At 40.2% G+C, this 144,179-nt stretch overlaps 2 protein-coding genes across 4 annotated transcripts; both read right to left on the reverse strand.

The window, feature by feature from the left end:
- Positions 1 to 3,720: 3,720 nt before the first annotated feature.
- On the reverse strand, positions 3,721 to 11,032 carry LOC139448101 (adhesive plaque matrix protein-like). Its single transcript, XM_071229619.1, has 3 exons — positions 10,955 to 11,032; positions 4,668 to 5,314; positions 3,721 to 4,555 (listed from the first exon to the last, which is right to left on the reverse strand). Exons 1-3 carry the CDS (start codon positions 11,030 to 11,032, stop codon positions 3,721 to 3,723), a joined length of 1,560 nt encoding a protein of 519 aa, XP_071085720.1.
- A 38,287-nt stretch (positions 11,033 to 49,319) lies between these two features.
- LOC139454055 (sal-like protein 1) lies at positions 49,320 to 96,741 on the reverse strand. Of its 3 annotated transcripts, none has more exons than XM_071235545.1 (4): positions 96,678 to 96,741; positions 78,044 to 79,072; positions 65,200 to 65,316; positions 49,320 to 55,380 (listed from the first exon to the last, which is right to left on the reverse strand). In XM_071235545.1, exons 1-4 carry the CDS (start codon positions 96,730 to 96,732, stop codon positions 52,028 to 52,030), a joined length of 4,554 nt encoding a protein of 1,517 aa, XP_071091646.1. In that variant the 5' UTR covers positions 96,733 to 96,741; the 3' UTR covers positions 49,320 to 52,027. The 3 variants fall into 3 exon arrangements, with proteins under 3 accessions (XP_071091646.1, XP_071091645.1, XP_071091647.1); XM_071235544.1 differs by lacking the exon at positions 96,678 to 96,741 and adding an exon at positions 94,377 to 95,545; XM_071235546.1 differs by lacking the exons at positions 65,200 to 65,316; positions 96,678 to 96,741 and adding an exon at positions 94,377 to 95,545.
- Between the last annotated feature and the right edge of the window lie 47,438 nt (positions 96,742 to 144,179).

Genomic DNA, 144,179 nt, shown 5'->3' on the forward strand with positions numbered 1-144,179 from the left:
ATCTTTTAACGACTTTTGGTATGACGCGGCTGGGGATCGAACCCCGGACCTTCCGCTCTCCGGGCGGACGCTCTACCACTAGACCACGGAGGCGGTCCAATTAGCAAATCAGAATGACGCCAAACTACATTTGTCAGTGAAACCTACCGACAATAATCGCCCATTAGTTTATGACCCTATACAAGAAAGGAATATATTATTGATGAAATTATAATGGAACTTTCTCCATTTTTTGGAAATAACACCATTCGTGGCAACAGAGGCTGTGTCGCAATCACAACATATATTTCATTCTTGTTGTTTTGTGTGTTTGGCTACAATGACTAAATTAATAAGAAAATAGTTGGTGTCGAAATCGCCGCCCCGACGTTTGCTTTAGGTTGCTCTAACGGTATATCAAAACCGCTGCCCCAGCCTAGAAATGGATGCCAAACGTGTGAGGAACGAGGCCACCGTATTGCAACCTCTCACAATAAGGAACATCAGCAGACCCTTTAGTGAATACAAACTAGCACTTGCTTAGTTACAGAAGAGGCGTGAATGTCAAGAGAATTTTTAGTGGCTCTAATTCGCCAAATTCTGGGGAAAAAAATGTTCATTTTAATGTTTTTTTATGATTTCGTTCTCCATCCTACCAATGTGATTGAGTATGGTTTTAAGCCGCTTTAAGAAGATGTATTGTACATAAATACCCACATGGGACAGAATACAAAACATGAGTTACAATGAGTGAGTGAGTGAGTATGGTTTTACGCCGCTTTTAGCAATATTCCAGCAATATCACGGCGGGGGACACCAGAAATGGGCTTCATACATTGAACCCACATCGGGAATCGAACCCGAGTCTTCGGCGTGACGAGCGAACACTTTAACCACTAGGCTACCAGTCCGCCCCTTTCTACCATAGACATCGAGGTCGAACATGTGATTATATTTGGTGACCTTACATTTTGAAATTTTCCTGTTGCGACAATTGGGCCTCTCAAACGATGATAATCAATTTTCAGAGGTACATCCGTTACGCACAGATTGATGGCGCCCTGGGAAGGTGTGGACAGGGTGTGGTCCAGTGTGAGAGGAACCACTGCAATTCACTGCTCGGAGTCGAACCTCGTCCTTCACCAGGACTGTGGAATATATATATTTTATAAAACCCAAACAATCTAGATTATTAAAAACAAATCTAGCCAGCTCTATTCCACATATGAAATCAGCACCAGGAAATAAATAGATGGGAGAAATATATTGTGTAATAAAGAATATCATAGACCATGTGTTAGTCCAAGTGTTTCTTTGTTGTTGTTTTTGTTGTTGTTTTTTGTCGGGTTTTTTTTTCATAATGTTTTAGGTTTTTTTGGGTTTGGGTTAGTTTGTTTTTTTTGTGGTTATTTTTTGTTGTTGTTTTTTATTTGTTTTGTTTTGGTGTTTCTTCTTGTTTTTTGTTGTGTTTTTTTTTGTTTTTTTTTTGGGGGGGGGGGGGGGGGGTTGGTGAGGGTAGGGGTGGCAGTCTGTTCCTGAAAATGCTGGCGGGGAGGGGTTGGGGGTGGAGAGTTTGTCGTTCATTGGATATACCGGATATCCTGAAGATAATGGGATTTTTTAGATTAAAAAAGCGGCGTTATTCTCAACTCACAATACTGTAGATACTTGACACAAATACACTCTTAATTTGGGTATGTCGAATATATGTCCCTTATAAAAAAATATATATTGAGTTTGTTTTCATGTAAACCTTGTTTTGTGGAATGAAGTTTTCGTACAATACTTCGTTAGATGCAATTAACTCCGACGAATGGCCTGGTCCACACAGAAGCCTGCTGTCGCTTCCACACAACTTGCAACAAATCACGCTTTTTAGTTTAATGTTTCGGATTGTTTCTCGTGTTCCCGTGCCGCAGTATATTCTGTGAGTATCGTGAGATACGCTTGGGATTTTATTTGGCTTAAACACTGCCATGGCTTTGATTCACGGCATGGATACTGCGCACTACTTTAGCATGTGTTCAGCATCTATATCAGCATCAGAATCTTCAAAGGATGGACGCAAAAGGACGAATGGCCTTTTTTCAAAAAAGTAATCTATTCCCGAAAATATTGTATTTCTTGAAGTCGTGACTTAAACAAAACCAAATCCCCTCTACGCTGTTTGCTGTGTAACATCACAAGCACACGCACACGCACACGTACACGTACACGCACACGCAAACGCAAACGCACAATATTGCAGATTAAAATCCTGACATTGTGTCCAACAGTCAACTTCCCCTTCATGACGAAAGATATTCCAGCAGCTTCAGCCTTTTGCGTTTACATTTCATAACTTTTGAGGTACAATCGAGGATGCTCTTTCTGCGAAGATTTCAAAGCCAATCATACGACTCATGTCCAAAAATTGCTTAAATCAAGGTTACCACATTCAAGGCCTCAGTAAATCTTTCAAAACGTTTTATGGCAGACATGTGACGCAGTGATCAAAATTACGTCCCATGCAATTCCTTATTTTGACATGTACTTATGTCCCCGTAGTTTATTTCATAATAACAGGGGCAGTCAGGTAGTGGTTAAATGCGTTCGCTCGTCACGCCGAAGACCCGGGTTCGATTCCCGACATGGATACAATGTGTGAAGCCCATTTCTGGTGTCCCCCGCCGTAACATTGCTGGAATATTGCTAAAAGTGGCATAAAACCTCACTCATTCATATTAACAAATAGTGACGCGGCTGTTCTTTAGCTTCTTCTGAGTAGTATATGTCCCCAGGAACGTGTGCTTGTCGACATAATGGATCGGGTAGTCTGGCTCGGTTCACTACGTGTCACCGTTACCTGGCAGCGTGGACCGTTACTCATTATTTCAATCACTGGTTTGTCAGGCGTGATAATTTACAGGCAGTCCCCATGTAGCATGACTGCGGCGTTAAACAAACAAACAAACAAACAAACAAACAAATAGATTGCAAATGGATCAGAGAAATGCTTCTAACATTCTATCACCTCCCGCTGTAGAATTCATTCAACTATATCGTCTATACATGTTCTGAACGGCAATGTACAACGCAGTACATACATACAAGCACGTGGGTTAGACACTTTGGTCTAATGTCCCGCCTCGATGTAGGTTAATTGCAGGTATGATTTTAAAGAGGAAACGCCAAAATAAGTTTAAATGTTCTTTGTATGAGAACTCCTGACATAGCCTTACTCCAAGGCTGCACTGAAAGTTAAGTCCATGGATGTGTAATAATGTTATAACAAGCAAGTCTAGATAAACGTAAAGTACAGGACGCCAGTCTTTTATAAGGCTAATCTGCTCTTATTACTTATACAGTCTAGAAATTATTATTTAAATTATTAATTATTGCCTTAGAGACGTGTGCAAGTCTACTCCTGACACGTCGCTTGAAATAGCTACAGAAACTTCCTACATGGTTGAAGAAGGTGAAGCTCGTTCCCAAAATCTGTTATTTTCATCCAACGTAGCTTATTTTCGCCCATCATACTACGCAAAACCAGAGCGTCGGAGAATGAAATGAACCTAACCATATTTTCCTCTGACGTGGTCCAGGAACCGCGCTGGCAGATGATTCTGCTCAGCAGTTAACTTGTTACCACCGCGAGTCTGTCCTTCTTCATCACCTGTCATCACTTTGTGATGACTGCCTTCAATCATCACCGGAGTTGATCACTTACAAATATCACCTCGTGGCAGTCATCGTCGCCGCTCAGTGCACGCGCAGATACACAGCAGCTGGTATACAACCATACGCCTGCTGTAGGTGGTGGATATTGTAGGACGGAGATCGGCTGTAGGGCGGGTACTGTAGGACGGAGATCGGCTGTAGGGCGGGTACTGTAGGACGGGTACTGTAGAATGGAGATCGGCCTAGGGCGGGTATTGTAGGACGGAGATCGGCTGTAGGGCGGGTATTGTAGGACGGAGATCGGCTGTAGGGCGGTACTGTAGGACGGAGATCGGCTGTAGGGCGGTACTGTAGGACGGAGATCGGCTGTAGGGCGGGTATTGTAGGACGGAGATCGGCTGTAGGGCGGGTACTGTAGGACGGAGATCGGCTGTATGAGGGTATTGTAGGACGGAGATCGGCTGTAGGGCGGGTATTGTAGGACGGAGATCGGCTGTAGGTGGGTACTGTAGAACGGAGATCGGCTGTAGGGCGGGTACTGTAGGACGGAGATCGGTTGTAGGGCGGGTACTGTAGGACGGAGATCGGCTGTAGGGCGGGTTTTGTAGGACGGAGATCGGCTGTAGGGCGGTACTGTAGGACGGAGATCGGCTGTAGGGCGGGTACTGTAGGACGGAGATCGGCTGTAGGGCGGTTACTGTAGGACGGAGATCGGCTGTAGGGCGGGTACTGTAGGGCGGTTACTGCAGGGCGGGTACTGTAGGACGGAGATCGGCTGTAGGGCGGGTATTGTAGGACGGAGATCGGCTGTAGGGCGGGTACTGTAGGACGGAGATCGGCTGTAGGAGGGTATTGTAGGACGGAGATCGGCTGTAGGGCGGGTACTGTAGGACGGAGATCGGTTGTAGGGCGGGTACTGTAGGACGGAGATGCGGCTGTAGGGCGGGTACTGTAGGACGGAGATCGGCTGTAGGGCGGTTACTGTAGGACAGAGATCGGCTGTAGGGCGGGTACTGTAGGGCGGTTACTGCAGGGCGGGTACTGTAGGACGGAGATCGGCTGTAGGGCGGGTACTGTAGGACGGAGATCGGTTGTAGGTGGGTACTGTAGGACGGAGATCGGCTGTAGGGCGGGTATTGTAGGACGGAGATCGGTTGTAGGGCGGGTACTGTAGGACGGAGATCGGCTGTAGGTGGGTACTGTAGGACGGAGATCGGCTGTAGGGCGGGTACTGTAGAACGGAGATCGGCTGTAGGACGGGTACTGTAGGACGGAGATCGGTTGTAGGGCGGGTACTGTAGGACGGAGATCGGTTGTAGGTGGGTACTGTAGAACGGAGATCGGCTGTAGGGCGGGTATTGTAGGACGGAGATCGGTTGTAGGGCGGGTACTGTAGGACGGAGATCGGCTGTAGGTGGGTACTGTAGGACGGAGATCGGCTGTAGGGCGGGTACTGTAGAACGGAGATCGGCTGTAGGACGGGTACTGTAGGACGGAGATCGGCTGTAGGGCGGGTACTGTAGGACGGAGATCGGCTGTAGGGCGGGTACTGTAGAACGGAGATCGGCTGTAGGAGGGTACTGTAGAACGGAGATCGGCTGTAGGGCGGGTACTGTAGAACGGAGATCGGCTGTAGGGCGGGTACTGTAGAACGGAGATCGGCTGTAGGAGGGTACTGTAGAACGGAGATCGGCTGTAAGTACTGTACAACGCTATTTTTCTGGGTCAGTCGGGACTAACGGAATGGAGGTATCAATTCTCTCTCCTTATCGGTCTGGTATCGTCTGATATTAACTTGTACTGCTTGGGGAATTTTCTGTCACCTGGTCGCGTTTAACCGTTACAGATATCGCGAGATCTAGCGATATACGGCCTTACCAATTGGAAAGCAGATTGCAGAATAATCAGGGTTTCACCATGAAGGACCCTCGGGGAAGATTTAGGAAGTGGAATCTGTTCTAAACAAATGCACCGAATGTTTGTTAAGCGGGTGTATCGTACACCAAGGGCGTATTCTTCTAGAAAATCTATATAAAACATTAAGAGCGATGATATAACTCTCCTTCTCAAGATACCATCTGTGTATGGCTGACAACAATGACAAACAAGCCATCTGTGTTGCCTAATATGCCGGTTTAATATAGGCTTAAGTCCATATCTTCGCTTAACGAACCATAAACGCCCCGTGCACAGCTTCGACCACCTAAAACGTTTTACATGCTCATTTGGCGTTCCCGGAAATATTCAGTAACTGATATTTAGGAAAGTCAGATTAGAAGAATCTGCCTGACGTGTCTGTTTGTGTTCGAATCGGCAAAGCGTTCACACAAAGGTGGCCAAAGCGCAAAATGAACACCGCGGAATAATTGATACATTTGTGAAATAAATAAATATTTCCCTACGGGTGATTACGGGCCCAAAAAGCTGGGATATTAAATATCGGGTTACTTTTATACTTGCCACTAATATTTGCTTTGCATTAAGCCACTTGAAAGATGAAAGTAAACGGAGAAATTGTAAACTGGCAGTCCCGCGCTTGCTTGGAGCGTGCTGTGAAATCTCGAGGGCGATATCGAAATTGACAAATAACTCCGCATGTGAAGCAGACGATATTTTGCATCGTGTTAGAGGGAAGTCTACCTCCTGGATAGAAGTTTAATTTGTTTTGATAAGTTCTAAGAAGCGATGAACTTGACATATGCTTCGTTTATGGCCGAGATGAAAGGTGCGCGGAGGCTAACAAGACAACTAGCAAGATGGAAGTTTGGGGAGGCGCGCGCATCGGAGTGCACGTGGTGGGTCATGAACTCTGAATGCTGAAGTTTGGACTGGCTTTCTCAAATGGATTTTGATTATTTTCATAGCGAACTCGTGCGATACGAAACGATAGCGTAATTAAGGTTAATGGTAAACAATATTTTCCGATGGCGAAAAGAAAATATTGTGAAATGATAAACCGAGTCCTTAACGAAGAGTGGGAATCATAGATTTTAAGATGGATGCACTTTTGCTTTGACATGCCAGGTGCCAAGATATAGCCTTCTTTAATGGCTCTTGGGGCTATAACAGCAAATACCTTTACCATCGGGGAACGATTAAAAAGGAATTATAAACAATGAGTGCTTTTGAGAGTGAAGATATATGTTTAATTCCATTTTTCTAATTGGACATAAACTTATTATATTTGGGAACTTTTAGAAACATGTTTGTGATGTTTCACAAGATCCTGAAAGTAAGGAATAAAGAAGAACGCTTACCGCCATTACGTGTAATTTAATGTACTTGCGTTCCCGAGAAGAGTTGCGTTTTCATATATGATACAGGAATTGCAGTAATTTCAAAATCAGATATTATATAAATAGGTTTGTCGGTAATCGCTCGATCTCGGATTTGCATTTTTGTTTATTGTTCATTTTTTTTAATATTTCGATGCAAATCATTCTTTGTTTGTTTTCTTTTTCATATTTCAGGATATATATTTTTTCGACGTTTTTTATACTTTTTCGTTATCTGTTTAAAATACCCCCATCTACTTATGAGAAACCACTTACCTTTTTGCTTTAAAAGTTTCACAATTTTCTATTCTTGTTTACACACATAACTTTATCATTTTCGTTTTCTATAAACTGAAATCAAAAGACTCTAGAACTGAAGTTTCTATTCTTGGTAATAGGGTAATCTTGTTCGCATTACCCAACTGACATCCAAATTACCCAACACGGCTTACACTAAACAAATGCTTACAAATCCCAAATTGTCCTTAGTAATCTGTATCATCATGCGGGATCATTGTAAATGCATGTTTGGGATCCCCGAAATGATATTGTGGTATTACTTAAATTCGCTTAAGGCAGGGGCCAGCCTAATAGAATAAACCCCGATAACGCAACAACCCCAACCCTTTGTAATTATAGTGTCACGGATTGCGCAACGGTCAGCGTTCGCGTCTAAAGGATAATTCATTTCTGATAGTGAAACGGGATTCATTAACTCCAGGTATATGAAATTATTTTCTTTCTAAACACGGAGAATTTCCTTTAACAATTACAAGAAATCGGGAGAGCGTAACTCTTAGCGGTTGCATCACCGTTTGTCATAAGCTCTCCGTGATTGACAGGTGAAATAAGCGTTTGACAGCTATAAGCATAGAGAAGCCCCGAGGGTGAACCTTTCTGAAGAAGACTGTTAGCCCACATAGTGATATAGACAAGGTATAATGGGCCTACCTGTTGATTCGGTAATAGACATTACGCGGTTTACGTGCATCACTCAAGCAGAAAATCATATTGTTATCTGCAGTATAGTGTGTTTGGGCGACGTTACGGCGATGTAAAAACATTATTCAACCTCGTTAACATAGGCTTTGGGAATGGGGAATAAAGACGTGTCACTAGGATATCATTAAAATTATGTCAACGTTTTTTTTGCAAAATGTTGTTTTAAGTACCTTCCCAAAATAATTTGGATATATAATGTTTATTATGGTACTAGTGCATTTTGTAATGGGTTCATGGTCATGTACGCGTGTCCCGATTATTGAATGTGTCTGTGCTTTATCAAGCTATGCTGCATTTCTCTCTCTGTATTTGGTTTATTAAGAATAAAGTTATAATTTACTGATTTAAAAGAGTTATTTGAAAAAATCTGTCAGATTAATGTCCGTTTAAATCTACCGCCATCCCGTACTTCAGTATACTATTATCTACACGATTCTAAAACTACTACCATGCTTATTTTATTCCCAAAGAATGAAAATATCGTAAAAGTATAACTGCATATTTTTAGCAATGCCTCCGAAAAAGACAACTTCAATTCACATATTTTACATCAGATATAAAAAATAATGTGTTCTACAAATTAAAACTTTAATTAATCAGGTTGCGTCTAAACCCGTCTCTGTGAACGATATACTTCTGACAAAGCTTGATGTTAAGTACAAACATATCGCGCACTTGTCATAACTGAAATACCTCTTGTAAGACAGTTGTCCATGTGTTGTCTATAACCAGGCAGTTTTCATTCCGCTGCGTTAACGTGTTGTTAATTAACGCTGTCGTGTAATGTATTACCTCGTAATTAACGCAAGGGTCTGGTTATACATCTACATCTTCAGTTGTGCAATATAGACGGGACTCGACAATAAAACAATTAATTTCAGACTCGGATGTTTGTGTGATGCAATATTTTATTATCGTCTAGAATCAATACGAACCTGTCAAAATTAGACCCACCGTGATAAATATTAAATGCATGGTTTTAATTAAGGAAATGTCGGGCCTGCGTCCAAACATAAAGAAAAAAGAAATAGCATGTCATTTTGAAATCTTATTGATGGAAGACGTGAAAACTAACAAACTGTATTAATAATTAATTGCTTGACGTAAAGGGTCAAGTCTATATTGCCAATGAATACCTTCCTTGTGTTCCTATCGGGCGTGGTAATGCTGGTTTTTGGATTGTTTAATTGTTAAAAATAAATGATAATGAAAAATAAGGCAATTAAAAAAATCATTCGATATAAATTGGCTTTATATTCTGCATCATTGACAAGTAAACTGCCGGGAAAAAGAAAGTATACCCCTATGTCTGATGGTGGCTAAAATGGAACTAACAAGAAATGGTTATTTGATGGTGAGGTATTTAATAGTTGTATTTTGGGCCTTATAATTTGCAGCGGCGTTTCGGCGACTGGTTTCAGCCGGTAGCGTTTTGAATTTTTCTGTCAAATCCAATTTTCAAGTATACTTTTGTTTAGTTCAGACAGACAGACAGACAGACAATTTATTCAGTAACAGGCCACCGGCCAATAATACATTAATATAGCATTACAAATCACACATTCATATTTCAATATAATACCAAACTTTATAATGAACTATTGTTAATGTCTTCACATCATCCCTTAAGAAGCCACAACTTCCGGAAGGACTGAAGAAACACGACTGTAATTTCAATCTTTTTGAAAATGAATATTCCACACGCGAGGGCCGGCGGGCATTCGGTACTAACAGCACTAACAACACTAACAACACGTAAGTGTACTAACCTGAGCAAATTTAACAAGTGTATATTGCTTGTCGATTACATATTTATAATAATGATATTGTAGAGCGCTTCGGCCAATGTAGAAAATATGAATTAGTGCTGGAGAGAAAAAATATACCTGAAGAAAAATAGGATTGTAAAAAATATTTATTGAGGATATGTAATAAGTGATAATATCCCCTTTATAGCTTGCAACCATACAATACATAATAGCTCTTTATTAAACATCGCTCGAGAAGACCAAAACTAAAACTAATAATCATAGCTTAATGTGGTTATTGAAGTTGAGTTATTGACCAGCAATAATCATTCCGTTCTAGATTTATACAGAGTATCTTATGATAAACTCACAGGGTATCGTGTTTGCCCGCATGTCTCTCTCAATTATATGAACGGTTCATGTCACTAACAGCCCTGTCGCCAAGCGAAGACGCCATTATTATCCATTAAGGAAATATCTCTCCATTCAACATATTGAAATGACCCAAAAGGTGATATTTCCATTTCATATTTACTCATCATCAAGCTTCTAAATGTTCAGCGAATAACGACTAGTGTAAGTCGACACTCGTTATCAGTTTTGACCTTTGTAAAATATAATTAAATTGTAAACGACAATTTATTGTGAGGGGAGGGGAAGATAACAGCCCGTTGTTGGTGCATAACGCGACTTCGTCGACTCACAGGGCAAAATGCCATCGGGCGATTTAAGTTGTGATTGTAGTCCGTTACAGTGAAAACGGAAAAAAACGATCAATCGCATAATTATATCATCTTAACAGTGTCTGAGATGTCCGGTAACGTGACAGTTATATATATGAGGTCTTCTATGAAAATTGACTTCCCAGACTGAGCAAAGCCTATTGGTTTTAAGTTACATTCCCGTAGACTAACGTTTAGTGTTGCTTTATCTAATAGAAGCGTTCACTTTCACCAAACCCACTTATCAGGCGATATGAATACATTCTCATAAAGCCCTTTTGTGAAATGGGCGGACGGTTTACTCAATGTTTACAACTAACTGGAAGGAAATTATTCAGATTTTAATAAGAATATTTTTTTGTTGATTTAATTCCTCGTTTCTAATAACATCGTTGTCATTATGTGGACAATTTTTCTGTATTGGTTGTAAATACATGGTAACTTATACTTCCTTCTCAATGGGTTTTGTTCGCCTGGTATATTTGTCAGATATAATTTTAATGAATATGTGTTTGTTGCAATCGGCTGTGTGTAACGATGTGACCTCGTAAATATCAAATTTACGTACCGGATAAAACACGTCGTCGTCGTCGTCGTTGTCATCATCATCATCATCATCATCATCCATCCATCCACCATCATCCATCAATCATCAATTATCATCATCGTCATTCATTCATTCTTTTATTCATACATCAATCATCAATTATCATCGTTATTCATTCATTCATTCATCAATTCATCAATCATCATCATCATCATCATCGTCGTTGTCGTCAAGATCATCATCATAATAGCCAAGACCATGATCATCACCCTGATCATCATGATCATCATCATCCATCCATCCATCATCATCCATCAATCATCAATTATCATCATCGTCATTCATTCATTTTTTTATTCATTCATCAATCATCAATTATCATCGTCATTCATCAATCATCAATCATCAATCATTCATCATCATCCATCCATCCATCCATCCATCCATCCATCCATCCATCCATCATTCATCATCGTCGTCGTCGGCAAGATCATCATCATAATAGCCATGACCATGATCATCATCATCATCATCATCATCATCATTTTGGCGTCTTAATTCTCATCTGACAAGTATACATAAACAAACACGAAAACACGGATCATTCTTCTCCAGTGAAATAAAACCTGTAATGTTTTCATTTGAGCCGCACTGGGTGACAGCGTCAAGGTTAACTAGCGTTATGCCACTCGCATACTACAATGCATTTTAATTGCGCACTGCTTTTAACTCAGTGTACAGGGGCACTGTTGTGTTATTGATTGACAGGAGTATCAAGTTGTGTGGATTAAGTACAGACGCTTGTCGAAGTTTGGTGTATGTTACGTGTGTCTGTGTATGTCGGTGTATGCATGCATGTTACTCGTTGTATGAAACACTACAACATACAACACAGTCGAGTGTCTTGCGTTCTCCACGGTGCAACTGCGACCCCCTTATCTTCACGCCTTAATGAGTGAGCGAGTTTTGTTTATCGCCGCTCTGTATACGTACATGATTTCCGTTATACACATCACAGCATGTCAGCTTCATGTGGGATGACTGCCCAAGAGACGCGGGTCTTACACGTTCACCACTTTGGTTAAACCATAAACACTGGAATAGTGTTGACAAACCGAGGATTCGACCCAACGATCGTACTGTAAGATATCGCATGTCGTAGGTCTTACTGACTGTAGCAAACATCATATGGTATACAGTCTCGTCTCTTGCCGACTGTAGCAAACATCATATGATATACAGTCTCGTCTCTTGCCGACTGTAGCATACATCATATGATATACAGTCTCGTCTCTTGCCAACTGTAGCATACATCATATAATATACAGTCTCGTCTCTTGCCAACTGTAGCATACATCATATGATATACAGTCTCGTCTCTTGCCAACTGTAGCAAACATCATAAAATATACAGTCTCGTCTCTTGCCAACTGTAGCATACATCAAATAATATACAGGCGCGTCTCGTACTGACTGTAGCAAACATCATATGATATACAGTCTCGTCTCTTGCCATTTGTAGCAAACATCATAAGATATACAGTCTCGTCTCTTACTGACTGTAGCAAACATCATATAATATACAGTCTCGTCTCTTGCCAACTGTAGCATACATCATAAGATATACAGTCTCGTCTCTTGCCATCTGTAGCAAACATCATATAATATACAGTCTCGTCTCTTGCCATCTGTAGCAAACATCATAAGATATACAGTCTCGTCTCTTACTGACTGTAGCAAACATCATATAATATACAGTCTCGTCTCTTGCCATCTGTAGCAAACATCATAAAATATACAGTCACGTGTCTTTCTGACTATAGCAAACATCATATAATATACAGTCTCGTCTTTTGCCATCTGTAGCAAACATCATATGATATACCGTTTCGCATCTTGCTGACTGTAGCGTACATCACATGATATACAGTCGGTGTCGTGACGATTCATAATTACATTTCATCATGGAATATCAGTGCATACTATCATCTATCATGTAGCGATGCATTATCATTAATGATTTGCTTTTATCGCTTATTCATTAGTTTTAGTGCCATCGGCCAAGCGGTTATCTTCATCACTCCTACACACATTGCTTGATGAATGCCGTCTCATGCACTCACTCACTCACTCACTCACTCGCGGATAATACAAGGTCCCCGGCACTTCTATCGTTTGTCTCCCCGTGGGGATCCGGGTAAGACCAGGGCCCACTTGCACAAAGCGATCTCAGCGCTAAGATGATCGTAACTCCCATACTTTAACATAGACTTGCAATAGTCTTAGCGCTAAGATCGCTTTGTGTAAGTGGGCCCAGGTCCCCGGCACTTCTCCACTGTCACATATCCACTGCTTCATAGACACACATCGTGTCTCACACTGATTCATAGACACACATCGTGTCTCACACTGCTTCACAGACACACATCGTGTCTCACACTGCTTCATAGACACACATCGTGTCGCACACTGCTTCATAGACACACATCGTGTCTCACACTGCTTCACAGACACACATCGTGTCTCACACTGCTTCATAGACACACATCGTGTCTCACACTGCTTCACAGACACACATCGTGTCTCACACTGCTTCATAGAAACACATAGTGTCTCACACTGCTTCACAGACACACATCGTGTCTCACACTGCTTCATAGACACACATCGTGTCTCACACTGTTTCATAGCTGAGTCGTGTCTCAAATTTCGACTTAAAGTCGACTTTCACAACATATCGAGTTAGATGAGTTCGAGTTTTAAACTTTTACTATACATTATCACCAACGGGTTGGGGAACGCAACACAGACGTGTAATTGCAGACACTCTCTGAAACTACCAACTGCATCTTTTCCAAACATTCCATTAAAAAAATGATTTCGCAAAATTGAATTGACACACACACGCGCACGCACGCAAGCACGATATCACAAAATAGATTTTTATATATAATCAATTTTGTGACATATATATTCGTGTTGATAGCATTAGTTAAGAGTATGGCAGATAACACCGGAATAACAATATTCACGACAACGCTTTTTCCTTCTAGTCGAGGCAACTTTATGACCTCTCTCATTTAATTTGTTATGCACGCCAATGTTTTAATACGACCATCACAAGGAAATGTTATGATGTACAGATATCATGCTTTTAGCATTAACTCGCCCTTTGTACGTGAGCGGATATAATTCCACTATCTGTTTTGTCATTAATAAATATATCTGCCTAATCAATGTTATGGGAACATGGGCCATGATACCGCCATCAGTGTATTATATTGTTCGGAATGATGTCGTTCTGTTTATATTCATCATGTAGAAACGTCAAGCCATCCTTGTGTAATTAAACTGAAACACGATATCTCTCAATCAGTCTCTTCATGGATTTTGTCATAAAGGTTTCCCAAGATTATGTCTATTGTTGCAAAAAACAAAAAAGTAGAACCGGCAGGGCGATGTTTTACCAACATGATCATGTCAAGCAAGTTCGGAAAGATCGAATTATTTTTCTTTTTTTAGGGGTCAAGAGAACAAATGACAAGTTGAACATTCTCACACTTAAAAAAGAACAACATTCTCAGAATTGGAAACACAACATGGCGAGTCGGAGCACAGCAGTGCATTACTAAATCATATGAACCATCGCTACCTTGTACCAAGGCAAATAGGGGGTAATTCGAAATCTCCATGCGGCGTTCCTTTTATGCATTTTGTGTGCAGTTTATATCAATTTGATAAAAGAACACGTATTAAGTCAATCAGAATCGCGCGATGGGTCCTGCTCTTGCTCCGTGTCAGATTAGCATCTCCCTAAACCGCGGAGCGATATCGGCCAGGCTATCAGTCTCACCGTCATATCACCATCATAACCATCCGCGCCTCCGAACTATGTTTTATGGGACAGCGTGTTCTCCGTAAACGAACGCCGCATGAGACAACGGAGTTCGCTGATTATGAAACCGTTTGTTCATCCTTTAAATATCTGTCATTTTGGGGGGAAATGCTGCGTATTTGTCAAAACAACATTTAAATAGAATAGCGATTGTTGCATGTATATCGCTGACAGTGTATATATACGAGTCCAACACAGCGTTTTGTCAGACAGATCCAAAGCACCCCTCTAATTTCGTCCCTGGGGGTCGGGGCAGCGAATGGAGCTAATTACTGTGCCGTAAATGTCACAAGTGGTTCAATAGCAAATTGTACATAAAATACCTGTCAGCCATTTCGTCAAGTCGGATGCCGTAATATAATTATATATGGTAGTCCTAGCTGGCAAAACGAGACTTGAAAGCGCATCTGGGGGTTTGAAAACATCTGAAATTAAAGGCAATGGCTGGTCACAACCTCACGCAAGTAAACAAATGAAAGATGAACGCGTCACGGCGTTTGATCTCAGCATCTGCAACCGAGTAGAGTATTGGTTTTAATTACTCTTAGAAATCAAGATCCCGAGTGGTTTAAATTGCCGTTGATTAAAACCGGATTATTTTCCCCTTATGTCCAAACATGTGTTTTCATTTATTTTTTACATCATTTAAAACATGTATATGACATAATCAAACGAATAACACGCACTGATATGAAATGGAAAACAGGTTGAAAACATTTGACATATACCTAAACGATATATTCTTTAAGACGAAGTGACGTTTTGGTCTCGGCAGAATATTCATTCAATATTTAAGAATATTTTGTTTTCTTTACAAAAAAGATTGCTTGGACAGAATAACATACACTGAACAAAAAAAGGTTAGGGGAGATGAATATGTTGGGGAATATTACTACAAAAGAATGTCCCCAGAAATATTCATGATCCGTAACTTTCTTTGTTCAGTATTTAATGAATAGTTTTGTACTTACGCATTTATCAAGCGATATCTGAATAGCTATAGATTAACAGTGAGTGAGTGAGTGAGTGAGTATGGTTTTACGCCGCTTTTAGCAATATTCCAGCAATATCACGGCGGGGGACACCAGAAATGGGCTTCACACATTGAACCCATGTCGGGAAACGAACCCAGGTCTTCGGCGTGACGAGCGAACGCTTTAACTACTAGGCTACCCGACCGCCCCCTGTAGATTAACAGATAAAGGGGTTTAGTGTTGAAATATTATTTCGTGAACTTAAATTGTGTTTGGTGATGTTATGATGTTATTAATTAATTTGTATTGATTCTGCACTTTTAGGTCAGAGGGAAGGATTCGATGCCCCCAATACTCTGTGTACAAATGGCGTCAGACGCCCAGACATTTAGTGAGTGAGTGAGTGAGTGTGTTGGGTTTAACACTGCTTTTAACAGTTTTCCAGTTATATCACGACGTGTCAGCTTAATGTGGGAGGAAAGCCCGAAGTGATGCAGGTCTCGGACGTTTACCACTTCGGTGAAACCCACGAGCACGGGTATGTTGCTTACAAACCTAGAAACATAATCGGGGCGAACCGGGATTCGGACACACAATCATAGTTTTCTGGCATGCCCAAGGGACGCAACTCTGCATAGCGAATCGCGGCGCCTTAGACGACTGGGCCACCCGTGCCCCCTGCATCAAAGACCTAGAAATGCATACGTATGTTGATTCATCAAGTGGCTGGTTTCCACAAGAACAGTATTGTACAGATGGCCGGTTTGGACAGGTTTGGACGAATGCAACCTGAATATACTTCAAACGGTGACACAGGCTGGACTGCTGGATCAGACACATGCGAGTCGATGCTCTGTGCTATTTTCAAAACATCGTTCAGCATCGTTTCCTCCCCCCCCCCCCCCCCCCCCCCCCCCCCACCCCCCCCCACCCCCGAAACTGATGTGAATGGAGCACTGAAAATCACTTTTGACACCAGGTGTTCGCGAAAATGAAATGTCTTGTCATCTCTCCTTTTAACGAGTATTACGAGATACAACCCCATCATAACCCATATCCCCAATAAATGATGATATGAATGTGAAAGATTTAATTATGACGTTATGATGTTGAGTAGGGTTGCAATGTCGTTCAGTTCTTTTATGGCAATGGTGTAGGATAATATTTTCAGTTTTGCCCGCCTGGCGTTCTTCCCGGCAGTGACGGAAACGTGAGCTGAAGCGATATTGCAGCTTACGACGTGGCGGGTGAAAAGTCTTTGTCCTCAGCGTGTCATTTGACATTGGGTCAGAGGTCACTCGATGTCTTGTGAAGAGTTGTTGAAGTCAGTTCAGTAACGCTGATTGCTGCCAAGGGGATGTTCTTGAGAACATTAATTACAGTTATGGTAATTGATGTGAGAGTGGATGTCAGTAATATTTCAGCCATATCACGATCTGTAAATAATCGATTCGCTGCCTTACAAACCGGTGGTCGATAGCGTGACACTCATTGGGGACATCCTTCCTCTGTCGTCCAGACTGTTTGTTCCGTTCATGTGTATCAATATTCATCACTTGGACCGCCTCCGTGGTCTAGTGGTAGAGCGTCCGCCCGGAGAGCGGAAGGTCCGGGGATCGATCCCCGGCCGTGTCATACCAAATGACGTTAAAAGATGGTACTTGTTGTTACCCTGCCTGGCGCTCGGCATTAAATGGCTGAAACAAGGACAGGTCGACTCGGAGTCAGTATACTGTGTCTGAGTGGGGTATTCATGTTAAACTGCGGCATGGTATCTCAGTCTGCTAGCAGAATAAATCAGCATCAGTCCGGACTAGTACACACACACACACACACACACGCGCGCGCGCGCGCACGCACGCACGCACGCACGCACGCACGCACGCACGCACGTGCATGCACGTCGCTCTATAAGTGCAATAATCTTGAACGCGACGCAAAACCCCATTTCACCTCACCTCACCTCATCATCACTTGTATACAGTGAAGCCCCTTTAACCCAGAAACAACGCTTTCCGGATGCTTGATTCCCGTTGGGAATCCCAATCATATAAATATATTAAAACAATAAATTAAAATATGTATTTATATTTTAGTTATTTTATTTTTATCATTTTAGTTTTGTTTGTTAGTTAAATATCTGCTGAAAGCAAAGTCCAGTGTATGATTCCGAATATATCATACGCATGTGTTTATGAATCACCATCAAATAGTGATAATACTTGATGTTCGCGAAAAGGTATCATGCCCCACCAGACAACAAACACATGCAAAGGCAAGTGAACACCGGAAACATACCGTGCAAGTCAAAATAGGGAACAGCATCAGACATCATTTTTGTCACTGATGCTTCGGGGATTGTTATTATATTAAATGCTCAGAAACATAATTCATTGTGAAACCAAACCGAATCGTGGAAGAAATCAATTTCGAAGACATTACCATAGCAAATTTTCATTTGGAGTGAGTGAGTTGGGTTTAAAGCTGCAGTATTCAAGTTACATCATGGCGTGTCAGCTTAATGAGGTAGGAAAACCAGAATTGCAGCGCCTTAGACGACTGGGCCACCCGTGCCCCCCGTTCATTTGGACTTAATGTGATATCGATGGAAGCCATTATATCCCACATGAACGATCTGTCTTTTTTAGCTCTGTCGCCTTTACGTATAGATGGGCAACTGCTTAAGGCAATATATATGACATTAGCTCAAGAAAAATGCATAAAGATCATTTACAAATGCCATGATATCGACAATGTCGCTTCCTTCATTTGGGCTACTCACTCAATAGAGAACATACAGTGAGAATGCGTCGTGATGTATGAAGGTGGTTATCTGTGTTGCCAAATGTTTGGTCCAATTACTTAATATACGAACGATTCCACTCTACCCCCTCAGCTAACCCCCATGTCCATGACCACCCTCCCTCCCCCGCAGCTAACCCCCAAGTCCATGACCACCTTCCCACCCCCACAAACCCTCTTGAAGCATCATACTACGAGCAAGATCTAACGGATACCCAAGATCGTGATGTCTGTAATAAATATTAACTTTCATCACTGATAATGTAGTTTTAATCTGACACGTGACCCGCTTTTTAATGTGACGCGTGACCCGTTGGACAAAGGTCTTTGTCCAATATGACCAGTGTGTCGGATTACAAAGGTTATCATAATAAAACATACATACATGCGGGTAGATGGCCATGCAACAATGACGGTGAAGGGGTCCATTATCTCTTCAAAGTGATGTCTTTTCGTGCATCTTTCTGTTCTACCTTCCAGGTACATGACAAGCATCATTCTTCCCGCCCATCACTATAAATCATTCATCAATTGACCAGCAGATCCGCCCATCCAGCCAGCAATATTCAGTCTCACAGTGTGTGCGCTAACTCTGGCATCAAGACGCGCCCCTGAGCAGTCGGACGACGATGATGATAATTTCAATTTCTATTATTAAATATTAATATAATAATCATTATCATCTTCATCATCATCAGTCAAGATGTATTGATGTATTTACTAATAGTACTATCGGATATATAAGAAATCAATCTGACAACTATTAATAGATCAGTTTATCCATATTATTACGAAAATGCTACTGTGTCTGTATTTTTCAATATGTATAATATCGGTACAAAAGAAATTATTGTGATTTCAATCACTCAAGCAATTTAAATTTCCCCAAAGAACTTAGATAAAAGGGACAAAAAAACGTTTTTTAAGTTCATTGTACGATTCCGACTATATATGGACTTCAATGTGTTTCCTATTTCCCCGAGTTTACACCAAGGACAAAAGTTCTGGTAAGTCGTCAGCGCCTAATTCATCAGGACACATTAGATCCCTTTTGACTTTGCCAAACTCGTCCCCGCTCAGTCATGTTTCTGAATCACGTACTTAAGCCAATAAATATGCTTGATTTACAGCATAGCCCATATTCAGTAACAGGAAAATCTATTAACGCTAGCCTCTTGTTATCAATAGGTGTCAAACTAATATACGAGTCAGTTCAGGGGGGACTCTACGTAGCGGGGGGTACGAAGATGGCCCCTCGGTGGAATTGTGGATGTAATTATGTAGGAGTTTATAGGTGAGGATACCCTATACATCTCGCGTCAATCTGGGAGGTATGACCCTTTCTTACCCCCCACACCACCCCACCCTTCCCCCAAGTGTTATGCAAGCAAGCTGGTCGAGGCTGTTTTATAGATCTCGTTGAACGTTTATCATTCAAGCGAATCGCAACTAACCCTTTGAAAATGACACGGTCTGAGCGATCAACTATTATATTTCCTTCAATCCCAAGGCCCGGTCTGATCTTGCATAACAACAATTTTCGGGGATAAAGGCCAAAGAGTAGGGGCAGGAAATTCAAGATGGCGGTGTGAGTAATCCCATGCCTCAAACAGGTGCGTGATGGTTTATATGGATATCAGGAAGATCTGATAAGGGCACTATTTCTGAAATTTGATTGTCACTATATTAACCGTGATTTCTGTGTTGGCAGAAGGGCGAGATGCTTGGGATGAGCCACGAGGGCCACAAACGGCTAATTATGACTTCTGTCGGAGGCTGATGCCCCTCTTCAGCATCAGCAGCCACGGCTTGGCTCATCTTGCTCTTCCACAGGACGATACCAGAGGCTCATATATTGGCGACCCCATCTATATGGCTTAATGATAAGCATGGCAACATGCTCCAGGAACGTTCCGGACACTGAGACAACAACATGACCGAAAGGAACGTCTGTTATTTGAATAAACTGTCACACGGTAACCTCCCCAAACCCCTACATCCCATTTCCCCTACAGCTTAAGACAACAAAGTTCACGGTCCATGGCACTGCTAATCCTATTTCATATAATCCTGTTACCTATTTCATACAATGGAACAACCCAAGAAACACGAATAGATTGAGATAAATATTTAATTACGATAACGATATTATTCAAAATTCTTAATACATTATAATAAAATGTTCATGTTTCAAAATTCATAATACATTATAATAAAATGTTCATTTTTCAAGATTCATAATACATTATGATAAATTTCATCTCAAATGTTCAATTCACTCTTTATCCCAGCCTGAGGAGATGGCCAACCGCATCTAGAAACTGCATTGGGGATTTCACCTCTCCATTCAACTCGTCCTTCAGGCGGCAGAGACGGTTCTCCACCTCTCTGTACACTCTCTTCCTTTGTCTGATTACGAGACAATGATAGTGTACAGACAATTCATCAACGCAATGGGCCCCACAGATCGTGTGAAAACGGTTAAAAGTACTTATACGTTTTGTTATGTAAGTGTATGGACAGGCAGACAGAGCAACTCAAGTCTTACGCCAAAGAGGAAAGTTTCTTCATCAATATGTGGATCAGGGATGGTGCACGGATGCGCATTCCCCTTTTTATTATACTAAACATATACATTCAGGAAGTGTATAGTAAAACTTTAACAACATCATGACTAACTCTTTGGGTGACAAATTTCAACAAAACTACACGATTACTGAATCTCCATATCACCTCTCCTTTCCCAAAAGGCTGCATCTGGCTTAATGTACTCGACATTGAGATTTACATGAAGGTTATGACATTTAAAAAGGATATGTGTTGTACCTATTTTTTCATTAAAATATTTGATAGAATATAAGTATCGTTGAGGTGTTAAGTATTGAAACCTAATCGAGACAGAAAATATGTGGTATGTTCAAATTGAAGTACTTAATGACGGAATTGGAGGAACCTGACCTGGAAACAATGGATGCTCCTCGTTCTCATCGTCACAAGACATGCAAGATTACTTCATCAAATTAACAGTAATTACATCACGTTGATTTGTATTTTGACACAACAAATTACAACGCAACGATTACACTTAGGCATTAACACTGTGTTGATACAGGTACGCGTAATGGGGCTTGACAGTGTTTGACGGTACTGTGACAAGTAACACGGTTTTATCCTTCTATTGAGAAACACGTAGGGTGCAGTTCTACCTATTTGTTTAGTCTTTCTCGATCAATATGGTAAAGTTAACTTCTCCCATTTCCAACACTAAATTGATCAGAAACTGTAGACCCCGACATGCATAGCTGGCTTGGCATACACAGTCGAACACACAAATCCGATGTTTTGGGTTATTTTTGTATGATAAAAGTAATCTTGTGACCACGAAATAACAAGGGGGCCGCTGGGGAATTTGAAAATTAAATAATGCCGTAGTAAATCCCTTGTCGTCTCGTATTGCAAAACAACAAAGTGAATTATTTAAAGTTATGCGAGACTATAGATATGGGTAGGGAATATAATTCAAAAAAGGACATGAAAAATGCATGATTGAGTAGAATTTGGCACAGAGTGCACGATCAAGTATCACTCAGTGACTTTGACAAAGCTCGGTGATTAGCAAACATACAATATGGCACTTTTTTCATAATTCTATGAATAATGAAATGTTCGGTACGTTATAGTATTAACCTTTAAAGAAGACCTTTGAAGAAGAGGCATCTTTTTTTACTTTTGCACTGAAATTCAAAGAACGTGTATCACACAAAAGCCTTTAAAGTTAGAAATTTAAAAAGAAAACATATATAAAGACCAAGCAATTGACCAACCATATTCAAACAACTCTCTAGTGAGTGAGTGAGAATGTATGGTTTTACGCCGCTTTTAACAATATTCCAGCAACATCACGGCGGGGGACACCGGAAATGGGCTTCGCACGTTGTACCCATGTTGGGAATCGAACCCGGGCCCTTTGAGGGACAAGCGAACGCTTTAACTACTAGTTTACCCCACTGGCCAGACAACTCTTTAAAAGTCTTGAATGTTCATAGTATTGTTCTCCTGTGGCGATCCGGGTTAGAATTGGTCTTCAGCAATCATAAATTGTCGTTAAAGGTGACTAACTGGATCGGGTGGTCAGGCTCACTGGTTGATCCGTATCCCAAATGTGTAGATCGATGCTCATGATGACCATCACTGGATTGCTTGGTCTAAACTCGTTATTTACAGACCGCCGTCTTTTAGCTGGAATATTGCTGACTGCGGCGTTAAACAACAAACAAACAAAACAATAATTCATTCATGTAGTTCATTATTCACATTGCATAACGTACCGTGTCAGAAAGGACGTTCCAGAGACTCAATACTTGTAGCCCTCTCTTGAGTGCATGGTCTGCGCTGTACTCCATACAAATAATACGGTGAACTATTAATAAAAAAATAAATATTTATTGGTGTGATGATATTTCAATTGCCTTTCATCAAAAGCTTCATATGATCTGCCAAGCTTGATTTATAAATGGCATTGATAAAGCGCTGTCATGCAAAATTGATAAATAATTATTTCTTAATATCATAAAGTTTCAGACAAGCCACTTCTCAGCTTCTAAAGGTGATATTAATTGATTACCCAGTATGAATTATAGCTACGAAATTGAATGTGCATTAAAAGAAATGATGATATGTTTGATGAAATATGAAATGATTTTACATTCAACTCTCAGAGAGAATTTATTATTCATATCATATATCACCACACTTGCCATCCTAATCAGTATGATGAGGTTTGCACATAGCTCGAGCGTGTATTTAATCATTGCCGTCATCAATTTACGTAAATTATTAATCATAATGGAATGGCACTACGTAACACCTGTTCACACTTGCCACAGGCAAATCGTCCGTTCATTAGTGATGACACGCGGCCTTAAACTAGGGGCCATAACTCGTGGACAACCTGCGCGATTGCGTTCAACGCACACATTATGAGGTTGAGACAACAGGGCAAGCAGAAGCGACAAACACTGGGCCAGAATTCAAAGTTTGTCTAAGATTGTCAAAGACTCAAATTTTCTGATCTAGACATGATCCTCAAACAACGCGGACCTGCTGGAATAGCAGACAAATATGGCCGGGAAGGGTAGAGAGGGAGGTCTTGGATTAAAACTTAGATCCACGGTACAGACAACAATTACAATTTGTACAGCGCCATCTATATAGGAATGTTGGATCGTTCCGCGAACCCAGTGACTCACGGGCCGCATCCACCACCATAACGAAACATGTTATTTGTACTTTTTAGTTTTCACCCCGGAGCCGTCTTTGGAATTTACACATATTTCGTGATTGTTTACCTTTTAAAACAAATAATTACCCGAGTGAATTACTTAAACGGGGGAAAGATGTAGTTGGAATGTTTCACGCGCTCTGGAGGATAAACGCCGCACGTTCACCCCTTAATAGAGTTTTAATTGCATATTTAGGTTTGGACTGTGTGGCCGCGTCGGCGTGGACTTGGGGGATTTATTCAAACAGAACTAAGACGGAGCTAGTGATACCACCCCGTGAAGAAAATTAATATGTTGATTGGCCCTCGATCCAACAAAGCGCAGCGCCTTTGAAGAGGAACTGAAACCATTGTCTTCTGAGTGTTAATAAGTAACGTCACGTCTCGTTTGGGATCACGTGGTTGTGCGAGATCGGCGGTGTGATGGCGTCACTGTGGTCACTGCGTGCATCTATATTTCGCGTGAAACTTTGATGTGTGTCAGAATATACCTGTCCGCCCAGTCTTTCTAGAAACAGCGAAATTACTTGTGTGAGCGACAATCCACGTTTTGGCAAGAAAAGTTTGATTTTCGTGGTTACTATAATGTGTAAATACGCGGGGACCATTGCTTTAATTAGCGTGTGTATGATGGCCGGCCGATATCACGATTTGGTCTCTGCGCTGACTTGGGCGTGGGTAAACCACTAAAAGCACAGATTACTTTAAATCCTACGCGTATGCTCATTCATTAATAAGGACTTTTATGCGAATGTTTTGGTGACATTTTGAAAATGTCATTATGCACTAAACCTTGTTTATCCGTAACGGGATGTATCGCATACGACGATTAAAATATATGGTTATCTTTATCTGTTTGTGTCGAACTACGGCTAGTTCGACGTGTTTTCCTTGGTCCCAACGACATCGAGTTAAAGCGGTTTGTGTTATGTTATCTTCATACTCGAGAATGTAGATCTCCCTGGTAAGAACCAACAGAATGGTTATAAACATATAAAGATTTAATATTACCCGGTTTTGGTTCAATGCCGCTATTAACGGTAACCAGTTCTATCAAGACGGTTAGTTTAATGGGGGAGGGACGCCCGAAGTTATATTAAGCAGGACGTACACATTTACGACTTTAATGCCACGACGATGAGTATGGGAATGACACCTCGACGATCACAATTTGGTTACAAACCGAAAAACGCCGTACCCCGGCAATTCTGCTGGGGGTGGCATAGACAGAATAGTTTTTAAACTAATTATCTGGTTCCCCAAATAATAAAAATATATTTGCCCCCACGTCTTGGGTTTGTTTAAATCCCTTCACTCGGCATGATGCCTGTTCTGAGATATTATCTGTAATGGGTACCGTCCCCAGTTCTCAGTGAGACTGGCCTCAAAGGGAACAACCGCAATATTTTAACTGCCTTTTGAAAAAAAAAGAAATCAATAATCCTAAAATAAAAAAAATACATATCAATAATAATAGCTATACAATTTTACATTTAATTAAATTTAAAGTTTTGCTGTTTACATCAACTACGGGCCAGCATGACGGCTTATTTAGGAGGGTTAACTCGGTCGTGATTCCTGAAAAGAAACGTCAAACAAATATGTTCATTTCTCATACCAGATTGCCATTATTTAATTTAAGAATGTTATAATTTTCGAGAAATGTCAGGGAATCGCTAAAGCCTGAAATCATTGATGGTCGATTGTCATAAATCAAGCTCTTTCTGACTGAAGAAAAGTCGATTGAAAAGGAAAACTGTTCTTTGGCCATGTCAATTGTATGCTAACACGACCATCCGTCGAGAACATCAATAATTATTCAAGATGAAGTTATAAATAACACTGTGTAATAAGTCGAACAGGAATCGTAAGTCGGGCATTATCCGTCGAGTTAAAACGACAACCTGGCCGTGCCCGTCTTTGAATTAATACACACTGCAAGATGGCGGCTTTTGAGAGCATAAAAAATTAATTCAATATTATAGTTATTGTCCTTTAGGCGGAGACAAAGAAATTGATGGTACATCAGCAAGATTGAAAAATTGTCTGCTTAGTCTGATCACGTCGCTTGCAATTGATGAATTCGTTCTTTTATTCATGAATGATATGGCGGCACATTTGCCCTTGTTAATACGCCATGTCAGGGTCGCGGCTTTGACAATGGAGAAGCTCGCAGAAAATACAAAGGTTGTAATATAACCCCGATGACGTTGACTTTATAAAGGTGAAGCTCGTGGTCCATGTTAAAGAGAACTGTCGTAATTGATATTTTATGATATTCAGACTTAATCTGTCTCATTTCACCCACGTATGATGACTAAGATTATTGACGTCGTCGTCGTTGTCCACGTCCTCCTTCTCATCCGCCTCCTCATATATTGCGACATCCTTCTCATTTTTTATCACAACGTTTCAGACAATAGTAGTTCATGTACGATTACTAGTATCATCGTCGTCTTCTTTTTACACTTCAACATACCTCTCCTTCTTCATCACACCGTCCTAGACAACAGTATTTCATATACGATACATTTTCATCTCCGCTGTCTTTATGCTTATTTTCAATAATTACTGATTAAAAAGTACCATCGCCCCACGCCACCACCATCTGCATCTTTATCATGAGTGAGTGAGTTTGATTTTACGCCGTTTTTAGCAATATTCAAGCGATATCACGGCGGCGGACACCAGAAATGGGCTTCACACATTGTACCCATGTCGGGAATCGAACCCGGGTTTTCGGCGTAACGAGCGAACGCTTTAACCACTAGGCTACCCGACAGTCCCATCTTTATCCTGAACACAAGTACACTGCTTTACTCTACAAGTTTACCTTTACATATTTACCTTGCCATAGTTATTTGTGTACCAATCATGCACTCATTCATTTCTTATTCATAAATGTCTAACATGTATCTTTACTTATTTAGTATATGTTTCCTTCCTTTTAAATAATATTCGATATATGTATACATATTTCTCTTTATCTTCTTTCTGCATTTCTTAATTAACAATAATTAAAAAGTATTTACAATATTCTTCTAGTCTGGTCCAGACAATCCAGTGATCGACATCATGAGCATCTATCTACACAATTGGGATACGATGACAAGCATCAACCAAGTCAGCGAGCCTGACCACCCGATCCCGTTAGTCGCCTCTTACGACAAGCATGGGTTGCTGAAGACCAATTGAAAGCCCGGATCTTCACGGGGCAGGATGCGTACTGGCCAGTCTGCCCACACACATCACACAACAGTTATCACACACGTCACATATCACATTTCATCACATATGTAGGATCGCCTGTCACACACGTGTAAAGTCAAATTCGGCGGTCCCCAAATTTGAAATTCAAATGAGCTGATACCTGCCAAGATTTTGACAATAAACTATGTGTCACAAAGGTATGGCCTCATGTGACCTCAATTACATTATAACTGTAACATAATCATGCTTGACATCTTTGGAATACAGCCTCATCATCAGAACCAAACTGCTTATTATCATCAATATCATCATCGTCAAGATACCAGTAATTGAGTCATAATCATGATAAAATTAACTATATAAACATAATAATCATTATTCAGCAAGACGGTATTTTTTTACATTGAGAGTCGCAGAATTACAACACTTCTAAGCGTGGGCATTCTTAAGGCAAAGTAATATTTTAAAGACAAAAATCAATGCGGAATAATTACAAATAATCAAAATTCTTTCCACGAACAGTTATTTTGTCAATATCACCAGCAGCTGCAAAACACGTCAAAAATGAGGTTCCGAATGAAGAAATTATTCATCAAATTGAAATTGACAGTTTTATCCCGGCAAATTGAGCTAAACGATTTCATTGTTAATATTCAAGATGCAGCATATTGGACATTTTTTTGTTTGTTTTCGACACACTGGAGTTTATAAATTAGTTTTTAAACATGCCCTTATTCAATTCAAATATCACGCTTTATTTTTCGTTTCAGAATATTTGGAAACATGCATTACAGCTGATTTGGAATTGATTACGATAATTAGAAAGAATCATCTCACATCAATGATAATGACAGGATGTAGACATGAACGTTTTATCATCAATGCCCTATTTCTGATTCCGATTGTGTTAAACACTGACACGCCGACGTAAAGCAACGTTACCGACGTGTTGTAAATGACGTCGGTCTTAGTCCGCAGATGCCGATATACAGTCGTTAGTGTCGCCCTCTATCAACGGCTAGTGTATCAATAACTCCTTGTCAATTACGATGCTACCAGAAACACACAAACACCATCCACAGACACAAAAACAGCCTGCTGTGCGGCGTTGCGACTCAAAAGGAGCAGGGGTCATACTCCCTGGCACGACCACCGCCATCCCCGTCGAGAGGTCAGCGCGCGCGGAAACGTCACTGCACGCGCTGTGATCATGTGATCGATGAGGGGAGATAGCTCGCACGCGCTGACAGCGGCCGTATGCCGTGCCTGTCTTTTATGAAGGGGCTTGATCCCGTGTCATAAGCATGCTCGCACCAGCAATTATCAGGCCGAGTTTTATAGGAGATCGTCCCGATCAATATTGTGTAGCACATTTGGGGGTCGTAACGAGATTTAGACGGAAAATGTGACCGTCCACACAAAAGCCACATGGCATATCTCATCTCTCGCAGTTGACGATCGGAGGGCTACGTATATTGACATAGTCTTCGACACCGGAATCACTAAGATTATTTATAAAATGTCGGGCGATTGACCCTCTGACATCTAGCCGCGGCAGTTATTGAGCATTCCTACAAATTTGCCGTCTTCGAGAACTGAGTGAGCTAAGATGGCATTGGACAGTAGTGTCTGATTGCGGCGCAAAGGCCGAGACCTCGTCACAACCGATATGCCCGAAGCTGTCCCTACGGATCTGGCGCGACTGTACAGATGTATTTCCATATTTCGCTCGGACATCCCAACAAAATGTCTTGTAAGTTGGACGCGCTGGGGTAATGGAAGCGTGTCCAAGCATACGCGGACGATATTAAAACTCATGTCGATTTTCGAGCATGCATTTCATTCCGCTTATGTTATGGGGGATGAAATGCAGGCAACGTCGTGGCGCATTAGCCGAATTAATACTGTCATCTCACATTGCGATGAACGGCTTATGGCTGCATATTCCATACTAATGCTTCACATCAAATTTTGATTTGCAATGGAAATCAGTCTAACGTTTGAATAATGGCTGAGATATGCTCAATAGATAATGGCAGAGAAACGCGAAAACATTAACCAGCCTTTATCACTTGGCTTCAGAGAAACATCATTTGCTACGAGGACGTACCGTATAGGGTCAGGTTTTGTGTCCTCGCCGCGAACACCGAATGATAAACGAGCAACTATCTAGTATATCTTAATCTGTATATTGATATTATCAATGATAGGATAATTTGACAACCATGCAACATGAGAAAATCGGTATTGGAAGAAACTGATTCGGTGATAATTACCGCCTCGGGTTCCGAGTGTTATGTCGAATGGAAATTGGAAACAAAATATAATATAAAAATGGGTCTTGGTATTGCTTGTCTAGGTCACTGGATTTTACATTTTATTATGAAATAGAGATTGAAGTTCTTAAAGATGCTCGTATGTTACACAAAATGCCTGTACTGACACCCAAAGAACTGTCGAAGATACATCCTTTAGTGGCCCGTGAAGATCCGGGGTAGAATAGGTCTTCAGCAACCCATGTTTGCCCTAAAAGGCGACTAAAGGGATCGGGTGGTCAGGCTCGCTGACTTGGTTGATGCATGTCATCGATCCCAATTGCGTGTATCGGTGCTCATGTTATCAATCACTGGATTGTCTGGTCCAGACTCGATTATTTACAGACCGCCGTCATACAGCTGGAATATTGCTGAGTGTGGCGTTGAACAACAAACAAACAAACATCCTTTAGTTCGCGCGCGTGCGTGCGTGTGTTGTCCTGCTCATACCGGTTTAATAGTGCCAACCCACCGAGATACCATGCCGTAGTTTAACATGGATACCCCATTCAGACAAAGTATAGTGACTCCGAGGAGACCATTCCTTCTTTTATCCCCTTAATGTCGTACGCCAGGCAGGGTACCATCTTTTAACACTTTTTGGAACTGAACAAACCACCAAGGTAGAACTCATACAATCACACGTTATATAACGATATATCGATATATGTGTGATTTCAAGAGAATGAAGCTTTAAGTTGTACTTGATTTCTGGTTTTCAGTTACACTCAGCAATAGTCCAGCTATATGACAGCGGTCTGTAAATAATCGAGTCTGGAGATGATAATCCAGTGATTGACATCATGAGGGCTGTATTTGGAACCAAGTTGAATGGTGAGTGAGGGTGTATGGTTTAACGCAATATATACTTATCACGGCGAGAGGCAGCAACAATGGCCTTCACACATTGTACCCGAATTAAACCCGAAATCCCCGGCGTGACGAGCGAGCACTAAAACCACATACCTACCGGTACTATCACAAGAGTGTGTGAGTGTAGTTTTATGCCGCTTTAAGCAATATTCCAGTAATATCACAACCGGAATGTGCTTCACGCATTGTACCTAACTATAACAAAGAAATGCACGACTGAACTTCGGCAATGACGAAACTGTCCAACATTCCTCCATCCACATGTATGGCTTGTTTATTTTACGCCGCACTCGGCAATATCCCAGCTGTATGACGGCGGCCTGTAAAACCAGCGATTGATATCGTGAGCAACTTCCCACGACGACACAGGTGTCAACAGAGCTTCACCATCCGATCTTTCAGCTGCGTCAGTCGACCAGCGTAGGTTGTGGGGACCTATTCCATCCCCGACTCCCCTTCAGGGTCGTTTGCATCTTAACACACGGGATGCATACCGCTGTTTGACATGCTCCTCAAAACAGCAGCTTCTTGTTTCATTAAACCCATACATCAAATCCACTTGCATTCTTTAACTCATTGTCCCTCACAACAGTAAAGAATAATTGATAATCTTCTCTGCATAGTTAACCATCACCGCATGCGAAATTCATAAGCACACTGGTTCAAGCATGCAAACAGGATGTACGTGGTGTTCTAAACGAATACATCTATCATAACATTAATCAATTAAATATACTATAACAAAGAATCATTCTTCAAATAGCTAAAACGCTCACGAACCCTTTAGATATATTTTGGTAGTATGACAGAAAATCGTTGTTTCCGAAGCGAAGGAATCCCTGGAATGCAATGCATCCTAAACATATTTATGATTAGCTTACCCGAGAATATTTATAGTTATAATGGCATAAAGATATATGTATTCTAGTCTCAGGTTTCACGTACGGGGAGATTTGATAGTTCCAGTGGATTGCCTACATAAGTGATATAAGTTCAGGGTGGGGTGTGTGTGTGTGTGTGTGTGTGTGTGGGGGGGGGGGGGGGGGTGCTCGATTGAAGCGGTTAAATGACTCATAATGAACCAGCTCTTATCAACGTACTTATATATGAAGAAATGTGCCTGTTTGTTTTTCATCCTTGCTTTTATCTCCCCTATGTTATCTCCGGCCGGATAGATGTTACAGAGCAACACGATCAAATATTTTGAAATTAGGCTGATACGATGAACCGCGAGGCGTAGATCTGTGTGATATGCCATCTTCGTGTTATGTATACCTCCACACTGCTAATGGGTGGTTTATTCAACAAGCAGTAGCATCCCCTTTAATCTCCTATTCAATTATGACCATATCCCATAAACGACCCCAACACAGGTATTTCCCTTCGCCCTGGTGCGATTCTAACAAGGTAAACATAGCTCAAATAACTCGTCCATACCAGCTTCACTATGATACATTCACTTATTGTATACATTGCCAAGCTAGGCAGGAAATATGACGTTTATCCAGGGCCATTTATTAAATATAATCAAATATAGTCTCTCACGCCGCCATGTTGGATGTTTCCGGAAGTCCACCTTGACGACCGGAGATCGTCTGCTCGCTTGTCACGTGACCCATCAAATGCAACGATCCCCGCAAACACTGCGATGTCGGGTATTAAATCTGACCTGGGTCGAGACCTCCACTTCAGCTAAGTAGTTAACTACCTTGTTAAATTTATCAGCGCCCGACTAGTCGCTTCCAACGTCACGTTAGTATTTCACAGTAGCTTGTCTGCCGGAATGCATGCAGCTCGTGCTGGCTCCGAACCTTCGTGCAAATTAACAACCTGTGTTGAGGTGCTGTAATGTTGAAAGCAATTACAGGAAAAAGGTTTTACGAATAATAAAACGTAATGGCGGAAGAAGGGTTTATGTATGCATGCTATCATGTGTTAATGTGAATATTCAGGTTTATCAAGACGCCCTGTCAATAATCGTGTAAGGATCATGCAGATGTGAATATTCCAGGTTTGTAAAGACGCCCTGTCAATAATCGTGTAAGGATCTTGCAGATGTGAATATTCCAGGTTTGTCAAGACGCCCTGTCAATAATCGTGTAAGGATCTTGCAGATGTGAATATTCCAGGTTTGTCAAGACGCCCTGTCAATAATCATGTAAGGATCCTGCAGATGTGATTATTCCAGGTTTGTCAAGACGCCCTGTCAATAATCGTGTAAGGACCTTGCAGATGTGAATATTCAAGGTTTGTCAAGACTCCCAGTTAATAATCGTGTCTGAACTTGACAAATGTGAATATTCCAGGTTGATCAACACGCCCAGTTAATAGTTGTGTCTGATTTTTGAAAATGTGAATATTCCAGGTTTATCAAGGCGCCCTGTCAAATATTAGTGTCAGGACCAGGCACACCAGTGACTGAATGCAGGAACAACGATCCTGGCGCCACCAGATCATGACTTCCCGTCGATTTTCACGATAAGCATATACTGGGTACCAATTCTACCGGGAATCCCCGAGAGTGATTAGGTGCAATTTATATAGAACCCCAATATCTCCATCCTGTCAATGTTCCTGTCCATATCGGGGCGGTCGGGTAGCCTAGTGGTTTAAGCGTCCGCTCGTCACGCCGAAGACCCGGGTTCGATTCCCGATATAGGTACAATGTGTGAAGCCCATTTCTGGTGTCCCCAGAAATCAGTCGTACACCAACATGGCACCAAAACAGGATTCCGACAGTTTGCTTATGTTGGGAATCGAGCTCGAGTCTTTGGTATGACGGATCCGTGAAGATCCGGGTTAGAACAGGAGTTCAGCAACCCATGCTTGTTGGTAAGAAGCGAACCTACTTCTCGTTTGGGACGACTAACGGGATCGGGTGGTCAGGCTCGCTGACTTGGTTGATGCAAGTCATTGCATCACAGTTGCGTGGATCGACGATCATGATATCAATCACTGCATTGTCTGGTCCAGACTCAATTATTCCGACTGTCTTCATATTACTGGAATATTTCTGAGTGCGGCGTTAAAGAACAAACAAACTTTGGTATGATGGGCGAGGAACTTACCTACTGGGCTATCACCCAACTGCCTAGCCTTAAGAGTCGACCTTTATCTAGCCTTAAGAGTCAACCTATATCTAGCCTTAACAGCCATCTGTCCCAGCAATAGGTAGGGCTACGTTGCCCGGAGATAATGACTTATATATAGAGTAAATGCGCGTGAATATATTTTCATCATCTCCGGATTTCCTTACTAAAACGACGTTCATGAATGTTCTTGACAGTGATTAGAATGGATTTAATCTTTTCCATGTTCATTTGTTCATCAGATATTCAACAAATCTAATCATCAGAAATATATTAATATACGACAAGATATTAAAGCAGCATCTGACAGTAAGCAGAGACAGGGGTTTGGTGTATTAAAGTGTCTTGTTTTATTCACTGTATATTGATAGGGCCAAACACTACACTGACTAAGTCTGTGGACGGAGAGGAGTAGCTTTAATCGCATTCGTGCCGAAAAGGAAGAAAAATGGGTTCGGTGCCTATTATTTAACTTTTGGCAGGGCAAAAACGAATAGCAAATTTCATTGACTCGGATCGTTTAAATATACATGAGTAAATATGTACTCTTAACAATGAGAAGGTCCTGGGAGCGAATCGACAGTTTTTTAGTGTTTCGGGAATATTTCTCGTTCATCACAGTTCCTTACCAAGAAGTGCAGCGCATACCAAACGTTTTAACTGCTTCCAAATTAAAACTGGCAATGTTTTATGCCGCAGTCGCCAGTGTGTGTTCCATCTGTTTGATGGCTTCTTGTATATAACCACAAACCTGAGATTGTTATGATAAGAAACGTCCCATGATATCCGGGTGGGACTCACCACTCACCGAGACTGACCACTTGATCAAAGTTAGTTCCATCTTTGAAGCAATACAATGATGGGGCCTAGCCGAATCTGGTCCGCATTAGGCAAATATACAACAAACCTCCCATCCGATATACCCCACATCACCACGCCCGTCCCGTCTATGATATACCCCACATCACCACGCCCGTCCCGTCTCTGATATACCCAAATCGCCACACCCGTCCCGTCTCTGATGCACCCCACATCGCCACGCCCGTCCCGTCCCCGATATACCCCACATCACCACACCCGTCCGGTTTCCCATATAGCCTACATCACCACACCCGTCCGGTTTCCCATATAGCCTATCCCAGCGCGTTACCCCAAACAAACACTGGATTCCCCAACTCTGACGTCCGTCATTTCCTGCATCCCGCCCCACCCCAGACTATAACCCCCTGTCCTAGATCTCCACCAAAGACTATAACACCCTGTCCCAGACCTCCACCCCAGACTATAACACCCTGTCTCAGACCTCCACCCCAGACTATAACACCCTGTCCATGACCTCCACCCCAGACTATAACACCCTGTCCCAGACCTCCACCCAGACAATAACACCCTGTCCCAGACCTCCACCCAGACAATAACACCCTGTCCCAGACCTCCACCCAGACAATAACACCCTGACCCAGACCTCCACCCAGACAATAACACCCTGTCCAAGACCTCCTCCCCAGACTATAACACCCTGTCCCAGACTTCCACCCAGACATCATCATTCAAGTCTGATTCCACGCTCAGCGTTATTTTGGTTTCAGGCGCGTCCTTTTAAAACCTAAATGCCGCCGTCACTCCCTGTTATTGCTAGTCTGCTCGCCGTGAAAATGAATGCAAAAAAGTAGATGAGAAAAAATGCACTTGTCAGTTCAAGTTAATCCTTTCGAAAACTAGTTAGCTAGGTCTGGTCTTTTAAATATTGGCTTATGACTTATTCACAGTATAGGGAACGGCGTTTCAGGTCAAACTGTTTCACAACGAACCTCAAACAGTCAATCAAGAGTTTAAAAGTTTCACAGCAAAGATCTTGGCTATATTATTTACTGTCTCAAAGACGAAAAACAGGAACGTTCATCAGACATATTTTGAATGTAAAACAATTCGAGAAAGAAATAGCAGAACGAACGAAGAAAACGAAAATTAACTCATGTATTTCCATATGCGAAATTTTGAAACGAAGTCTTAAATGTCAATATTTCTTTGTCGTTTGTAAAGAGTAAACATGGCTTCAAGCCGCTTCAACTATATTCCAGCATTATGACGGAAAGGGGAGCGAGGGGCCAATGGTAGGTAAAACAGTACCAATGTGAAGCATCGAACCAGGAACTTCAGCGTGAAGAGACAACGCTTAAACCACTAGGCTACAAGGTGAGGTGAGGTGAGGTGAGGTGAAACGGGGTTTGGGGGCGTTCAAAATTATTGCAATCATACAGTCACGTGCATGCACTTGTGTGTCTGAACTGGTCCGGACTAATGCCGATTTTAAAACTACCCCACTGAGATATCATGCCGAAGTTTAACATGAATACCCCAGTATACTGACTCCGAGCCGACCAGTCCTTGTTTTAGCCCCTTAATGCCGAGCCCAGGCAGGGTAACAACAAGTACCATCTTCTAACGTCTTTTGGTATAACGCGGCAGGGGATCGAACCCTGGACCTATAAATCTCGGTCATTAATCGACCATGGAGTGCTTTTTAAATTGTCAGTCAACAAATGTAACCAGTTCCAATGTAAAAGAAGAAAGGAACATCGCACTTTGACTCGGACCACTCAGCCATAGGAACGCAGTTATTACTGCACGTCATCGTGTGACGTCATCGTAATTACGCGCATTGCCCATATAGCCTCGATGTGACAGAAACACTCAGCATACTTGAGTCTGTTTCTGACAAGAGAATCTATATTCCAAACTATACCCTCATACTGCCGACAGTCCTGGCATTTTTTTACCCGTTCTCTCATTCTGAAAAAAAATAATGTAGCCTTTTCCTTCAAATGTAATGGATTTTAACGAAGACTCTCAAATTTCATTTAATCAACCCCCATCTCCAAAAACAACGTAATATCTATGACGATTTAGCTTCGCCAAAATCCAAGGAGTATCAGGTATTCAATCTCGTTAATAGTTTCCAGTTTCGAAACGGTACTTTTTTTTCTATAGAACCAACATGGCGGACAGCATCTTATGTCCCCGATTTACGACTAAAGACCTTTATTCGAATCAGATACTGTTATAACTCTTCGCATATGAGAAAGAATCATTTTAGCCAGGAAATTAAATGTAGGGCGCCATAAATGTTGCATTAGCTCAGGGGGACTGATAATAGCATTTCATAGCGCGGCGAGTTGCGATACACGACCGACGACACTTCTCCTGCGATACCATCATGGCGAAAAAAAACGATCACAATCCTTAGATCAGGAGCACCCGGTCAGAGACAGTGTATAGGAAATGACATTAATACCGCTGTTCCTAACATAAAAATATAAAAACAGCCCAGAGAGTATTTCCCGCCATCTCCCCGAATCCGGCGATAATACAGAATGATTGATGTCAATTGACATATCGCGGACTTTATTGACGATCTTCCGACTGAGAGAACATAATATGATATTATTTTCAACATGATACAAAACGCCGACAAGGGGCAGCTGGCTTAGCCTTGCAAATGACACTGTTATTTCTTGCTAAATTTCCGTCAAAATCACGCTCCAAAGGATTTCTCGCAAGCGCGGAGTGATCAATAAAACAAATTGACCTCTTTGCCCCTTCAGCGCGGATTGATATTCCCAGTGGCACAGAAGTCAGGAAATAGCCGACGGGAGAAATAAGCGCACGTGGCGAGGCGATCTGTATCTAGAAATCGTGTCCACACATGGATAATCATTAAAAGACGGTTTTCAACAGGCTTTAAGCTGAGTTAGAAGTCGCTGACCAGGTCTTCCGAGGCTGCAAGACCCGGTGATATGTTAGCATGAGCTTCCTCCGCGCGCGCAAGACACCTGCTCTCTGCAGCAGACGACACTGAGCATTTATCATGTCAATAGCGTTTCATTCATGCGTTCTCTCTTCCTCGACAGTTTCACATGGGCATCGATTCTTGGGCACTTTGTTATATTCTAGCCAATATTCACACTTTCTGGCTAGCAATAATGGTTGGGGATCTCATCAACTTGTCTTGTAGAGGAATTTCATGAGGGAATTCTTCAAAGCGCCAATCTTTATAGAATGTCGTTTTGGCGACAAAGGGAATATATCATTAAATCACAGTGAATTATGGAAGTAATATTGTTTTCCTGTGGCCTCAGGGCATTAGAAACAAGCTCCGTCGCCATAGGTTATGAGCTGGGGTCTTGTGGGTATATCACTGATAATGCCGCAATTCTACTAATAAGCCCCGTTTCCTTGAGAGAGAATTGTGTTAAACAGATATCCCAACATCCGTCAGAATGCAGTGCCTTTTAAGGATTAAAAGTCATCAAATTTAAATACCGACATTTTTTAAGCTTCGGTAAAATCTTTTTTAGACGTCTGGTTTGGTTACATTCTGCTTAATTCCGGCCTCAAATAGCGAGGATGGGTTTCCTAAAAGGGTACTTTCTTAACCTTAAATTTCGCGCCACAAGAAGATTTTGAAATGTGTCCGGTTTCATTAAAGCTTAATAGTAGCATGCTGAAAAAATGGATGACTCAAGCATTACAACCCTAGGAGAATACATCTGATGTACAGAAGCTGATGTTTGTTCATTCAACAATATATCGTCGTTGTCTGAAACTATTCAGTCATATTTGATGTAATTTCAGTTTAGTAAATAATTCCATTAACGCCTCAGACCTGTGATCGTGCACCAACTGTACCAAATTATCACTGACGTTTCCAAGAATCCTCCGGGACACTCTCCCGCAGTAAACAGACAACAACGAAAGGATCGAAAATACTATCAAAGTAGTCGGCAATCTAAAAATCCCAAACCCAATGCTTATAAGAAAAGAATTTAAAAAGCATTTCAAACTAAAATCGCAAAACATACCACCAACACTTCGGTGATTTTTCAAAGTTAAAGCTATCTAGCTTATGCCTACACATATCACGATCGCCCAAAAAAGAAGCTGTCAAGAAAAAAAGTTCCCCAGTTCGATAAACTCATCGGCGAAATATCGTGAAGGAAGCATCCATTTCTACAAAAGAATATGGCTCGTTCTATCTCTGCTCATTGATCAAGCCGGTTGTGATGGATTTTAGAAATCTCGAACCGGACGCAGCTTTTGTCTTAAACTGGAGGGCAAATTAGCGGGGCTGCTGCGTCATGTTTTCACGACATCGCTTGCCGAGGGGAGGCGAGGATTACTTAGTGGCCGGATCTGGTACCAAGATGCCATCAAAAGTCGATAGGCTCTTCCCTTTCTTTAATTGAAGTAATTGGCTTCTTGGAAAATTGTCCAGTTGTGTTATGATCCTTGTGGAAGGTTGTGTTAGCGGAGATTTGTGCGTTGCATAAGTGGTTCGGGTTCAGGGTTTTTTTAAACACAAATGTATTTACAGAATGATAGATTTTGGTTGCGGTGCACCCTAGCCTGGAAAAAAAATCCAACATTGGACAATTGAACCGCGGTTGTTGATCTTTGGAATAAATGCTTACTTCATTGTGAATCTTTAACAGGTTTAAGTTTGACAATGGGGATAAAGAAGTATGAAATGTTTCCAGTATCGGCTAAATGTTGAAAAGACACACTATCAATTTCAATTCAGGAGTGAATAAAACAGAAGAAAATAACAATCATATTTTGTGTGGAAGAGAAACTCGGCTCTACTAACGCGATTTGGACCGATCACCATCATAATTATAATAGGGGGACGGTCCTAATGATCGGATGGATTGTAAGTAATCAATGGCGGCCGTTTTGTGGGCTACCCCAAGGTAGCACTAACCCAATTATCGCACGTGCTCGAGTCGGGATGCTCATTAGAGGTGGTTAGGTACCGTTAACGACGCGTATTTGACCTGTACTGTATCATGTAATATATACTAGTGACATTGTCCGTTATAATTGACGTTTCATCATGTCATATTCTCATTACCGGGATAAATATTTACACGTACGACCGCGTTTTATTGCATTACGCGGAATGTTTATATGTATAACCGCTTTGTCAAATCAGTTATCAAGGCTTTCATGTAATCATAATTTAACTGTTTGCTCGCAACATCAACAGGACATGCGCGCATGGACCATTTGCTGCGTTTTGTTATTTGGCTATTTGAGTTCAGTAATCATGTGATGTTGCTGAAAATACGTCACATGAGTGTTCATAGCGTTATCAACGTGTTCTTTCAGTATACGGGGCGGTCGGGTAGCCTAGTGGTTAAAGCGTTCGCTCGTAACGCCGAAGACCCGGGATCGATTTCCGACATGGGTACAATGTGTGAAGCCCATTTCTGGTGTCCCCCGCCGTAATATTCCTGGAATATTGCTAAAAGCGGCGTAAAACCATACCCACTCACTTTTAGTATACCAGTCGTCTATAACATTTCTAATGGTAAACATGTATGTTTCACAAAGATGTGTGTCATATATTCATTTATATCCCATGATAAGATACATTGGTATACATGACATATTTTTGGATTAATCCTGGTGTTTCAGCTTTAAACATGGTCTTACTTTATATTGAAGAATATTCGTTTTATATATTGGCTTGATAATTCGAATCTTAGGATAAACAGTGTATGTGTATTGAAATTGATAGGATCAATTAATTTATCACAATTTTACGAAATGTGCTACATAACAGGTACCATCTTTAATGGATCATAGAAGACACGGTGCTGTATTCCATATAATAGTGTTTTCTATCTTGTTTAATGCCGCACACAGCTTTATAACGGCGGCCTGAAATAATCGAATCTGGACCGGACATTCCAGTGATTGATATTGTGAGCAACGATCGACGCCGCTGGGATACGATGGCACACCGTCAACCTAGGTACCGAGCCTGACCACCTGATCCGGTTTGTCGCCTCTTACAACTAGCATGGGTTGCTGGGGAGTAACTCTAACACGGTGAATGAGTGAGTTGGGTTCAACGCCGCTTTTAACAGTATTCCAGTTATATCGGGGCGTGTCAGCATAATGTGGGAGGAAAGCCCGAAGTGATGCAGGTCTCAGACGTTAACCACTTCGGTGAAACCAACGAGCACGGGTATGGTGCTGACAAACATAGGAACATTGTCGGGGCGCTTCGGGATTCGAACTCACATTCATAAGTTTCTGATGTGCCCAGGGGACGCAACTGACCCTTAGACGACCCTTGGTATAGTGAGTGAGTGTATATGTATCATACACCTGTTGTGTCGACTAAAGAGGCCACGAATAGCATACACTTATTGTCCACTAAGATGGTTAGAACCCTGACTTCGCGTGTGCTTTTGTGTGGCTACCACTCCGGACAAATCCCGATATTTAGTGCTAGCCCACTGAGATATCATGCCGCAGTTTAACATGAATACCCCACTCAGACACAGTACACTGACTCCGAGCCGACCAGTCCTTGTTTTAGCCCCTAAATTCCGAGCAGGGTAACAACAAGTACTATCCTTTTGGTATGACGCGGCCGGGGATAGAACCACCAACCTTCTGTTCTCCGGGCAGACGCTCTATCCACTTGACAACGGAGGCGATCTGATGATGATGATGGTGATGATGATGATGATGATGTCATCAACCCAATGCTACCACACGACCATTCTATCGAATCCCCTTCTACTGTGGCCTGGATGCTATGCTATATGACATCCAAGTTTCACAAGCAGTAGTATGCTCACTAGGGGGCGCTTGTTCTCGTCTGCTTCTCATTGTGATGGTAATAGGGCGCCGGATAGCTCCTCTGACACCAAATCAGAAGATAAAGATAAATAGGCTTGGGTTTCCGGTTATTGAATTAATAATCCTAATTTTGAAGGAATCACACGTCCGTACAATATTTCAGGACGATGAGATATGATTTAGGAGCAATTTATATTGTAAATTGTTTTGATAGGGAGAATTTGGTAATTCGTCACCTCGTGAATTGAACCGTTTGGGCCGGTGCCGTCATATATCCCTGCAGAAAATTGATTTACATCGACACATCTGACATTGATAAATATCAACCATAAAATAAATCGACAACCTATCAAAAAACCCTTTTACACAGACAACTATACTTGTCCTATTTTGAATGGAAATCGAAATTTCATTTTTGTAATATTTCAATGGTATTAAATAAATCTCGGCACAATGTCGCGGCCTTTATTCAATTCACGGGACGATGAGACGCACCGCACCAAGGACAAATTATCACTGCTTTATTCACGAAGGAAATGGTGTGTAATCTGACTGTTGAAATAATCAAACCATCCGTGATATAACAAATGGAGGACTATTTATTATTATGAAAGTTAATCCACAGGACGATGGGCCGATTCTATTGACAACCAAAGCCCGCACCGCTCTGTAAACTACATGTGTGCTTCTGTGCCACACATTCCAACTCATATCCCGCTCTCTCAACGGGTTGGTAAAAACGTGAAACATCTAATCCGAAACGAAACAAAAAGACCCGTAAATCGGGTTTCCTAATTGCTGTTTTGAATCTGTCTCACATGTGCAGTAATTCTTTTAGTTTTTCTATCGGTTATTTGTTATTTTCTTTTATGATTGATTAATTACATCGTTGGCATCCATGTCATGTAATAAGCGATTGTTCGAAAACCAGGAAGAAACTACACGCGAAATCGTTTTTAAAAAGTCCCATCTTTGAAAGATATGGTGCATGTTTCGCTTGATATTTCTCGCCGGGACTTGCTGAAATACACGAACGAGGCAACTGTTGTTTCACTAGACCAATGGGAGGGATACAATTAGCAGCACGCATGTGGAGCTTGGTGATTATTTAAATCATTGATCTCAACATTTTAAAAACAATGGCTCATAACTTCCATCGATTATTAATGTTTCTTTCAAATTATGTCAAGTTAATTGTAGTAATAATCATTTATGGTTTAAGTGTAGGCTTCTGACGATTGTTGACCGTTCGTGACATGATAGATGACACCCGTGAAGATCCGGGTTAGAACTGGTCTTGGGCAACCCATGCTTGTCGTAAGAGGCAACTAACGGGATCGGGTGGTCAGGTTCGCTGGTTGATGGAAAGTCATCGTATCTCAATTGGGTAGATCGATGCTCATTATGTGAATCACTGGATTATCTGGTCCAGACTCGATTATTTACAGACCGCCGTCAGATAGCTGGGATATTGCGGAGTGCGGCGTTAAACAACAAAAAAAGAAACAAAAGATGATAGATGGAGTTTTCAGATGATAATCACAATAAGACGTTAAAATGTCCTCACAACATCGTCATCAGCACTCACCTTGGCCATTGTAGACGATGTTGCAACAGCTATCTATATAAGAAACCCTTCCTTTAAGTATAACACTGTTACCAAACATTGTCACATCAATTGCAGTCAATGGATATTAAAGGCATTTTGAAAGCATATTAACAATGAAGTGGGAAGGTGCTCTTGATATCAATCACTTGTTTGTCTGGTTCAGACCAGATTATTTACAGGCCGTCGTCATAAAGCTTGACTATTGCTGAATGGAGTATTAAAACTTTTTTCTTTTTTTTAATCCTTACTTGATGGCTGATCTAGTGTATTTGGCGAGTGTAAATTCTAAGCGTCAATACTATAAGGATAACCAGTTTCGAATATCTGCAAAACAGATCCCATACGGTGTATTTTCAAATTTGTGATGAAAATTAGATGGAGCACTGAAAATCAGTGATGACACCAGGTGTTCGCGAAAAAAGGTAAGCCTGTTTTAAGCCGGAGTCAGTATACAGTTATATATACTACGCCAAAAAGCATAAAAGCAAAAGTTAAAAAAACTGATTAATGGCCACCCGAATTTCCACATTACTCTTGTTAATTGTCATAACATGACATAGATAGTATAGAAATATGAACGAATCGGATGGCCCTTAATTATCGGTTTTTTTAAACTAGTATATCACGACAGTCAGTCAAACCCGTCCGTGTCAGACATCACAATCAATGTTTTGTTTGCTTGTTGTTTAACGCCGCAATCAGCAATATTCCAGCTATATGACGGCGGTCTGTAAATAATCGAGTCACCAGACTATCCAGTGATTAATATCATGAGCATCGATCCACGCAATTGGGATACCATGACATGCAATCAACCAAGACAACGAGCCTGACCACCACTTAGTCGCCAAGCAATTGTGTGCAAAGGACCAATACTAACCCAGATTCCATATTGGTTTTTAGCCATGGAGAAGGGTGGGGCTAAGTTTAGCTCTACCCAAATGTAACAATTTCTTCCTGAATAAGATATTCCCATAAAAAAAAATGTTACAAGAAGAAGAAATGCCCGATATTTTTTGTGTGTATTTATGATCTAATGTAACTGGACAACAAATGTAGCCAAGTGGGGGTTTATCGTTTTCGGAATTGTTATCATTTTAAAGACATCATTACAAATCAACGTACCCCCGAGCAATGGTAACACCTTCCTGGCGGATGTGCACGTGCAGCACGTGAATATCATGACACGCGCGTGCATGCAGGAGGTGTTTTTCTATTATCAAGATACTTGTTTATAGTCGCACTCACCTTTCCGACGATAATGCCTTTGGGAATCCTCACAAATTCTGATGCATAAAACTGTGGCAGACGTATATTCACATAGCTTACGGCGTGAACACCGAACACAAGCGTGCTGCACGTGCAACATTCGCGCGCACGAGCTTTTATGGAAGGTGCGTGTTTTTAGTGCTGAGTAACAGACAACAATGGAGAAACTTTTGGGAGGTGCAGAATTGCAAGAAAAGCCTGCTTGATGTGGCTATACGATATTTCCCAAAAGTACATACACCATTTAGAGGCAATGTTATCGCGCAACTCCGCCAAAATCGGTATAACAGGGGAATGCGAAGCTATTTAGCTTCTTTTAATGAATTTGCTAGCTTTTCATCTCCCGGTTTTATGACTAAACATCGAAATGAGATGTAAATATGACGATGCATCTCCCTCGTATTTACGACATCATAACGACGGTCTTATGAGACTCGCAATTTTCCGCCATAACTTCGATAATCATCGTGTGAGATAAAAGGCATTCGGCATGCCTCGGGTCAGCGATTTCATCATACCATTCAAAAGAATTCCCATCCGACGATATGTGTTCTTTTGTTGGCTTGTCATATTGATAATTCATTGTCCCACACCATCCAAATGCCAAGTAATCATGTAGAGATAGTTATTTCACACCCTCCACCTGTAACTGGGATACTCTGATGGCATATGATTGAAGCTTACTATGACTACAGGGCTAAGATCGCACATTGTGCACGGAGAAAATTGTTTTGCAGCAAAATATAGGAATTTTATCATAAAAGGGTCTAGTTGTCTACTCCTCAATATACTTTAGCACAAAGGACTGTCTGACCGATTTCTAGCGATATCCAGATACGAAGAATTTAAATTAAATTCCATCCCGTCTCGATATTAACGTTTACTCTGAAATAGGATCTGGCGTGAAGTGTTACACAATAAGTGTGTTGTTTGTGAGAAGTATTATCATTAAAGCTAAAAATATCTTCTTCGTTTGATTGAATATTTTGAGTAAATATTGCTTCAAGTTGAGACGGTATTGTCCCCAGACTTTGATTTGGCAGTGGGGTAGCCTAGTGGCTAATGCGTTCAGTCGTCACGCCGAAGGCCCTGGTTCGATTCCCTCATGGGTACAATGTGTGAAGCCCATTTCTGGTGTCCCCCGACGTGATATTGCTGAATTGTTTGATAGGCATTTCATAGAAGTTGACAGATAACAAGGTAGACACAATTTTATGGATAACAACTTCTTTAATACTGTAAAAAGCGACGTTTCGGTATAGATCCTTATACCGTTGTCAAGCAAGACAGTATTAAAGAAGTTGTTATCCATAAAATTGTGTCTACCTTGTGATATTGCTGGTATATTGCAAAAGCGGCGTAAAACCATACTCACTCACTATTTTTATCATTCGAAAGGCTCGTGTCGATGTTCACTCTCACGGGTATTGAGAGACGTCATTGTGTCCCTTACATTTGTCTCATCACACTTGCCGACTATAATGGGTAGTATTTGGTCAAAATGGCTGCTGATAATGTATATATATTGTCTGTTAGTTCACTCTGCGCTCAACCAAATTAAACTATATGACGGCGGCTTGCAAGCACTCGAGTCTGTACCAGAGAAACCAGTGGTTGATATCATGAGCAACGTCCCGTTAGGGTACGATGAAACGCAATCATCCAAGTAACTGAGCCTGAGACCCCCCCCCCCCCCCCCCCCCCCATCCCCCTTAAGATCGCCACTTCCGTCCAGCACATGACCCTGGGGGCCAATTAGAACCCCACGTGTGGCAGTGAATGGTTATTGGATGGGTGATGAGTGACGTCGAACTGAAAAGCATGGATCGTGGCTCAAACAGGAGTCATTAAATATTGTACAGTCTTTTCAGACTGTTCAATGCACAACATCGGTTTTCTGAGGTGGTTACTATACAAATCAATCCACTGTGTCAAATACCGTGTTTGGAGCCCAAATTGACAGTGTTAATAGAGACGCTAGTCGCATCATTCCCACATAGTCTCATACAGATCTTAAACAACATATCCGGTTATCCCTAGCAAGTCCACAATACTCTGGCAAGTCTAGATCTTTCCAGTAAGGTTTCTCGTAGACTAACATAAAGTCTCCAAAACGATAAAAATATATTTCTATGATTCTTTGGGGTTAATTCTGTTAATTAAATTAAAGGAGCCCTACTGTTTGTATTTAAATTTAGTTGAGAGGTCGGGTGCGTGTATATCATCGTCACATCTTTATACAATATTGATTGGTAAGTAGAATTCAAACCCTGACGTTATTGATTCAGTAAAGTAAATATTTTGTAATACCCTTGAATACATTTATTTATAGCCTTGCTATCAGGTAGTCCCCCGACTTACCATTCACCTGCAGCTGTCATGCATGGGGTTAACAATTAAAAACTAGTTATCCGATGGTGTGTATTTGATACGGTTATCATAGCTGTGTTTTGGACCTTAAGTTTGCAATGTTTCGGCGACTGTTTCCAGCCTAGTAACCTTTTAAAACATGTGTAATGTTTCGGTCAAATTCAATTTCAAATTTTAATTCAATGTTTACTTTCTTTTGCCCGTCAGTATATTTCAGAAATGCAACAACACTGAGATCGTAACTTGCATTGTTTCTTTTCACACCTGGTGTTGGTCGTAATCTGAAACGAATCACACCCCAGATGTAAATAAAAAATGTTAATTAGGAAATTTCAAAAATACTTAAATCACACCCTGTGCCATTTATTTTTCTTAGAAATGAAAAGACCATATATTTCAAAACAACCTCGACAGGCATTGTCACAAAGGGTGAGTAGTGTGTGTTTCTTTTTTCTTTTTTTCTTTCTTTCTTTTTTTTTTTGTGTGTGTGGTGCGTGGGGGGTGGGGGTGGGTATGGAATGCGCATGTACTTTGTGGTATAAGAACTGACGAGAGAAATTTAACATTGGCTCACACTGAACGATGACGATATGGTGAGCTAAATCAAATGCGGTCTGTCAAACTGCATGCATGTATATGTGTTGGTTTAATGTGTATAGTGTATGAACGTAGAGAAATTACAAACTTTGAAACAGTTATTTCGGTTGCATGATAAGAATTCCATGTATACGGCAGCTTGATTTCACGCTGTTCTGCTGAACGTGGACGTTCATTCTGTCGCATCTGCCTTACACTAACATCAAGTCTCTGAAATGAACATGTTTTACAGAAAAAGCAGTTGTAAAATTGTATATATAAAATATAATAAAAAGGAGCCAAGAGACTATCATTTGATACTGCAGCAATCTAGACTTGCCAAATATAGACTTGCTGCGCTTTAATAGATATATTTGTTTCAGGTCTGTCAGACTAGCAGCTACCTGTAATCGGTCAAACAAATAATAGCTTCCTTCGTTACTCGGAAACAATAAACTCCATGAGAGACAAGTGAGTGAGTGAGATTTAACCCCCACCCGAATTAAATCTTCAGTTGTCAACTCCGGGTAAAGCGAAGTCGGATATTACGAACCCAGTTCGAGTTACACGGAGTTAGAAATATTATGTGTAGGACTAGCTACAAGCTATGGTCCGAATGGGTGTTGTTGTGTCTTAACTGTGCAATACGTATTGGTCACCATATTCATACAATGTGCGTGTGAATGAGTTGGGTTTTACTCCGCCATTAGAAATATACCAGCAATGTCACGGAGGGGGACATCAAAGAAGGGCTTCACGCTCATATGGAGAGTCGAATCCGCGCCTGAGTCGTGTCGATTGAAAGATGGGGGCACAGGTTGCCCAGTCTCAAAGGCGCCGCAATTCGTTGTACAGACTTTGCCAGAAACCTATGATTGTAGGTTCGAATCCCGGTTCACCCTGATTATGTTTCTAGGTTTGTCAGCGCCATATCCACGCTCGTTGGTTCACAAAACCTGTTATCGTCTGACACCTGCATCACTTCGGGCTTTCCTCCCATATAAGTTCACTCTTGAATACTGTTAAAAGTGGCGTTAAACCCAACTCACTCACTGTATAGTGGGCCCGTGAAGATCCGTGGTAAAATAGGTCTTCAGCAACCCATGCTTGTCGTAAAAGGCGACTATGCTTGTCGTAAGAGGCGACTAAAGGGATCGAGTGGTCAGGCTCGCTGACTTGATTGATGTCATCGTATCCTAATTGCGTGGATCGATGCTCATGATGTCAATCACTGGACTGTCTGGTCCAGACTCAATTATTTACAGACCGCGTCATAAAGCTGGAATATTGCTGAGTGTGGCGTTAAACAACAAACAAACACAGTATAGCGAAGTTGCTATGAATTTGCTTCTGTGTGAATAGTATTGTTTAACGCCGCATTGTCGTGTTAATGTTGGAGCGACTCAGGTTAAGGCAGATATGATGTTAACAAACCAAGGATCATAATCAGGGCCAACCTAGGAATCGAACACCAACAGCGGACCCTGAAGGTCCTTCTAAATTGCCGGCAAAAGGAAGTATACAACCACGTTTTGTGGTAATGTATTTGACACTGGTATCCTCGACGATTATGCATGAATCATTTCAATGAGAATCTCACAACGGGTAGTGTTTTGGACCTTAAGTTTGCAGAGTCTCAGCGACTGTTACGATTTGATAACGTTTGTAATTGTTTGGTCAAATCCAATTTTCAAGTGCATACTTTCTTTTGCCGGTTATAGCCGAAAATGACGTGCTGTGTAGCGCAGGATCTACCACCCTCACGCAGAGATAAATTGTTTTTTTAGAAATTGAAAATTACAAAATCTCCCATTGTGTCAGGCCTGCCGACAAGGTCATTACGGTGTTTTTCAGCTACCCTAACGTGTTATTCATCCACAGACTACCGTTTGAGTGGCCATTGAACATACACACCTCTATCCCTTGTCTTCTGGTACATCTTCACACATCCACTGGTGCCTTGTATTATCAAAGAACTGGGCCCCGTTCCTCAAAGCGATCTTAGTGCTACGATGATCGTAAGCCTATGTTATGGGACTTACGACCTTTGAGCTAATATCGCTTTGATGAACAGGGCCCTGTATGTATACGCATATCGGGAGGGCCGCGAAGTATAACTTCATAGCCGGCTTTACTTCGTCAGCAAGGATTTATCCAACACCGTGTTCGGGGATCTTTTCGCCATTTACAGCTGCATTTATAGATTTGTGGCCATACCTGATTTACATGAGCTACCGAGATTGCCGACCTCCAAATACCACCTGTCCAATCTTTCATGAGTTAACCCAGTTGAATTATTCCCCAATGTGTGCTGTCAACACCCTTTCCTGCCATAACAATGGCCAAGGTGAATATTGTCGGTGAGCTTCGGTAACTCTTGAAAATCTTGAACATGAAAACGTCCATATCTTCCACTCCCACGTAAGAAATCACAAAAGTTGCATTTGAATAGTGAACAATGGTTTATTTTTCATATGACAAAATATAAAGCTATATCCTACTGCCTCCCTCTTTAAGAGACAAAGTTAACGTTCTAACTCAAGAGAAGATTAACGAAAGGTCAAAGAATGAAGGAACGCAAACGGAAGAAGAATTTACCAAACAAATATAATTTCCAGTGGTACACCACACTGTGCAATAGAGCCGAAATTCCTCAAGTGACCATATCTACAAACTATATACAATTTGGGGGCATCTCAAATTGCCTTTGCCAAACGAAATGCCTTTGAAGCAAAAAATATCATACTGGAAAAATTAAAATGGTTAAAATATAGGAGGCCAAACACAATACCATGTCTGTGTATAGTCTTCGGGGGTAAAGAGGTATTATTTGTCTTGCGTAGTTCAAAAGGCTCGCGGCCATTTCAAGTTGTGTTCTCTTTCGTTGTCTTCTGCTGTTTGGATTCCACGATCAAAATTCGATACTGGTGATATGTTTCTCAAATCAGAACACAAAAGAACGTCCTAGTTTTATGGATTTCGAAACCATGGACGGGCAGCCAGGCGTTGGAGGAAAGAAAATTGATATGCCTCTTCTACAACAAAATCAGCTCTAGCTTAACTAATGGATGGCGAAGGAGTTCATTGGGTTCATGGTTCAGACGAAGAAACCTTGATTTCATAACCAGTACAGCCAATACTCAGAGTTTAGGTATGACACGTAGATTTCCTTTTACAAGATGGTAGGGAAGGCTACAATTCCAAAAAGCAGACAGACTTCCTTCCAATTCTCAAGGAGAATGAATCCAAACAACGCTAAAGCTTGACTTCAACATATGCAAGGGTGGAAAACGTAAGTACGGATTTCTCAACGACTATCACAGTTCATCAAGGCAAAAAGCAAAAAAAACAAACAAGTGCTACAAAAAGTACAAGAAGCGACAAAATCTACTTCTACCAAGAAAATGTGTTATGGCACCTTGACCCTGGATGTTTCGTAGAAGATTTTGATTAACAAGTAACAGAAAGGTGCTATAGAGTTTTTTTCAATATACATTTAGACACTTTCTTTAAATGGAAGACTATTCTACAAACATTTAACAAGATTAACAAGAATGGAAAATAGTACATCGCCAAATAACATATAAGTAGTAGTAAGTTTCCCCAAGCAATGGCCGCATAGCACCAACCTGCTTTCAGCATTTAACACACTGAACATGTCCATGCTATTTGTAACACAACATCTACTCTTCAGCCAGCTGACTTGAAGAAACACAAAGAGAACAGTGTCATATCAAAATAACAAAAGCTGACAAAAAGCAATGTAGACTGACTTATGTCTTTGGTTGTTTGCATAGGCATGGCTTACAAAACCAGTTAGCCATGATAATACTAAAAATACTCAAAAATGATTGATATATTCTGACAATGAAATAAAATCAACAAAATCTTTGGTGATTAATAATATTTGAACGGATTATAGATCATAACAAGAATTCTGAAATATGGATATTCAGTCAACAAATATGTCTGAAGGGTTTGTATTGCATCACTGTGGCTGTGATAATTTAGCAATCACACTCGTACAAATTCTCTCATCTCAAAGTCTAGCTTCATGGATGCAATTAGCATATCACATTGACTGAGAATCCAAAACAAAATGTGCATCATAAAAATTGCAAAATCTGTAAGTAGCAGAGGACCATTAAACCATTAGGTTGTGGTATTAAAACAAAATCTTAAGTAAGATTCACAAACCGAATATATCAAGTAAGTAGAACATGTTCAGGGTTATAAAAATAATGCACTGTACGTATTTTTGTGAAAAACTGACTTAAGTTGGTTTGCCGCATATGAACACAAAAATATTTAACTCCAAACATTGAAGAGTGTCAAAAGGGGAGGTAGAGATGTGATCCCTATTGGCAAAAACAGTTACAACCAAAAATGGTTTTGATTCCATATTGATTAGATGTTTCGATCCGACTAGAACATGTATAAATTATGTACAAATAATAATTACATCCATTCATGTCAATTCAAGACATAAACATAACAAGTTTGTAAGTACATGAATCTACACTACCACTTAATCCTAGTTGATTGAGTAATGCTGCAGAGAACAATAGATAACAAGAAGAAATATTAAGCACAAGTGAAGCCCTGTAAACAGAGCTGAAATGCGATCGGCAATGAACTGGCTTCAATGTCTTTAAGTAGCAATGAGGGATGTAATGCTTTACTATGGCATCGGATATCAGTTCACTGACCACTAAATCCACATGTTCACTGTTCAAAGTTAAAAACATCACTGTTTGTAGGAGTTTTCTCATTGAGTAAAAACAAGATGATCACTAAGTCAACAATATAATGTCACAAGTTGATGTCACAACCTTGTCATGTGATGATGACAATGATGGAGTACGATGATAAACAAGAAGTCAGCACTGCAACCGTAGGACCTCATCCAGGTCCTCCTACAAATCCTGCTCACAGGTCAGCATTGAGGACAACAGGACTAGAAGACCCCAGCAGCACTGAGGACATCCTGCAGAACCTGCTCCAATAGAAGAAGCAGCCATTCAGTCTACCGCAGCACACAGTTTGTCACAATGAAGGATCTGCAATGATCTACAGCTGCTCAACCATACACCACAACACAGTCACTGACACTGGAATGTTTCTAGCTAAGCACAATATTCATGTCACACTGAAGCTAGTATGTTATATCACGGCCTATGCCACAAGCGCTTTATGAGAGTCTGTTCCGGTCACATGGGATGTTGGAACGTGCTGAGTTTGTATATGTTGTTCTAGAGCAGCCTGAGATTGGAAGGTCTGATTACAGAAGTGGCAGCTGCCAGCTTTCCACAGCCAGGCCTGAGAGGAGTATGGGCTAGAGTCATTGGGGGACTCCTTACTGTGAGGAGAGGAGAGTGAGCTTGAGTTGGCCGAGGCCGATGAGGAGGATCTCATGCTCAAATCGAGTTCTCCTGAAGATAAGATGTGTTTTGATTCACTAGGGCTACTGCCACCATTTGATACATTGTCTCTGGCTTCCCTGCTTACATCCACATCTTTCTCACTTCCACGGCCATCACTATGATGGCGTTCTCGTTCACGTTCTCGTTCACGTTCACGATCATGGTCACGTTCACGATCATGGTCACGTTCAGATTCTTTTTGCTCAGCCTTGACACTGAAGCCCATGCCAGGTTGATGCATTGGTGGGTACTGATGATTCATGCCTCCATTCACACTCTGTATAACAGAAATCTCATTCATCTTCTGAGGTGGCAAGCCATTCATGAATGGGGGGTACTGGAAGTAAAACTCTGGGGGGCGGTGAAAGCCAGCAAGGAATGGGTTGTCCTTGACATGAGACAGCATGAAGGGTGGCTCGATGGACATCCTCCTGCCTCTTCTTGAAGGACTGTTGCTCCACATGTGCGTTCCCATGTGGACCTTCAGATTGCCCTTAGTGGTGAAGGCCTTCCCACAGACAGTACACTTAAAGGGTTTGTCTCCTGTGTGTGTTCTGGTGTGGATCTGCAGTGCACTGGCGCTTGAAAATGTTTTCATGCAGGTCATACATTGATGTTTGGGGCCTGTTCTTCGATTGAATTGAGAGCTGTCTGAGCTGTTACTGTTGTGGTTCATCGATGATTGAGAGGTCACTGGAGTGGAGGAGTGCTGAGGACTCTTGGTATTATTATTATTATTGTTATTGTTATTATTGTGACTTTCATCATTGTTATTGCTTAAGGTGGGCGCTGAAGGTTGTGGTGGGCTTTCAGACTTGGGGTGAGATTCAGGCTTGGGTACTGAAGGGGATTCATCAGGACTTGGGCCCCTGGGTGATGATGGCTCACTTCTGGTGCAGCCACTCTGGCTGTCACTACTGTTACCCGTGAAGGATTGCGATGGCAGATCCCGAATCTTGTGTGTAAGCATGTGCTGCCTCATGTTTCCTCTGGTGGAGAAACTTCTGTCACAGACATCACACTTATAGGGGCGTTCCTTAGTGTGACTTCTATAATGAATGTCAAGTGCACTCCGACAGGCAAATGTCTTGAAACAAATGTTGCATGTTGTGTTGCGTTTCTCAGCGCCAGATCGGAGATCACCGTAGCCCATCATGGGAAATCCAAAGGGAAGAGGAGCATCAGGGTTGTAGCCATGTGGATGGTCATCTCTCATGTTGCTTCCTTCCGACCCAGCCTCTGATACAGAGGGGCTTCTGGGAGATGTAACTGGAGACCTATCACCATTCTGGTAAGGGTAGCTGGATGGCAGTTTCGTCATCAACCCAGGACTGTGACCAAGTCCCATACTATTGCGGAATCGTTCAAAGGAAGCCTGAGCCATTTGACTATCAATAGCTTTCACTCTCTCTTCAAGGGCAGCCAGAGAGGTATTGTAGTATGGACTAGAGAAGGAGCTTGTGATAACAGGAGTACCTCTGCTTTCAGGTCTGGATGAAGAAGGAGGCAGGCTTGGGTTCGGACTAGATGTTTCCCTTGGAGGGGATGCTCTGGATGCAGCCGAGTTGGGTCTTTCTCCCTCTTGAGGATGTTCTGATGGTATGTTTTCATCAGATGGTTCATCATAATCATCTTTGTCATCCATCATTTCAGCATCTTCCATCATCTCATTTCTGGGATCATCCATACCTTCATCCATGTCTAGTTCCTCATCATTGATATCATTTTCGGAACGAAAGTCATCATCTTCCTGAGAGTTAGGACCATATACATCCATCATGTCGCTGCCGCAGTAGGATCCACTCCTGCTAAGATCCAGTTCTTTTCCTTCTCCATGGTGGTGGGACAAGTCAAACGGTTTGTGGTCAAACATCTTCCCAAATTCTGGGGGTTTTGGTGCCCAGTCAGGGTGCCTGTATAAGGCAGAATGGTTCAGATCATGCATTGGTTCACCAGTGTGCATTCTAATGTGCTGTTGTAGAACCAGCAAGTTGGTAAATTGTTTATGGCAAACTGGGCATTGGTGCATCATCCGAAGTGGGGGCTTGGATCTGTGTACACCCATGTGCGTCTTCAGATTACCCTTGGTAGTGAAGGATCTACTGCAGATCTTGCATCTAAATGGCCTTTCTCCAGTGTGAATACGATAATGCATCTGTAGAGCAGACTTACAGCTAAGAACTCGGTGGCATATAACACACTGGTTTGGGTCAGTGATCTTCTGTTCTATGTTCTTCACAAGTTGTTCTAGCTTCGAGGTCTCAGATTTGGTGCACTCCATATATCTTTCCAGATCTTCAGTAGGTTCTATAGTCTTAGTGGGCAGAATAGAGTTTCTGAACATGTCTCCTTGGGAAGTAGGTGGAGGTGGAGGAGGTGGTGGTGGCAGTGGTCCAAAAGGAGATGCCATTACTCCTAATGGCATGTTGGATGCCAGCGGGGATGGCAATGGGAAACTGGTCGGTGTGGCTGGCAAGCTGTAGCTGGGCATGGCACTATGAGTTGCACTATGAGTTGACATTGAAGGACTAGGCAGCTTCAGACTTGGCATCAAGTGAGAGCTTGAGATACTGTGTGTGCTGTGTGTGCTGTGTGTGCTTGGTGTGCTTGGTGTGCATGGTGTGCATGGTGTACTGCTCGTAGAGGTTAAGGATGGGAGAGGTGGAGCCACGGAAGACTTGACATTGCGTGAACTATCTTCAGGTGGGCTTTTTTGAGAGGAGGCCTCACTAGCAGGAGGAGGACTAGAGTGAGGTTTGTCCTTCGGCTTTGATTCTGGATCTGATGATTTTGGTGGAGGAGGCCGTGGAGCAACTGGGATTGGTGGCGATGGCATGAGCATTCCCAAAGAACTCATAGGGAGTGAGGCCGTGACTGGTGGTGACATCAGACCTGGAGGCAGCGGCATGGAGGTGGGGACTGTCGGCATTTGGGGTACTCCGAAGGGAGTAAGCATTGGCATTGGCCGCTCAAGATGCTCTGGTTGAGGATGAGGATTCATCTTGGCATGTGGGTACTTGGCCTTATGACGTTCAAAGTGCACTTTCAAGTTGCCTCGGGTGGAGAACCTGTTTCCACAGATGTTGCATTTGAAAGGTCTTTCACCTGAAAATACAAACAACCATCATAAGAACTGAGGATATATGTTACATGTCAGTGTCAATCTACAAATTCACCAGTTAATGAAATGAAAAATAAAGATGCAAATAAAAATCATTTATCGAAAATATTTCACTTACAAATATTTGTACATTTCACATAAGTCATTGCCATTAAATTTAAATATCTTATGTATTACTGATATATGTAACTAATGTATTGACATACACAGATGGTGTTAAGGAAGCAAATAAAGAGCGTGCAATGTTAATGTAAGAATTATGTCAAGGGGATCAAGATTCAGGAAGGCAGACATGAAGCCAAGGCAAGTATAAGAAATAGGAGCACAGAATAATAAGTAGTGTTTGTCTGGGCACACCTGGCCTGACATCTGAGCTGGAGAGGTTGCCTCTCCCAGCCTCTCCTTCCATCTCATGTCAGTTCTCTATCACACAACTAATTACATACACGGCTTTCACATAAATGACGAGCAGGCATTTCAACTCCGAGTTTTGATATACTGGGCCAATTCTGCACATGACACCATGGTTAATGCTCAATTTCAGAGAGAGGGAATAATGGCTGTGGCTTTTGGCAGGCAGGGTTTGTTTGTCTGGATGAAATTACTGCCAAAAATTTGCTTTTTGACTTCCCTTACAATCTGCAAACTGCCTTGGAGGTTCTCTGACAGGAGGAATGCACACTACTGCATCCATAAACTCTTCCTGCCATATATAATATTTGTAGCCTCCATGGCATCCCTAACTACCAACCGGCTGTCAGTCGTGCTGCAGCGCCGCAACCAATGCCGCCAACGCCAACCCATCAGTCCCCTCTCCCCGAATCATCAAGCTATTCCTCAGCCCATCACCATATTCTACTTCTCCCACCAACCATCAAACTTTTTTATTTACGTAGAATACACCAGGCTTCTCTTTTTACTTCTCAACCTCATTAAACACTCGCAAATCATTTCTACAAACACCCCCTACCTGAGCACCCTCTGAGCAAGCGTCAGAATTCAGACTCTCTCTATTAATATCTTTTTGATGACTTCTCACACACGGTTCTCATTTTTCTTGCTTTCGCAATATTTATAGAAATAATATTTCATCTATGGCTTTATTTTGGTTTATTGTAGTTTGGCACAACGTGACAACAGCACGTGCGGTACAGGTTTCACTCATCGGCCCTCATCGACGTGCGCCATTATCCTGTGAGGTCCTGCTAACAGTCCGCATGCTGCTTGTTAGTCTTGCTAATGCTTTCCTAACAACCAACTATCCACATGTGTACAAACACCATATGTTTTCACAATACAGTTTACAGGTAAATATCTCTAACTGGTATCAGGTGCCTACTTTATATTTATTTAATTTTCTCATAATCATTTTCTCCACACAGATTCAAATATTCCAAACATTCCAAGCACACTGAGCAATCAGCATGTTTTTCCCCATGAAACCAGAATATGAGCAATTAACCCAAAAGTAACCTCACCAAAGTAATTTCATCTAATTAATGACAACAACATTAAGAACGATGGCAGTTAATGTGTATAATGTTTGTATCACATCTGGCCGAAGCTATGCATGAGAAACCAAGATATAACACATAAGAGGAGCTGCCCTGAGACATATTACTTTCATTCCATCTGACACTTTGTATTAATCATCATGAGGAATACATTATCAACTAAACTGTGGTAACCACTGAATCATTCCATGGGCTATCCATATCATATGTCCTGGAAGGCTTCAGGGGAAATGAGACGAGGTGTAGAGTTGAAGATCACAGATACCGGCCAGTGTAATTTACTTTATTGTCAGAGTTAAAGCTTCTTTATTTTTAGTCATTACATCATTATGTTTTCTTGGAATTGGATAAGAAGTGATTCTTTCCTCATGAATATAACTACATTTTGGTCTCAAAGTTAAACACTTTTCAAAAAAAATAATTATTTAATTTATTCAAGACATAAAATATCACTTTTCAGTTGTATATTTGTATGGTTGTATATAAATTACTTTTGACTGGGGTAATACTGGGATAGTTTTGCAAAATAAAACATGTTCCATTGAAACAGTCAAAATCGCAAGGTTGAATGAAGAGTTATTTTTTAGGTAGACTACGGTACAGTGTTTATAGTTGTGGACAGGCTTCTCTCCTGTAACTAAACTTGACTTTTAGTCTCCCCATTTCTCCACTCTCATCTTTACTGCACACTAATAGGCTCGTTCCTCTCCTTCAGTACATAAAACATGCATGGCATTTTTATTGTTCAGCTTTCATGTCTACCAATAGCTAATGACAATTCCCATATGATTGAATGAAAAATAAGCCCATTTTCATCCATCTGGTTGTATAACTGTTGCTGGTATAGGAAACATACTGGGCTGTGATGCCAGCCCAGCTCGTCATACTTAGTTCATGCTGTCACTCGTTTCAAACACAAGAAGCACCTGCAAATTTAAAGACAATTTTTTTGTCCAGTAAAAATCTGAGAGTTAGACACTTTGATTGTGACATTTAATTTATCACACTCTGTTCAAAATCTGCTTAGCCCAGGGTGAAAATGTCAATGAAAGTGCTTTCTGACAGATGGAGGGAGTTTGTAAAGAAGGAAATCAGTGTTGAACAAGAAAGTTGTGAGCCTGTATCACATTTCTTGGAGCCTGGTGGAACATTATGAATTGTGTGATGAGAGGAAGAGTCAGGCACATTGTGGGGGGGATAATGAGGCAGCACTACCAGGGTGCTCCTGTGAACAACACTGCCCTAGGGTGGAGCTCTCTGGTGTGGTGACTACGGGTGTGGGCTGGCTGGGTCTTGGGTGTTCACTGGGGGAGTGGGCTGGCTGGGTCCTGGGTGTGGGCTGGGGGTGGACTGGGGGAATGGACTGGGTGAGTGGACTGGCTGGGTCCTGGGTGTGGATTGGGTGAGTGGGCTGGGTGTAGACTGGGGGAGTGGGCTGGGTGTGGACTGGGGAAGTGGGCTGGGTGTGGACTGGGGGAGAGGTATGAGCTCACTGGATCAAAGGTGTGGGCTCTCTGGCTCCTGGGAGTGGGTGTGGTCTTGCTGTATCCCAGATATGGTATAAGGATTGGGGGCTGGATAAGGGTGTGGTGCCTCTGGATGCTGGGTTGATGGTGGGTGGGATGCCGAATAAGAGCTGGGATATGGGGGTAGAATACTTACTTATACTGACTTGGGTGTTGGAGGTAAACTATGAATTTGTCAACAGAACATGGGTGGACACCCATCTGACCTATGTCATGGCAGGTCAAATGATGTGATTGGGGTTCAAGTTCAGAAGTATGGGTTGCAAGTAACACAAGGACAGACCTTGGCAGATAGCAGTGTCATTCAAGAGGCAGGATCATCTGTGTCAGAATGGCCTTCTCCTTGGATTATTTAGGGTAAAAGTTGACAAGAAAGGGTTGGTACAGACAGAGATAGAATAACTTCTGTCATGGTGGGAAAGGTAACTGATAGTAACAGCACAGACAATGGTAGATTTACAATTCAATTTTTAGAGTGTGAAGGCGGTTTATGCAATAAATTCACAGTGATCATTTCTGTTGGCTGCCCGGGTAAAGAGTTTAAACAGGGATGTTTCAATAGAAAGGGCACACAAAGGCGCAAAGATTTAATTGGAAAAGGGCTGAGTCAGTCAGTCTCTAGGTAATACGAGACATGACAAATACTTCATAAATCAAGCATTAAAGAAAAGAACCTTAATTAAAATCCAAACAGGTTAATTTATAGGAAAGTACAGAAATTTGATAACCAAAAACGTCCCTTCATACAGAAAAATGATATTTACAATGTCAAAAAATAATATTAAATTTTGGGGGTCTGGGGAAAGGTGTCCGATTTATACATTTCATCACAAAAATTAATCTACTAATCATGAAATGGGATGACAGACAATCCTTAATCTCTAACAACCCCTTACATTATTCATGAGTAGGCTGTCACTGCCATTTCATATCATAAGTATAGATCTCATACAGAAGAGCCAACTGTTTAATTGCATTGATGAGACATCTCCTCATGTTGGTCAAGGGGATTTCAACATTGGGTTATTATCTTGCCTTGGCTTGATCAGTTCATCTTATCAACACAGGGACCTCTTAGAACCTTTCACATGACTTCCTGAATTGTCCATCACCAAAGACGCCCCTTCTAATGTTTCATTAGTCCTGCAACTCAGCCCCACTCCCATATTTGTCTGCGTGTGTCAAGTAATGCATATGAGACATAATTAACGGCTAATCCGTGATCCTTCAAGATGGGCATTCATATTAAATACAGAACTGACCATTTCTGTGCGCCCAATTGATTATTGTGGCTGTCCGAGGGCTGGACACAATGACCACTTACACCATGAGCCTACACAGACCTGGCTCGGACAATGGAAACGTTTCATGGACAAATATCGCTTTCTCCAATTTCCTTGCCTCGATGATCTTGCAACAAAAAGCTGCAGTGAGGTTTAAACTCTGTTATGCAATTCTCTGACCTATTTGAGTTTCAAAGGCTTAAGAGGGCTGAGATGGGAGAATAAAAGAGGATGAAATATGTGTGCCACCAGAGAAGAATCTTTCATACTAACAGCCATAAGCCTAGCACCATAAAGAGAAACACTGAGGGATCATGTGAACTGGTCTTTTGTCCATGCAGCCAAATCACTGGAAAACCCTCCTCTGATACCAAACTGATCAAGTAATGGGGCCCAAGTGTCACACGATTACCGCAGATAAATCTCTGGTCTTCCTCTACCCCCAATTTAAATTTGTACTTATTTGTAAAATTTAATTCATACAAATATAAATTCAGAAAAAATACTATTTAAGCATTGTATTCTTCATATCCTTCACAATCCACACCAAAACTTATCCAGAAAAATACCTAGAATTAGCAACGTATTCTGACACACTATGAAAACGCATAGTGGAATTTGGGAAATAAATTTCAGCAAACTGACAGAAAACAAAGAAATTGGTATGTGGTAGTGACGTCTGATGGCATGCGTTTTCAAAGTGTCTTGGTATCTTTTCAGGTTAAGAAAGCAAATTTTAGAGTCAAGAATTTTCAGACTTCGGAATGATGGAATACATTTAAAAAAAACAGTGAGCCAAATATTCTTAAATATCAGTTTCTATAAGTCCCCACTCTGAAATGTACTGTTACACTACTAATGCTTGATGCATCCTGTATGGAAAGGACTTCAAGTTTGAATCATGGCTATCAATGGCCCTGTGTAGGAATGAATGACCTTCCTCTACCACCTTCAGCTGTGTGTCTCACTGGCGGTCATTTCAGCCCAGATGTATATCAGAAATACTGTGATAATGACCCTATTGGTGCTTCTTCACTGACCAATGTCCATTAGGACCAGACTGTAAATCCAGCTCACTAATGCATCATCTACATTAATGTGCTACATCTATGGTGTATTATATGGGGGAAATAACACCGAGGCAGCCAGAATAGGAACATCCCTACACACTTTTCTGTGTAGACTTTAAAATATTTTATCAATTCTAATTCACATTGATTTATTCTTTATTTACATTTATTCATTAATTTTGGATATATTTAATTATCTTGTATCAACATTCACTGATTCAAATATTATTTGATTATTCTGATCAACTTCCCATCAGTTCGCATCTTCATCTATTGACATACGTAGTTATTTACTTGTTGATTTTTAACATACTTTAGCATCAGCTGAAGTCACAGTAACCATTTGAATTATCAAACTTTAAAAGTCATTTGGAAAAATAAGCTCACTCCTGTCCCATGTTCCCTTTTTTCTTCCCCCAATTTCTCTGGTATACGACTTCAGAGATTGGATTAAACACCAATTCTCTCTGCGGAGTTCTGAGAGGCTGAATTCTAAATGGTTTTCTCAGGTCTAGGAGTAATTTCATTGACAAAATCCTCCTTTCATAGCATTTGGAACTGCACTGGAATGCTTGTCCCACCAACAAGTCAAATACACACCTCATCAACTTGTGAGCAGCAGAACTTCAACATAAATGTGCCTCAAATGACCATTTTAATTCATTTATCTTTGCTTAACATTTTGACTTTGAAACTGCTTCCATTTTCTAATACTTGTCTCTCTAACAAAGATTCAATGTTTTTGTGACATATCAATTCATTATATTGTACTTGACTTTGAACTTCTTCCATTTTCTAATGCCTATCTCTCAAAGAAAGACTTAGTGTTTTCATGAATATTTCAACTCATTTATATTTTCTTGACTATGATTTTTTTTAAATTTTCTAATAATTATCTCTCTAACAAAGTTTCAATGTTTTGAGGCGATGATAAGAAAGAAACTGTACTACATCAATTATATACAAACACAACAAATTTAAATAGCCATGAATAATGTCCCAACAGGTAGTGAATATTTACAGTGTAAAGAAATAATGTAAATATCAATTTCATTTAAATTCTTGTCACATAATATGGCTTACAAAATGCCATTTATCAACCTGCTCCTCTCTCATGTCCTATTTAAGTGGAAGTTTGCAGAGCCAAGCAGACATTTAGCTGCTACACATCAGCCAGGGATTACCGAAGGCCACCTTGGTGCAAATTTTCAAATGTTCAATTGTCATACAGATTTACTTTATATTTGTGTGTCAATATGTGACATGACTATCTTCCTGTAAAATACATAGTCATGACGAACGAAACATTAGCAATTCACTGAAAAAGGTCACGAAATGAGGTAAAGGGGCAGAGTTTCACATTTACAAGATGAAATGGCCCTCGAAACCCTTTGTTTCTTCAGAAAAGGGCTTGGAACGAGCTGAGCTACAGAATTTTGATGCATCGTTAATTGAGTAAACACAATGTACTAATTTCTAACACACGGAGTACTTAGCAGTCTGTTCTCTGTCGCTGATTGGAATGTGAGAAAAATCCATCCAGCTACCCGCAAAGCCAAATCTTTTCATCACCCGCGTCCCGAGTCGCATTTGATATTTTGTAGTATTTGTTCTAGAGGTGTAGTTGAAAAATACATTTACGTATGGTATTCATTCTGTATTGCCTCAGTCTAAACTGGGGAGGTGGTATTTTGCCGTAAATTGTTTGAAAATGAGAACAGACATATTAAGCAAGCTCTTGTCACTTGGCTAGCCTCTTTTTCATTTTGATTATGGAGGGGTTTGTCTGCTCACCAATTTCGTGTACTTTTTTCAACATTGAGTACCTCATTACGATCTCCGCCTTTTTTCAGTCCAAGTGTCACACAACCTATGGTATACAGAATTTGTCAATCTTGGTCAGGTTTTCATGCTCTGTCCCAGGTGTTGACTTAGTGGTTTTGCATTGAGCGTATTCCGATGTGTTTGAAGACCTTATTTTGAAAAGAACTCTTGCCTTCACCTGGCCATGTTTATGAATAGGTGTATCAATGCACACTTTGCTCATGGTGCCCGGAGGTTGCCCTGTGCTTGCTGGTTTGCGGATAATTGGCGATATACTTTACGGCAAAATTTGCACCCATTTTCGACACCTCTTTAAGTATGAAAATCAAACTCCATAGGACAAAAGTGATCTTCGTGAAATCCGCCCACCCATTTTGTTGAGGTGTCAAAAAGGTTGCAAGCCTAATAAGCTAAACTTTGGCAGGCCGACAAGACCCCAAATCAATGCATACATGAGGGTGAGATTTGTTTGCATTTACGATGTGACTAAACATTGTTAAAAACATCCTCTTTCTACATGAACAAACTCATGTTCCCCACCCTTATTCCACATATTCCCATTAGGATCACAATTTTTTGTTCAACCACATCCTCGACAACCCTACAGGCAAACAGCTTTGCCATTGAAAGATCACCATCTTTTCATATCATGCCAAACAGATACACCTGGTCTTGTTTCCCAAACATTGTCGTATTTGTTGCATACTTACATTAAATGTCATCGACATTGAAACCAATTACCTTTTAACACTAATCTCAGAATTTAACTGTTCTCTGTCATAACAGACTAATTTAAAACCGATACAGCCATCATACATGAGTTATTAACTGTTTTATGATTTCATATTTGTATTATTCTTTCTTCACTGGGTAAATGTAGAATGGTTTGTTTTGCAAGTATTGTGCTCTTAGTATTTCCCTGGGCAAGACTTCTATTAATAATCATCACCAGATAGCCACAAGAAGATTAAAGGATTTACTGTAAATGGTAGCTTTAAAGGAGAGACATGTAAACCAACGAAATTCCACTCTGGTGTTTTAGCTGTTTTAAACGAATGATAATATTTTAAAAAATAGAACACTATTTACACCTTCAGCTTTGTTACTTCTCAAGCAAAAATGTAACAGTGTGTAATAATTGTTCGACTGATAAATACACCATGATAGTCACTCCATAATGTGGCTGATACACTATCCATGTTTGGCTTTTTCAATTTGTTCAGTTCCCTTTGACTTATTTAAAAGTTGACCAACGAGGAAATTTCTAAAAAATGTCTCGCTTTGTTGTGGATGTGATAAAGTTGAAACAGTTCCTTATTTGAAGTTACTCTGTGTAGGAATGCAACTGTGCAAATGGAGATTCAAGTTTCTTTTCACTTCACTGACTGTAGGTAGCCGTTTGTATTCTGCCCAGTCAGAATGTCTTTACATTTCAGTCATCAAAATTTAAACCATAACAAAAGACTTACAAAAGTTTACAAAAGTCCAATTATTCAAATTTGAAAATTTGAAAATGTCCTACCATCCACTGACACTGTATTGAAGGATGTTGTCCTACATACATCAGCTGATGAATCACAACAAAACAACGAACAACTTTAATATTTGTGGACACAGGTTAATTTAGTATAACAGAATTCATAAGCAGTCCTGTATATTAGGTTATATGACAATACATATCTTGAACTAAATTGGTGTCGGCCATCTTGGTGAAAACTGACCCAATATAGATAGATATGTATTCAGAACAATTACATGTCATTTGTGAAAGATACTTACTGTTTTGATCAAGTGGGTTTTTTTATAAAACCCGATCATAACAACCATGAAACAGCTTTAAAAAGTTTTATATTTGATTTACATCACTTTAAAGAATATTTTTAAAAAATCAAAATTCTTCTTATCTTGAAAGCTGCAGGGACTGTCCTGCTAATGTGGACATGTACCTGCTACAACGCAGTGTTTGTTGTCCAGGGTTAGACAGTGACGGATTAGTGGTGTTAATATCTACCTAGTGTCCGATATACAGGTGAGTAGAGACAGGAGCTGATACACAATATTACCCAGCATGCAGTTCTACTTCTACACAATAGATTCAACATCAAGCTAATCCTCAACCAGAAGCTAAACAAGGATCACACACTCACAAAATTAACGATAATTATAAGTTATAATATTTCCGTGCAACCATGTTAACAAATTCATTTCAGCTACATAGTTCATACAATCAGATTGGTAGGTTGGCAAACATTTCTGTTGTTAAATCATGAGACATAAAAGGGTAGAATGTTTTAAATTAATAAATATTAGCATGAAAAATTTAATCAACTGGAATATCAAAAAAAAAGTTATTTTAAACAAAATTGCCAATATTGAAAAATATTGTCAGGAAATGTTGAACATTAAAAACATGAATTATGTAAGACATGAAATGATGTTTTAAAGACAATCAAAATGTTAATGAGTGCAAGAAGGTTCTCTTTTTGTGAGTACGTGAGTGTGCAATCTGAGCCTCCCTGCCCATCACCAGTATAGACTATAGTGTATAACTGAGACAGCACCACTACACAGAGAACAACAACCTACCCGTGTGAGACCGAACGTGTATCTGCAGAGCGCTGTCGCTGCCAAACACTTTGTGACAGAAGCGGCATTTGTGCTTAAAGAAAGGGTCGTCGCTTGCATACTGGGATCGTTCAAGCACTGAAAAATTTAGAAAAAAAAATTTAGTGATCGAGTCCGCAGACTCCGGAAGTTTCAGAATGAATTTCTTCTTGACGGAAAAATTTCCGTTTTCAAGACATCGAAAAATTCTGTAATCAAAAACTAAGTTAAATCTTTCAGTGTTTGGACTTCTGTAGAATCCATGGGGACCCTTAAGAATCTGCACATCCAAGGAACAGCCTATTTTGGATTCTCTCTATGACATGAAATGAATGATGACCTTTCCGTTATGTCGAAAGGGAAATATCTGCTATGCCAAAAGGGAAATATCTGCTATGTCAAAAGGGAAATATCTGCTATGTCGAAAGGGAAATATCTCCTATGCCAAAAGGGACATATATGCTATGTCAAAAGGGAAATATCTCCTATGTCAAAAGGAAAATATCTGCTATGTCAAAAGGGAAATATCTGCTATGTCAAAAGGAATATATCTGCAATGTCAAAAGGGAAATATCTTCTATGTCAAAAAGGGTAATATCTGCTATGTCAAAAGCATCTGTAAAAAGACCTCTTTTCTTGAAATTCTATGAATGTACAATTGCCATGGGGTCTGGCACTGTAGGTGGCATCGGAGATATTTATGGCTCCAAAATTTGGTGGCAGCAGTAGAATGCATTTATCTACAGTTGATGGCAGCCGAGATATTGTTCCTGAAGGACAACTACTTCTACTGATGTGAAAATCATAACCAACACATTAATCTAATTGGATCTTGTACAAGAATCTCAACTGCAGAAATATCTATGTCGGAACAGATAGGAAAGTAACCACAATGTTAAGCTGAACAGGCAGAAAAACAGGCGAAAATGACTTCAAAGAGAAAATAATGGACCAAAAACAATACACAAAGTCACAACCAATTCCTGTTCCTCATTCCATATATACATCACACACTGCAAGAGAAAAGCAGATCAGATCCTGGAAATTGCAGGGATCATGAAACGAGCTTATGGGTAATGTAGAGGGTCTGCTCCAGCGGTAATCATAAGCGTGATGTTTGGTATCGTGTATGATTCTCTTCGTTGGTGGGATTGCCCCCTGCCATGCCGATCTGACAGACACAGACAGCTGTGTGGGATCCCCCCAACAAGCACCTCCTAAGGAAATTTGATGAAAGTTAGTTTTTCACTAGGCCCGGGATAGCCTGTTTCAACACCCTGCAAGATGGGACACATATTTCCCTTCCACAGATGGTCCCTACCAGGCTGAAATATGGAAGGCTATTACTCCAGCAATCTGGGTTCATCGCTTTAAATGCTTGTGTCAGAACAACATTAATTTCAAAGAATTAAAACCAAATTACCACAGACTAAAGAAATGGGGCTTCCCATGGCATCTGTGTTTTATTTCCAGAAATAAAATGCTTCATATGTCAATGTCTAGCTTGAAATATGGCCCATGTTTAGCAAAGGGCTATAACTCTGTCATATTTGTATGATAGGAAGTGGGATCTGTATGGCATGCCGACAGGAAAGATACCGGCAAGTGACTGTGGGTGGCGAAATGACTCAAAACATATTTGGTGGCAAGGTTTAGTATATTTCCCGATTAACTGGATCGTATATGAGAGCTCTAATTGGAGGCAGCAGGGGATTGCAATTGTCTTGAGCCCATCGACAGATAAGGGTAATCTCCCTTGGTGGGAACTCTTCATTTATCAGACCTCTCTTTAATTTCATTTGTGATACACAAGCCCCACTGCTGTTCATCACATAGGGCTGTGTTTGAAAACTGATAAACATGTGATCAAATTTCAGGAAATGAAAGCCAAGGAAACAAAAGATGGTGTCAGAAAGTTGATCTGTATTCTGGACTATTTATTATAGATTAGACACAACCCAGGGGAGCCAAACCTCAAATCTTCCAAATCTTATTTATTTTCCTATATCACTTATAATTTCAACCAGGAAACTTTACCAGGCTGAACACATCAAAACATCTTTCAAAATACATTAAATTGAAAAATATAAAGAAATTTTCAAATTTAAACTGGAGTAATATTTCATAAAAACATGATTATGTCTGTATTCACTTATTCAAAATGCATACAGGCACATTATTAAGTGTCATCAACTATACCACTGACTCATCTTCAATATTAACTTTATTCACCGTTATATGAACTATGAGACTCCATTGGAGATATGCAAACTATCAAGCTTGGTTTTCCTATTTAATTTAATCAGACAAAGGGAGCATCACTGTTGACTAAAATGTGGTAATATTGCCAATACAAACAATATCGGAATCGTCAGATGAGGCCAATTTGCCAATCATGAAGTCTGCGGGACAGTGGCCACCATTATAATCCGGTGTCGGGGCCTCACACAATTCAATTGATTGGAAAACGGAAAAACAGCGAGCACATGATGACATCATTAGCCCCCTTTACCCATAATTCCCTGTGCTGTGACCCCTCGCTTTTTCACGAGACAATGATCTCTCGCAGACTTGCCAACAATACAGTTAATGGAGGTGTTGATTATGAGATGAAAATATCAGCTAGGATGCGGCAATATTGCATAGCGATGATCCGCACATCAATAACTTAATCATACTTTGTCTATTCACCTCATGGAGTGTGCATCCGCTAACCAAATGCTTTGATTTCATTGAAAAGTCAACCAATATCAGAAGTAATTCTCCCCCAATCCCCTACTTCTGATGCAGAAGGGTGTCGAAGGTTGTTGCAAATGTGTATGATTCTGCTTCACCCCATTATGACAATAAAGTGGCAAAATCACCGCATGAAAAAAGGCTGAAGCGACAATCTGGATGCTGTCAGCCATCTTTCTCACATCAGAAGGATGCTTTCAATCTGTTTTGAGACTATCAAATCTCTAAAATGTCTTACCATATCATATTTTTTCAAACATTTATTTTCATGGTTTTCATGATCCCTTAATTATTAAACAAAAATTGATTTTATGCTGTCATACAGAATTGCAAGCCCCTAAAAAAAATTCAAAAGAAACATTGTCAATCTGATCCCAAGACAGCTGATTTTATCAAAAAGATAATCCTGTCAAAGCATAATTTCCAATATTACTTTATAAATATTTAATAAATGTGAGAATGCCATGATAACGACAAGACAAGATAGGACCTCAAAGCTCGCCCAGAGAAATAACACAAGCTCTTGTCCTCTAATCACCCGATATGAGATAATTTCAATTACCCTGGGGGTGCCGTTTTGATCATAACTTCCACAACATCTGCCAACAATTAAAGACAGCCGTGATTGCCTGGAATATATATCAAGAGAAAGGCCCTGATTGTTTTTGTGTTCGGAGGTCACTGACAGGTTGAGTCATGGAGACCAGATGTAAACTGCCACAATTATATCTGTCCAGCTGATTTCCACATGGTCATTGCCAATCAAAGGTGGTGGCTGGTCAGTCTAGAAGATGGACTGCCTGAAATTGGGCCCATGGGATTGATATGATAAGTATAGCTTTCTGATTGGAGGAAGTATTATATAAAATCTGGACTTTTCCGTGTGGGAGGTCAAAGGTTACGTTTATGAGTTCTTCCTTCAGTTGTATCCCTGTCACGGGAGAGGTAAACATGCTTAACTGATTACTTTTGCTGACTTTTTAAAAAGATCTAAAACTTTTTCTCAGTTTAAGACCTATTTTACAGTCATGTTTATTATCCTTTGATCTTTGTTTGCATATGAGGAAATAATTTATGAGACATTTTATTACTTAACAAGAATACCTCAGACTTAATTCTTGCAAGAATTTCATCTCAAGTTTAGAAACTCAGATTATAATTACGTTCAGGATTTTGATAGTAAATGAAATACAATCTAAGGGAATATACAATTTCATAAACTGTTAACTTTGTCAGGGTTCAAATTTCCATATTAGAAATATCTGCAAAATGGCAGATAAAGCACAAGAAGAGACACATTTATTTTATGAAACAAAGTGAAATCTCAAAGTTAATTACCAGAAAACACATCAACAAAATAGAAGAAAAGACCAATTTTCAAATGAAACTTCGGGAAATTTAAAACTTAGTTGTTTTGAAGCATTTCTTTGTAATATAACTTAAATTGTGGAGTCCAACACTGCAATTGGCCCTGACAAGAGTAAATACCTTTGCCCTGAAGTTTGTTTAAAGACCACAATTAGCAAATAGCGTCAGCACCTCTCCTCCCCCTCCTCCGAGGCCGACAGTAGAGATGTTGACGAAAAAAATAGGCTTCCTGACAAGACATTTTGACAATTTCAATTTAGAACAAAAACTGCAGACCTTTACTATTAATTACAAGCCAAAATAACCTTGGGGAAGCTAGAAGGCTTTTTAGCTTTACTGTTGCAGCCCAGATGAACATTTCCTCTCAGCTTAATTGGGATTAAACAGCCAATCAGTGTGGCAATTTCTCACAAGTTGAAGACAAGTAGGCAAAGTGATACCTGTCAAAATGACGCCCAGTTTAGAACTGTCAAAAAGAGATAATTTGGGGAAATGAATCTCCCTTCCTCGATTCACCGAAAACACCTGGTCAGAGAAAAAATACCTCAAATATTTGTGTTCCCCTTGTGAAAATTGGCTATCTGTAGACTCAAGACTGTAAGTAAATTGTTTGGCAGCAAATAAAAACAGTATAATACAAATATGCAAACATTATAGTCCTTAAATTTCAATAAATTTGTCAAACAATCTGAAAAATGTTGGGATTTATCCCAACATCAAACTTTCTATTTATTTACAAGTAAACCAATGAAAACAAAACTAGTACTTTTATCAAAATAAAACAACAGTTTCTAAACAAATTTCACCAAACTCAGAAATCATGTTAAAATTCTTGTTAATTAGTATGACAGAATTTCAATTTGCAGTCAAGAAATCAAAATGGCCGCCTGGTGACCCTCTCCTGGGTGGTCGTGTCCAGTAGATAGGAGAGAGGCTAACCGTTTGCCCACAGATTTGGAATTTCCTCTAACACCTGCACATGAGAGAATACATCAACATGGCACATTTTTCTAGTATCTATATCAGTTATTATTTCTAGACTTGGTGAACACGTGTCCCCAGTTGGCCTTAGCTTTGTCTCGCTAGAGAGAGGCCCTCTGCCATATGATTTCAGCATGCTAAATATTAGAGCAGGACATTTTTCACATTTCCTTTCACATGAAAACACCTTGGTAAACAAATTCCTGGAAGGAAGGAACATTTTTCTTTGCTACTTCATGATCAAATAATAAATGCACCTGTTACTTTGGTAGTTTGGCAGCCACACTTAGGCTGGAATACCCTCGTTGAAAATGTCACTCATTTTTCATGCCTGAGGTAGATGCATTTTTACCAATAAATCTTTCTTATCCATTGTAATTCGATGCCATCATTACATTCTTACAGCTAACTTAAACCATACAGCCATCCCATCCTAGTTTACTGCGTGAGATAAAGTTTCTGACATCATGCGAGAAGCTCGAACACGAAACTTGAATTATCCCTACAATGTCCACTTCTGGATAGATACACACAGTGTATACACCCTGACCTTTCAGGCTGGTTTTAAAATGCCAAGGCAAAATTTGACAGTCTGAAAATTATTGCTAACATTCATAACACAGATGGGCGCCACATGATTTACAATTGCCAGTCTTAACACACCCCATATGCGAGCAAGTTTCGTCAAAAATAATATCATAATAGGAACTTGTCACCCATAGGCAATGACAAATGTTCTCATTAAAATGTTTTCAATCTGTGAAATGTTTGACTTGGGGATTGAGAATATAGGTCTATGACCTTGAGGAAATCATTGCATCAGCTGATGTTAGCCACATTTCTTAATCTTAAAATGACAGGTGGGGGAATAGATTAAATAAAGGTGTCCTGGGTTATTTACAAGCCGAATGTTTTGTATTAATGTTTGAGATTTACACAGCAACAGCCATCAACATATTGTTTCAGAATTTGAAAATTATGCAAATCATTCGATCCAAAATAGTTTATATTAATTTCGTTTTTTAATAATTTCATAACAAACAGCGAATTAGGTTTTTATTACTTAAAAAAATTAACCTTTAGTTCTGAAGAAACCTTTTGGAAATCATATACCTCTGAACTATCACAACCACAAGATCAAACACAATGATTCGACATCGAGTAGAAATTATATTTTTCTTCTGCCAACCGCCTAAAGGCAACTGTCAGTATCACCCACATGTATCGCTATGATATTTATCTTCTGGGCAAACTGACCAATGAGAGTGAAGCGATGACCATGTGTTGGATCGGTAATGGTGCTGGAGTGATAATGCACTATACAACTTCAAACAGAGCAGGCCAGGGGATGGGCATATGGAACATTTTGACACTAGGAGAAACGATTATAACGAGATTTCTTGTGTTTCTTGGGGAGTAAGGAGTGCAGTCGACACCTTGAAACCATCTCCATTTCGTCCACCAATATCTTCAATAATATCAGAACACCTCTACCAATCTCTAGCCACAATTAACACACACCATGCATCAATCATACATGTGGCCATTTTGATGTCTTAGACTTCCATTACTATACTCCTTTCTTAAATTACAATCCTTGTTAAATATTCATTTACCAACATAATTGAAAAGTAAATGGAAAGGCCAACATGCCAGGCAATAATTACTCTATTTCACAAATTTCTGAAAATTGACTTTTTTCAGTTGTGTATATGAGCTGAATGTAGAAGATGAAAGAAGAGCAATTCAACAATTTTCAAAAATATTTACTTAAAATAACTTCATATATTCTCAATCAACATAGGTTGTGCGACTTATGCATACATTTATGTCAATACTTAACATATAATAAGTCACCGGAAATTAAAGTTTCATACAATTACGTGTTATTGTTAATGTTATATTGAATTTTTCATTTTTTTCAAATGCAAACAGTTTGCACTCTATATAATGTCAAAACCCTTTCAGGTTCTCGTGGTCTGATATCAAGACCCATAAATCTTTCTTCACGAAATCTACCCTTACTTATCAGCCCAAAACATATGGTTCACTTCAACACAATTTTCAAAATACAGATGAAAAAATCTGCCATCATATTTTCCTAACAGCTGGTTCGGATCTCTTCTTCCAGCAGTGTTAGTCTGGCAAGAACAAGCGATATTTAGCACCACTGGGTTATATATACACAGACATACCAGTCAAGATAACAGCTGTATTATAACAATGTCCAACTTCCAAATTTATTCCTTTTCAAAATACAAGACTAAAACTTGTGAAAGAAGACTGAACAATAATTAGAATCATATGTTTTCCTCCCAGCACTGATTGATTACAAAATATATGAATCTTGTGCGCGATTAACGTATGATAAAAACATGTTTGAAAACACGTTTCTATTCCTAGTTTATTGATAAACTTGCTATCACTCTGTCAACAATCAACAGGAAAGTATGGAATACACATCTATTAAGACAAATATCAATTTGACATTTTCTTCATCATTACTGTCATAATTTAAACATAAAAAGGTGAAGTGTGAATAAGGTTGTAAGGAAAATGCTGCTGGATAAACATCCTCTATCATCCGTCTGTGCACATAAATTTCTGTCAATTCTGTCAATTTTCCCAAACCTAAAACCTTCGGTGAGACATATTAAAATTTGAAAAGGTACAGTTCAAAGTCACAACCTTGAAATTGTTCCATTTATTTCTGAGAATGTTTATCCCCAAATCCCATACAAACAAACCACAATAGATGAAACAAAACCTATGTTATTTCTGTCTTGATATTCCAGGCTAAGTGTGTGACACACTCAAATAGAAAAGTGACAGTGTCAAATGTTTCACACAAAAGTTGTATGGTATTTGTAAATGAAAGGAAAATGGCTTTTAAGGCAAATAATCAGGCATATCTGAGATATAATTTATCGTTATTCCTTACATCTCACAGGTAATAAACCTTCAAGCTTATATCTTATGTCAAATACATCATCGATAATATCAAAGTTATCCAAATGCAAATATTCTCCTTCCTTAAATCTCTTTTGTCGTGGAGGACATGAAATGAAATTTCCCTGTTATAACATTGTCTAATAATTCAAACTTGATCATAAATCTTCATAACCATTTCAGTTTACACAAACATACCGTCTCCAGACAACTAACAAAAGCTCTGAGTTGTTTGTGGTCTTATACAACACTGAATACTTAAATCAAGTCGGATTCAAACCAACATTAAATCAGAGATCATGTTAAAATTATACCATAAATCAATAGAATATAAAATACAGGTGTGCCTCAGACTTAACTGCTTGAGAGTTTAGGGGAACTCATAATTCAATGTAGTATTCAGGAAAACAGCACTGACAATAGTGCAGTGTATAACATGACCCTATGAGAGGCCCAAATGGGGTGTGTATACACCGATCAAATATTTCATTAATGTCCGCGATTGTCTAGGCAGACATTGATATCCCACAATCCTCTTGCAGACACACAAATGAGTATTCCAAGCCATGATTATGAATAAATTCTTGAAAGCTGATTTAATGTTCCGTTGACCTCATAGACAATTATTCCTCTTTGACCCCCGACCCCTCATTTCTGTTGCAATGTTCAATGATGACTTCTACTGCTCGACCAAACTGCCATGGACACTTTCCTTTATAATTCGGAGACAATAGGCCAAGAAGGTTATCTCGAGAATATTATGTGCAATTCACGCACACAAGGATGTTGGACAATTTATATGACTTATAAAAGATATCAGAATAATTCTCTTCATGGCTGTCAAATTTGTGAATATCACTAAAACTGACAGATTAATCCTGGTTGCCAATTTCAGGAACTACTTTGTGTGCTAGGATACGGGTGAAATGAGTCAGGCGATTTAACAGGTCAGGGGTTAACGGTATCGTGTGATTTATTTAAAAGGGTTAAGTTGAGTGTGTGTGAAAAATTCATTGCTCAAGTCATTTGTTACATTAGCCAAAATCAGACTTAAAACACTTTTACATACTGTTGCTAAAGAACATCTCGTAAATCAGCCAGCTTTGAAGTTTTACTTACAGACTGGGGCATGTTTGCTTTACTAGAAACAAAGTGTGAAATGTCAGGCTGAAAAATCACAATGCTTGAATCCTGAATTTATTTGTATGGAAGAGATATTGAAACAGTATGCTAGTTCTTGTATCGTGCTATTTATTTCTATTGTGAAAGTTATGATTCATCCTTGGGCTATACATGAAGAGGCCTACATTTGTATACCACATGACATTGAGGAAACCTACACTCAAATGTTGCATTTATTCAACTAAAAATGCAATATGTTCTGTTATTTCCATTTTTAAATTTAAAACAAATTGATTTTAATTTTATTCCAATCTGTCACAGACAGCCTTTGTAACAGTGAATGTCACTAATTCTATCCAACTGACTGATGATACTACAAACACCCAATGAATGTATGTTATTATCAAGTGTAATCACAGGACTATAACGAAGAGCATGCCAAGTTTCTAAGTATTCTCTCATTAATCTTATTTCTCTACTAAGAGAACATTCTAGACCTTTATAGATGAGAACTTGTTATACACAGAAAGTCGTCCCACAAGTGGCCTGAGATATTTATCTTGTCAATTAAAGTACACTTAATGACCAGCCTATGGCAAACCTGAAACCAAAGCTCGTCATCAAAACCAAATTATCCGCCCTTTACCCAGCATCCCTCACTTTCTACATCCAAACACTGGTCCTGTATGAACACTTAACAACCCATCCCCTTTGAAGAAAACGTAAACTGAATCAAAAGCCCCAGCATAATGCTTTGTAATAGGCAAGTAAGCTCGCAAAATGATGCTTATGTCAAAACTTGGCCAAAAAAAGGTTTGTGCTTTTGTGTTATAGCTCCGAGCTGGTGCCAGGCCGAGCAATGTGCATTCTAGAAAACTCAGGTCTGGGGTATAAAATAATATTTTATCATATTCTCTGCTCATTATTTTAACTTTGATACAAGCTTTGATCCGTATACTTCAAAGTAAGCAAGACATATGTATAATTATAAGAAGTCGGAGGCTGAAGGCTTGTGTTGAAATTCCCCAAAAAGACGTATACATGCGCATTTCTCGTCTATGTTAACATCCCTTAACATCAAAGGAAGCTGCCATTTGTTTACCAAGTATAAAGCTAGCTTGACTCTGTCGGGTTATGGCAGATCTTTACCACTGACACAAGCAATCAACATATTACTTTATATGTCACTTCAAAAACCAAACTTTTTCTTTAAATATAAAATTCAGAAGAGATGATATTCATATTTCCAAAATTCAGGTCTCTCGAGAACCCTCTTGGCCCTTTGACTATTTCACAGATGTTTTAATCTTAGGATTTGAAGAAAAATAACTGAGTTGAAAGCCATCTCAGGGGAAATTGACAGAACTCTCTTCCTTAAAAAGGTAAAAAAAAAATCAATTTTCAACATTCTCAACATCTTGTTAAGTTAAATATGATTTGACAAATTTTCATGTTTCAAACTGAGATCAGAGTGATCGTAATTATGGGTAACTGAAAATGTCAACACCTTTGAACTAAAAGTAGATTTAGAAGCAAGTAATTAAAAAAACAGATTAATTCAAACAATTACATCAGCAATACCACCTGTCAATCACTTAAAACATGATCCATTTCATCTCTGTTATTAAAGATCTTTACGAACTTTTCTTCAACATATTATAGTCTTTGCACACGTTCTTATAAATCATGTCAAATATTTTAGACAGATTCACAAGATAAGTACCACCTTCAACTCACACAAATATATAATGAGAAAACAAAAGTAGATCCAAAGAAATCCCAAACTAATGACAAACATTCCTTTAAGCCCATCCGACTTTACGTGATCTACGTCAGAGTAGATACTTTGCATTACAATAAAAAAATCAACAGGACAGCAATGTTTGATAAAATTACATATATTCAACGGAAATGATGAATTTCTGACACATCATCATCCGTAGAATGTGTATCCCTAGCCTATCTCCCACCTTCAGTAAACAAAGCAAGTCTCCCGATTCAGTATTTAGCTAAAATATTGCGTTTCACAACCAGTGGGTCACAAACACAGTGAATTTGTTATCACGTAGGTAATTGAGTAGCCTCCTATCCCAGCCAAATAATTTCTCCACTGAGTCATGAAGATATGTTTGTATATGAGAAAACATTTCCTATGGTTGGTGTCGTATGATTCATGGCAATACTGCACCTGTTCAGCCTCCACACCTTAATACACTTCGCAATCCATATAAATATGAAATATATTTGTTCACCAGGATGGCTGATCATCCATCGCCTTATGTGTGTATTGTATTGTTCAAAACTGACACTCCTGTGGCTATTATGATTTCGAAAGTGTGTGCTTAGCGTATATGAGTATGTTTTGATAATCCGGGCCATGAAATATACCCTTGTGTATCATATGCTTGTATTGTCTATTATATAGCTGGGATCCGGTTGCGTTCTTTTATCAAGGCCCCTCTATCACTGGACTTTTGTGAGAGGCGAGTATACTCCATTCTGAGTGAATTTTGATACTATTAAATATTTATAGCCGTTTTACTGCTTGGGATGTATTGGTAAAAGCCATCTATGCCCTGATTTACATTAAAGTACAGTATTTCATTTTGAAGCGGAACTTGGAAAATATTTTGTTTGGCTTGAGTTACAAAATATTCTCCTAAATACATAATTTAAAGTCTTTTCAAAAAGATGCATTATACAGAAATAAAACATCTCAAATCTAAAAGTCAAGCACAATTTCAATATTTATTGTCAGATGTTTTGTTAAGAATTGAACATTTTCTGTCAACCATTTACTAGAATTCCAGAAATGAAAAGTACATTGTTGGGCCCTTTAGAAATGACAATCTGTTTATTAACATAATCACATGAATTTGTGACTTTTTTTCAAGATGCCTACAAAGACAATGGAAGTTATTTGCCAACAAAGTGCAGGAGCATCGTACAGACGGATGATCACGTTTTAACTCCTTCTCCCCCTTACATCTTCTGACCGGCCAATGAGGAACAAACAACAGCAACACAATCAGCTGATTTCAAATGGATCAAGTTTTTTCTGGTCAAACAGGCCACTCCGTATTATGAAGTCCATTCATAAACACTAGGCAAACTCACAACATCCATGGGATGTGTCTAAGGGCCTTGTGTGTGCCGACCAGCTATTTGTTATGAATAAACATTACTTACTCCGAGAAGCATCTTAATACATAAGACAAACAAATCTATGACAAATGAATGTGACTTTTGTACACCAAGGAATCCCTGAAGCTAAAACTCCGCCGACTATGTTTGAGATACTCCCAACCTATAACACAGGCACGTTCACGCCTCCATTTGGTTCAAAGGATGTGACTCTCCTCTTCAAAAGAGTATTTCCACAAAATTCACACCAATAAAACAAATCTGTGTAGTCATGGAACTGGGACGGTACAATTTCTCTATTTTGGACACCAAACTTTTCACAAATATGCTTAAAATTTCAGAATGTGCAGTTTTGCTTTGTAGTGTTCGTTTGGAGAAAGTTAGCATTTGAAACAATACAAAGAACCCATACCAAGTGAATAACTGAACAAAAACATAGTTAGCCTGTTAACTATTAATCCAACTGTTACAAAGAAAGAACCAAAACAATTATTTATATATGAAGAAGTATTCAACAAGTACTTACTCGTCCCTCTGTGTCGAACTTCAGGTGTTGATATGTTCATATTCGGCATTGGGGGCATCATTGGCGACGCGGAAACGACAGCCTCTTTCTGAAGTTGGCTAAATGCAGAGAGTCCGGAGAGTCCAGAGAGCCCAGAGAGTCCGGAGAGTCCAGACAGACCGGAAGAGGGGAGTGGGGTTGATAAAGCGGGAGTCGTAAAAGTCGAACTACTCGATGATGATGAAACTGCCTTTTTGGGTTCTTCTGATGATGGGGATTCCTCTTCTTTCTTATCTTCCGAATCAGGAGCAGATGACTCTTGGGTCTCCGAACTGGGAGGATCGGAAGGGGTCAAGGTCGTTTCAGCAGAGGTCGTTGGTGGAACAGCCTGTTGATTTTGTTGAAGTTGTCCAGTAATAAGCTGCTGCTGCAGCTGTTGTATAAGCTGTAGTTGCACAAGTTGTTGCTGTTGCAGACTATATAATGTTGCGCTCATCATAGCCAAGTCTTGTGGCATCAAATTGTTCTCCGCAAACTGAGCAACTGCTGCTTTCGTCTCGGACATTGGCTCGAGCGTCACATTTGTATTGGGCAAGAATGGAAATAAATGAGGTAGTTGTGACATTAGCTCGTACTTGGATTGAGAAATCATCTCAGTGTCATTGTTACTGTCCTTCTTCTCGTCCTCCTCAAAATTGTCATTTTCATCGAGGTCCTTGTCCCCGTTCACACCTAAACCCATACCATAGCCCTCTTCAGACATGTCTACAGAGTCAAGGTCATTGACATCGTTTTCATCAGAGCCACCCTCAAGGTCGTCGGGTTGTGACCTTATATCCTCATCATCATCATATTCTATTGATGGGGATTTTGGCCGAATCTCATTATCGCCTGGTCTGTTTTCAGCATCAATCATGACTACAATTCTCTTTTTAGTACACGTCTGCTTATGAGCAATGAAACCTTCAAGGTCGAGAAATTCAGCCCTACATTCGCCACATACATGGGCGTCTTTAGTATTGGGTGCAGGCATATCCCCGGGAGTGGAACCTGAAACAGTAGAGGAAGAACCTTAAGACATGATGCAAAAATAACAACTATTAAAATCAAACAGCTCAATGTTTAGGCTATCATTAGCAAAATGACAGCTATATCATGCAAGTTGAAAAAGAACCAAACCTGGATCAGGGAAACCGGTGGTTGATAGTGTGAGCATCGAACCACACAGTCGGTCATAGGTGTCGCTATGTCACATTTAAAACTAGAATTTATTGTCATGTAAATCCCAACAGAGCCATCATTTTGAATTGTTATAATTCTTTGATAATCATTAACATCAACCAGTACCAAAAGTACTACAAAATACAAGAAAATATTTTGTGTGTATAATCAAACGAACAAACAAACGACATATATTCCAACTGACCTACTGGTTAAGGTGAGCTAAGAACAAACACATTTTCGACGTCCAACTACAAATTCGGCGTTAAATGGAAACTCAACTTGTTTCAAGTTCACGTGTAATTGCTACTGACATTTGAATTATCAAATAACAAAAATATGGAACCTAATTGTTAAGCATCCATTAGCAGACAATGTTCTTTAAAAGCAAGTTATTTTTGCCAACAATCCTTCCGAGCTCAAACCTTGTCACATAGCTTTTATAAATCTACCAAATTGTAAACGCAAACGACACATTAATTGTCAGCATACATCATACGTTTACTTTATTTGATCAAACTCTGATGGCCGGATGAAGGAATCCTTTTTGTGCCAACATAATTCCAATATATGTCATATTAATCGATGTTCTTTATCGTCGATCTTATTAAATTTGTATGTATGACATAGCAGTGTGTTCCCACTGGGATGGTTTGATTGCCTCATCTCTCGGGAGCGTATTACAGATTAATTCAATATCTCCCAGTGTAAATGAAGACCCTATTGCTCAAAACACATAGACCGAATTTTTATTGTCATAACAAAACAGATGCATGGAACCAGTGTCATTAGTCGTCATGGCAACAAAAGTGTGTTTGTTCCGCAAAATATTCTGTTGTAAAAATGGATGAATGTGCAATATAAATACTCTGTACTGGCAGTAATAAAAGCAGCATTATTGCGCAAAAAACATGTCAGACATGACAGTAATTGGAAAGACCTTTGCTTCTAAGTGTACATTAAGGGCAATACAGACCTCTAAGTGGACAAGATATGCATACATGCAATGAATTTCATCCTTATGACGAATATATATCCCATGACTGTAATTACAGATACAATAACTGTAATTATCATCATATGTGTATTATCAATCATTCCTGTGTTTGACAGAGTCGGAACGAAGGTCAGCATTTTCTTATAGGCGCTGACCTTCGAAGTCTCGACATCTGTTTAGGTCTCTGTTTTTTTCACTTACAGCCATTTTAGGCTGACTTAATTATTCAGGTAGCTTGCGAAAAGATCACAATACGGCAGTGTTGAGTTCATGAGACATTCATAATTAAAACCTGTGACTATTAATGAGACTTGTGTTGCCATCAGTGACAAATGACGAGGGAGACACAAAGTTGAAATGGGGACAGGCAAATCTGTTATTGATTATTGGTACCTTCAATGTAATCAGAACAGATCTCCTCCCTGCAAACCAACAACTAAATAACTGGTTTTAATGCATATCTGACATCTGTACGTGTTCCATAGCAATGAATTAAACAAATGTAAAAGATCAAATGCAATTTATTAATATTTCAAATTCAATTTCATGAAACTTTACTGAAATTGTTATGAAACAAAATGTTTCAGTATGGTTTGAAACTCACAATCTCAAATTTAGAAAATTTCATTTTGACAAATTCTTTTTGTACTCCCCTTATACTACTCAAATTCACAGACTGTCTTTTTATTCTATTAAGAATCAGCTTGTCTTAGCATGATTGATTGTGGAGAAGCAAAATTTTTGTTTTGCCATTTTAGTCATATCCACAAGGACCTGAAAAAAGTTAGGAATATTTCTCATCCATATCATAATTACAGAGTATTTCATCAAAACTGTCAACATAATATTGGGGGTAATCTTTTAAAACCGTTCCAATTTTATTAATTTGAAATTAGTTTCTTGTGAAAGTTTCTATTCAGATTAGGTTCCTGAAGGTTGCATTCTTCATTTAAATCCATTAATTGAGTTTGTTTTCTGCAGTAATTGTCACCTTAAGATGCTGTTTGATTAAATTAACCTGTGATTTTGTTGGAGAAGCCTTTTCATGGGAGATAGGAGAGTGTTTAGCCAATGCCCTAAGGTGGAGGAGGATGGCTCGCGTTAATTCGGCGCATCTGTCGATCATGAGCGATCTCGCTGCAAATAGTCAGATCCGAGTGCAGAAAAACGACATCTTTTTTGCAGCATGGAAAATAGGCCTATTGTTGTGGCATGTTTTTCATGGCGGCGGCACTGAGCTGAGCATCATGGGTAAAGAATTAACAGAAATATTACGCTGTGGAAGCAGTGACATGTGATCATAACATGAGCGCATTCACCCTTTCTTGTCATCAAGCGAAACTTAACACCATTTTCATAATATTCAAATCAGTTTGGACACGCATGAAGCACGGATGGTTTCACACTACGAGCGTCGACCATGTGCAATAATACGGTCTCGATTGCAGCCTTACGACTTAACAGTGTCAAGTTGGAGAGCTGTCTATTCTTCGCCTCCTCGGAGTATGATATCTATTTACATTTATGAATAACTCGCCTCAACTCTCACATCTACTTATATTAATGCTCCACTGAATCAACAAAATTCCTCTCGACAATGAGACGTCCCGTGAAATATGAATCTGTGATGGGGTATTGTCTGGGTAGACGGCTGTGACACACACGTTGATGTGTCACACAGTTTCAAATTTGTCTCTGCGCTGTGTGCAGGGTAACAACCATACAGTAAGATGATCTACCCAACCAGAACTACAAGTGTTGCTCTAAAAGGGGTTCAACATGCCGGGTGCCCTTCAAATTCCACCCACAATGCTCCCCCACCTTCCCATCACCTAAAATGCCCCCCAAATATCCAGCCATTCTTTTGTTATATTTTCAAACAATGGCAGTCACAGTATGCATGGCCAAGGAGATGAGTATCGATTTTTGTTTCTTACATTTGTCATTGTCAAGTCTAACTAAAAGAAAATAACTGTTCCAGCCTGTAATATGCAAATGTTTATCAATTCAAACATTAACATGAAAATATAATTTTATTCAATTAAGCAACCAACTGTCACAAAAACCCAAATTAATCTAAAATCTAAACAGACCATATTGAATTTCTTTTTAATATTCTGCAATCAATATTTTTGGGTCACCAAAGTGAGTTATTCATCCTCAAAAAACGTAACCCCCCACTTCCTCATTTTCCAGGTCTTCTTTCTCCCCCATTTTTTACTGGCCCTTTCTCCCCCGAAACCTGGTATATTGACACTGCAGATTAAACTGAACACTTCCATCTTTTCTCCAACCCTCAATTGATATGACCTAGAGCACGAACACACAAAGCAAGTGTTTGTATTAGAAAATCTGATTCCCTTTTAATCAATTATGATATGATAATCATATCTAGTTATCCCTTAACTAAATGACAAGGCATGTCTGCAGCCCTGCATAGGACACGATCCATCTCCTTGTGTCGTATAGGCCTGTAGTGGCATCAATAGGGGTAGGAAACGTATACTCCCCATCTTCTTTGTTGTGCTATCGTAGAGGTAGCTCCAATACCAGCTTGTGTCGAAATGACACAATAGTCTGTTATGTCAACATATCGGCGAGTGCCAATTTATGCTGTACTGTTTGCATTTTGACGGCAAACAGCATGTCGGAGAACTTTCTTTTCACGCGCATTGTCCGCTTGTAATGCGTGCTGGGAGCTCGAGACCCAGGACTGATAACTCTTTTCAGACTTTGCCACAAAAGAGCACACTTTGCGAAACAAGACTGAGGCAAGAGGTCAACGCTATTTAGCATCAGATTAACACTTATTGTTAGCCCATGTTCCACTCCAAATACTCTGGGATAACACAATCATCAGTGACAGTCCTAAAACAATTTTCATCTGGCAACGGTCTGGCAATGATCTCGGGGTCAAATGTCTATTAAGCTTATCCTTCCCATAAAATTGAAAAACACCTGAAAAATTCCAGAACGCCAGGCATTACAAAAATGTTCCAGCACATTTAACATGTTATGAGAGTTCATTGCATAAGGTTGTGGGCATAATGTCTAAAGCAATATTTCTTACCATCCTAAAACATCTGCATCTGATAAATAATTAAGGGCTCAAAATCTCATTAAAGAAAAAAATGGGGCTTGGTGTTTTCCCACAAAACTTTCAGCTATCTTCATAGCGTATCAGGTCTTAGAACCGAGATGGGCAAATTGAGTGTTTCGTTGTAACCCCTGACCAAAAGTGTCTCCCATTTTGCCGGCAGGATTTGGCTGGTTAGCCGAGAGGTCAAAGGCTAGCAAGCTGCACATGTTGTAGTGACAGGTACTGTTCTAACATTGCACATCACATTGTAAGTGGGCCGCTAAGCATCCTGCCTCCTCAACAGGAGGAGAGACTGAGATAGGAATGTACAGTTGACATATCGGCCGACCTGTCTTCAAGAAATTTGTTTCTGATGTTCCAACGATAACCTTTTGGGAGAAGCTCAGCATCTTTTTCTCACCTCCACAACAAGGGAACTCACTGATTTCCTCCACAGAAGAAATTTACATACACCATTAACTATGTTTACTGCTGGTGAGCTCTAGTGTGGAACAGGCATTGAGATTGATGGGATGTTTAGATACACACATAACTGGACATCTTCACTCCAGTTGAAACAATTTCTAGCCCATTTCTTTGAAGATGCGTGCATATCTTCTTAAGTCTTATTCCATTACAAACAGGCATCACGTTCTTCACATATTGTTTCAAACACTCACAACTATAAATATCCCACGAGGAAATGAGTTCATATCTGGAGATGAATATTTTTTCAAGATTCTTAAGTTCTTAAATATTTCTTAAAGTAGATTTAGTGGCTTTCGTTTAAAAAAAGAGAAAGAAATTGTGAAATTCTCAAGTTTCCTCAAGCATATTGTTTCACTAAGCAAATGAGTTATCCTGATTGTCAACTGTGTATGAAAAAAGTATGAATAATAAGAATATGAATATGTTTTTTTTAAAAATAACCCACAAGGGGCATAGTACAATGTCTATCTAAAACAAAATGGTAACAGTATGAATGTGTGTGTGTGTGTGTGTGTGTGTGTGTGTGTGTGTGTGTGTGCAGGGAGAATAAGCTAGTACACATATTGATGATGCTATGTAACTTACAAATAACAGCAGATAATTATTAACAAAGACACAACTAAAGGAGGAACAGAATTCAGAAGAAACCAAACAGGTATTCGACTAAGTAGTCTGCCCTTGTATTAAACATGTCACGTATTATTTTTGCTCGGCGCATATGTGTATCACAAAAACAATGATCTACATCATGCTCAGCTGCAGCAATGTTCTGCCTCCAGAACAGCAGTACTGTTCTACCTCGGATATAGCCCTACCTGGCTCATATCCAGTGTTCTGTTACCTGAGAGGAAAAACAGAATCATTTGAGAAATCATAAATTCTTTTCTCTTTCATCACAAGAAAATTGTAAATTCAGTTGGAGAAATGTCACAGCAGGTTTCGCCAACCCCTGCTATTCCACTGATAACCCTCCGATAGTCCCAACACCAGGGCTGTTCCCCATCAGCAGCGAAGGGGGAGATGGGAGATGGGGGGAGACTTCAGATGGGGAGGGGATCCCCAACATTTTACCTCCCACTCAACGCAATTTGCCAGCCTTCAGACTAGGGGGTATTGTGCTTTTGATAAATATTTTGCATCCGAGTGAAATTGGCAAAGACTTGGCAAGATATATTAGGCAAGGTGTGATATTTCATCGCTGAAATAAGCCACAATTCACGGCCTTTCCTGACATTTTAAAATACTACAACAGCTGATAACAAGTCAAATATATTCTAGACCTATGTTCGAGCAGGATTTTTGTTCTTCAAATTACACTCCAACAGGGCTAAATATGTTTGATAATTCGTCTCTACTCCTTCTGCCTGTTGTTTAAATTACTTTAACTAAAGCAATTTTCCTCGCTTACTGCGCCTAATTTCTTTCAAGACAGAGATGAGAGCAAGAAAAGATGTTTTTTTCAATTGGCAAGAAAGCAAGACAGAAAACAATATTTATATTTAGTGTATACAATCTATCAAATTTCTCGGCAGCTTCTCAAATTGAAATTGTGCGTGTTTGATCAGATGGGCTGCCAGACCACACACTCGGCTTCACTCACATTCCAAATATCCTTCCCATTTTAACAACTCAGGAAATAGCTAGAATCGCCTCAATTGGCCATCTTTTTCCCTCTAGGAATCCCCCTATCAACAATGTTGGTGAAGAAGGTAAATTGAACAGTCTGGGTATAATTTCTCATTAAATTCCTAATTCAAACCCTGATGGTGTTGGTTTTGTTGGACTGGTTCTAAAACGATTAACTGGAATCAATACTGGCCTATAAATGAATGTTGCATTTGTCACTAGCAATTCTCGGTAGAAAATACACCTGGTTTCACAACGAATCATGCTGCTTAGGAATAACAAAACACTCTTACCATTTCAGAAATAACAAGCATGTGTTTTACATCTAAAATCGGCATTAAAAAATGTAACATTCAACACCCACCTTGACACCCTGATAAAAATGCAGCCATGTTGAACACAAAATGGACAAGGGGGAGACAACCACATTTAAATAGACAACGCCACCCACTAACATGACAAAAGCACAATCATGTATGAAATATTTCCGAATCATTCAAAGCAATCATGGCAACAATTCCAATGTCCCCTTCCAAATATTCCTTCAAAACAACATTCCAACCCATTTCTTAGCATTACACCAAGGCCACCATCAAAACATATTTTAGTTTTCTTTAATCTGTAATTATATACCCGTATACTATCACAGCTTCATCAGAATCTTTTGCTCTTCTCTATTCAAAATAACTGATGTGGATGACCCCCCAATCAGGCCCATCCAGAGACTCTGTAACACTCCTTGGACCGGTCAGTCTGGATATTCACACTGGACATTCACACGCCCCCAGGCCAGGCAAATCTTATTGAAACTTGATGCTTGGTTAGATATACTTATTAAATTACACTGTAGCAAGAAATTCCACCCCTTTGTAACTGAAAGAGCAGACAATGGTCCCCAGTATTATATAAGTCTCATTGTTGCTTACTGCACAGGTACATATTTACCTGGGGAGTTGATGGGGTACCTATTGTTGTGGGGGTCAAGGAAATGGATTTCTTAAACCCAATCAATGGGAGACTGCCACTTGACCATAAAGCCATACAAATTCCGAACAAATATGGAATAGAGGTTTTATGCCTAAATAATAGCAGGACATTAAAATGGCTTAAATTGTAGATGGTGATTCTCATTGTAGCTTCCAATTTAGTAAATCTTACATAATCTTAACCATGACTACCCCCAGGCAGGGTCATCTACTAATATATAGGCCTAAACAAAACTAAGTGAAATGCCAACCCTATATCATGACAGCCTATTCAAATGAGAGAATAATCAGATGCTTCATATTCAGAAATCAATGACCTTGCCTTTGAAAGGCTTTCTCCTTGAACAATGGTGGCAGGTAATACGACAGCTCCACAAGACTGAGGCACAATCCCTGCATGTTTCTGCATCGGTAATTCTCCCCTATAGACTCTTGGTCATTCAGTAGTGTTCCGAAAACACGACAAATTGAGTAATATATGCCTGTCTATTGTACTCACTTATAATTTGACAAACAATTAAGTTTCCCCTATTGTTGTGTATGAAAAACAAATATTTGACACGGTGCTGTATGAATATACATAGACATTGTCAGTGTGCTGGAATGCCGAGCCGAGCGTTACAGAGTTGGGTTAATCCTCCCTACATATGCCCCCTGTTCAAATACATGCCATTAGTCACATCGGTCAAATATTTATTTGCAAATTTCTATTGTGTGGAAATATTGTAATCATCTTTTTTATTTACTTATGAATAGTTATTAAGACTGAGGTGTACTCTACACCATACCTGAAGCACTGGATAAAATCAGAGCTAAAGTTCTTTGAATATTGTAAAATAATGCCATAGCTATCTAAAAAGTATCTAAAATAACTATGAAAGATCTGAGGTTAAAAATGTATTATTCACGAATGGTTATTTTAAATAAAACAAAATTTCTGACCATTTAATAGCATTTTTTTTATTAAAAATCAAGATTTTTTCAATTCAAGAATAATCAGTTAATTATCAGTTTAGAAATTTGAATTCCATGAAAAATATCCAAATCTACATTTTTAGGAAATGTAAAATGAGAAGAGTTACAAATAGGTCATTGTGAAATGATCACTTGCTATACTGTTTAAAGTGGGCCTGATTTCTCTGAAGTGAAACAGTAAGATATATATCAAATGTATATCTATACATATATCAGAGGGATCTGACACGATATATCAACAGTTCAATATACCGGTAACAAAATTGGAATCTCTACAGGTGGTCCGACATTATTAATTTCATACATTATACCACCCATTACTGTCGAGTACAAAACCATTTACCCCCAATCTGTCATGAAACGACTACAATCTGGTTAATATAATAGTTATGAGACTAATATTTAAGTGGCAAAATATTCAACTAAATCAACACATGCCACATAGAGAGGCTAATAACTTTAAATCCCAATAAACCCTTTGCTCCAAATAACAATTTTGATTTAATGGTTGAAGAGCTGATATGGTTGTACGAGTGCCGAACAAGCAGAGCCAGGAAATATGGATTGTGAGGATTGAAGTATGGTGATAGTGTAGGATGTTACAAATTATTTGCATGTTGAGAGTGAAAAGAGAGATTTGAATGGAGTGACTGAAGGTGATATCGGGTTGTCCACGAGTTAACATCGACTCTGTCCACGAAAGGAGTCACTTCTGGAAAAGAAGCATTCTCCAATCTCAACTTTCACTTGGACACGATCACAGCGGCAGCCAAAGACTCGGCAACTAAGGAATCTGGCGTACTTTGTCGTTACATTGCCCCGATGAGATATTGATTATAAACCTTGCGTCTTTTGTAGTGCGGATCAGTGCACCTTATAAACTATTCCCACCAACATATCATGAAAGAAAACTTGGCCTTTGAGATTCACCAGAAATGAACAGTCTCTATTTCAAAAAATAGCTTTTTTAAGATCAACTTTGGAATACTAATCAATAAGTACGAGAAAATGTGTGAATTTTTTTCCCACTTTCCAAGAGGCACACACAGCAGACAGTTCTTCCCATATTAAGCAGAATCACTAGGAAAATTAGTGCCATATTTGATTCTTTTTAAACATCAAATATCAAAGCCTCAAACCAAATGTATTTTTTTGAATGTCTTTGAGAACTACTAGACACTTATAACCAGAAAGGAAGAAATATCCAAAGGTAATTTTCAAATACAAATCTTCAACAGTACCACCACTTGTTGCAAGAAAGGAGTACATACCAATTCCTTAATCCCAGTCTTGTCTAGGTGTCTATTTCCCAATCGTTACCTGTCTCCAACAGACAGGTATTTGTATAATTGTCACAGGTGTGTTTCACATGTGGTCATTACCTGTGGGTGGGGGATCCCCAGACACAGCTGAGCGACTCCTCGTCATGCCTGAGCAGCCAGGTGAGTGACACCCCCCAATGCATACCCGAATGGCGTTTGCCCATCTCACCTGACAGGTAAGTCCATTTAATCAATCAATTCAATCAGCTGATCACCTGATGCCAACACAACAGTCTAACAAGGTTAAACAAAGTATCCAATCCAAGTGCTTATCTCACTAATTAAGGCAATCAAAGCCAGGTGACTTCAAACCTGCCCAGGTAGATGGGCTGGGAAGGACTATACATGATTTGAACCCGATACCTGTACACAATCTCTCGTTAACCTCTCAAGGAAAGGCAACAGGTAAACAGAGTAACGATATCCCTTGCCTTATCTCAGGTGATACTCCATTCAATGGACAATCTTCTTCTATTCTCATAAGGGATCTCGATCTAATATGACAGTTTAAGTCCATTAAACACAACTGACAAAGCATTAGTGTCATGCTTTAGGCAGTTATGCTCACAACATGGGTGGGAGAGAGCAAGTGGAAAGGGTAGTGTAGATAGGAGAGTTTCAAAGCAAATGATTATTTCTTAGTCTCCAGAATAGGAATATTTATATTTTGTTAACCTCTAAAGTAAGGTCTTCAATACATGTTCCATTTATTGTATTCTAAAGAAACTACCACAACACAACTCCTCAAATATCAGGTTATAACTTATCCAATAAACGCAAAACTAATGATATTGTCATTTGATTAAACTATAAAATACAGCTTGCAAATATTTCTTTCATTCATGTATAGACCATTAACCCAGTATTGCCAAAGACTGCTATGAGAAATGATGTCTAAAACATAATATTTCTCCACATTTTATAGGGGATAAATACATAGAATAGACATAGAAGCTATAACAGATTTTAATTTCACAATATTGTAAAGGTCTATAAATATTTTAAACTATTTCATGATCGTAAATGTTTTACATCTTAACATTTATTTTTCACTTTTATTCAGATTTCACTGAGTATACGTGAAACCAGACGGATCTATTGATAGAACGGTTGTACTACAAGCAGTGTTAAGTTTCTGTAGAGAAAACAAACTTCCTTGGTTTCCTTGATTAAGGGTCAAACTAGTGACCTTTTTATGGCGTTGCAAGCCTGTACTATCTGCTGAAGGAAGTCAGTACAATACCTCAAAGCATGTAAAGGGAAACAATTTAATTCTCAACTTAAAAACAAATGTGCTGTCTCATTAAAGTTTAAAAATAAGACTTCACCTCACCATCATTAGCTTATAGCTACAAAACCAAGTTGACAGCATTTCAAAGAAAGGCAAATCAATGTTACAAATTAATTTTGTAAATTTTAAAAAATTGAAATTTTATTTAGGATTATATAAAATGAAATAATGATTCAGCTTAGACGCAGCTAGCCCATAATCTTGGAACATGATGCACATCTATTAAACTCAAGGCTGGCCATGTCAAAATCTATTATCAAACTGAAAAAAATTAGAAAGGGAAAATGAGGAATCAATTCCCTAAAGCCTCCAAAATATTAATAGCGTCCAAAGACCTGTATTAATCTGGCCTTTCCCCAGGGCTAAACAAAGGCTGTGTGTCTAACCCAATCACTCTCTTGTTAGCCATTTTCATATTTTCAACAATGTCACAATTCTCCATAGAACAGTCATTAAGACATGCCAGATTCATCTTCAAATAGCAAATGCCAAAATTTTCACATTTCCATATTTACAAGCAGCTGTTAAGGCATGTCTGTTGTGTATGTCAAAGAGGTACATCATTTATCATATGGTATAGATATCTAAAACTGGCAAATACCACTCCTCTTTTGAAAATACATTTTACGTGGTAACTGTTTAAAAATATTTTCTTTCAAGACACACTCCCTTTTTTCAGAATGCAGAATACATTTTCAAACATAATTCTAAATAGATATGAATAGTAATGTCTTGTCACAATTTGGTAAGATTATTGCAAAATTTACCCAAGTGCTTTCACTACATATTTTGTCTCAAAGGCATTTCTTTTCATTTCATATACACCTACTTCTGGCTCTCCATTTGAGAAAATAGGATTAGCTGAGAAAGGCATGAATGTATTTATCAAAGAAAAGAACTGATTAATACAAATTAAAATTAAATACACAGCAGCTGCAGGTTTGTCTTGATTACAATCCATCAATAATTCATTGTCAATGCAAATTGATCATGCGCCAACCCTTACACACCTGTGTGGGAGACAACGATGTCGCATACCTTAATCAAAGATCAGAATGATAATGCTTTTTCAAGCCCTGTATAGAATATCAATTTTATAACAACGGATAAATATGTTATAAATAATTCAAAGTAAAGTTGATTAATTTTCACAATGAACTTTATGAGAAAAAGAAAAGACCTTCAATAAATTATGATATTAATTTGGGTAGATATCTAATCTGGAATATGAATTTAATAAACATTATTCACAGTATCACATTCAATTTGGATTTCAATTAGTTTGAAACCATGGTTACTGTTTGAAGACATTTATTTTAAGTAGTTTAATAAATTAGAAACTAGAAAAAATAGGAATTGCGGTTTTAGTCTCTTCTCCAGAATGTTTTTACATAAAAATGTTTTTTTAATGTGGAATAGCTGCGGTAAAAAATAACAATCCTGAATTGTATCTGCATTTTGATCATGTGCAAAAGAAATCACTTTATCATGTTTTCATTTTTTAAGGCAAGAAATATGGCAAAATTGTGATTCATAAACCGATGGGATGTTCAGTATCAAGGTATTCGTTCAACCATAGAAAAGGCGAAATCGAAATGTGCTGGAAAAGTTATGACTTATACTTCAGATGACTTTTCCAGAAAGACAAAACACTAATGACTTTACCATGGCACGAAAGACCATGAAATAGCACACAGAACCCATGTACCGTTCCCCTATGCCTCCTGAAAGTCCGCAGAGTCATGCCTGTATTCCCACTTAATAAAATAATTGTTCATTACTATTTGTTGATGTTAAAATATTACATATTCCAATGTATTTTCAAATAATGAATTCTTATTTCATGCAACAAATTTGTAATAGTGATTTTGTTTTCATCTAAAAGGAATGGAAAGTGCCAAAACATTTTCATAGCCATTAAATGGAAGTGTTTCATTTCAGATTTAAAATTATATCATTAATATATAAGAAATTATGTATTATTTCGTTTTATTAAGTATTAAGGACACTTCTTACATTAATGTAAAGGAATGATTTAAACTTTGTACATGTATACCAATTGCATCTGACAGGGAAACCTATAAAATATGGACCATTTTTTTAATTCATGAAATAAGATGTTGTCTAAAGTTTAAATAAAAAAGTATAATTTCTAAAAGATGTTTATATTGTAGTTGGTGAAGTATTGTCACTTGACATATTGAACATTAAAATACACTTCAATTCGTGCACAAAAAACTTATGTGTACATCTACACAATGGATAAATTTGTTCCTTAAAAATATATATTCATGACAAAAAATACGAGATCATCGAATGAAGGCAAAAGACACGAATGAAGAAGAAAATATGTATTTATGTAGCATTAAAAAATGAACTTGTCATGAAATGTTTTGTCAAGAGAAACTTTACTATATTGGTTTCATCACCACAAAAATCAGCTCTCGTTCCGTCCTTGGCAACGTTGTAATGCCGTACCTAAGGGCCGCGAGGCTACAGAACACCTTCCCGGGTACTAGGTATCTATAAATCCTTCAACACGACAAATATCGGTAAAAGTTACAAATAATCATATCATTTAGCAACGGGCACTAGTCGTCGCTCTCTGGGAGTTGCGCGCGGTTGAGGGAGGCTACCATTGTACTAGAGTGTCTTATCAGAGTTTGTGTCGAGATTGCTTTGACAGGAGCCGAGTAGTTTTTGTATGGTTTTGTGATAGTAAGGGTCCCCTTTGCTTATGATTTATAATAGCATTTGTTTGAATTGGGAAATATCGTAAGTCTTAAGTTTAGCGGTTTGACATGTCCGTCGCATACTCTTGGTTACTGATCCCTCGAAAAATGTATCGAGTGCTAAACCAGCCGCTTGAAGACTTTCCCTGTCATTAAGTTACGTGAGAAAACATAAGCGAAGAGTATTTTCTTAACAGTTACGTTTCCCTCGAAAGCATTGTTTGCACAAGTAATGAAAAGAATTGCCTGGAAACAAAGGATGTATACAAAAGTATTTGACTTGTTTTCAGAAATGCTTCGTTCCGGCGACTGATTTTCAATAGCCATTGTACTATCAAGCAGTCTCCCATTATTTCGAAGCTTATCCACAAATTGTTTTTCACTGACATGAAAATTGGGATTTTTTTATATAATTACTGAGTGTTAATGGAATCTGGCTAAAATGAAAACTGCTCGGAAATGTCTTGCATCCCCTTTATCAAATAAATATTTACGGATGTATTCTGAGGCGTAAAAGAAATGCCGAACTAAGATCCTGGTACACCCATGACGCTCCTTATGAAATATAATAAGGCTATTCATATGTCGCCAGGAAACAACCTCCACCTGCTTTTTTTATGAAAAGATCTGTAATCGAGTCGCTGTTACCTATTCACTATGAAACAGTCCACTTATTTCAAATAAAATCACCTCTAAAGTTATGCCTCGCCTGAAATATGACACATTTGTTTGTACAGTTTCGACTCATAAATTAGGCACGTCAGATATTTAGTTTCACATATTTGTTCTATTGTACTCAAGACGCAAAAAATGTCATTTGAAATCATACCTGTTCAGTGGGTTATTTACACTAGACAGGTAGGCCCTGATTGAACACGTATATGCTGTAAACTCCGGAAGACGCTACGCCCCTCATATACCCCCCCCCCCCCCCCCCCAAATACATGACACTCAAATAGTACCCCAGGTACTCTCATGGGTAGTAGTTTGTTGATTGAAGAAAGTTTAAGTTAATCTTAAGTTAAATAATTTTATATGACATTTGAACATAATTAAAACAACTGATACATTTGGGAGAAATCTGTTATTTTACAACTTTACTTATACATATATCAATATACTTATTCAAAGTATACAACCATTGAAAGCTTTCAAAGTAAATACAACTTGCAGTCTAAAAAATGAATATTAGGTTGTTTCAGTTGTTTAAAGTATTTATGATAATTGTCAATTGTCAGTGATGATCCTACCTACTGAAGTAAAGGTGCTTGATTGACAACCGACACATGAAATAGACGAACACACGTCAAAATAGACATCCTTGAAACAATTGTTGCAAACTGTTTAGCACTTGCACTCACGGGGTAAGAATCGAAGCTAGTTGTCTGCTATGTGCTAAGTAGCGTCCCCCAAGGCAGCCACTTGACAAGATAGACAGACAAAAAAAAACACCACTGAAGCAGACGACACAAACTGACAGCGGTTAGATGGCGGGAATTTGAAGCGATGTTGACTCGCAATCAGCTGGGCTACCCAGGTAGTTAAACTTCCAACTCCTGGCGAATGCCGATGCACGTGTAGCGTTAGACTACATGTCCGCGTTGGTCGCAAACAATCGATAAAAAAATCAACTTACCATTTTCAAGGAGAGACGCTAACTCCAGTTCCGAGTCCAAGTGGCGAGGATTTGACTGTTTACGTCGGGACATATTTGGCAGTGTCCACCAGACCACTCGATGACAAAACTTGCTCTGTTGTGATATTCCGGTTTATATAGTCGGACCCTTGGTGCGCATGCTCGAATTATGATTATCAACTATCAAATAATGCCCGCTGTAATTATCATAATCAAATTGTAAGAAGACTTTTGATTGGCTTTGATCCTGGTCTCAATTACTAGCCCGCCATGAGCACGACTTGACAGCGGCGAAGCAAATGTAATACTTGAACGAGTTTGCTCCCGTGATAAAGTATTCACGTGCAAATAAAAACATATTGTCTGCTCGGTCCATATCAAAACGTGTTCCTTTCACGCCGAGACCGCTGCCAATAGGGAGAGGGGTGTCTTTGTTACGGAGATAGCCGGGCCACTTTCTTCTGGCGTTACGTAACAGGGGGCAGGGGGCCAGCCCTCTCCTGATTTGTCAGTCTCAGTCCGGACAGTGGGCAGTGAGGTCGGGTGGTCACACTGGACGCTTGCACTTCACCAAACAAACTTTTCTTCTGCTCTGGGACTCACCATCCTACTCATATGAGTCATAAGCGACGACTCTGCCTCGTATACAAAGACAGCCGAGCTGAGAGATCTCGGTAACTGAAGCCGCTGTCAAATTGCTAGGAATGTATCCGTCAGAATTATGGAACAATTTATGAGCTCCGTTCGCAGCAAATCGCCCATTCACGCAGGCCGAAGCGGTACGCTTTATTTATGGTAATAATCCCCTTTTGTACATGCCTGATAATTGGCGAGAGTTTGTTCAAATGAAAAACAGCAACATCGGCGTTGTGCGAGTCCCTTTCTCGATCGCTGCGTTATTAAAAGTCTGCTGTCTGTTTGTGTGGCATGGGGGGTCGCGGCTCACTGCAGCTATACCTCAGCTTTTGTTTCTCCGCCACGATCGTGTAAGCCGCTACTAGCGAGCTACCACCCGCCGCATCAATCGTGTCCTCAAAACAAATACACGGATGGAAAGGTCCCGTCTCAATTCCCCTCTCTCATACTCGCTCCCTCCCTCCCTCGCGCTAATGCTTAGCGGGCTGCAAGGTAGGCGATCCCTGGTGGCGTCCAAGCCGTAAGCTTACATGGATTCGCCAATCGCGTTGTATTCAGTACTGAGTGAAAGTGTCAACTCTCCTCTGTCACATCCCGTTCTCCCCAGCCCTGGGATGCTATTGACATAGAGATGGCGACTCAAGGAAGAATTCGTTAAAAAAGCGTTTTGTCGTGACTGATTGATCTTTACTTTCATGTTGTTTCATCACGGAGAGAAACGTGGTCTAAAATCTCCGGCAATAAACTTTGATCAGGTAAAGATGAAGTTATCTATATTTGTTATCTAAAGTTTGAGGAAAAAATCATAAAATATTAATATCATAAATTTATAACCTCCTTTTGTCGTTCAAATTTTAACTTGCACGGCTGAATGAGCTTCTATTGTTTTCGGCTAAAAACGCAAAATGAGAATATCGACGTGTTGTTCAGGTTGTCGGAACTACGTTAGCGGAAGCCTGCTCTAGTGGCTTTTCATGCAAATAAAAGAAAGGCGAACGTGGACGAGCCAATACATGCTGGTGATCATGTTTCTATATTTTGCCATAATATTGAAGACTTTAGCGAGTATCGAAGTGTCCCATAGAGTGTTTAGGTTAGGGCCCCATCATCACGTTGGATTTGTACAACTCAACCCCTGCCATCTTATGCACACTGAGAGCCCCAGCTAAAACAAATACTGGAAAATTTAATGTCAATTTTCTTAGAGGGGCGCCCAGTCAGGGAGCGCCTGGCTTTACTAACCGTCGTTTGAGCACTTCTCGCATGATTAAAGGAGAAATTTTCTTTCATTTTCCAAAAGGCCAAATTTGTTCTAAGTGTTGGAAGCAGTGGGTCTCGCGGTATGAAATAAGTCAATCGGGATGGGGCATGATTTGTCAATATTTACAAAGTTTCACGTGACACTTGGAGAAGGTAGCCTATAAAATTGACATTGCTCCAGCTACATTCATTTCATCTCTGTACAAACATGCTAACCTTTGCACGTCAAAACTGTAAGGGACTAAACGCTATCACCAACCTTTGCTTGTCTCAATCAAAATGCTAACCACGTATTTGCACTCCGGTGAAAAGACAAAAATCCGGGTACTGTGAAGGTAAGGTGTGTGCCCATTGTCCATCAGTAATTACCAAACACATTGAATTCACGTAAACATGTTCACCTACCCGGAACGCTTGCGCCTACGCTGCGACGGCCGTCTCCTGGTGTCCACCCGTCCATCTTGTCCAAAATAACCAGCCTTCAAGCAGGAAGGCAGCGCTTCTACATGCAAGGCGGTGACGATCTTGCTCTCAAGCCGTATACTGCAAGTGACTTCACTTTATTGCGTATCGAACTTGAAGCTTTTACTATGGGGTCAGGTGAGAAAGGAGGAATCTCTTCCTCCAGCAGCGACTCTGCATTTGTCCACTTCAGCGTGCTTTGCAAGGTTGAAATTACAGTCTTGACTGTTTCTTGTTTTAAATCGAGACTGTGTTCATTAAAAGCAAGCGGCGTGCACAACAAAGCCATAGTGTCGCCGTGTTAATAAATGCTTTAATTTCTTGCTACACCTTACACGAAACGCGACGATATTGAAAATTGGAGACCGGTTTCAAAATATATTGTTCGTGTGATTGCATTGCTAATTTAGGATTTGGGGGGGGGGGATGTTTTGAGGAAATAATAACTAGATTGCTATATGATCAACACAACAAACACCAAACATATGTCATCGCTAATTTCAGGTGCTTAATAATGGAAATATTGACATCAATATGTATCAACCCATAAACAATATTTAAACAATATAATATTTTACAGTGTCAATTATTGGTGTTACTGTAACTGTAATTAATTGAAACAAATTTTCATAAGTATCATACCTACACACGTATCCCATTCATATGAAATTTCGCTCCATATACAATAACATCAATATATTCATATCTTAAGAAAATGTCACATTTTTCATGTAAATGATGTAAATTGTTCAAATAACTCGATAATATTTGTAAAATAATCATTTATTCAGTATATCTGGTATTAGCTGATCACTTGCGGCAATATCGTGGTAAAGATACAGATCTGAGTCAAGTGAAATTGATTTGACGTCTATCACTCCAAGACGGTGACAGAGACGGTGGCAAGGTGATTGCCAAATTGAGCAGTGCTCCCAACTCTAGCTTTACCGTAAGCCACCTATTTCTACCCTATAAGTGCTTTTGATAATGAAGAAATGGCGTTTGCTGAGCTTTTGTTACTTACAACAGGAACAACGCTTTATGGCACAATAAAAGGGGTCATTTAGAAGAAACACGTATATAGCTATACATTAATGGTGATGTAATTGAAACTTTGAGTAATATTTATGACATTTTTTGACAATAGGAAAATAATGCTGCGAACCGAGACGATTTACAGCTTTTGAAATCGATGTTTCGAAGTAGGGAGGTGTCCACAGCATTTATAATCGATATTTCATTAGGTAGTACGTAACTTTGTGTGTATATTTTAATCTCAATACATTTCATGTGTAATTACGTCATTGCTTTAGTCCATACCAAGAAACACACATATAACTGTTTTATGAAAGTATATATTTAAACCAATAAACAAACTAAAATCAAATACATTATTTTTCCTAACCTGTACCTTTTTAACTATAAATATTGAATGAAAACAACCTTTAATAATCCGAACCCAAATGGTGTTTAAGTTGTTATTTGATTGGCCTAGTCTGTCATTGAACGTTTTGAATCATAAAACTGACATATGTCATCACAATATGAAAATGTAAATCGGTTAAAGGTCGTTTGATTTTTAACAAATAATTACACTCGAGGACCCCAACCAAAGCAAACTTTCTTCACGTCTAAGCCCGAGTTTCTTGAAGCTGTACTTTTTATGTACATTTGGTTAAGGTCATGCACAGACTGACAAGATGAGACGGACATTTGGCATAGGTCGTTGTTGTTGACTCTGCAACCTGCACGTGTCTCTGATCCCGCTACGCCACACCGTCACCACGGCAACAGAAATTGTGACACGGACAGAAAAAAATCGACAAATATATAATTTACCTTGATTTAGTTGCTTTCGTGTTTGTATGGGAATTTAACGCGGGTGTAATTTATACAGTTGTTGAAATGCGTGGTCATCCTTCTAATAGTGCTGGCCCGATGTGAATAGGTTGTACAATTACATGCCTTGATATAAATCGGATACTTCGTACTTATAGTTGACATGAATCCTTCATGAAGTAAATTGTAAAATAATAATATCTAAAATATATTAAGTTAAATAGATTAATAAGTCTTAACTATATTCGATTATGGATGGAAAGTTATGTAAAAATCAGATCACAGAACAGTAATTCTTTGTCAAAACCATTTTTTAAAGAAATTATATGATAATCTGAAGTAATTACTGAACGTGTTATTCATAATTTTCATATATCAACTGATTATTAAATATAAAATAATATGTCCTAAACGATAATACCCTCTACTTGAGCTCAGTGCTATGCGCAATATAATGAACTTATATATACTTCTTTAAGTTGCAGATCAACGCTCTATGTTATACCAATCCCACATCTAAATATAACAAACTCAAGAATCATCACCAACTCTCCGAATACTAAAACAGATGACAAAATAAAACAGAACCAACGGCTTCCAAACAAATAAATGATTAAGCACAGCAAAACACTACACTTGAGTTTTAATTCATTTTTTCACTAATTATCATACAGCACATTTTCAACCACACACACTCTTATGATAAAGTCGAAAGTATACGATTTCTTTGAAAATATTTCATTGCTATTCACATTTTGACAATGCGCTAGTTGCTCTCAGTGCTCGGTATATCAGTGTTATTACAGCTGATGTTCTACGGGAATGTACCGAGTTACTTTAATCATTGTTCTCGGGCAGTTATTTACAGCCTTGGATCACGGAGGGGCTTATTACAATTTCAACAAGTCTTCTTTATGTGTTTTATCTATGAATGTTTAATAAGCATGCTAGTTGGGCCGCTCCTAGCTAATAACGAAGGGCATTTGCTATTAGACCATGTAACCCTCGCTGGAAGGATAATTGTCTATATAGCCTCCTCATACTTGTGTATTGTATAAATAATTCATACTAAGGACACCAACGTTCGTGATTTGCTTATTAACACAATATTAAACATACCCCTTGGCCGGAAATATTACCAGCACTTTATCTTATCCTATCTTTAATTGATTAATTAGAAGATTTCTCGGATCGCCGACAGAGGCCTCCAATAAATCCCCAGCCACGATGTGATTGTCTGTGTCACTGATTTTCAACTCGCTTCCTCCCGTGGGGTCGGGGCATGCATGGGAACCGCGAGGGGGTCGGGGAGGCTGAGGGGTGGGGCTCTTAGATTACACGTGCACAGTACAACAGAGAGTTTATGTTTCATGAGTGTATTAATCATTGTATGAAAACAAGGGCATGTTTTTTACAAATCGATAGCGTTTGACAAAGATTTGTTTGGAAGTATATCCGAGGAGCAATCGTTTTAATGTGAACTTTTGGGGTAAAGTACAAAATGGTTTTGCATTATGAATTCATAAATTCATTCAACAATTTATTAATGTCATGTTATATGTAAATTTACATATTTCAATGTGTTCCCCGTCATGCTAACAACAATGCATTGCCGAACATAGATAGGATATTTATGGCGTGTCGCTCGATGGAAAAAAAGTGACAATATTCTACAAGCTACAAAATATATACATAGTGAATTCAAAACACACAAACATATTCCTGCGAGAAACATGCCAGCAAAGAAACTGCAGAATATTTCATGGACTCGATGACACAGATACGGTTCGATTAACAGGTAGATATCAATGATAAACATATTAAAACACGAAATACAGATTCAATATTAATATTGCATTCGTCACAAAAGCACACGTTTTCTTTCGAAACTTACCTATGTACATTTCATTGTTGTTTACTGAGAGGAAATCCCCAGAAAATCATCAAAATGACAAAAAACACGTTTCCCAGTATGACATTACATAAAGTGTGTTATGGTTTATATATCTGAGTCAATTCGGACAATATTTCGTTCATAATGTTTAAATACCTTACTAAGCAACGTTTTATTGTTCAGTGTTTCGTCCGTTCAGCGAATCAACCTGTTTGACAAACACCGTTGCGAAAGCCCAGCACAAACCAATACAACAATTTGGTAAGTAAATATATCACAACGTCCCAAAACCAAGGGGGGTCCAAAAGCTATTGGTTGTTCCACTGAGCCATCGTTTTGTTTATGGAATGCGCGAAAAAGGAAAATCAAAGTACAACGACATAGAAAGCGCGTTGCCGTATCGCTCGACCAGCTCTGCGACCGTAAGGCTGATATAAGCTACGCCCCGCTATGCTCAGGGGTGTGTTCTAGCTCCGCTGACGTCGACACTGACAGGCCAAGCGCTCTCTCCCGAAAGCTAACATCACTGAATCGTGCTTCGACCCCACAGTGCTTCCGTGAAAACGAACAGTCTTTTCCCCGCTTCGCCAAAAGCTGCCAGACTTCATCATCCCAGGATGTTAATCAAGCGAAAGGTCGGGTCAATTTGAGATGTCAAAGGTCAAGGGTCATTACGGAATAGTGCAAGTGCGCAACGTTTCCTGTTGTGTCTGCGACTCCAATTTTCTTATTTAACAGGCAGATGGGAAAGAAAAATCAATTTTTAGTGAGAGAACATCGATAGTTCTGTAATCTCAACCCCTTAAATAACTGCACGTCGAGATCAGAATTGTCACAGGTCTTGAAAAAAAATCATCAGTGTTTATACGTCATATGTAGAATTGTTTCCAAAAGAAATAGATCATATTGACACGCGAATGTCAACCTGATTCTCCGTCCCTTGCACTAGACGGAAGAGAAATGGAATGCAATTTGATTCCAAATTTATGTCAAATGAAATTGATGTTTACATTTCGAGCCGCTTCTTGACATGTGTCATGCTTTTAACGATCTTCTTGCCCAATCCGAATACTGAAATTTTAGGAAAATGAAATGAGAATTGTCTAGACTTTTCCGAATCTCATTTCAACCACGAGGAACAGAATAAAGCATCGGACACACAAAAGTGTCACTCGCACGCCAGGATTGTAAGTCGACCTTGACCTTTCTTACAAGATTGCGTTTGATGTAATGTCGTTTTTACATAGACTCCGTTCCTTATTTAAAACAAGCCCGGATCTCATTTAAATAGAATCAACGATTTTGTCTTAAATAAAACAGGTTTTAAGGAATAAATCCAATACATTATACTGTCTGGTATAGAAGACCAATTCACTATAAAGCTTAGTATTCGATTTTGGTATAAACTTAATGACATCACACAGATTAAAAAGTAACATATCTTTCGGTCTTTCACAGGAAGATAGAGAGAGGACGCATGTTTTGAACAGTGCCATCCCTACATTTCTTTAATGTCAATATGGATTGATTTATACTCTTAATGACTCGTCAAAAAATAGGTTCACCTATTTTTTAATACTAAAGCTATGTCAATGTGTGTGTTGTCAGTGTCAAGGTGAAATAGTGAGTGAGTTGGGTTTAACGCCGCTTTTAACAGTATTCCAGTTATATCGCGGCGTGTCAGCTTAATGTGGGAGGAAAGCCCGAAGTGATGCAGGTCTCAGACGTTTACCACTTCGGTGAAACCCACGAGCACGGGTATGGTGCTGACAAATCTAGAAACATAATTGGGGCGAACCGGGATTCGCACCCACAATCACAGCTTTCTGGCGTGCCCAAGGGACGCAACTCTGCACAGCGAATCGCGGCGCCTTAGACGACTGGGCCACCCGTGCCCCCGCCAAGGTGAAATAAAACTTAAAACTCGTAAACTGTCAACTCATCTGGATGTCCGTTTGTGTATATCATTATCCTTGTACCATCTTGGGTACTCTTGAAAGAATGTGTACACACCTGGAAAATAATCATGCATTGGTAAGTATTATATTTCCATATAAAAACATTATTATTTTAATCGTAACCTGTATTAATTAGCTGTTTTGTTTGTTTGTTGTTTGACGCCGCACCCAGCAATAGTCCAGCTGTATGACGGCGGTATGTAAATAATTGAGTCTGGATCAGACAGTCCAGTGATTGACATCATGAGCATCGATCTACGCAATTGGGATACAATGCATCTAGCAAGTCAGCCAGCCTGACCACCCGATCCCGTTAGTCGCCTCTTACGACGAGCATAGTCGCCTTTTACGGTAAGCATGGGTTGCTGAAGACCAATCTTAACCTAGATCTTCACGGGTGATTAATTTTCTGACGTTAGACGACATTTGTTAATGCTTACTAAGTGACAATCTTGTCCTTCTACTGAAATACAGCAAACGAAATCGATTTTGTAAACACGAGGGCTACCAGTCGGGCAAGGATATGTATACCCTTTTCTCGAACACCTGGTGTCATCACTGATTTTCAGTGATCCATTCATAAAAATCTCACCGTTATTTGGCCTTTACACGCAATGGAATACGTTTCCTCGAATAATCCAGACTGGTTTATTCTCCGCCGTTGACGGTTTATATTGTCAGAATTCCATGACGTTAGTTTCTCGACTAATACTTCCCATGCGTCTTCGCATCATACTCAGAAATGTAGCTAAGTATGTGAAGGAAGCCCCATTATTACGTACCAAGTCGTAATATTCTACCCTTAAGATTGTTTGCAATGTAAATTGTCTCAATTGTATAATACTATATATAACTGAAATGTACATGGGCCTATGGCCTCCCACACATGAATAAACACACGTAACGTACAGTGTTCGTATACCAACTTCAGGTATTCTAATACTGCAGTAATCTAGACTTGCCAAATATTATGGACTTGCATGGGCTGTATTGGATATATTTGTTTCAGGGTCTGTACGACAGACTACTTGTCGACTATTCTGCCAGTGTTTATCAGGTATCGACAGTATCTTAGACATATATATGTCATATACAGTAAACTACGTTTATAACGAACACGCTTATAACGAACTGGCCGATGTAACGAACTGGTTTTTAGGTCCCTGCCATATGCTGTCTATATGCTGTATATATGCTTAAAACGAACTACGGTTATAACCAACTAAAATTTGTGGTCCCTTTGAGTTAGCTATAACCGTAGTTTACTGTATATATATCTTAGACAGAATATCAAAATGAGATCAGTGTCATATATATCTCAAATATACACGGATATTCAGAATATATGAAACCGAAAGGGTGATGCTTAACTTTTTGTCCAGGTGTATATATTGTATAGGTGTTTCAGGTACAGCCATCTTCCCGAGGCAAGAGAGTTAACTGACTATAAAAGTCCAGTTTCCACCCTTGGCGAACTAGGCTGGATTTACTGGGTTCGATCGTAGCGCCACCAGTGGCTATTACAAGTTATGCCCCTTCTAAGCCTCTCCTATGGACCAATCAGATGCCACTTCTCGTATCACTTGCGTTTGCTTCACACAAAATGGTGCCGCCCAGTCAGGACGATCTGATCGATAATCAAGATCAAAATTGGGATAAAACGGGTCTTACATCTCGAAATGCATCAAAATACGGGAGTACCTTGATTAAAAACATGAAAAGATTTGGAAAATATCTGCTGACAACGAGTTGGCGGTGCACATGCTTTGCAAATCCTGCAATCGATCGAAATCTGCACGACAGTTTACCAACCGGATTTCGATTTCGATGCGCGATTTTGATTGGACTATGCATAGACTCGTTAATCCAGTTAAAATCTAACTCCATAATACCAGCCTAGTTCGGCAAGGGTGGAAACTGGACATTTATAGTCAGTTAACTCTCTTGCCTCAGGAAGATGGGTATAGGAAACTCATTATCCACATCGATAAGCAGTATCTCTGTAACCTCCAACAACACTAAACTGCCGGGCAAAAGAGAGAATAAAAGTCGCCGAAATTGTGCCCCTCGTGTTTTCTTCAGACGTCATGTGCAGGTCACCTGCTGCAAGATACTAAATGATATGATGCATGTAATATCGCCCATGATACGCGTATCAAATACATCACCATGGAATAAATTTTCTTTTCATTTTTACCGCCATCAAACATAGATATATTTTGTTTTGTCAGGTATATTAGAACCCATAAAGTACTTCAAGCATCCAAATTGACCACAGCAAATACAGCACCCACTGTCATACCGAGTGAATATTGTTTATATATAGGTCCAATACAGCTCTACAACGGTGGCCTGTGAAATTCGATTTTAGACAAGGCAAACCCGAGGATGATACAATAAGCAATGGTTGGTTGGTTGGTTGGTTGTTTAACGCCACACTCAGCAATATTCCAGCTACATGACGGCGGTCTGTAAATAATCGAGTCTGGACCAGACAATCCAGTGATTGGTATCATGAGCATCGATCCACGCAGTTGGTATCGATGACATGCATCAACCAAGTCAGCGAGCCTGTCCACCCGATCCCGTTAGTCGCCTTTTACGACAAGCATAGTCCCCTTTTACGGCAAGCATGGGTTGCGGAAGACCCATTCTACCCCAGAAACTTGACGGGTCCAATAAGCAATTATGTCAGGCACGTCGATACACAAGCAGCCACGCACCGTCTCAATGTGCACCAGGTCCCTAGCGCTCCATGTTTGCCAATGAAGTCCACAAAAATGGGTATTGGGTGGCTAAAATGCGTGACGTGACCATGCTGACCGTCTTGCCAAAACCGCAACATTCACAGCTGTCAATCACCGAATATTCGCTACTTCCCTGTTCTCAAAACCACGAATCTTGATCAACGTGTTATTATAACCTTTTGACATAAACAATATATTTCTCAAACAATCAAGTTTAGATACACTCACAAGTCTTGTAATCAAATCGTGTTCATATTTTCATTTCATTTCAGCTGTCACTGTCCTTTTTTCATTATCCGCGATTTAAAAGGTTGGAATGAACACTAAAAACGAACTCAAACCTGAGAGCTGTTCTTCAACGGCGGTAGTATCAAAGCTTCCATTCATGTAGAGGATCTCTGCCCTTCTAATCCGATGGGTTTACACGATATGTGTAATATCCTATTCCTACAGAGCGGATTTTGTATCTTGAATATGATACTTATTGAATATTTGAAAAATGTTGAGTGCATCTCGCTGGGAGTCAGGGGGGGCACCGGCGTTAGATAATCGTGGGAACGTGACTAAAGAAAGCCGCCGAACGCGGGGAGAGCGTGGGGGGACTTATAACGATGCCGACCTTTTGATCCGGTTTCTCAATAAATAACGTGTATATTTCACCATGATAATACATTCGCCTTTGCAAATTTTAATAAATAACCGAACAGAGCTCCTCCTTGGGATATTCCCCAATATCTGCATTGAAGCGCCACGAGAAAGGGAAGGGAGTTAATAAACAGCTTGAGACATCAGTTTCCAAAACACCACAGTAAGTACCTCTATATACACACAGATCACACTCTACCTTAATGAAGTTTAATACGGCACCAGCAATATGCCACATGAATGCAAAATACAAGCCGTATGTTGTCATCCGTTGTGTGAGGTAGCGGGGATTTTGCTTGGTTGTTTGAATAAATCATTTCGATCTTTACCCGAAAGTCATCATATTAAAGCGAATGGTTCTCACACCAGTGTAATAAGTTTGTCAAAGCACAACGTCCTTTTTGTTAATATGTCCGCGACTTTCGTGTCTCACGGGCTATATTACATTGTTACATGCCGCTTACACAGGGAAGTAGATGGTCATTGTTTGGAAATTGTTTCTTTTTGACTGGGCGTTGTTAATTGATTGAAGATTTCTTTCTTTTCCATTATAAATATTAGCTTGGAGGTATGTACACAAGAAAGGCAATCTGTATGGTATGTTGTAGATATATTCTTGGAAGTAGTTGGTGTAGTTGTAGTGGCAGATATAGTTGTAGCTGTACCTTTCCACTGTAGTTGTACCATCTGTAGTAGTAGTAGTAGTAGTAGTAGTAGCAGTAGTAGTAGTAGCAGTAGCAGTAGCAGTAGTAGTAGTAGTAGTAGTAGCAGTAGTAGTAGTAGTAGTAGCAGCCGTAGTAGTAGTAGTAGTAGTAGTAGTAGTATAGCTGCAGCAGTAGTTGTTGTATATGTAGTAGGAGTAGCGGTCGTGGTAGCTGTAGTAGTTGTAGTTGTGGTCGCCCAACACGCATCATTTGTTGTAGCCGCATCATCAAAGTAGAAGACGTGGAAGTAGTTGTTGAAGAAGATGCAGTAGTCTTAAGTTGTAGAAGCTGCAGATGCACCAGTTGTAGGTGTAGTAGTTGTAATTGTAGCAGTTGCAGTAGTCCTGCACGATGACTGTGGAATATATTTATTTTATGAAGAAAAAAAACAATCTGGAAACGTATACATAAGCAAGTTTAGCAGCTCGAGCTAGCTCTATTCCACAGCATAGGGATTTTAAAAAAAATTAGAGTCAAGAAGGGTATTGTGTTATATAAGATTTCATAAACTATATGTTAGTCTACGGTTGTAGAGACAGTGGTTGTAGCACTGAGAGGGAAACCCGTGAAGATTCCGGGGTCTTCAGCAACCCATACTTGCCGTAATAGGCGACTAATGGGATCGGGTGGTCAGGCTCGCTGACTTGGTTGATGCATGTCATCGATTCCAATTGCGTGGATCGATGCTCATGGTGTCAATCACTGGATTGTCTGGTCCAGACTCGATTATTTTACATACCGCCGTCATATAGCTGGAATATTGCTGAGTGCGGCGTTAAACAACAAACAAACAAATACTGAGAGGGGGTACTGTGTGTGGTTACGACACGAGTGATAGATAGTCTGGGTCAAGTCACCAAGCAGTCTGAAGCACAGGAGACAGTCCAGGTTGAAGTGATATCTCATACGATATGTCGTGTTGCACGTGTGTTTGTAGTTGCACGTGTGTTTGTAGTTGCACGTGTAGCTGCTGTCCGCGAAGTAAACAACCTAGCCAGGCAGAACGGCCAGGGTGCTGTTGTACAAAGCGATCGTAAATCCCATACCTTAACATAGACTTACGACAGTCGTAGCGCTGAGATTGTCTTGTACAACGGCACCCCGGTTCTTATGAAATCACCCTATCGATATAAATAGATGGACGGTGTCATGTACAAGACAACTTGGGACGTTTCCCACAATAATAGGGGCTGTCGGATAGCCTAGTGGTTAATAAACAGACAAAAGTTTATTCGATATTTTAGGCCATATGACCTATAGTACAGAAGTGTTTTTTTTGTATCAACATTTAACTAGTGGTTAAAGCGTTCGCTCGTAACGCCGAAGACCCGGGTTCGATTCCCGACATGGGTACAATGTGTGAAGCCCCTTTCTGGTGTCCCCCGCCGTGATATTGCTGGAATATTGCTAAAAGCGGCGTAAAACCATACTAACTCACAATAATAATCACAGGTTTGTCTCGTCCAGACTCGGTTATGTACAGACCGCCGAGAAATTCCTGGAATATTGCCGACTTCGGCGTTAAACAACGACTAAAAAAAGAAAATCAAGTTCCATTTTATTTAAATGACATAATAACAGGAATACACTATAGCCGTACAATAGAAGTTTACCATACATGTGTTCAGCACGTTAAGGTCCAACATTATGACTAAACAATAGCCTTGTATCGCGTGGATCGTTCAAGTCATCAACGTTGGAGAAGGTACAAAAGTTAACTACAGATGACAAAGGAGAAAGTTGTTACAGCTGCCGACGTTTTTCCCCCTCCGAATCCCCCACATAAGTCGAATTAGAATAAAGGGTGTCAAATATGACCTGCAAACATAATTCCGTGAGGCCCGACAAGTCCCTAATGACCTGGGACCACACAACACGGGTCGCGCCCCATGTAGACACGTCGCAACATCGCCGACGACGATGTATCCAGATACCACATACAGCAATAACTTCTCAATCTACTTCGCTTTTTATTATGACACTGGAGTTTTACTTAGGCAATAAAATATTCATAATGTAAGGTTTCGCGTGACGCGGTCCAAATATTCCTTTGATGGATTAATAAATCATGAAAATGGAGCATATCTGCATGAAAAATAATATTTCCTCGTGGCGTCGCCTGGATTTAGTACCGGCGTGTGAGTAGTATTACCGCCAGCGTGATGAACGACAGCGCATATTGCATAAACAGCAGACATAATCCTGGCAGCTAGTTGGATACACATCCCTGAGCTGTCCTCATCCGCTAGGTTTTATTTGTCTATGAAATTCCATCTGCCCCGAGGTGAACGTGCCAATAACATATTGCGCTTGCATGCAACGGTATATGCAGACTATTGATGTTCAATAATTCACTCATTAATTCGTGATTTCTTTGATGTGTCTGCCCGTTACTTTATTAAAATGTCGGACTGGACATTTTCTCTCAGCGTCTCCCGGGTTGGGCCGTCATATTGCTCGCATCAACGACTTTACGACCATGTACAACATCGTTGTTTCACACCAGCGTCGACAGTGACTTGACAGGTTCACCGGCGGGCGTTAAATATCATATTTTTATGGCGTATATGGTTGACAGAGTGGGTTGTGAGTATTCGGGAGCAAATCAAAAGGAGTTTTACAATAACACCAACTACTACTACTAATATAACTACTCGTACTACTACTATTACTTCAACCTACTAATAAGACAACAACTACTACTACTACTACTTACTGCTAATAATACAATTAATACTGCAGCCGTTCTAAAGCGCTACTACTACTACTACTATTACTACTACATCCTACTAATAATACAACTACTACTACAACCGTTGCTGCTACTAAAGCACTATTGCTGCTGCTGCTACTACTACTACTTCTGCTGCTACAACTACTACTACTATTGCAGCTGCTTCTGCGAGTACTCCCTTTAGTACCATTACCGTACTGCTAACAAGAACTTCTATTACTACCACAACTTCTCCGACAACTACTCCGACTACTACTACAGCACCATATGGGATAAAGGGTTAGAAATGTTCCCTCGGAATCTGTGCTTGTCGTTCTATACGACATAATGGATAGGGTGGTCAAACTCAGTGATTAGGTTGATGGCGAGTCAACGTAACCCGACTGTGTGGATCGTTGCTCACAATATCAATCACTGGATTGTTGTGTCCATCTCGATCATTTGCCACCCGCCCTCAAGCTCGAATATTACTGAGTGTGGTGTGAAACAACAAACGCGCATACTGCTGCTACTTCAAGTACTGTTACCTCAATACTAAAAATTGTACTACTACTACTACTACTACTACTACCACTTCCACTTACTACATTGTTACTTCATTGATTTACGCCGAAAATGCGGCGATAATAAGACGATGTTTTTCATGGCGACACCAGAAGGAAATCCACGTACTTTTAGTGGATCAGGAAAGAAATGTTAGTTCTATTAATTCATTTTTTTGCGAATTGTTTATGATAGTACGCTAAGTTAATTACCATAACCGCAATAAACGTTTACTTACCAAGTCTTACTTCCGGAAACCAACACCACCAACAACAACAACAACCGAATTACGACCAATGTCGTAAAATTTGTTGATTTAACATACGCTATATATTATTCGTCAGATTAAGTATACCTCAATATTATTACGATTCTTATCTGAAAGACCTCCCTCTTTTTGTCGTCTGCCTCGCCGATGAGACAAAAGTGGTCGAATATGAACAGCGACCAGCACGGACTGACTGTCGTCTGCGTTTCGCGCCAATATTAGACATTCAGTTATGAAGCCGTTGTTGTTTGTTTTCCAGAAAGATATTCCTCCTTGTGTTGTGTGTGTAAACGCTCGCGTTTTATTCGCATGTGGCTCCGCATGCTAATCGTTAAGAGTGAAGATATGGCATTTTTAGATTAAATATGAATATGACGACCGACACACATTTCACATAACTGTCGACGTTGCTTTCACAAAAGCAAATCTTGACATCGTCCAAGAGATTCAAATTGACATATTTATAAAATCACTAACTGTTGCGCCAACAAATTCAGACTCGTGTTTTGCTTGGCAGATATTTTCCAGGAATTTCGTCGGGTTTAACTATGGCAAATATTGCACGTGGCGTGGGATTGATATGAAGAAAGTATTTCAAATAATATTTTTTCCTATTGTTTTATCAGTCCTATTTTAAAAAGAAACATGTTTGTTTTTATCTTTGGTGTACCGAAATCTGCCGAATGTGATCAAATGTTATGTTTAGCTTAATATGATCAGATCAGCTTTGTTTACAGAAACTCGCCACACGAGTTCTCAACAAACGACGCTAGCTTTACATATCACACCACATAATCTGTTGCGACGTGGAATATTACAGGTGTATGGTATATATGGTGTATAAACTCTCTGCTTCAGGACGCTGTAACGCGAATAAGCTCTTTTCATCATTTTTCGATAGAGTACATGTTGCATTTATGAAATATTAAATTATATCGATTATTTGAAATCATCACAGATGCACGATAGGCAGACGGTATGAACTGAGTGAGTGAGTGAGTTACGTCTTACGCCGCTTTTAGAAATTTTCGAGGAATATCATGTCGGGGAGCACCAGAAATAGGCTTCAAACATTATAGGGAATCGACCCTGGTCTTTTGGCGTGACGGGCTGACGGTATTACTACAGGGCTACCCACGCCGTCGGTATGAAATCATTCACTGGATTATCTGGTCCAGACTCGATTTTTGCTTGGATACAGGAACAAGAATATACGCAGCAGCCTTATGCGTTCATGTCAGCAGTCACCATTTACACGGAGGGAACGTGCAGTTCGATGTGAGCCCCGACGAAACGATCTATTATTTCTTTCTCATTTGAGTAAAACTTTCGTAATACATTTGTCCAGTTTTGTAGTCGAAACAAGACAGTCTACGTTCAACTCCGTCTCAGGGGAGTCAGAAGAGGCCATCTAAATGGTTTCGGTTTGGTTTGGTTAGTTGTTTAACGCCGCACTCAGCAATATTCCAGCTATATGACGGCGGTCTGTAAATAATCAAGTCTGGACAGGACAATCCAGTGATTGATATCATGAGCATCGATCCACGCAATTGGGGTCGATGACATGCTTCAACCAAGTCAGCGAGCCTGACCATCCGATCCCGTTAGTCGCCTTTTACGACAAGCACAGTCGCCTTTTACAAGCAAGGATGGGTTGCTGAAGACCTATTCTACCCCGGATCTTCACGGGTCTCATCTCTAAATGGGAATTGTATGGCAAAAATGGCTTTTGAGTGTGGATATGTTGGCATAAAATACGGAAGACCCATGGTCGCCGGCGACTCGCCTCATAGGCTATATCGGGGCGGTCGGGTAGCCTAGTGGTTAAAGCGTTCGCTCGTCACGCCGAAGACCCGGGTTCGATTCCCGACATGGGTACAATGTGTGAAGCCCATTTCTGGTGTCCCCCGCCGTGATATTGCTGGAATATTGCTAAAAAGCGGCGTAAAACCATACTCACTCACTCACTCACTCATAGGCTATATCAACGTAGCTTGATTTATAGGGCGTCGAGCTCGACACCCTACACACCAGTGGTTTGACTGGTCCAGACTCGACCTGTGAATGAAGGGAGCAATGTACGGCATCCAGGTCGTCCTCGATGACGCCAAGAGCGACAGTTTGTCTCCTGCCCCCCGTGTTGATTCCGGAACAATACAGGTCACGGTACACCATGCTTGTCGGTAAGAGCCGGCTTACATTACGACTGGTGTTTAAAGTGTGCAACCTGGGTTACAGTCAGTCATTAACAACTACAGTGAACTGCGGTTATAACGAACTCAAAGGGACCACTAATTTTAGTTCGTTATAACCGTAGTTCGTTATAAGCATATATACAGCATAACTACAGAAAATAGTCGGGACCCAAAAGTAAGTTCTTTATATCCGTCAGTTCGTTATAAGCGAGTTCGTTATAAACGTAGTTTTTTTTACTGTAGTCGTAATATTATTGGAATACCCCGGAACTTTAAACAGCTAAAATAGCGTAAAATATCACTCACTCACTTTAACTAAATTCAGTCTGAATATCAACACTCATGTCACACGTACACTCAAATCCCGTTAACCCGAAACAAAATAATCCATATACCATTAAGACGATGTAACTTCGTGGCCCCCACAGAATCAATAATCTTGGCACAATACCGTTACCCCGCTTTTCTTGACATCGGATAACTCGATGGTCCAGAATGACTTCGAGATAATCAGGTTTCACTGTACAACGTTGTTGGTGAAATTAAAAATAAAAACACGTCATTTGATTTCTACCTACAATGTATTAGTCACACGTACCAATTTAACATTACTTTGTTCTCCGGTTTCTCTGAAGTAAAGGGCGAGTTTACTGATTCAGTGTAAGGAACAATTGGCAACCTGATATCTAACGTATTAAACCGCCTCTCTCTACGGTGATCGTGTTATTTTACAATAGAGATACGCTTGTCGAATTAATAATCTAATCACTATAATGTACCTCTCATGTGTGTGTATATTTGGCTTCTTTTCTTAATGGTATTTTCATCAGACACTATACTATCTCATTCGTCGTCCACCGTTACGAATACAACGTTTAATAAATTCATTGGCGAATCTCCAAACAACCCATTCCTATACATACACAGAAACCCTTTAAAACCGGACCGCATCGTTCTCAGTTAAAACGTCGAATTAACAATCTCTCCAAATTAACGAACCCTTTTTAATAAGTAATTTCCTTTATATACAGGTATAACAGACATCCGGAAAGTAAGGTTTCCGGATTAACAGGGCTCACATATGTCCAATGAAATTCAGAAAAAAATATTCCATTAATTATGAAAAATAATTTTGTAAAAAGGAAATTCCCAATGTTATTCGTGCTATTTGAACAATGAACACTATAGAGACGTGTCTATCGTTAATACAAAAAAAGCCTCTAAGGTGTTTCAATTTTATGTGTTTATCTTACCGTCCACAAATGAGATATTCATGCTCGGTCTCGTTCCGCCAGTACCCCCTGTCGTACCCCTGGTATATCTATATTCATTTATTCTCGTATTAAAATGCAATGCAACTTGATTTTTTCGCAGCAGTATGCGATCCTATCGCTTCAATAACACCTTATCATTTCAATAACAAAATATCGAGTAACAAAACGAACATACTTCCCCCACCGCGTGAGGCGCTTATCAATTCAACTCATACAGTTGCGTTATCGAAAATAGCCAAAATATTTCAAACGTATGTTAAATCGATCACGCCAGCACAAAAAGCGCAAAGGGATTGCATATAAATTACAAAACCTAAATTTCATTTTCTACGCGAAGAATATTTTTGCACATAATATGTTTAAACAAGACGTGTGTATTTCTTTCGCAGGAGGATATGCAAAAGATAAATCTGTGAGTGTTTGGCCAGGTCATACCGCTTCGTGGCAACGCCCTATTCCATAAGCATGTATTGATTCATGTTTGCCATATGTGTTAGATACCCCGGTTATTATAGACAATATTGCAAAGGGATTTATCTACAAGGAGAAGAGAGTATCGCCACGCACTAACAATCATTCCTCTATTTCAAAACCCGCCGTCATAGGTGTCATAAATGCTATAATGCGCGTTACGGGGCGTCGGAGTTGAGGAGAGGCCCATACTCCATGGTGCGTTTTACTTCTCGCTGCCAGGGAGACTATCCGAGATTACATTAGTAAAGTTATATATTAGGTTGTGACAGTTTTTAATCTCCTAACCATGTCGCGCGTTCGGTCTTGCTGTGAAGGAATGCTAAACGGTCCGTGAAGAGAGCACGAGAGCAGGAGCGTGTGGATCTGCTGGAACAATCAGTAGAAGTATATTCGCGAGATATGAACAGCTTAAGCCGTAGATCTTCCATCTCGCCACGATATGAAGTAAAAAATATCTTCTTGATCGTTGAAATAACAGTCCTGTCATATTGGTAGGAAATTACTCATTTATTGCCGGCCACGTTGTCATTTTGACGAGGTCGCTCCATGGGAGTCGCTATTCCCAGACTACACCCCACCTTGACTCCCGCCCCACCCCCACCCCATGCACAGGTGGCTCTGGGGTAGAAGCTGGCTTTGGACCCTTGAACTGGCAGATGGATGAATTTATTATATCATCATGATAACCATTGCGGTGAATAGGCCAGAGAATACCTTCTTAATAACCGTATAGTTACCTCTGCGAGACCCTTGATTCAACGTTGGCGGAGTTTCTAAAGAAGAGTTAGCTAACCGCCGGGATCTATTGTAAGCAGTCGAAACGATATCATTAATATTTGATGCAGTCTGCCACTTAAGTAGGCATACACGGCCCTCCTTATCGCTTTCATCCGCCATTATTCAGCCGTCTCTGCTTTGTGGCCATTTCAAATCTGAAGGCTTTTGCAGACACATGGCCAACACGAGTATTGGGGTCTTGGCTGCCCCCGTGTGTCTGAATTTGTTACCTCACATGAAGATTGTACTTGTACTTTTGTAGATCCAACTTTTGTTGAGTTCTTCTAACAAGGAGATATGCCCACCTAACCGTTTGTTTATAAAATGTGTTTTTTATGCGCAACAATGTGTGGTGACTCCACGCGCCCTGCGCAGATGTTCACGTGACGTCAATGACCTTTGACATGTGCAAAGAATTAAAACGCACAAATAAAGTTTACACCCAGATGTGAGCGCTTGAAAGTCGGAAAAGTGCAAGTTCTAAAATCAGTCGATAATTTCTTTATTGTCAATTACATGATTTCGAGTTTTGGGGCGAAGATCTTCATCTTACCGACAAAGGGTATTAGCACTGACTCATATATTATTTTCTATGTATAAACTTGTAGCAAAGTTTCAGAATGACATTTATTAACACCCATGCATGTGTATTGTTTCATAACGTCATATCACGTTACATTCCACCCCTGAGGTGTCACGTTACATTCAACACGACGTGTCACGTTACATTCCACCCCTGGCGTGTCACGCATACCCACGTCATATCACGTTCCATTCCACCCCTGACGTGTCACGCATACCCGCGTCATATCACGTTACATTCCACCTTTGACGTGTCACGCATACCCGCGTCATATCACGTTACTTTTCACGCCTGACGTGTCACGCATACCCGCGTCATATCACGTTACATTCCACCCCTAAAGTGTCACGCATACCCGCGTCATTTAACGTTACATTTCACCCTTGACGTGTGTCGCATACCCGCGTCATATCACGTTACATTCCACCCCTGACGTGTAACGCCTACCCGCGTCATATCACGTTACATTTCACCCTTGACGTGTGTCGCATACCCGCGTCATATCACATTATATTCCATCCCTGGTGTATTATCATTCACTATAATACAAGTATTTTTTTTAACATGAAAGCATTTGGAGGATAGAGCGTCTGCTGGGAGAGTAGTAGAAGATCGACGTTTCCATACCCAAGTCGCGTCATACCAAAAAGACGGAAAAGATGGTACTTGTTGTTACCCTCCCTGGCGCTCGATATTAAGGGGATAAAACAAGGACTGGTCCGCTCGGAGTCAGTAAATTGTTACCGAGTGGGCATCCATGTTAAACAGCGGTATGGTATCTAGTGGAACCCGTAATGTTTGGAGTGGAACAAGCAGCCACACACACGTGCATGCACGTCGCTATATAAATGCAAAAATCTTGAACGCGACGTTAAACCCCATTTCACCTCACCTCACCTTCTTCACCTTGAGAAACTAGAAAACAAAAGGGCGAACTAGATAGATGTTTATGCGAAAGGGGTTATTTGTTCTGATTTATTTTCACAGAAGCGGGACCATGAAAAACGAGAACGCTGCAACCACAACAAAAACATGCTAAATATATACGTCACTAAATCGAACACTTTAATGCCTGTAAAAAAATGTGGATGAGTTTTTCAAGCCTATTGTGTCGCGCCCGTCTTGTCTCTTGTAGATATCGATTGTATTTCTGTGAAGGACTGTTTGATATGTCGGCTCATCCCCGCTGAAAACAAGCACTTGGCCCCAAATAGTTGGACTTTCGCCCTAAAGGTGGCGCTCTTGCATGGAAAACGTCAACAAAAATAAAACCCATCAATGTCGACAAACAAACAAACCTGGGAACTTATATACCAAATGATTGCACAGAAGATCCATACCAGCAGTTACGTCACTTCCGTTTGTGACGTCATTTATAAAATACTACAACCCAGCGTGGGAAAGTTTACGAACCACAGCAAGGTGATATAATTTTAAGAAAATACATTTTCGTTAATTTCAAAACCGAACGAATTAAAGCATAAAAATACAAAACAGGTGTATATATGAAGTAGAGTCGGTTAGTATATGTTGTTTATCGCCGCCGTCAGCAATATTCAAGCTATATCACCCCGGCCTGTAAGAATCGAGTCTGGACTCTTCGAACCAGTGATTGAAAGAATGATCAACAGCCCACGTCATAGCAGGGCTCGATGACACGTAAGGAACTCAGTCAACGAGCCTGGCCATCCGATTCCCTTTAGCTTGCTCGTTGGACAAACAAGGGAGACAAGGGCCTATTCTTTTCCGGAAGCCAGAGGCTAAGGTACCAAGACAAGTTTACCAATACAAAATAGAAAAAAAATAGTTTGCTATCGATCTCATCGAAACCTTATGAACTAGAAGAAAATATGTGTTTAATTGTTTCCCATTTTCAGTGTCGTTATTTGACCGGGCTAGAATTGATAGCCTAATGGTTAAAGCGTTCGCTCGTTACAACAAGCACCATTTTGATTTCTACATAGTTACGGGAAGGCCGTGTTTCGTGTCCCGTGTTGTCATGACTAGAATACTGTTTAAAGCGACCTAGTCTGTCATACAGACCCTGATACGAATATATATCAAATACAGCCCATGCAAGTCTATAATGTTTGGCAAGTCTAGATTACTGCAGCATCTAAAAATGAAGAGAGCTCCCTTTTATTATAATTTTATCAAGATAACTGAACAACTGTTTTTTCTGTGCGATATGTTCATTTCAGAGACTAGATGTTTGTCTAAAAGCGACCTAAAACGCTTCTTACTCACCATTTTGAACACAACTCTAACATACTCAAAGTGCATGAACTAAATCTGGTTATAAGTCTCAAATAGCGTAATACAAGGCATTTTAATTTCAAACATGTGACTACACAAGTGTAGTCAACACGCCTATTAGAAATCTCAGATAAAAAAAATTCAAGTTAATCAATTTAATAAGGTGTATGTCTACATGTTACCGGTCTCAGCTGCCATAGGCTACATTAATCAACATATTACACTGACAATGTTATAGTAACTGGTAATATTAGGTTTCGCATTAGCATGTTTATTAACAGTGTAACGTTTGCCGATATGGCGTTCACTTAACGCCGAATTCGACACTTAGATAATCGCGTTCAACTGATAGCAACTTTGGAGCTCAGCTTTCTTTTAATTCTCGTACAATATGAAATTAACAAGAGAAATAAAATATGATGTAAATTGAGCCACAAACAGGAATTAATCCACATTATTAAAGAAATTAAAAGGAGGCTCGTTAATTCTCTATAGTTTCCTCCGTTGCATTGTCGCTATGCCGGCGTTGGCTTACATATTGCGCTAGTTTGCCCTTTCAATTCTTCAGTGATATTAATCGTTATGATACAAAGTAAAAACAGCCTCTGAATATTTTGAGATTTCTCAGTGAGAGGTTCACACTTTTCTTGTTTCCCTGGAAAATAAGCCGCGAATAGCTGATATATGAATGATGCGACAATAAACAATATTCACACGCTCACTCTTTTGTATATGGGCTGAAAGTTGGGGTAAAATGAAACAGTAGGATTGATTTTCAATTGTGTTGAAATATCTTTTATAAGTATTTGTATATTGCTGAATGTCAACTTTTAGCGTAAATGTACGTTCATGAATATATTTTGACACTTATCGCCCTGATTTTGAAGGAACGAATGTTTAGAGGAGCTTAAATTCGGAGACTCCCCAACACTGCAGCTTTCTGCATTACCCAGATTATCAGAAGGGCTGTATTCCTCTCAGTAAACCTGGGTACTCTCCCAATGTCAGTCAACAGATGTGGAGGTACCAAACCTAAGGCACCTGGAAAAATGGGAGTCGGACAACTTGGTTATTATTATGATTATGATTATTATGATTATATCAGTCTCACAGCAACCATTACGTGTCTGTTTCTTTAGTTCAAATAGCAACAACAAAGAAATGATGAAAGACATTAGGAGCAGAAACACCACGGAAAATGCCGAAGTTTGCCGAATGTCCAAAAATAATCTCTAACTCTTGAAACCTGCCTCCGCCCATCACATATGCCCCGATAGTCCAATGTCCCTAAATATATATTTCCGTTCCATCGAAAGGTGACGGAGTAATCTTAAGGTAACAACACCTGCACTATCAAAGCTTTGTAGGCATTCGCTGCACGTGCTGCTAGAACAAATGCATTAAGAGAGGGCACGACCGACCTGCGCGCGCACATGGCAAGGTGCTAGTTTGTGAATGGCAGACAAGGGGTTTACATCGCAGATGTATCACCACCAGAACGGGGGAAGATTGTGTTTGTGGTTATAAACTTGTTATTCTCCCGTTATTTTACGCACTAAGCCGGGAAGGGTGTTTCTCGTCCTTAAACACACATTGGCTGGTCATCTACGGCGCACCTGGGGAGAAATAGGAAATATTCCTCATTTCCTCTGTGTTTATTTTGTTAAATGATTTCTAAATGGCCAAATTATCGACTGCGTGGAAAGGTACACTTCGTGCCGAGAGCAGGACTGTCCGCTGCCGCGCTAGTTCACATGATATCGTTGCCGACCACCCATGCTTTGTAAACACGACAATTTGAGGTCTTATTCATTACAATCTAAAAAGTTTAATTACATTTAAAAGACACTTCAGTATTGTTTGTTTATTTTTTCAATTCAACTTTTTAACGATGCGTTTAGCTCTTCCGTACAGTACGGCTTAGCGCGTGAAGGTTATACGTATAAGTTGATGTACTGACACAAGTTGTCTCGCTTCTGCTTGTCGGTTGTATATACAATTCGCCATACGTCCTGAATGTGTCGTATTTATGTATTAACCAGGCGGGCAAAAACATAGGCAATAAAGGTAGTGTTTGATTCATTCTCTCTCTCTCTCTCTCTCTCTCTCTCTCTCTCTCTCTCTCTCTCTCTCTCTCTCTCTCTCTCTCTCACTCCTAGTCTCATGAACCATCATGCAGGACAAGGTAGTGTTGGATTCTCTCTCTCTCTCTCTCTCTCTCTCTCTTTCTCTCTCTCTCTCTCTTCTAGTCTCATGAACCATCATGCAGGACAAGGTAGTGTTGGATTCATTCTCTCTCTCTCCCTCTCCCCTCTCTCTCTATCTTCTAGTCTCATGAACCATCAAGCAGGACATTCTACGTTTGTGACTTTTAAGCTTCTTTTTTTTTAATATCTGTAGTGCAATGTATGACACGTAAATAAAAGTTTTTTCCCTCCTCTTTTTCGTTCTCTTCTTCTCTTTTTCTTCTTCTTCTCTACTTCTATTTCTCCTCTCTCTTATCATTTTCTCATCTTTTTCTCATCCTCGTTTTCTTCTCCTTCTTCTCCTTTTTTCTCCTCCTTCTCTTTTTCTTTTCTTTGCCTCGAGAAGTAATGCTTGCTCCACCCATCAGCAATAAAATGAGAGGGCGACCACTTGACTGAAATTCAGCTGCATTGTAGGTTGATTACTCTTCTTCTACTAATCACGTTAGTGGGTTGGGTTTTTTCTTTCTGTTGCGGCAACGCGGGCAAATGACTTCGAAAAATGAAGTCATAGTACTTAAATACCTCATTCCAGTTCCAGAACAAATTATTTGATGTAGAAATTCAATCTTGAGACAGAAATTATGAGCTAGAAGCTAAATACTCCCAGCACGTGTAGTGCCCAGGATATCCTATCAGACAGCAGATACATTGTAATTAGTCCACCCACGTTTTGTCTTAAGTCAGAAAGGACTTCTCTCTGAAATCCATATTACTCCATATTAATATTTTATCCTTTAAGATCAAAATTAATAATACCCGCGACCCCGTTGACATTAAATGTGCTATTGCTTTTTTTCTGAAATGACACTACCCGCCCATGGTTTGGTAATTCTAGTACAAGATGACCGTCGGAAATCTCTTTCGCTGGGTAAACTACACTATAATATCCTCGCTGTGTTGCCGGTTCCTTGAACTTAACACGCAGGTCTAAAGGATGGCTCTGAATCTATTAGAATAACTCGCCTTAACGACAATTAACAACTACGAGTAAACGTGATCACCATTCAACGGTCACCTTTTGAAGCAGCTCCTACTAAAATACGAATCTCTTTTTAAATCCTCCCTGGTCTATAATTTAACTTTGTACAACCTGGATGTACAGGGTTTAAAATTTATATGAATTTTTAAAAATGATTCATGCATAAGTAATCTTATGACTAAATGAATGAAACTCAGGGAATAATCTAAACTTACAAACCGATCCACACATAGTCAGACGGTGATATTATTGTAGCGTCGGATAATATTATACAACGTCATCCGTTTTTACGTCAAATTAATATTTTATCACCATTGTTCATAGGATCAATATTATGGTATTTTTTCTTCAAAAGATGTTCGTGATCCGCGGATATGGAGAGACCAAGACGCGATAATTCGTGAGAGTTTAATTATGATGAAACGTGGTTCATCATCATCATCATCATCATCATCATCATCATCATCATCATCATTTTTATCATTTTAACACAGAGGGATATCATACTTCATTAATGACACAATGGCTGTTTTTATCCCAGACTTATGCAGAGATTTCTCTTGGATATGGAAAGGGTTTTGTCGCTTTATTTAGTTTCTTGATATTTAGACATGTTCTAACGACGCTTTTAAGTTTTGTTTTTAAATTATGTATTTAATTGTTATCAGCTACTAAATCTGTTTGTATACTAAACTCTGTAAATGTCACGCTACTGCATCCAATGTTTGTTTTTGCCGACTAGGATTGGTTTTGGGGATGGCCTTCAATCACAGGAAGGAATTCCTTGCCCCGTCACTTAGAGTTCATTGAGGTGGAGAAGGTACTTGCACCCTACTACCTTCTACCTACTATCCAGTGTTACCTCTACACCATCCAATGTTACCTCTACACCATCCAATGTTACCTCTACACCATCCAATGTTACCTCTACACCATCCAATGTTACCTCTACACCATCCAGTGTTTCTACACCATCTAATGTTACCTCTACACCATCCAATGTTACCTCTACACCATCCAGTGTTTCTACACCATCTAATGTTACCTCTACACCATCCAATGTTACCTTTACACCATCCAGTGTTACCTTTACACCATCCAGTGTTACCTCTACACCATCCAGTGTTACCTCTACACCATCCAATGTTACCTCTACACCATCCAGTGTTACCTTTACACCATCCAATGTTACCTCTACACCATCCAGTGTTACCTCTACACCATCCAGTGTTACCTTTACACCATCCAGTGTTACCTCTACACCATCCAGTGTTACCTCTACACCATCCAATGTTACCTCTACACCATCCAGTGTTACCTCTACACCATCCAGTGTTACCTCTACACAATTCAGTGTTACCTCTACACAATTCAGTGTTAGCTCTACACCACCCAGTGTTACCTCTACACCATCCAGTGTTACCTTTACACCATCCAGTGTTACCTCTACACCATCCAGTGTTACCTCTACACCATCCAATGTTACCTCTACACCATCCAGTGTTACCTTTACACCATCCAATGTTACCTCTACACCATCCAGTGTTACCTCTACACCATCCAGTGTTACCTTTACACCATCCAGTGTTACCTCTACACCATCCAGTGTTACCTCTACACCATCCAATGTTACCTCTACACCATCCAGTGTTACCTCTACACCATCCAGTGTTACCTCTACACAATTCAGTGTTACCTCTACACAATTCAGTGTTAGCTCTACACCACCCAGTGTTACCTCTACACCATCCAGTGTTACCTCTACACCATCCAATGTTTCTACACCAGCTAATGTTACCTCTACACCATCCAATGTTACCTCTACACCATCCAATGTTACCTCTACACAATTCAGTGTTAGCTCTACACCACCCAGTGTTACCTCTACACCATCCAGTGTTACCTCTACACCATCCAATGTTTCTACACCATCCAGTGTTACCTCTACACCATCCAATGTTACCTCTACACCATCCAATGTTACCTCTACACCATCCAATGTTTCTACACCATCCAGTGTTACCTCTACACCATCCAATGTTACCTCTACACCATCCAATGTTACCTCTACACCATCCAGTGTATTCTCTACACCATCCAATGTTACCTCTACACCATCCAGTGTTACCTCTACACCATCCAATGTTACCTCTACACCATCCAGTGTTACCTCTACACCATCCAGTGTGTTTCTACACCATCTAATGTTACCTCTACACCATCCAGTGTTTCTACACCATCCAGTGTATTATCTACACCATCCAGTTTTACCTCTACACCATCCAGTGTTAACTCTACACCATCCAATGTTACCTCTACACCATCCAATGTTACCTCTACACCATCTAGTGTTTCTACACCATCCAGTGTTAACTCTACACCATCCAATGTTACCTTTACACCATCCAGTGTTTTCTCTACACCATCCAATGTTACCTTTACACCATCCAGTGTTACCTCTACACCATCCAGTGTTTCTACACCATCCAGTGTTACCTCTACACCATCCAGTGTTTCTACACCATCTAATGTTACCTCTACACCATCCAATGTTACCTTTACACCATCCAGTGTTACCTTTACACCATCCAGTGTTACCTCTACACCATCCAGTGTTACCTCTACACCATCCAATGTTACCTCTACACCATCCAGTGTTACCTTTACACCATCCAATGTTACCTCTACACCATCCAGTGTTACCTCTACACCATCCAGTGTTACCTTTACACCATCCAGTGTTACCTCTACACCATCCAGTGTTACCTCTACACCATCCAATGTTACCTCTACACCATCCAGTGTTACCTCTACACCATCCAGTGTTACCTCTACACAATTCAGTGTTACCTCTACACAATTCAGTGTTAGCTCTACACCACCCAGTGTTACCTCTACACCATCCAGTGTTACCTCTACACCATCCAATGTTTCTACACCAGCTAATGTTACCTCTACACCATCCAATGTTACCTCTACACCATCCAATGTTACCTCTACACAATTCAGTGTTAGCTCTACACCACCCAGTGTTACCTCTACACCATCCAGTGTTACCTCTACACCATCCAATGTTTCTACACCATCCAGTGTTACCTCTACACCATCCAATGTTACCTCTACACCATCCAATGTTACCTCTACACCATCCAGTGTATTCTCTACACCATCCAATGTTACCTCTACACCATCCAGTGTTACCTCTACACCATCCAATGTTACCTCTACACCATCCAGTGTTACCTCTACACCATCCAGTGTGTTTCTACACCATCTAATGTTACCTCTACACCATCCAGTTTTTCTACACCATCCAGTGTATTATCTACACCATCCAGTTTTACCTCTACACCATCCAGTGTTAACTCTACACCATCCAATGTTACCTCTACACCATCCAATGTTACCTCTACACCATCTAGTGTTTCTACACCATCCAGTGTTAACTCTACACCATCCAATGTTACCTTTACACCATCCAGTGTTTTCTCTACACCATCCAATGTTACCTTTACACCATCCAGTGTTACCTCTACACCATCCAGTGTTTCTACACCATCCAGTGTTACCTCTACACCATCCAATGTTACCTTTACACCATCCAGTGTTTCTACACCATCCAGTGTTACCTCTACACCATCCAATGTTACCTTTACACCATCCAATGTTACCTCTACACCATCCAGTGTTACCTTTACACCATCCAGTGTTAACTCTACACCATCCAAAGTTATCTCTACACCATCCAGTGTTACCTCTACACCATCCAATGTTACCTCTACACCATCCAGTGTTACCTCTACACCATCCAATGTTACCTCTACACCATCCAATGTTACCTCTACACCATCCAGTGTTACCTCTACACCATCCAGTGTTACCTCTACACCATCCAATGTTACCTCTACACCATCCAATGTTACCTCTACACCATCCAATGTTACCTCTACACCATCCAGTGTTACCTCTACACCATCCAATGTTACCTCTACACCATTCAATGTTACCTCTACACCATCCAATGTTACCTCTACACCATCCAATGTTTCTACACCATCCAGTGTTACCTCTACACCATCCAATGTTACCTCTACACCATCCAGTGTTACCTCTACACCATCCAGTGTTTCTACACCATCCAATGTTACCTCTACACCATCCAGTATTACCCCTACACCATCCAGTGTTAACTCTACACCATCCAATGTTACCTTTACACCATCCAGTGTTTTCTCTACACCATCCAATGTTACCTTTACACCATCCAGTGTTACCTCTACACCATCCAGTGTTTCTACACCATCCAATGTTACCTCTACACCACCCAGTGTTACCTCTACACCATCCAGTGTTACCTCTACACTATCCAGTGTTAACTCTACACCATCCAAAGTTGTCTCTACACCATCCAGTGTTACCTCTACACCATCCAATGTTACCTCTACACCATCCAATGTTACCCTACTCCACCCAATGTTACCTGTTCTCCATCCAATGCTACCATACTCCACCAAATGTTAACTGTACTCCATCCGATGAAAGCCCTAATCCATTGTTACCTCAACTTCACCCAACGTTACCCCAATTCCATTTTATTTAAACCCTCTCCAATTAAAACACACACACACACACACACACACACACACACACACACTCACACACACTCACACACACTCACACACTCACACACTCACACACACAAAACAGCACCACCACCACCCCTCCCTCCGTGTCCCCAGTCTCAGTCTCGACAAATTAACCATTTCAATTTTAATCAGTCCGCTGAATGTTACAAAATTTCGCGAAATGTTCGAGCAGGGTAATTCGTCAGTATACCCAGCCACCTATATCTCCCCGGTACCAATACCGTAAATGGTAATTCCACTCAACAGAGAACAACCCACGAACAGCTTTTTCGATGACTCGGATCATAGGGGACCAGTTAAAATGTTCTTCGACTTCCAACCAATTTAGCACCCGAGCACTCAAATTTCTTCGCGTGATTAGAGACGATAATTCGCTATAATTTTGAGCTCCATCTGTAAACCAACGCAAGGCTTATCAATTAAAAATGACGGCAAGTTCTAATGCTTATATAAGCAGGGCTCGTCCCGGCCTCTCGTGGTCCGTTGCCATACATGTAATCACAATTTTATTTCAAAATTCCATGGCAAAAAGAATTAGTAAAGAAAAATCCTTTTCACCGAAGTTGAATGGTAATGCGCATGCTAGGTACCATTTATTAGCACCACAAGCCGCGGCCTGTACTGTATATACGAGGCCCATGGGCGGCCGGAGCCCGCTCTATCATCTTAATGCTTGCGCTGGCACTGGACACAGGATTAACGCGACTTTTTGCATGATAAACTAAAATTCATCACTCCACAATAATGCATTCATATTGAAAACCTTTTTAGACTCTCATGTACAATGATTTATGGCCGAATTCCCTTCATTTTATGACATAGGGCCTCGATTAACGGGAGGCTTGTGCGTCAGCGTCAAAGACCGACAGGAAATCGGGACGTGGCACGTGCGATCTGCCAGAGCTCGACCCGGGGGTCGGGTCGGGGAGAGGTGGGTCGAGAGGGGGAAGGGAGGAAAAACACGCGTCTGTCATAACATATCGATATATTGGCGTCTACATTACGGCTAACCTGTCGAGCAAGGGAAGCTAAACAGCGCTAAAAGCCCCGACATCCTGAAAAGGTAGAAGGGCCGTTAATAGCAATAATAATCTCTCACAATTCCATTGTACCACACCGACCATCTCGGCATGATATTTCCGCTATCGGACAGGTATGGCAAGAAAAGTTTCGTGTTTCATGCACAGGTTCTGGGTTAATTATACCGTGTCTCTAGTCATTACCGCACAATCATAGTCGATATGTCGTTTCATAAAAGAATTATCTTGCAGCTATTGATACTATTTTATCGGTATTTACCTGACAAATAATAGAGAGGCCAGCGTCGACATTACTGCATGGGCTTGTTAACTTGGTCTAATAAATCTAAAGGCTCGGGGAGATCGCTATATGCCTGCGAACATCATGTAATAAATATCATCTTGATATAATCATCTGGAATTATTACTGCATCATATCAGTATATATGTGATATTAATTGGGGGTTATGCTGCCGTGGTCGTAGCGGAGCAACAGTCTAGGGCCATTCCGTTTATTGAGTAATAACGGAGGCCATATACCATGGCAGCAAATGTCATGAGCTTGTGACTGCCAGTCGTTATGTGAAGTTATATCAGATGTAAAATATCAACATTATAAAGATATCAAGTCGAAAAATAGAATTGAAAAATACAGTTAAGTTACAGCTTACATGCTTGTTTATTTAAAACATGTCGATGAAAGAATATTAATTTTAGATTTAACCTCAATCTGTTTTCTTCATCGCAAATTCATGTTACATTTCCGGGTTTTTTTTCAGATTTCTCGGTTAAGCTAACTGTGACTAACACTTTAACAATGTTATTTTTGTTGAAATGATGTGATCGACAAAAGGAAAGAGTTCACGCGTTGGTCTACCTATGAGGTCATGGTTGAATAATAAAATTACTAATAACAGCGACAAAAATCTTTCCACAATCATGAGAAATCTATACTAAAAGCAAAGTCCATTGTACGCTTCCGATTGTATCACGAGCATATGTTTATGAATCACTATGAAATAGTGGCGATACCAGGTTCGATTCAATACATTGGTACATTGCGTGAAGCATACCTTTGTGTCAGACCGTGATATTGCTTTGTTTGGTTTGTTTGTTGTTTAACGCCTCACTCAGCAATATTCCATCTATATGACGGCGGTCTGTAAATAATCGAGTCTGGACCAGACAATCCAGTGATTGACATTATGAGCATCGATCCACGCAATTGCGATACGATGACATGCATCAACCAAATCAGCGAACCTGACCATCCGACCCCGTTAGTCGCCTCTTACGACAAGCTTAGTCGCCTTTTTAAGCCACGCATAGGTTGCTGAAGCCCTTTTTTACCCCGGACCTTCACGGGTTCCGTGATCTTGCAAAAAGCTACGCAAAAAGACCTTAAATAACTGTACTGATAAATGCCGGCTTTGTATGTTATACAATTAGCATGAGTGAGTGTGTGTTGTTTGAGGCCGTGATAAGCAACATTGAAACTATAACACGAACACCTGTCAATAATCGAGTATGGTCGAGGCAAACCCCGCGTCGTACCAAAAGACGTTAAAAGATGTTGCTTGTTGTTACCCTGCCTGGCGCTCGGCTTTAAGGGGATAAAACAATGACCCGTCGGCTATGAGTCAGGATAATATGTCTGAGAGTGGTATCCATGTTGGACTGCGGCATGGTATCTCAGTGGACTAGCACTATAAAACAAGCATTAGTCCGGACTAGAACAAGCAGACACACGCTCACCTCACCTCACCTCACCTCACCTCACCTCACCTCAACTCACCTCAACTCAACTCAACTCACCCTACCTCACCTCACCTATCTGCCAATGTTATAGCACTGACGACTATTTGGGTTCCTGGTAATCTTTTGATTCTCGAAAATGAAACGAAAAAATAATTTGTCCTCATGTTTACACAATAAAATAAATCGTTCACTGGACATAGTGGAAGCTGGGAGTATTAAATGGGCGGTCCTTAATATATGTGAGTCATTACGCTCAACGCAATCTTCAATTTACACAGTGGGGACCACAGAGAACATGCTTGACAGTCTATCGATGTGAAGGAGAATCGAACCCGGATCATTAATCGTAACAAGCGACACCTTAACCACTAGACCACCACCCAAACGTGTATGAAAGTATGGCTTGCTTGCATTGGATTTTGGTTGAATGCATGGCGACAAGATGGTCGTTCCAAAAGTGTTAGTTTCAGATGTAAAGACGTTTTAGATTTCGACGTCTACATTGGGATGATCAAATACTTCAAAAGGGATAGTTATTAGATGTTGCCAGACAGAATAGCCAAACCAACCTAAAGACGAAAATCTAAACTATCGATTTTAGAGAACATTATACACCGAACGTAGACATCAAAGACGCGAGAGTTACTATCAAGAACTGAACGGATATCTTTGAACAGAATGGGCGGAGAAATACATATAGTGCTAAACGGATCTCAGCTTGTGTCCCTCCTCGGTAAGATATAGTCCGCTGATTTCTGGCAGATCCATCCAGATAATGTAGCGCGTTATATTACTATTGTAATTCCTGCTCTTACACTATACTTCAAGGAGGTGCTCGCAGAAAGTCTCAACCAATCAGATTGCTCGATGCTCGCGGTGAAGGCGACAGAGCACACAACACGCAAGGCGAGTAGCGATATTGATTGATGGCTGCCGATTTCACCGCGAGCGATATGGCGCACTGTCTGTCGCTAGCTGATTCCGCGATCTTTGTTGATTTAATCGTGTCTTTGGGAACGCGACATGACAAAAAGGATTCATAAACAGATTACGTCTTGTCGTAGAACTCTTTACCTTGTATTGTACGCTATTACAGACTGTGTTTTGTTTAAAGAGACGAAACTGCATAATATGATGATCGTCTTTTTCGGAATACAGAGTTCAACCAGATAGCAATAGATGTACCTCTGGGTAATTGTCTTAGAAGTAAATGATACAATCACTGTGATGCTGATATTGTTATCTATGTGCCTCTTTCCTTAGTCATATTCAACGACAAATAATGATCCACTGAGATCAAAGATATTATCCTATCGCGATCAAGGAACGACCAAACGTATGTCAAGTCTGAAACTAAATATTTACATATACATACATGACACAATAGGGTATGTGTCAGATAATTGTTACAGTACTGTATGTGTCAGATAATTGTTTCAGAAGGGTATGTGTCAGACAATTGTTACAGTAGGGTGTGTGCCAGACAATTGTTACAGTAGGGTATATACCAGACAATTGTTACAGTAGGGTGTGTGCCAGACAATTGTTAAGGTAGGGTGTGTGCCAGACAATTGTTACAGTAGGGTGTGTGTCAGACAATTGTTACAGTAGGGTATATATCAGACAATTGTTACAGTAGGGTATATATCAGACAATTGTTACAGAAGGGTATATATCAGACAATTGTTAAGGTAGGGTGTGTGCCAGACAATTGTTACAGTAGGGTGTGTGCCAGACAGTTGTTACAGTAGGGTATATATCAGACAATTGTTAAGGTAGGATATGTGTCAGACAATTGTTACAGTAGGGTATTATCAGACAATTGTTACAATGGAGTATGTGTCGGACAATTGTTAAGGTAGGGTGTGTGCCAGACAATTGTTACAGTAGGGTATATATCAGACAATTGTTACAGTAGGGTATATGTCAGACAATTGTCACAGAAGGGTATGTGTCAGACAATTGTTACAATAGGGTATGTGTCAGACAATTGTTAAGGTAGGGGGTGTGCCAGACAATTGTTACGGTAGGATATATATCAGACAATTGTTACAGTAGGGTATGTGTCAGACAATTGTTACAGTAGGGTATATATCAAACAACGGTTACAGTTGGGTATATATCAGACAATTGTTACAGTAGGGTATATATCAGACAATTGTTACAGTAGGGTATATATCAGACAATTGTTACAGTAGGGTATATATCAGACAATTGTTACAGTAGGGTATATATCAGATAATTGTTACAGTAGGGTATATATCAGATAATTGTTACAGTAGGGTATGTGTCAGACAATTGTTAAGGTAGGGTGTGTGTCAGACAATTGTTACAGTAGGGTATGTGTCAGACAATTGTTACAGTAGGATATATATCAGACAATTGTTACAGTAGGGTATATATCAGACAATTGTTACAGTAGGGTATGTGTCAGACAATTGTTACAATAGGGTATGTGTCAGACAATTGTTACAGTAGGGTATATATCAGACAACGGTTACAGTAGGGTAAGTGCCAGACAAGTGGTACGGTAGGGTACGTAACAGACAACTGTTACAGCAAGTGTTTCAGGTGGAATTGCATCCCTGGTCCATTTAAAACCATAATCCGCATCAGACTTTGGGGATAAATTCGGAGAGCAAATGGTCAACTTGTGGTGGCCTAACATGAAATATGAGGAGATTAACAAGTACATCCTGATGTGGCCTGTGGGGATTATCAAGACTCGATTATTTACTAACAGCCTTCATAGGGCTGGAATATTGCGGAGTTAAACAACAAACAAACAAAGAATACGTCCCTGGTACCTCAATGTGGTCTCAGTCATCAAATCTGAATATGGCTGAAAGAGTGCAGATTAAAAGGTTCAACACGCACCCATTCAATGGCTCCGTTAGTGTAGAAATGTACCCCTTAACTAAACTAAGCATGTATGAGTCCACTGCAACATATTTCAAGGCCCCGTGATAAAGCTGAGGGAGACAACGGGTCCCTTTAATGTATAATCTTTCCTAGTTGAACTATAGGTTGTGATATGCCATTCATTAGAACCCATGACGCTAGCGAACAGGTTTTAAGTCAAACTCGTGCGTTGTAATAGGCCAAACATTCGTGAACAGCCATATTTTAGAAATACATGTAGGTCAAGATACGTTAGAAATAAGTCAAATACACGTTAGGCGTAAGTCATATATGGGTTAGTGTAGAACTGTACCCCCTAACTAAACTATACAAGGCGTATGACGACGGGGTACCTGTTCCCCGTCCACACGGTATTTCTTGTTGATTCGTTTACCGCCCATCACAGTGAATTGTTCAACGCCGCACTCAGCACTATTCCAGCAGTATGACAGCTACCTGTAAAAGTAGAGTCGGGGCTAGACATACCAGTGGTTGATATAACGAGCAATTCCCCACGCCGACGGGGTACGATGAAACACAAGTAACCGAACCTGGTCATCGATCCAGTCTAGTTGCCTCATTCGACCAGGATAGGTTGATGGGGACAAATTCACACCCGGAATGCCGACCAGGCTCTAGCCTTCACAAACATGCAGTCAGTCCTCGAAAATCTCGCTAGTCTGCAAGCCCGAGACTACTTAATTTTGCTGAGGGCAAGTGAGAATCTAATGATGATCCTGACTGACATGTAGCATTTAAGGGCTTAACTTCAGAACCAGTTCTCTTTGCTTGAATTTTGCTACAAATTTAAACTGAATAAAAAACAGAAAATTTAAATTTCTCAGGCTGGAATTACGTATTCAAGGCATCGTTCTAAAGAAGAACATATTATCACCCACGACCTGTGTCCCTGAGTAAACTGGACATTTGGGGGTCAGAGAAGGTCACTTGACTGATTGCATATCACTCTTTGCTGGTTTACTGGTCAAGAATGGATCATGTACATACATATAGCTGGAATATTGTGGCGTTATCAAACAACTTAAATAATAATTACTATCCAAAATTATGTCACACGTCCGCTTTCGCTGCTGGCCTGTTCGACCAACCTCCAGTCCCCGATATAAACTTATGTATGAGGTCAAATAAATATATTTCTATGAATGAACACTCAATTCCGTAACTTCAGGTTGAAAGCAAATGAGTCGAGGCAGCTAGAGTAGTCTGTCCCAGGCCCCAGAGAAAATGAAATTAAAAAGTAGCCAAACTCAAGGCTAGAATGATTTGGCAAGTCTAGATTGCCTCAGGCTGGCCTCAAAATTAAGGATTGTTCTGAGCTCAATTTTGATTTTTTTGGTTTCTTAGTAGATATATATTGTTAAATAAGATAATTATACTTCTGGGACTAAATGTCAGTCTACAACTAGAGCTGAGAAGGGGTGCGAATGGAATGAGTGTGTTTTTGACAGGTATATGCTTTAGGGTCTGTAAGAGAGGCAATATTAACATACATATGTATAATGAATATTGTCCAAATTGTCTATGTAATACACATATCATTAGTCCTCCAACAAGGCTGCGGGATATCTACATTCAATTCAATCAAAACCAGTCTAGGTGAAACAGACAAGGCAATTATTGCTAGCTGTATGAAATCATCATCAGAAATTAAAAAGGAAATTAAAAAAGAGAAATTTCGTAGATTATATGTTTGTCTAATATTCACACTATCATTAGACCTACATGTTCAGAGATATGACAAAGAGTGGTCAAGCCTGTTTTGACACAGGCTTGACCACTCTCTGTCATGTCTCTGAACACCCGCCTTCTCTCCATGTCTATTGTCACACCTGTGTTTGGTGAAGTCTTAGGGTCACACAGGTGAACAACGCCCCCGCAATATCTATATACACGTACGTCTAACCCCGCTCATAAGGCGCGAGCCATGTCACGGTTGTATACGCTTTATGCCTCTCATAAATCATAAAGTTATTATGATCCCGTTTCTCCCGTCCTGACTGTCACGTGATGCGCGGGACACACAGGGGCGATGAGCGGCGTGTTGTGTCGCCTGCAGTTTGGTATTTGTCCAACAAATTACCCGGATGAATTATTATCTACTAACTCAGGGAGGCAGTGGGAGGTGGACTGGGGACATAGGGAGGTTGAACGTGGAAGTCTGCTCTCTTACAGCCATACCACGGCGGATATTTGAGTTTCATCAGATCTGGTGGTGTAAGCAGTTGCGCGCACGCAGTGAGATTAGATCCACGAAGTACGAACCTACACAAATTCAACCAGGCCACGGTTGCAGGGGGATTAAGAGCGTCTTCCCGGGGCAAAGTTGTGAACTGACTTTAAGTCCATTTTCTGGACTTGTATAAAGTCAGTTAACACCTTTGCCGCGGGAAGATGGATTAGGTGTAGCTGAGAATGGTTTAATGCCGTTTTGCAGGTACAGACACAACTACTAGTCCGTTAGTCCGAGACTAGTGAAAATCTAGAGGGACTAGTAGTTTTCTACCAAAATCTAGTTATTCTACATAAACACTAGTTCAGAATGATCTGTGGACGATATAGGATGTGAACAATGGTGTCTATCCCCGCTTTGCACAGTATTTCAGTTATATCACGCATGTCACCTTGATGTGGGAGGAACGCCCGAAGTGATGCAGGTCTTAGATTTTATCACTTTGGTGAAACCATGATCAAGGGTCTGGTGCTGACAAACCAAGGATGATAATCAGAGCGAAATCTGGGATTATGGTAGCTAAAAATATAGTTTTGTGTCGGTATACCATGCAGTCAGCTCCGCCATGAGCGGTAGGGTAGCCAAGTGGTTAAAGGGGTCGCTAGTAACGACGAAGATCCGGGTTCGATTCCTCAGGTGGGTAAGGTCGGGGGTTCAATCACCGGTCGCGCTATACCAAAAGATGGTACTTGTTGTTACCCTGTGCTCGGATTAAAGGGGCTGAAACAAGGACTGGTCGGCTCGGAGTCAGTATACTGTGTCTGAGTGGGGAATCCATGTTAAACTGCGGCATGGTATCTCAGTGGGCTAGCACTCTAAAACCTGCACAAAAACACACACAGACGCACATGCTATATAAGTGCATTAATCTTGAACGCGACGTTAACCCGAGTTCGGGGCGGTCAGGTAGCCTCGTGGTTAAAGCGTTCGCTCGTCACGTCGAAGACCCGGGTTCGATTCCCGACATGGGTGCAATGTGTGAAGCCCATTTCTGGCGTCCCCCGCCGTGATATTGCTGGAATATTGCTGAAAGCGGCGTAAAACCATACACACTCACTCACTCACTCAAACCTCAGTTCGCCTCACCACTCACTAGGTACTCACTCACTAGGTAATGGCGGACATTGCCGGCCAGGGTGATACTGAATATACTCACTCAGGAGTATAACAAAGTCAGTGTGGGAGGGGCATGTTCTTTTACGCCGCAGTCTACGTGGTTGACAGCATGAGCAACCATCCACGCTGTCGTGCCACGACGTTCCGTTCCATAATCCAATCAACCAGATTCCTGGCCAATACAATGTTCATCAAAGCAGCGTCTGATTAAATACGATAATAAAATTAATGTTGTATCCATAATCCAAGGGATGTTATGAACTGTCATTAAACCGTGAACTTTGAACATGTCCTATGCGTTCCGGCTCCACTGACTTGCATTAATCCACGCCCGTTATTGCTTTCTCGTGGAAGAAAAACTGCTCTAACAACACTGTTTCAGGTGGCTTTGATGTTGACAATGCTAGTTGCTATTGCGTATCTACTTTATAATAATGAGTCCTGTTATTTATGACAAAATGCACCCCGGACCTTTGAAATGTTGACAGTAGAAACCAGGATTTCACATTATCTGAAATCGGATTCAGTTTTTTCCCATCTCCATACAATTTTGATCATGCGCTGTACGTCACCCAGCGAGTCCTCTAAACCTTTCAGAGATCCTCACGGCGCTGGACAATATCGTAAATGGATAAATAGTTTGTAAATGTAGATATGGTCTATACAAACACGACCGCTTGTCACGATCGGCGGGCACTGTTTCTATAATATAATCTTATTTGTTTTCTGACTGTAATATCGCCCGGCGTCCGATGGTTTCATTAATCACCGAGCAAGTATTAACTTATGCAGTAATGGGTTAAATCCGCCATGTGTTGTAACAATGGGCGTACAGGCAGGGGAGTGATTGTTTCCATATTATCCTTCTACCCTATGATCTGTCATTAGTAACTGGACTTTGGTTTAGATCAGATGAGAACAAGGCTATATTATCGCAGTGCTATGGCTACATCGCCATAATTTGTAAAATACGAAAAACGCTTGCTAATTTGTGTGTTTTGTTATAGACAAATGAAAAATAATAGGGCGGCGGAGGGATTATATTGAATTTAATTCCCGTGCTTTTATGAGCGGCTCGAATAGACACCAAATATCATTTAGAAAATTGGATTGTGATAGTTATAAAGAGAAACAGCTTTTATGCTTTGTGTATTTTATGAATACGGGGTCGGTTCAATATTCAAACAAAATGCAATGTCATTTGAGGCCGGGGGATCTAAAAGCGATGGTTTTAGATTTCACATATCTGTCTGTATGGATAGAGAAAGTCGTTAAGTATGAATTATCCTACGGCATACACAATAGTATGTGATCTGTGAAGTGTTCTTCAGTCCTCTACTGTCATATTACGAACAGACGCGGGGGAGGGGGTGACGAGAGGGGGGGGGGGGGGGGGGGGGGGTAAAATCTATAACGAGGGACAGGCACGTAAGCCTTGAAATACAATCTCGTCTCAGATGTTATAAAATGGGTGTCGAACAAATGCTCACGTTTAGCCCCAACTGATGCGGAAATACATCACTTCATAGCAGCCAGTTGGACCCAGTATGGGCGAATCTAACAACCGAATGGGAAAAAAAGACAAAAAATGTCCGAGCTCGATTGGTTTGTCTGACTATTGTGTAGTAGTCTGGAGTTAACACGTTGGTCGCGATATTATGAAAACCGCAAATAAGAGTGTGCATGTATCGTGGATCATGAATAAAGTTTGTTTAAAAAGAGAGATTATAAACGGCCTCCGCGAGCTCCTGTCTCCCTCGGTTGTGCACCCTGCACCTGTCACCCCTAGGGTATTACCGCGCACGGGGACAGGGTTGCCTCATTCTAACCCAGGTAACTCAAAGCTCAAGGTGGCCCGAGCTGAGATTCGTCAAAAGATAAACTCATGGGTTCTCTTAGAAATTCGAGCGAGCCTTGCACTTCACTCAAAGCGAATATGATCCAGAGAAAATGATATAATTTGTCGTGTCTCAAGAATAAAGGCGCATGAATCAGTCGCGTTGCAGCCCCGGGTCTCGTACAAACGCTGTATAATCACCTTTTTGTTAAGCTAACAGACCAAACTCGACGCCTGCGTAACTTTACTCAACACACGCTCAGGAGCAAAGCCCGTCTTCTAAATGCCTTTTAATATTTTCCCGCCAAATTCTCTAATCGACGCTTGGGGCATGACTGGCAGACGTCTTCCGACTCGTGGCAGACGACAACTTTCGAGAGGGTATGATCCAATGTGTTTCGGGCGCAACTTTCCCATGTTCAACGCGACCTCGACAATTATACAGCGAGCCAGGGTCTCCGGATCAGATTGGCCAAATGAATTACATTTCCTAATTAAAACGCGAGCTCACATGTCCCTTGCACGATCTACCCCCATAGATCATGTTAGCAATGGCGGATCAAAGTGTTTATTAACGGTGCGAGACGAAGCGAAACATCTTCAAGGCCTATAACATCGACACTCTCTCATTGCCAGGCAAGGCGTGGGTGAAACATATCTTAAACACGACATTTTCTTATTTCATGTTTTCATAAATTATCCAAACGTTCGCCTTTCACACCCGTTTCGCATACTTTAATTAATTTATGGCCCTAATGGCTTTGGGTGTCGTGAAACATAAGCAGAGTAGTATGCAGATTCAGACATTAAGAGACTTTGATAAAGTCTATTAAATTCACATGCATGGGTTGCCTTAGAGAAAAGAATCGCCAACCTTTGAACAAGTCGACTGATCAGTCTTTCATGGTGCTTACGTCATTAATTACACTGATACACCAAACCCCAAGTCCAGCGTACACCAGCTGTTTACGAAGACGTGACGAGGGTGAACTAGCGAAAAGTCCCCGCAGAGACGGCGAGACTATGGGTTAGGGTAGGGGGAGGAAATATGCGCCAAACACACTCGTGAAATATTTGTGATATTTTTACCAAAGGGATTAAAACCCACGAAAGAGGAAAGTTAGATAATATTGCCTTCTTACGTCCCGGAAGCTCATTGTTCTAAGTACACACGCACCGCCGTTGCGATAAAAGTGTTTGTTGTTGTTGAAATGGAACTGGTTTATTTGGTTATAGGATTAGATCTCTTCTTCAGTATAATATATTTGGGACAAAACAAGGAACAGTCTCCATACAAACCACGAAGTCTAATGTAACGACATGCCGGCAGTGTGTAAAGCTCCCGGTACTCGAATCAGTAATTAACAAGTCCGCGTGAAATTCACGAATAACCACTTTCCGATATTATGCATGAGATCATCAGAACGATTGCAAACCATTAAATTAATGCGTCTTCTTCAGCTTAAAATGCGTCCTTACATTAATGTGCCATTCCTTGATTAAAATGCGCTCTAAAATTAATGCGACAAGCCTTACCTTTGGAATGTAGAAACACAATCTCATTAATCGGTTATTATTATATATACAGTATTATAGACATAGAATACCATGATATGGTATGGGCAAAAGCAGTTCCATTGAATAGTAGTGTTTACTTGTTTCACAAATTTTACCTCTCCCGCTTGTCATAAGATCTAATGTTTACGGAATAAACAAAACTTCCGGTATTTCCTTGCCAAGTTCAGCCATTTAACCCTTATACGTCTCGCGCTCCCCAGTGCTAAAAATCGACCTGACCCTATGGTATATTTGCTATTTTCATGCATTCTACATTCGTCCCTGTTCCTTCTTTTTAATGTTACTTTCCATTCCGAAGTTGCACTTTTGATGTAACCCGTCTTCGCAATAGTAATCCCCGCGTAAACATACTCTTCATTTTCATGTCATAGTTTTCAATTAGTAAAATTCGACCGATCTACCAATCTTTTTAAAAATAAAGTTCGGAGAAACAAAAAGTTTATTCACGATACATCCAAGGACTATATATATGTATAACATACACATTTTTTTCCAAACAAAAAACAAAAAAACTTCAAAACACCGGATATGTGCATGTAAGCAAGCAGTACAAAACCCATTCATTGGCCGTAACCCATTCGTTGCAAAAACCTCATATCATTTCCGGCTGACGTTAAAATATGCAAAACAGTACAGATATATTCATTGTTGTACGTGTAACACATTTCCGTTGTGACGTAATCAATGCCACAAAAGCGCATGGGGTCAACATTAATTAAAATTCAGTGATTTTCAATTGCGAGACGTTAAAAGCAACGCCTTGAGGCTACATCAGTAACGCGTTTCGTGACATACATACACTTATAATTACATACAACATAACGCCAGAGGCGGGCACAAACGGATTCAATTCATGACACTAAGTGTAGCAATTTCATAAATCAATTTGTCCACAGGATAAACTCTGCAGGTGCAGGTGTCCAGCAGCGTCCGGCCACTGACCATCCCGAATTGTCACCAATCCCTGGACATAATGCCACAGTCAAACACATGGCCTACACGCCTTTGTATTTGTTCAGAGTGTTTCTGTATTCAACCAAACAAGGACAGTGATACGACGCTGTTTATATTTTTGGCATTAAAATCATAAAACCTGATCCTGTCTATCATGGGTGGGCCTGCCCTCCGACCTCTGACCCGTCATCAATTTCCCCAACACTCCATCGGGTTCGGCATCTGAGTCGTTTCATACCTTTCCGCTTGATAAATGCATTGGATATAATAGGCAATTTTCGCATTCTGCAATAAAGAGTTTTGTGAGGAATCGTCTTGGAGCGTCCTTGCCTGGGGCCGTTTGTATTTAACAAATTGTTAATCCGTAACCGCATAATAAAACAGCCAGTCGCGGGTCACCGCTTCACGTGAAAGCCGTTATGATGTCACAGCGGTCATTTTCGCACATGGGCAGTGGAATGTGAATAGCGCCACTCCTTAAAAGGGACAGTTTTTAAGCGCCTGTCAAAACGATTGTCATCCGAGGCCAACGTTTGATTTGGTGCTTTTGAAAAATGAGCGGAATGATTATAGACTAAGCGACATATTCATAATGGCGGGAGACTTCACAGACCGTATTACGTATACTCCGTACTCACCGCTCCCGGTGCGGGGAAACAAGATACTGAGGATACCCGTGTTTTATGACATCATGACATTACATCCCATTATGACCGTATCCCATTCAGTCAGACTCGACATCCCGCTTCTATTCAGCTTTTGACATATACAGTATGAAGGGTTGGAAGAATGCACGTCCGGCATGCTGGTCACAATAGTGGCCACATTACTGACCGGTGGCATTGTTCCTTTAGCTCTAATAAAGTTCATAAAACGTGGCTGACATTCCTGGACCAATGACCTTCATGGATATAGCCCTAATGCAATATGTCCACCGCTCTGGTCATAAGGAACGGCGGCGTGTACGTGATGGTTCTCTTGGTGCTACAGATTGGGGGCCTGGTCAACAGTGGACGAAATAACAGGGGGGGGGGGGGGGGGGATCTGAGATGAAGCATACAGTATTGAAACCATCGTGTGTCCAGGGCAGTTCCAGTACTTATAACAAGTGTAGTGAACGTCCTATACATGGTTCAATTATGTTACATTTTCAAATATTAACAAGACTCTTAATATAAGTATAATCTCGGGAATGTGTGGAAGGTGTATAATAAATCAACACAAGTATAAATACTATCATTCTTATGGCTGCATTACTATCAGAATCTTTTATATTTTCCTTACAATCATGCATATCATCGTCATCACCAATGTCGTCATCACCACTTTTATTCCTTATCATCATCATCATCATCATTATTATTATTACAATATTGCTGGTCGCATCATTACAATCATTAGTATCATCACCATTTTTATTCCTTTTTATCCATTATCCGCATAATTACTTTATTATTATCATGTTTGGGTATTATCGTTATTTACATCAATTTAATCGGAATCTTTTTTTTAATCATTTATTATTATTATTATTATTATTATTATTATTATTATAGCAGCAGTATGCCAAAATGCCAATCAACCTGACACGCCAGCATCATCAGCCATTATTAACATGCAAAGTGTCTCCTTTCCAATACTCATAGTCAATGACGCAGTTAAGACTTCATAACTGAACACAAAGCACATCTTCAATACGGCCTGGCTACCCCAAGGGAACCCTCCCTCTTTGAAGTTGACGATGTCGTTCATCCATTGTGCTCCCACCTCTCCAGTGTATTATACAACAGCATCCCGTAAGCCTCGCTCTAAACATATACGTAATTCTGGTGTTCAACACATGATTGTATTTCAAACTAGAATCTGACAGCGTAATGTCCACCGTATACGCTCGTATGGACGCTCGTCGCTTTTTATTAGAACGGATTAGCGTTTGATCCTTTGAAGATTCATTTCCTGTTTAGAGCAGATTATATCATATTTATTTACAGTGTTTTAGCGACTCCAGATCGCTGATGGTGATTTATTACATAAGTCCATAATTCAGTTGAGTTTATATAAATAGAATTAATGCGCTCCTCGAAATGAAAATTAATGATATGGTGTAAATCGGTCGACTGTACCCAGATAGGAAGTTGAATTTGTTTCCTAATTATCGGATTAATTGGTTCTGAATATTTGATTTTCTGATTAGAGTGTCTGTATGGTTGGAAAAGGTAAATGCTGAACTAAGCATAAACGCTGTCGAAAGGATTAAGGTGTCTGCGCCGACCTTAACGCCACCACTCTGTCCTTTTTACACTACTGTGGAAAGTGTGAAAACAGTTTACGTCGACAGCCATCACGAAGACTGCCAGAACGACAACACATCCATCATAGCACTGATTTAAAGGCGCTCTCTGTGTGGTTATTAAGCGAAGGGGTGTTACAATGAGTGAAATGGGATTTTAAGCCGCATGTAGGTATATGATCCACATCACGACTAGGAAACCAAGAATAGGCTTCACTTACTGTAGCAGTGTAGTAACCGAACTCATGTGGTCTTCGGCGTTACGAGCTTTAACCACTAGGCTACCATACCACTAGACTAACATCTAGTCTCTGAAATGAACGCATCGTACAGAAAAAAAACAGTTGTTCAGTTATCTTAATAAAAATATAATAAAAGGGAGCCCAGAGATTCTCTTCATTTCTAGACTTGCCAAACATCATAGACTTGCATGGGCTGTATTTTATATATTTGTATCAGGGTCTGTAAGACAGACTACCATACCACCATCATTATGGTTATAAATTTTTAGCTATAGCTAGGAATTAAATCGTAATTGTCCTCAAACGTTTTTAAAGATTAAATGTACATACGCATCTTTTCCTATCCCCCTTTTCAGTGTCCAAAACATAAATTGATATTCGGACAATATGTTATTCCTGGACGATCATATTTTCAGAATAAACACCAACCAAAATGTAGCTGCACATTGTGCCGAACATCTGGCTACATGGAACAGAGTATTCAAATAAACTCAGTATTTCTCCACATTGCCGCCCCGGGGGATTCCCGGTCAGAATTTGTAGTCTGTACTTCATGACGATCGTACGAAGGTCGATCCCCGGCCGCGTCATACCAAAAGACGTTAAAAGATGGGACTTGATGTTACCCTGCCTGGCGCTCGACATTAAGGAGCTAAAACAAAGACTGGTCGGCTCGGAGTCAGTATACCGGGGCCGTGGTATTCTGAAACCGCTACATGGTTTCACAATGGGCAAAGAGTGAGGTTCGGACTAGTATAAGCACACACGCAAGTACGCGCGCGCGCACACACGCACGCACGTCATGGCTAATGATGCCTGATAAGGATTGGATGGCTACTGACTGTGTGTCTTCTGTGGGTCGTTGCTCATGCTATCAACTATCAGTTTGCCTGACACAGACTTGAAAATTGCTCCCACAACCTAACACAACCTTCACTCACTACCCAGGAAGCAGCACGGCTTCATAAGTGCAGTTCCCAGGTACGACCCTAACACCATAACTCATCGCATGGCATGTGATCACAATAGCGCGGCTTAGGGAAGTGATATGGTCCGATTTTGATTTACAACATGTGTTAAAAAGTGAAGCATAAATATTGTCTTGAGACTACCATCTTATAAGTAAGCGGCTTGGTAGCTGTGTCGAGTTAAGTTACCTAGAAGCCTATGTCCCCACGCTAAGAAAAGCCGCGATTAGCGTAATCTCAACTTCGCGACTGTTGCAGGCAAACACAAAGCGATTTAACACGTTTCTGTCAATGACCAACATATCCAGGCATGCCAAACATAGCCGGTCTCATCTACAGTCGATTAGTCAAAACTTTAAAGGATTTTACCGACAAAATTGTGATTGGTATTTTATCGCAACAACAATGGCCTATGATTGATTGTAATTGATTCGCTTATTGAATATTTCCAAACACTCGGCAACAAATTTCCATATCATTTCTAAGCTGATAAGGATCGGAGTCGACTCTGTCAGGTCTCGTTTGTCACAGTTTACGGGCCTGCCACAGAGAGTTGGCTAAGATAAGCTTCTCAATAAACACAAAACGTTTATGAAAATTTACATTCTCAAACCTATGACAAAACGGCCGAGGCAGCCCCCAGAGGCACGCGGTGGCGTATGGAGCTCTCGACGTGACCCCTGCCAGGGAAAGAGTGATGTATTTATGTATGTAATGATAAACTCCCCGTTAGCAGAAGATTACAATGCTGCAGATGTAATGGTTGTGTTCGGGGGAGTGTTTGAACCCCCCTCCAACTTTCATTTATTTCCGCCCTGTATAGTTACAGTTTACGGTTTTTTTGTCCTGAAGTCGGCTTGGGGCGGGGAATTGTTATTATTATTATATTTATATATCAAATGTTTCGAATTATAGATATCATCATCATCATCATCATCATATTGGTTTTATTATTTCTGTATATTACATACATTCACTTACGCACATTCCAACAACAAGCCCTCCGAAATCAACTACTACTACGACTACTACAAATAATAATACAACGACTACTACTACTACTCTCTGCTAATAATACAACAGTAATAATGATAATAATAATGATAATGATAAGAATACAACTACTACTATTACCACTACTTCCTACTACTACTACTACTACTACTACTACTACTACTACTACTACTACTACTATTGATACTACTACTTCTGCCGCTTCTACCCTAAGACCACATACACCTCAGCCTCTCTTGACAGGTTGAGTCAATGACATCGCGTACATTGCAGATGTAATGATTAAGTCTGTCTGGAGTACATCGTTGATTCATGCACCTCTCCCTCCTCGCCCCTCCCCCAAGCCCTACCCCTCCATATTTCTGCCCGTATCACCGGCCTTCCAGCAACGTGTGGGCCAACTTGATGTATAGAACACATTTTAACGACCCATCTCGTTTCCCGTTCCGACTCGATGAATAGTCGACTATAATTTTATATGATTTTTGCTTTATGACATTACGAGGCAGGCAGATGTGAACGAGGGCTAGGTCACAGATAAGCTAGCGAGTAGCCCCGGCAGACTGACGTTAATTAGATACATACAACTGTCGAATATTTCATCTCGTATTAATTCCAGACAAAATAGCTTGTGACTGGCGATACACAAACAGGCAATGAACGCCCGACGTCGACGTAGTTGGCTGCCGTTGTCCACAACGGCTATGCCGTACATTTGTCAGCCGTCTGTTAATCGTTCATACCTTTGCTTC

This window comes from Haliotis cracherodii, unplaced genomic scaffold, assembly GCF_022045235.1.
Source record: "Haliotis cracherodii isolate W230 unplaced genomic scaffold, xgHalCrac1.p SCAF_10, whole genome shotgun sequence".
NCBI lineage: Eukaryota > Metazoa > Mollusca > Gastropoda > Lepetellida > Haliotidae > Haliotis > Haliotis cracherodii.

Excerpts from the sequence above, each read along its gene's own strand:
- LOC139448101 (XM_071229619.1), bottom strand. The coding sequence starts at position 11,032 with ATGGATGATGGTGGATGGATGGATGATGATGATGATGATGATGATGAC. Across the intron at positions 5,315-10,954 it reads ACGACGACGTGTTTTATCCG|TACCCTCCTACAGCCGATCT; the intron begins GTACGTAAATTT and ends TCCGTTCTACAG. Across the intron at positions 4,556-4,667 it reads CCTACAGTACCCGCCCTGCA|TACCCGCCCTACAACCGATC; the intron begins GTAACCGCCCTA and ends TCCGTCCTACAG.
- LOC139454055 (XM_071235544.1), bottom strand. The coding sequence starts at position 94,449 with ATGTCCCGACGTAAACAGTCAAATCCTCGCCACTTGGACTCGGAACTG. Across the intron at positions 65,317-78,043 it reads AGTTCGACACAGAGGGACGA|TGCTTGAACGATCCCAGTAT; the intron begins GTAAGTACTTGT and ends TAAATTTTTCAG. Across the intron at positions 55,381-65,199 it reads ACACGTTCGGTCTCACACGG|GTGAAAGACCTTTCAAATGC; the intron begins GTAGGTTGTTGT and ends TTGTATTTTCAG.